Here is a 120,880-nt window from a genome sequence, read left to right on the forward strand (position 1 = left end):
TCCCTACGGGAGCTAGAGTTGCGCGTTCATCTCCAAAGCGCCGCCTTTCCTGCACGGCATGTTGATCCCGCTCGTCACGTGGTTGAATTCGGCGAATGGCGGCGCCGCGCGTTCGAGGCGCGCGGCGCGCTCAAAAAAAACGCAGTCGTCCACAGGATCCGGACGGGGTGCGCCCTGACGCCGGCACGGATGCATCTCCTGCGCAACGAGGCCGACCCGGAATGCCCGACCTGCGGAGAATGGTCGGATCTCGACCACCTCCTCCTGACCTGCCCGGCACACAATGACGCCCGGGCGGCCGTGACAACATCCCTCGCCGCACTGGGGCTGCCCTGCAACACCACAGAACAAACACTGAGACCCAGGGGCGACCGGCGCGGCAAAGACCGCGCGCTCAGGGCCCTACTGACCTTTCTGGAAGAAACCGGGCTCCTGTGGTCCCTCTGAACTTCCTCCGGGCGCTCTCCGACTGCGGAGCGGGGCCCTGACGGCCGTGCTCAGTCGTGCTCTGGACGCTCGCTTTGCCGCGCACCTGCCGCGTGCTCGACGAACGCGCCCGGACTCCGGCGCGGATGGACTAGAGTGGGACCTCCCACCACACGACGTGGTCGCCCCGGACGATTGCTTGATCGCCGGACACCGCGCCGTGCCGGCCTCCAGCGCTGGACCCCCAACTCCCCCCGCCCCCCATCCCCGGCCACCCGGTATTCGATGCAACTAAATTAATCCCCCTCGCGCGTACTCCGACATGCCCGCCCCCCCCTCCCCTTCTACAAATCTATTTCTATCTCCCCCCTCCACCCCCAACCTTTCTCCCCACACCCCCCTCCCCCCGAGAGCCAGTGACCAAGCGCCCGGTGCGCAACCACTATTGGCCCTCTCCCCCCCCCCCCCCCCCCCCCCCCCCACCATCTTTCACAACGCTTAGAAGAAGAAGAAAAGCAGGGGAACGTACGCCGGGGCGCGTGCAACGTCTACTTTCCTGCACAGCACTTGATCCGGCTCCTCACGTGATCGGATCTCGCGAATAGAGGCGCGGCGGCACGTGGAAAACAGACACGCAACTCTGCCTCCCGTAGGGAGCCTATAAACGAACTCTTGTGCCGCCTAGAGTTCCTGTATAGGCTCCCTAGGGGAGCCGGTGTTGCGCGTTCACCCCCGGAGCGCCGGCTTTCCTGCACGGCGTGCGGAGTCTGCTTCTCACGTGACTGAATTCGCCGAATAGCGGAGCCGCGCGTTCGAGGCGCGCGGAGCGCTCAGTTCAGTTCAGTTCAAAGAGCGTTTATTGATGCCATTAAGCAGGGAAAGGTGTGTAAGAATGCATCGGTGGCTAATAGTCTAGGCCTGGATGCGGCATACTATTTAAAACATGTACACTAAATAAACGATTCCAGCTTTGCCTCGTGGAGGAAGTCCAGGAGGCTTCGCAGGATCGCTCGTTGTTGGTTCTCGTTTCCAGGGGGATGAGTCCAGCCTTCCAGAGTGGCAATGTTCTGAGGTCGAAATTTTGCCCTTTCTGCGTGATACTTGGGGCACACCCATACTTGGTGGTATGTGTCCGCCTTAGCGTTCATGTCGCACGGGAAACAAAGGCCAGACTTTTATTTTTGCTTTTGTTCCACGATGCGAGTCTCGCGGGTGATAGTGTTGCTTCTGTGCGGACTCGGGTGAGCAGAACCTGTCCTCGTCGTCCAAATCCCCGTGAAGGGAGCAGGGGATGTGCCGGCTCAGGCAGGAGCTCTTCAAGTTTCGCCTGGTATTCATTTTTTATCCCGTCCTTTTCTTCGGCGGGGTCATATTCTTGTGACTGCCAATCGACGATGGATGCTCGATCTCAAGCGGTCATGTCATATTGGTGATCTTGAAGTGAAAGCGTTTCATCTCCGGGCCCGCGGAAGGAAGGGATAGCAAGGGCGTCGCGGGCCAGTTGATGGGCTTCTTCGTTGCCTGGGATCCCCGCATGACCAGGAACCCACTCGATTCTCATAAAGACACCCCGCGACGTAAGTGTCGTGGCGAGCTTTTTGATCTAGCGTACTTGGACGCTAGGGCTATTCTTGCTTCGACACTCTTTCACCGCCTCCTGTGAATCCGTAAAGATCCTGAGATTCTCAGGGAGGTCGGTGGCTTGAGTGACGACCGTCTCTAATGCAAGGCGGATGGCTGCCAGTTCTCCTCCCTTTGTCGACACCGTAGGGGGTAATGCTTCAATTGCCTCGAGTCGAAGTGCTGGGAATACCACGGCAGCCGACTTGAGGGTGACGAGGCCTTCAAGCGATGCAGTGTCCGTATAAGCAGCAACTACGGTCTTGCTTTGCTTCCAGCTCTCCACCATTTTGTTGTGTGCTTTTACCCGGCGGGCCAGTTGATTGGTGTCCCCTTTTCTGCATGCCCTTAGAGGCTTGCTGCTTGTGATGGCCGCGAGGTCTTTCCACGGAGGCAGTTGTTTCTGCAGCTCTGGGAGGCCATCTGCCGATTTTTTTAGGAGTCGCATAATGCCTCTTCCTTGCGGTGTCGTCTTAAGGCGTTCGTCGTGCGCGTTCCATCTTGCTTCCACGACGTCGTGCAATTTGTTCAACTGCGCGTACTGCCTCAGTTTACGAGAGGAGTGAAATGGGGCAGTCCAGTGATAGCTCTCATAGCCTGGTTGTTCAAAGCTTCGAGACGTTCCCATTGCCTTGCTGTGAGCCAATAGTGGCGTGCTCCGTAGCATACCCGAGATACTACGAGAGCCTTGACCATTTTTTTGGCAATGTCTTGTGACGCTCCTCCGCGTGCATTGCAGATCCGTCTGATCATGCTGAGCACCGAGTTGCACTGTTTGAGTGTGTCGCGGAGCCAAGCGTCTCCTTTGCCGTTCTCCTCGATGGTGATCCCCAGGACCTTTACCGAAGGGGACGGCTGGATTCGTTTCCTCGCCAGGACCAGGTTGAGTTTGGCTGCATAGTCCTCCTTCACGCGAATTCTCGGGCTGCGTACGACCGTGTAGTTCGTCTTTTCTGGTGCCGCCTGCATTCCCACACGGGCCAGGTGAGCCTCGATTATATCTAGTCCAGATTGTAGTATATCTCGCAGCTTTTCGAGATCGTCCCCATAAGCCCAAATCGAAACATCATCCGCGTATACGGTGAATTCTAGACCAGAGATCTTACTGAGTTCGTGTGGTAGCGCCACCATCGCCAGATTAAATAGCGTAGGCGAGAGGACCGAACCTTGTGGGACACCCACGTGGTTCGCTCTTGGCGCGCTATCGTGCCTGCCGCAGCGTACCGAGAATGTCCTCCCTTCCAGGAAACTTTTGATGAAGTTGAGGGTCCTGCCGGTGATGTTAAGCCGGCTGGCTTCCTTGATAATTGTCGAGTGGGGCACCGAATCGAACGCTTTTTTCATGTCGATGGCCACGATGGTCCGGAATTCAGATTTGTGCACGTTGCGAATGACGGAGGACGATATCAGGGCCAGACTTTCTTGGGTGCCCAGGCAAGGCCTGAACCCGGTCTGAGCTGGATGAAAGGCCCCCGAAGTCTCGAGATGCCAGTCAATTCGCGCCAATACCATCCGCTCCATGACTTTGCACGTGCATGATGTTAGAGAAATTGGCCGATAATTGTTTAGTGATTCCTTGTCCTTGCCGGGTTTCCGTATGGGAATGACCAAAGAGTGTTTCCAGTGCTCGGGCAGCTTGCCGCTGATCCAAATGAGGTTAATCCAATTTTGCAAAAGGAGCTTGGTGCTTTCGGGGAGGTTCTTGAGCATAGTCATTGTGATGTTGTCTGAGCCGGGGGCTGAGCAGGATTTCCCCTTGTGGAGCGCCCACTCGAGCCCACCCAGAGCGAAAGGCCGGTCCATGCCTTCGTCCAGTGCTAGGACCTCTATGTTGTACGGATTTCCGAGCCCCTCATCATCCTTACATGGCGATTGAGGAAAGAAAAGATCTCCGGCCATGTCAGCGAGCTGCTCCTCTGTCTTATTCATCTTTAGTGCCAGTATGCTGGTGCCCTTCTTGCTCTTTTTCTTCGCGAGCATGGCTCGACTTACCGCCCAGAGCCGCTTCACCGAAGTCCTCTCGGTTAGCGAGGAGCTGAAGCCTATCCACCTATTGGTGCCGAGTTGCTTAGCGTACTGCTTGGCCTCTACCGTGGCTCGCGTGATTGCTCGCCGGGCTTGCGGGGTCTTGCGTCCATTGCGGTACCGCTGCACCGCTTGAAGTCGCTTAGCCCATATTCGCAAGAGGTGCAGGTCGGGAGTTGGCGCATCTTCTTCAATCTTGGTCTCGGTGGTCGCTTCTTTCAAGGCGTTGTTGAGCAGACTCTCAAAGCTGGACCCGGGAAAGTTGTCCGCTTCTAGCGTTTGTTGAAACTTGTCTCAGTGAACCGTCTTCGCGACCCTTTTCTTGCTGCTGCCTTTAATCTTCCGAGTTGGTGAGAACTCAAAGTAGATTGGCCAGTGGTCGCTGCCCCTGAGGTCCCTGGCTCGCTTCCACTTTTGATGTTGAGTGTAAGGGTTCGAAGTCCACGTGAGATCAGGGGTGGTGTCTTCCTGCCTGACGTGCCCCATTCGCGTTTTGACTCCTGATTTGTTCACTAGTTGAATCCGGTTGCGCCTGCATCTCACCCAGCAGCTGCTCCGCTCCCTTTGTGTTTGCATCGTAACCCTGTAGATTAAAGTCACCTCCGTAAAGCTTTTGCTCCTTTGGGTAAAGACTGTGTAAATGCCCTATCCATCCGTGATCGTAGTTGTGTTTCTTGCCTCTTATAGGTAGGTAGTAGACTGATGTGAAGATGACGTTCACTTGCCGCTGGACCGTGGTGCGAACTGCTACTATTTCCTGGTTGTCATCGCATACTTTGACAGGTCAACCTGGTGTTGATCCCAGTCCTCTTTGATGTAGACCAGGGCTTCCCCCGGAGGGTCGGCGCTCTGTGCCGGACGATTATTAGAGATCGATGGGCTTGAGTAAAGAATAAAACCTCGTAGGCTAATGTCGTGTGCCTTGGCTTCCTGCACAAGCAGGACGTCGGGCTTCTCTTCGGGTTTGTCTTGGAATCTTGCTCTGAGCTCCGCCACTCGACTGCGAAGCCCTCGGCAATTCCACTGAAGCACCTTGATTATGCTTTAATGCCACATATGCTGCTGGCGAGTGTCTTCCATTGGTTGAAGGAAGCTTTGTATTGTCTGTTTTCTTCTTTAAGCGTTTGAACCGTGGAGTTCAGCTTATCCAATTCTGCTTTCAGGGAGGCGTAAGTGTTCTGCTCTGCTGGGGGTGCTGCCGGATTGAGTCCCTTACGGAGCCTGTCAGCCCAGAGTTGTGAGGCGCTAGGCGGGACCGGGGTCCTGATCTCCCTGGAAGCAACCTCTCGCTTTTGTTGCAGCTTGTGCTGTTCCTTATAGACCGTTTTACTGAAAGAGGGCGAGAGAGAAAAGGGGAAAGGGCTACCGGCGCTTTCCCCCTTTCTGATTGTGTAGAAAGAGTAAAAGACCCGGATGAGAGGCTTGGCCGGTGTTGGGTGTCTGCTGTGCCCCAACTTCGTTCGCGCTTTCTTTTCTGTTTTGAACTAGCAAACTTGATTAGAGTAACGGGCTTCGATGGCAACAGTTCCCCGGTCATCGGGACACCATTGCTCGGTCATAGGGTGCACGAATAACGACAGAAAGCGTCGAATACCGCCCAAGGACCTATGTAGATTGCAATCTTCTCGACTGTGCTTGGAACAGCTTGTGAATGGAGCGCGCACCGAACGCTGTACCGCCGATGAAAATGGGGTACGCTCGCAAAGTGCGTGCCAGTTTTCTCGTGATAATTGCTGTTTCAGCTTGTAAAATTTTGTAACTGAATTTATCTTAATATTGATAATTTGCAGTGGTGACTGACTCGATTTCATCATTTACAACACTTAGTTGAAGGCTTATTTCCGCCGCCGGGTCAGGCTAGAAATTGTTGAAAAGGTAGTCCTATCGGTTTTCCTGAATAGCGATCCCCTGTGCGATACCAGAGAGCCGACAAAAGCTCTCCTTGGAGTGCCGCTGGTGAGTTGTTTGGGTTGTTTCCGTTGATTGGGCGCTGTGAAGCGCTGGATAGTTGCTCCAGGGTACGACTCGTGTGTTGCGATCTGCGTCTTCGAGCCCAGTGTGTACGTTTCTTTGTTCGAGTCATGGCATCCGCCAGTGCGGCAACGGGGGAAACAGCGGCAGCGAACGTGTCAGTGATAGAAATTGGAGGTTAGTACTCAAAATATTGCATCAAATAGTAAAATAATTCGTGGCTGCTTTGACGCTTTCTGCGGTTCGATATACATGGGTTGCACTGACGTCACACCGCATAATTTTGACCACCATGTAAGAGGAGGAGAGCGAAGCTGCTTTTGTAAGAACTTTGAGTGACGGGTTAATCTTCTATAATCTTCTGGGAGGAGAATGGCGACGCCTGTGCAAATCCAGGAGGCACAAAAGAGGATCCTGATAAGAGGCGAGCTCCCTCTTCCCCTCTTCTCTGGTGGTCATCGGAGTGCTCTTTGAATGACGTCACGTGCAACCCACGTATAAGCACATCTAGAACGTCTTCGTCGTTCATCCACAATAAAATATGAGAACACGGACACGCAAGATAAAAGCAGCGCAGCAAAACGATATGTAGCAGCTCCGGGTGTTTACAAAAGTTAATTGAGGTTCCCGTTTCGTGTATCGCTTGTTCATTACTAAAAACGGCTGCGTTAAAATGGGCCTATTGCAAACAAAAATTTATGAATGGTTCATCATTTCCAGTCACGCGGAAAGCGTTGGAGCTTCAAAACATTGCAGCCGCAAGTGCCTTGCCGAATTCCATGCAAGCTACGAGGTCCTTGGGCGGTATTCGACGCTTTCTGTCGTTATTCGTGCACCCTATGACCGAGTAATGGTGTCCCGATGACCGGGGGACTATTGCCATCAAAACCCGTGGCTCTAATCAAGTTTGCGAGTTCAAAACAGAAAAGAAAGCGCGAACGAAGTTGGGGCACAGCAGACACCCAACACCGGCCAAGCCTCTCATCCGGGTCTTTTACTCTTTCTACACAATCAGAAAGGGGGAAAGCGCCGGTACCCTTTCCCCTTTTCTCTCTCGCTCTCAAAATGGCGCTACCCACGATAAAACGGTCTATAGCTCCTGACTTGTTCTCCCATCCGTTTGTTGGTTTCTTGCCATGTGGGGCAGGCACGGTTTATGCCTATGTGCCCAGCCTTCTTACACCCTTGGCAGAACAGGGCGTTCAGAGTTGGGCATCCCACCTGGTTTTCGCTATGCGTGTTGCCGCACGTTGCGCAGACCGTAGCAGTCGGGCAAATGTCCGGCTTATGCCCCAAGCGGTGGCAGTTAGCACAGGTCACTGCTTTTGGCATGTTACGGGAACACTCGCATGTACCGCCTTCCGTACAAGACGGATCGCGGTGTCTTGTCTCCGTCGAAGGTTAAAGGGACACTGACACCCCCCAAAAAATTTTTTTTATATTTTTCCAGGCGCTTCATTATGGTGTCGGGGGACTACCCAATTAATATTTTGCAACAGAGTAGCGTATTTCTTTAATAAAGCCAAAAGACGCAACTGCTCGAAACCGAAACCGAAACCCGACGGCGGTCGGAGAAGTGGAGAGAAGAGAGTGACTGGAGGAAAGTCACGTGGCTATACCCGACCGTGCGTTTTTCTTTTTTTTTTTTTTTTTCTCCTCTCCGGTAGCAGACGACACCTGACGACACGACATGCGGCGTGCGATGCGGCGTGCGGGAACTGCTTGCCGTGCGATTCTTTTGCAGTTATGTTTGTTCCGCTCGTTGTTATGTACTCCAAGATGAGTTGTTTTGTACATTGAGGAGTTAGAGATGAGTAGTGAGTGCCCGTGGTGAATTTCCATGATCGGCTCCGAAAAGAATAAACCCAAGATGTTGCGTGAAGAGCTGGCTCACATGTCCTGCATCCGAAAAAAAGTGGCATTGTCGAAAGATCAACGGGATCGGGACCAATGGCTGGCTGCAATTCCTGTAGAACATTTACGGGCACCTCGGAAAGCGGAAGCTACCTGATTTATATGCTCCTTGCATTTTGTGGAAAGTGATTACATTGAGTTCGCAGGTGTCAAAACGGAAATCCCATACCGTTTAATTCAGCGAAGTATCGTCCACAACATTTGTTTGTTATTTTTTTGTTTGTTTCTTCAGTGATGATTGTAAAAAAAAGAAAAAGATATGTAAACATCAAAAACTGTTTGCAAAAAAAAAAAAATTCACGGGGGATCGAACCCGGTCCTACGGCGTGTGAAGCGGACGTCTCTCCCACTGAGCTACTGGGGCATCTCGTTTCTGGTGGATCTCTTTCCTTAGTAATAATTCAGCCGGTAAACTAAGTTTGAAAGTTTGCTGTCGATTTTTCTCTAGCAAAAGCACTCCCGGGTCGAAGTCGGGAAGCACCACGCTTTGGGGACATTCGCACCTAGTAAAGAAATCCTACGCGTGCATATTCAACTCGAAGTAGACACGTCGTGCTTGACGTTTGCGCGAGCGATGTCTTCAGCCACGAGAAGGGAGCGACGGCTTGGCGACGTCTTCGTGCAAATCGGCTTGGTGGCCGGGCGTGTCGTACGGGATGAATACCAATTCTTTTGATCAGTCCCAAATTTCTCTTTTAACGGTAGACAGAATTCGCCGGTACCGCGAACGACAGTTCTGAAATAGAGGTCCCACGCCCGTCGTCCGCTGCCATCGCCGTCCCCGCGAGTCCCACGATACGCGAAACGACGAACGCACAGAATGCTTCCGGTTGTCTGTGGAACTTTTTTTTTCAATCAACGTATTTACAGCTTTTTAGAAGCCACAAAAAATGGGTTTCATGTTTTTTTCTATTTTTAATATTGTGTGTGTGCCTTCAGTGACCAACGACTTTGATTAAATTTGGTGGTCGCATCGATACCTTAGAAAACGGCCCGTGACCGCGAAAAAGAGAGTGAGCGAGACTCGAACCGGCCAATTCTTGATCGGCGGTTTTCGGGCGGAAAGAAACCGAATTTCGAGCCGCAAATTCTGTTCTGGGTAGTTGAGCCCTCATATGTCACGTACGACTAACAACCTCGGCGAGCATAAATACCCTGTCAGTGTCCCTTTAACATTGCGGTGTTGGTCTTGCCCAGATGTCGGGCGGCCACCACACGCACCTTCTCCGATTCCAGTTCAAGGTTGAGTACCTCGTCTTGGGGATCTTCTTGTAGGATGTGAATGTCGTAAATTACTCCCTTGCTATAGGTTGCGCCGTAAGTGCGAAAGACTTGAATGGGTATTTTCTTGCCCTCGATGTCGACCTCGACGATCTTCTCTAGGACGACCGCCAATGCCTCCGAGTCAGTCCTGACCGAGATGGTATTGGCCTTTTCTATTAGGTACATGGTGTATGTCGTTGGTGCATGTGTGCTGTTTAGAAGTACTTTGAGTCTTGGAATGAGCGGCTTGATCGAAGTACGTGATCTTGTCAGGCGGATCTTATACTCGATTTGCCGACGCTTTTGGGGCTTCGCGACAACCCCCGTTATTGCTTGCGCATTCGGGTTCCCCCGTGCCCGTTTGCCTTTTTTCTTGTGTGTTTCGGTTATCCAAGGATCTCCGCTGTCTTGCAGCATGGGCGCTTCCTCTACCACAGCTGCAGCTCTTGGCTGCGACGTCCTATCCCCCGTCGTGTCGTGGGGCTGACTTCGCGGAGGAATATTTGACGTAGCGCCTGCAGGCGTGTGTGCAGGGAGACGGTCGACGCCTTCTCGTAGGCCTTTTTGGCTTTCGTTTTCTTCTTCTGTTGCTTTTCGGCAACAGGAACAATGTTGTGAGTCTCTCCTAAAATGCTTCTGAAAATGTCTACAAGGCTTTCCTTCGAAATGCTCGAAAGTAAAGTTCGTAGAGCCTGCTCAACAGTCGGTGCTGAGTTCTCTGGTGAAGAAGTGGCTTGCTCACCGAAATGGAATACAGTGGGCAGCTCGATGACTGGTGTCATGACTAGCAAAGGTTTCGCTGGGGTCGAACTTGCCGGTCCCGTCGTGACAGCGGCGGGTCCGGCGATTGGCCCGGCGAGGTTTCTCGTGTCCATGTCCATGGTTTCTAATTGCTGGTCTTGAGGGCTCGAAGTCTTGGCCGCTTCTTCCTGGTTGTCCAGAGGAGCCGGCATCATTGTCTTTCGATAACCGGCCCCCCAGATTTTCAAGACGGGGTGTATTAGGTGCTAGGCCTAATGTCGGGAGCCTAAGAAAAACGCGTCCGATCTCTTCGGTACCTTCTTCTTTCCCCGAGCGCTCAGAAGGAAGGGAACGTACGCCGGGGCGCGCGCGACGTCTTCTTTCCTGTATGACACTTGATCCGGCTCCTCACGTGATTGGATCTCGGCGAATAGCGGCGCGGCGGCACGTGGAAAACAGACGCGCAACTCTGGCTCTCGTAGGGAGCCCAGGAACTCTAGTGCCGCCAGCACCATTGAATGATGGCGCTGGGGGCACGGACCGACCAATGGGTTCTACCGGAACTTACCTACGGACACGATGTAGTACTGGCCGCGGCATCAGTCTGCGACATGCAGAAACTCCTAGATATCTGTACCGAGGTAGCAAAAGGACTTGGATTGAAATGCATTGCAAACGAGTCAGCAGCGGTGCCGTTTGCAGGTCCACAAGGCCCAACATTCGGCAGTCTTCGACTCGGGGTGGACTGCGTACCTGTAGTGAACTCGTACAGGTACTTGGGCATTACACTCACAAATACAGAGGACTACTTGCAAAAGCACTTCGCCCATCTCCGCCAAGCAGCCACCAGAGGAACCGGCATTCTCCGGAGACGGAATCTCTGGAGTTGCAATAGATTCGTTGTGGCCCGGGAGCTGTGGAAGGCGGTGGTGCTACCGGGACTCACTTTTGCTGGCGCTGTGGTGTGTCCCCCTGGAGATATCCGAACTCACATAAAACGTAGGCAGAGGGAGGTTGGGTGCCAAGCGCTAGGCTGTCATGGTACAGTAGCAAATGAGGCTGTCCAGGGCGATTTGGGATGGTCTTTTTTTTTAAGCCCTTGAAGCCTTCAGTAAAATCGCTTACGACAGACGTCTCCGACATATGGACACCTGGCGGTGGGCCAAAAGGATCTTCAGGTACACTCAACTGACTGGGCTGCAGACTCGCTGGCAGAAACGCCTATACCAACTCGAAAGCAAGTACGCGTCTTCTTTGCCAACCCTGTCATCGTCGTCCACGGAATGGGAGAGGTCCGGAAAAAGGTTCGCGACCAGGAAGCACAGCAGTGGCTCAAAGATGCCCAATCGAAGACTACGCTCGATGTGTATATTGCACACAAGAGGACCATCGGCTCGGAGGCTAGGCCATACGATAATAGCCTGGGTAGTCGTCTGCTATTTGAGGCACGAGCCGGAGCACTAAGGACGCTGTCTTACAGACGACACTTCGATTCCACCGTGACCACGAGCGTGTGCCGGGCGTGCGGGGCCCACGACGAAACACTTGTATTGGAACGTGCAGGACTTCGGCCAACTCGGTCACGAGACAACGCCCGAGACCTTCAAAGCCCCCTGAAGCTTGCGGAAGTATTGGGCTTCACTGTTTTTAGAGATGAACACCAAACCATTGAAGTTAGGCCAGCCGCACCAGCGGACAGGCCTGCCACGAACGAGAGTATACGGTCTCCAGTGGCCTGCATAGGCCTTCTGTCGAGGCAACAAAGAGACAATTAGAGGACTGGTGGAGAAAGATCTACCTTAGGGGGCAATAACACGCAAACGCCCCCAGGCTTGGAGCCACTAAATGAGCTGCGCTTAGAGTATCGGCACTCCGTTCCCCGGCATTGTTGTGGGCGCCGCCATTTTGGCTCGTATGCAGAGCAGACGCAACTGCCGATCGTCATGATTCAAAAGTGCGACTTCTTCAGCATTAGATTCGGTTGTGGAAAGGTCACGCAATATTGCTTTGCTCTGTCACGAACTATTTAAACATTTGTGAAGGGTGGAAAGGCATTTCCTGTGATTTCAGATAAAGCTTCAGATAACTGGCAACCATGATTTTACGACACAATATGGCCAAGTGTCATTACTCTGAAGCGTAGCTTATTTAGTGGCGCTAGATACCATCTTGTGTTGGCTGCGCAAACTAAAAAAAAAAAAGCAAACAAATTAACGAATTGGTCTCTTTTAGTATCTTTTACATAGAGAAAAACATTTTACAGCTGAACGCGCTTGAAACCAGGAAGCACGATCAGCTGGCACGCACCCACGGATAGCAGATGGGTAGGAGGACCGAGTTTTTGTACCGCCTAGTGAGAACGCCTCTCACTATGTGGCGCTAAAACTCGGCCCTCAGGCGGGAGCAGGCTCTTCCATAGGGAGCACTGAGATGGAGTTGTCGTGTAAGTGTTAGAGTTGGTCGTGCCCACGGTGACTAGGGAGAGGGAAGTGACGTCAACAACGCAGTTTGGATCAACGTTACTGGAGCAAGCTCAGTTTCACAGTACAAGGATCATGTGACGGGCTAGTTGGTTATACATTACGAATTTAAAAGTAGCGCTAAAGACGAGGACAAGTAGAAGACAGACACGGACAGGCGCTGACTCGCAACTGATATTTAGTGAAGAATAAAAGGAAGATAAAGCAGAAGTGCGAGGACATATACGAAATTAAAAAGAAGACTAACCAAAACGAAAGAAAGCAACAATTATTTTTGACTTCAAAATTAAGAAATAAGAAAAAAAAACGGCATTCAAATGATAACCTACTCTAATTAAATGAAAGAAAGAAAAAGAAAGAGGAAGAAGAGGACTCTGAAAATTAATCTAGTTAAACGAAGTTCTCACACAAAATAATGTAAGTAGTGCAATTCCTTCGCCGATAAGGCTACCGACGGTGCACTGATGCATGTATCCCCTTTAGCTGCTATGACTTGCGCCTCATAAATTTCTCTTGTTCGTTGATCACCGAACTTCTTTAGAATTTTTGTTCGATGGAATAGAGGAATACACTTGCAATCTCGTACGTGTAGAGCAAGATGTCCAGCCGGTGAAGACTTAAGAGACAGTGCATGCTCTCGCAATCTCATGTTCACACACCGGCCAGTTTGACCCACGTACACCTTCCCACACGAGAATAAAATCTCGTATACTACGCCTCTAAGGCAGTTCACAAACTTATTAACATGCTTGACATCGCATTTGTCCTGTTTGTCGTGTTGGGAATGGATTTTCAGGCACAGCCTTTTCAATTTGTCAGGTGCAGAAAGCACCACCCTGACATCAAATCTGTTGGCTACCTTTTTCAAGTTATGAGATATGGAATGGATGTACGGCACTATGGCTGGTCGGCTCCTCTTCTTTTTGCTTCGGTCTTGTGCTTTTTCATGCATTAATATATTTTCTGCCACATCCGTCAAGATGGACTCGGGGTATCCCGAACTTTGCAGTCGCTGGATTTGGTTGGTGAAGCTCTCTCAGGCTGAATGGTGACAGGACTTGTTTAACGCCGCTCTTAAGCAATTGGTCACGATTTCTCTTTTGGTGAGTTTGCAATGAGCTGAGTCGAATCGGAGTAGCTTTTTCTTTGATCTTGGTAAATACATCCAGCACAAATGGTTGTCCTGGAAGGTCATTTGCAAGTCTAATAATTGAAGGACGCTGTTTGTGGGAAGTTCATGTGTAAATTTGAGTCCTTGAGAATGTTTCACAAAGGTGGCGTGAATGTCTCGAACTGCTTTGGTGTTGCTGTTTTCCAAACGATTACAGAGAAGTACGAGGTAGTCGTCGACGTATCTAAAAATACGCGTGACTTGGCCGCTTTAAAGATTGTCGGCAATAGCCCGGTCGCACTTGGAGAGGAAAATATCACATAACACAGGGGCAACGCATGACCCTATGCATATTCCCTTTCTTTGAACGTAGTTCTTGCCGTTAAACGTGACTACAGTGGATGATAAGTAGAAACTTAAGAGCTCTGGAAATGATCCTACCGGTAGGCCACAATTATTTTGAAAGGCTATTGCTCCATTTGCTTCAATAGTTTCATTTACTGCTTCAAACAGTTCAGCATGTGGGATGGAATAGAATAAATCTTCAACGTCGAGATAGATCCCGAACGTACTTTTGAAGCATTGGTTTTTAGATATTGAATTAAGGCATCAGAATTGGGTACCAGGAACGGATCATCAAGTTGGAGAGTGGAGAGTTGACGGAGAAGGAAACGTAAAACCGCTCCCTGCCAAGAACCTCTTTCCGTGACGATTGCGCGAAAAGGACACTCTTTCTTGTGCGTTTTGGCAGTAAAGAATATATCTAGCAGGTCTTCTTTTGCAGACGTGATCTTTTTCATTAATTGTATCAATTCAAGTTTGTGACGCAATTGAAGCGCCTTGGCCTTCATTGGCTTAGCTTTGAACCCTGAAACTCTTTGAGGTTTTTTGAAATGGCTATCCCAGCGTTCTCTAGATAGGTCGTTCTAGGAGCTACAACAAACCCACCTTCTTAATCAGATACCAATAGAGTCAGATTGTTCGTTTTGAAATGGTTGGTTATATAAGCCGATTTTGTCTTGATCTTGTTGTGAGGATTTGCTTTTAGCAACACACCAACACAGTCGTCAATGCAGCGGACTCTATCGGTTTCCCGGGCACTCCTGTTGATCGAAAAGCAGTTTTTCTGCCTGTGAAGCATTGCTTCCAACTGGGGAACACCCCGTTTACAGGGATCAATTCTAAACAATTGCTGCAGCACGCGAATAGCACAAATAGAAAAACAAATACTACAATAAAAAACTGGCTACGAAGCAAACACATTGCTTTGAACCGCAGTGGAGCGGCTTGTCTTATTGCCTTTCAAATAATTACGGCATGAGTGTTTACTTTTTATTAAGAGATTTATCCCCTGAGCCGTTCAAAATACTTTCGGAGGTATGGCATCACTTTTTAAAAAATCAACATGGCGGGAAGATTATCTCTTGCATCGGTGCTCACCAAGAAAATTCGTACCTTCAAAACGACGAGTATAAACGACGGAAGCGCAGTGCTTGGAACTCACAGTGGACATCGTGTGTAGAACCCAGAAGCTGGTAGCTGCGCGCCCCCTCGGGAGGAACTAATAGTCATTACATTTGGGAAAGACTCGCCCCAAACAAGGATGTTATACGGATAAGGTCCTCATCATTCACTAGTATTGCCCGAGGCCGCTCGTTTGCTTTGTATGTCACGCGATTGGCCACAAGATGGAAGTGTGCATAGTCGGAAATCTCGATTTCCCGGGGAAGGGGGGAGGGGGGGAAGCCGGAGCCCCCATGGCCTACCCCTCCCCCCCCCCCCCCCCCCTCCTCCCCCGAAAGACGTTTTGGACGTCTTTTGAAAGAGACGTCCCAAATGTGTGTAATCCCTTGGGTAACGTAGGATAAGCATGCTGACGGCATAATAACTAAACAAATGTCTGTTTTTGTGAACCTATAATTTAGCTGTCATTGCGGTTGTGATCGGTGAATTCCGTGGTTCAAGCGCACTGACCGTAATGAATTGTTTCAACGTTTGGGAAAACAAAATGTGACTTACAAAACGTATTTTATCCTCTAGTTCCGTAGGCCGCGGGTCAGCTAGAGGTGCCACTGTCGTCATTCGCCACTACTTCCAATGGCTTTCGAAGGAATTTCCAGCACTAGCCTTTACCGTATTTGCTAGTACTACGTGGGGTGATCAAACAGGACTGCGCGAATAGTCAGAAAAATTTGCCATAATTTTTACCATTTACCAAAATAGCATCGCCAGCTCTGGTCACTTTGTAAACAGAGCTGGCGATGGTACTTTTTAGAAGAGCTCGAAAGAGGGAGGGGAGGGGGGGAGCCCGGCATCGCCGGAGATGCTCAAGACCTTGAGCCCCCGCCCCCGCCCTCCGTTTTCAGGTCAAATTCATGCTTTCAAGTCAAAAACATGGGTACGGTATGCTGAACGCCCTGAGATCACAGGAAAAACCGCCACATCACTCAATGTGGGCTACCGGGTGTGTAGTTGAACACTTCACTACGAAGGACTTTAAAAAAATCCTGGACAGACGAGACTCGCAAAACCAGTTGTCTCTACTGTTCAACCGCATATAAGCTTTGCAATGACGCAACGTAATAACTTTCCTTTGCTGGCAGATTGCAACAGGTTCCAATTTTATATTTTTCTTGTAGCCAATGCCAGCTCTACTTTATTGCTGCCACCTGCCAGCGAGATGTTAATGCTGCTCCTTGCCACAGTCTCGATTGTAGATTTGGCTTAATTTTTTTTTGTTAGTTGTCACACAATTGTTGCATTTCCAGTTATTTTATTGTATTGTGCATTATCTTTGTAAAATCTTAGCCCTATGCATAGTATTAGCCCGAATTAGTTGACATAATGTTACTACAGCAGAAGGTCACTGCGCATTAAAACATGGCCATTTGTGTCCTCCAGTCGAGTGTTCTGCCAGTGTTGTACGACTTCTGACATAGTATGTTTGGTGTGTATCTCTCCACAAGTACATCGAAATTCTACGCAAACAGCGCCCGCGTTTGAAATTCGTGCCAAGAAATGCCAAGATTTGTTGATGAATATCTCCAACCCGGTTGCACCGTTTTTAAATTCTGCAAATTGATTTCTCTCACTCTGGTAAGTGTCTTCAAAATTGCTAGTGCAGCATGAGTAGAAAAGCCAGTAACTAAAAAGTGAAAGCCGCTTACAACTCCCTGTAACGCCGAATTAGAGCGCAGCTCTTGAGGAGGAGTAGGGAAGGGCGCTGTGGGGGGGGGGGGGGGGGGGGTTAGACTAACCAGGGGGAGGGGGTCACGTGACCCCCAATGCCGATGATGTCATCACTGACGTCACTGATGATGTCATCAGTGAGGATGACGATGCGGGTACCGATGACGTCATTAGTGACGTCACTGATAACTTCACCAGTGATGATGACGATGACGATGCGAATGTCGGTGACGTCATCAGTGACGTCGCTGACGACGTCATCAGTGATGATGACGATGACGATGCGGATGCCGGTGACGACATCAGTGACGTCACTGATGACGTCATCAGTGATGATGACGATGACGATGCGGATGTCGGTAACGTCACCGGCATCCACATCGTCATCGTCATCATCACTGATGACGTCACCGGCATCCACATCGTCATCGTCATCATCACTGATGACGTCACCGGCATCCACATCGTCATCATCACTGATGACGTTACCGGCATCCACATCGTCATCATCACTGATGACGTCACCGGCATCCGCATCGTCATCGTCACTGATGATGACGTCATCAGTGATGATGACGATGACGATGTGGATGCCGGTGACGCCATCGGTGTCGATGACGTCATCGGGGGTCACGTGACCTCGGGGGGTCACGTGACCTCGAGGAGGGGGTCACGTGACCTCAGGGGAGTCACGTGACCCCGGTGGGAGGCTCGCGCGGTGCATTATGGGACATTTCCCATGATGCACCGCGCGGTTACGCCGACGGCGACGGCGACGGCGACGGCGACGCCGACGCCGCTCAAGCCGGAAACGGGCCCCTAAGAGCTGCGCTCTAAAAGTAAATTAGATAGGCAGTTAGTATGTTTTCTGCAATCCCCGACTTCCGCCGAAGCTGGCAGTTTTTTCCCGCAGAGTTTTTTTCTTTATCTCGAAGAGTAAATCATTAGAATTTTTTGTCAGTCTTCGCTGAAACACTTGGTATACGATCAAGATCTTGACGTGTCAAGCAGCCTTTTGCGGGAGTAGAGGGTCATCCAGAATTGGCCCTCTCCCCCCCCCCCCCCCTTTATTATCTTCATACATTAAAACGCTTAGTAGTAGCAGCAGTAGTAGTACACTCTCAACAAAAGGGTAGTCGTAGGGCATGCAATCAACAGGTAGTCACAGTGAGCACCCCCAAAAGCAACATGGCGGCTGGCAAGCGACAGCGGAGCAATACCAGTAAGGTCTAGCGAGCTGGACAGCTTTTTGCTAAAATACAATTCTCAAGTGCGTTCGCCCGTTCGCTGCCTTCCGTGCGCACTAAAGCACTCCAAAACGCGCCTCGAAGCACCGGCACCGCACCTATTACGAGTAGGGGCGGCGGCGATGTGAGGTGGGGGGGGGGGGGGGGGGGGGGGGGGGAGGCGGCATTCGAGGGGGTTTGTCCGCGACTGCTTTCGCGCGGCCGGCTGCATTTACTTCGCGGCCAGAAAAATTTGATGAACGCGCGTGCAAGGCAAAATTTGTTTTAGGCTTTTTGCTTTAGAACAATTACAACTGCAGACGCCAGCACGTGCAACGCGTGTAGCTACACCAGTAGCGTGCGCCTCGGTGCTTGGGAAATTTATAGCGAGTTCGTTTCACGGCACTCGTGCCCACGCGTACCCACTCGCGGCGTAAAGCGAGTTCGTTTCGGCAGGCACTCCACGAGTAGTTGCACTCTCCGAGTTTGTTTCAGCGGCGGCACCCAGAGCTGGCCAAATTACTCATATTTTGTAATTAAATTACATTACTAATTACTTTGCTGAAAATGCTGAAATGTAATTAAATTACATTACAAACTACCGCAGCCAGAAAGTAATTAATTACCATTACAAATTTCTTTTAAAAGTAATGACATTACTTTCGCATTACTTTTGTATACTTTTAAATATAAAGGACCTATTGATAACTTCCTTTTACAGATAACTTTATTTACATTATTTACAGAGTTCATGGTACACAGCTAGAACTCTCTGTTGCATGTTTACTGATGGACAGAGGAACGCACGCGACTGATCCGTTTCCCACCCCAACCCGGACAACTATTTTTGGAGATGACCGAGGAACCTACGCGGATTATCTCTGGGAGGTGGGAGAACAATTGTCATTGTTCCCAAAATCGCGTCGAGGGACGTTCCGCCAGGGGCCTTGGTTCGACCTACTTCCCTCCTTCTTTTCCCGAGAATGTCGAGCAGAAAAGCTCGAATGGAAGGCACTCACCAGCCCTATTTCTCACAGTGGAAGATAACACAGAGAGGGTACGCAGTATGCATCAGAAAAAGTAAGCGGAAACTTTCAAGAGGGGCCAGAAAACGTCGAATGCAAAACCGCAAAACATAGGTACAGAATCGCGCTGAGCGGGTTTTCACAGTTCAAGAGAGTGGCAGAAAATGTCTACCTGATAGCGGGCGCGAGAGTCGCACCAGCCGCATTAACATCAGCAACATAGCGGTGGCCAAAGAGCGTTTTTTGGAAAGGTGTAGAGGAAAAAGAAAAAAGTAAAATAAAAAGAAAAGCGCTCTTGTGTATTGGCGACACAAAAAATATGCCTGGTGCGAAAAAGTAATTAGGTAATTTAAATACAATTACCGTCGCTGGAGTAATTCATTACATTACTAAATTACCTGCTACAAAAAGTATTGAATTACATTACTAATTACTGGAACAAGTAATTAAATTACTGTAATTTCATTACAGTAATTGCATTACTGCCAGCTCTGGCGGCACCCCACGCGTGCATGCACTCACTGCACCCAGAAAATCGGGCGTGCGCCAAAATGCAATCCCGTCATGCCTCGCTCCGCCGAGGCCGGCGGGGAGCGGGAGCAGACGACGAGGGTTCGTCTGCTACGATGTGTCGCGGAACCGGAAGGAAAAAAAGTAGATTTTCTGATAGAAATCGCGTCGCGCGGGCAACGGAATCAAACGCGAGCTTGAATTGTGATCGTCTGCTATTTCATGAAGGAAACAATTCACAACCCGTGCTTTATTTGCAGGTTTTAAGTCGCTCTGTTGCCGTACAGACGCTGAACTATACCAGTGTGTCAAGAAAACGCACCAGCGGCCCCCGAGATGTTTATCAATATCCGTGTGCGGGTGAAAAATTGAACATTTGTCGACAAAACTCCCTCAGCAGAAACCTCTGACTGCCAAATAAGCACCAGAGAAATCTAAACATAGTGAGTTTACCCGAGGCTTGGGCAACATCATCATTTTTAACATTTACCTACGTCAGCTAACTTGCCCCGTCGTATTTTGTTCGAGAAAGCTCTCGTTCTCGACGTCCTCACCAAGGCTAATATCTGATCCACTTGTAATGACGATCGAAATCGAAAGTCCCACGAAACGTTTTGCTGGATATTCCAACAGACTAGTTTTAAGCCGTACCCTTTCAGTGGTTCACGCATAATATCATGCTGAAACGAATCAAGCTTCTGCTCGGACAGCATCATCAGTTTTCTTCAGTTTATTACGAAAAACAAGGAGTCGCACATAAACGTGCGACTCCTTGGATTGTAAGCAGTGAGAGAGTGCAGGCGAGCTGGTAAACAATCGACATCTTGTAAACCCTGAGATGGGGAACGATAAAAAAAAAAAAAAAAAACGGACGAACACAACAAAATCTCAATTTTTTTTATTTTTTTTATCGTTCCCCATTTCAGGGTTTACAAGATGTCCTTGGATTCGGCGGCAACACGCGCCACCTAACGAACAGCGCTCAAACTAAAAAAAAAGAAACCTAACAGTCTTTGAGCGCCTCGCCAGACATGCACGTATGTACAGGGTGTCACAAAAAAGAAAAAAAATTACAGGGTTGTTTTCACTGCAAAAATAAACTAGGCATCGCTGAACGCTCATTCTCCGCCCACAGGTAGCGCTAGAGGTCACAACCATATGCCAAAGTTTCAGCGCGATCCGATAAAAAGTGATTTTCTGAAAGCTTCAATGGGAAAATGGACCCCATTTTCGCCGGTTTTCGGATTCTGGTGCCCACAGAGCCCCATGTATTCGAAAACTCGGTTGACCGCCATTTTCCCATTGAAAATTGAAAAGAACAGCACCTGGGACCTAGTGTGCCCGGTGAAACGATGGCATTTGTGGGCTTTCAGTTATGCTTACGGGTGTCGCGAACTTTCGTCGAACCGGATTTTTAGGTCGAACTTTCGGGGTTCGACTGGGTCGAACCGGTTCGACGAACCTTCAAACTTTTCACCAGATTCGGCCGGTTGGGCCGGTTCGACTTTGTGGACAGTGTGGCCAGACCTAGATACAAGCATGTCTAGGTTTGGAAAATTTATTTTATGCAAAGGATTATTTTAATTTTGTGAACAGCTACAATTAAAAGAAACTGATTCTAATAACTGAAGAAGTTAATAACTTAATTCGTTGCACTGTATTAACTATATAACCGATCAGCGCTGCCCTTAGTTCATCCCCTAGCCATCACCATCCAATCCGAAGCCAACTGGCCAGTCTGTCGCGCATGCGCACATTAGTCGAACCTCAATACAAGGTTCGTCGAATTTTCCACTAAAAGTTCGAAAAAGTCGAACCAGGTCGAACTCGAACTTCGGCCGGTTCGCGACACCCCTAGTTATGCTGTACATAAGGAGAGCAACTTTTTTTCATTGTGATCCCATACCTTTCAATTTGACATAAGTGTGAATGTGAAGCGTGCTTATTAATCAATGCTTGTGGAAATTTATGAGCAAACTTTCTAAGTTTCTAAAAAAACACAGAAGATGGTGCCCGTTCCAATAAAGACCACCACTGTTTTTAATGTGTTTATTTTCAAAGTATAGAGTACACAATGAAATCAAAAGGCTTTCGTTTAAAAAAAGAATGGCATCAATTAAAGTACTAACTTAGGTTTAAAACAACGTTCAACTCTAAAACAAGTCTTTATAAGGCACTGCACAGATGGTACACTATGAACAGCTTTATTATAAATTAACGAAAGCAAGTCTGGAACTCACAAGCAGCTCCAGACTTGCAATGCACGTGTGCCCATTTTTGTGTGTGAAACCCCAATGGCACGCTCAAGAAGGGTGAGTGTATTTTTGATTTCCACTGAGTATTCAATGTTAAAAGCCCAGAACAGGCAGATCAACAATGCCACTGCTTGTTTAAGGCTTGCAGCATCAATGGTCAAACCTTCTACTCTGACCGCATACGCTGAAGACGTGAGCGCGTCCTCACCAGTGTACACAATACTTGGGTTGATGTACTGGGTGCCCGGCTCCTGTGACAAGGACAAAGGCCATTTCAATAAAAATACCAAAATGCAAATTGCTGCACAATTAAAAAAATTTCTTTAGTCCTCTTATTCTTATTAAAAGCACAACCTATAGTTCTTTCAATTTGGTAATGCTGTTGGGCCGAGATGCTTTTAAAGTTTATCCAGGCATTTTGGGAAAAACATAGTACATTGTAAGCTCACTTTTCAAATCAAAACTTGCTGTTCTGGCAAGACAAATGACATTAAAACAATACCTCAGAAGGTCTCTACACACACCCTGGTAATTGTTCAGTTTGTTATGTCGTCATATATTTTTCGCAAGATTAGTGTTTCGAAAACAGTCCCACAGTGCAGCTTTTTTTAAGTAAACATTAAAGCACAAAAGGTTGTATGTATCCATATAAGCTTGCTGGTCTGAACCTCGACTTTCGAATGGAAAAAAAAAATATTTGCGATGTCTACCGTAAAGTCTCGAGCAAGCGCCCACTGAAAATTTGAAGACGATCACGAAAAATTAGGGCGTGAATGCTTCCGAGGCCCTCAATAAGCAAAGATAAGTCCTTTGCCTATTTTCTAAATGTTACAAAATTGTGAGACACTTATTGTGGAATGGACGGATGCTCTCATTTCACAGTAATTAAAACCCATTTCGTTTCAAATACTAACTACTACAATTATAAAACTGATCTACTCAGTTCACTCAAGCATATCTCATGTTTCAGGTTGGCAGCTCTTTCTGAGGGTACCTATAAATGCGAAAAAGCACTATTCCTTCAATTGTTGTAGTGTTTTACATCATGACGCTCGGGAGGAGCTCTGCATTTATCGTTCATCCCATCCTCCCCAAACATCAGGGTTGACAATGTTAGAGATTAGCTTTTGTTGTTATGAGAAAGTAGGATTTCTTCTCCCCAAAATATGCGCCTGGTGCGACATAATGGACCTTTTCCGAGAAGCGTTCTGTGCACGCGCGAGCGCCCGATGCCAAACGGCGAAAGTCGGCATGAAAAATCAAGGAAATTCGGAAGGAGGCTGTGGATCAGCGAGTAGAACACGTAATTTCAGCATATATATAATTGTGTTACACAGAAAAGGAAGTGGACGGAAAGAAAAACACGACGTTTAGGTGGACGCCACGGATGCCCCTCTTTGAAGTCGCATTGGGCACGCGTCGCAGCTCAGAGAGCGAAGAAACTGGTAGCGTAGCTCCCATTATCGATTGGTAGCGCAGGTAGGTCACTTCCTCAATTTTTAGTTCGTGCAGGCACCGCCTGGTGCCGTCGGTATGTGAAAAAGGTTCATTGCTGCAAGCACAACATCCCCCCTGTTTTCCACCTTATTCTCATTTAAGCTAACGACAAATTGTGCATTCATTATCACATTTCACCACAGTAATTGTTCTGATTACAGCTTTCCAGCTCTGTAAGAGAAAGGGAAAATATTGGCCAATCACTCATTCACGAAATGTCCTGCCCTGTACATTATATACCTGTGAACCCTTTTGTTACTATATGAAATTAATAAACAAGTTTTATCACTTTCCACTTTCCCGGTCATTGATGTTGATATTCTAATGGGCTTTTCTCTCTAATAATAAATGTATAATTTAATTGAAATAGGCATGCCGAGCCATTCATACCAGGCTCTTCACGAGGTTGTCGCTTCTTTCCTTCAGCAGGCATGGCAGCAAGATCAGGGCACCGTTGGCAAGGAGAGCTGGAGAAAAAACAAAAAACATCTTGGGAAATAATGTTTTGCAATTAAATGGTACCATGGTTATACAATCACAATATACTATCTAGAACCTTTACCAGGTACTCGCTACATTACTTCGTTTTAGCTTCGGCATGTCAACCTATAGTATGTATTTGCGCGAGTCTCGGAAGCAGTGTATTTTGGGAACAGTGCCGTCTTTGTGTCCGCGAGAGCAGACAACCACACCGCCGCACCCGCACTGCCCGGCGATTTTTCCGCTGACACCATGCACAAACAACGGACGCTTTACACAGTTGTGTTGTTCCGGTGCAGTGGATAGTTGCGGCAACGTTATGATGTCGTCTTCAGAAAGTAGTTCTCCACTGCTGGGCCCTTATGGCAGACAGCCAACAGGAAGATGTACACTACGAGAAGATGGAAATCTGCAGGGTAAATCCGTGTGGTCTGTCGCCGAATGGCCTCGCCCAAAACAACAGGCGGCAGACGCGGGTGGAAATGACTGACATCCATGACTACAGTGCAACCCACTTATAACGATAATGAGAAAACCCAAAATTTTAATCATTACAACAAATTAGTGTTGTATCTGGACTAGAAACTGATCATTTCCAGTCTAGAAACTCTAGAAACTGATCATTATAAGCGGTGCATTGTTATATGCGGTATCATTGTAAGCGGGTTGCACTGTACTTGATTTGAACAACAAGTTTTGTTATGCGCAAGAAAGTCTTTTAAATGCCCGGAACTACAGGCTGATGGGTCCAGGCACTCTCGATGAAAGCAGTAATTGTGGAAAGCGCAATCGTCGTCTCGCAGGTAAGGTAGACCTATGAATATTTACTTTTAGAAGTCTAATCGTTCTTTGATCTGGCGAAGTAGATTGAACTCGTGGCACTTGTTTTCGGGTACGTCTGTGGCACTTCTTGCATTTGGCAGACATTATTTCTTTTGACATGTCGATATCTCAGAGGGCTAGGCCTATCGCGCTGGTCAAGTTCAGGCGCAATAAAGGACTCCCAAGAGAGGACCCTAACGTAAGCTTCCTACCGGAGGAAGCGGAAAATCAGCCTTTAAAGAAATTATCCCGTTCTCGAGCATGTTTTCGTTTTTTGAGTCACAGCAAACTCAAAGCTTTCAGGCGCCGTTGCTTGCCAGTGACAAACAATAGCCTGTGCTCAAACTCGTGTTGCTCACACAGCACCAACAGTTCCCAGTATCACTTTACAGCGTGCTGCACAGTTCTTAAAGAGAATGATTGGCTTTCTAAAAGTGAATCAAGCAGAAAGATGCACATGTGCTCCAGAATTACATGAATATCTTAAGTCTACCTCACCTGTGAGACAACAATCGTGCTCTCCGCACTAACGGCTCCTGGACCCCTTAAAATACTTGCTTGAGCATGACAAAACTTGTCTTCAGGAGGAGGTAGTCCGAGATGTCAGTAATTTGCCCCCGCGGCAATAGCTAAGCTCTTGGACCTGTGGCGGTAGAACGAACGGACCCACGCCGCAGATTTCCACCTTCTCCTTGTAGCGTGCACATTCCCATCCGCTGTCCACTTAAGGGCCCAGCGATAGAGAAACCCTTGCCGTAGACAACATCGTAACATTGCCTAAACTATACACTGCATGCACCGCACCACCGCAACTGCGTAGAGCATCTGTCACTGTCGCTTGTGCGTGGTGTCGCATGAAAGAATCACCGAGCAGTGGGGTTGTACAGGCTTGGTTTTCTGGTTTCGCAGACACAAAGATGGCACTGTTTCCAGATTGCACTGCTCTCAAGCCGTGCTTAAATATACCCTATTGCTGGAAAAAGTTCTGCTCGAGCCATAGGCTATAGTAATGTAAGCAGCATTACAACTGCTGGTTCTGTTGGCACGGATAGGCAAACAAGGAAGGTTAGAAAATATTTCTACCTGTAAACAACATTAATGCAGAGGCATAGCACTTTTTCTTCAGATACTTACTTTTACCCTCTTCTGGGCAGTTCTCGGCAGCTTCTAATATTTGTTTTGCCTTTTGTTTTGATGATGATTTCATACAGAAAAGCTTATAGAGGGCCTTGCTGCTTCTCTCCAGGAAGGCTGTGAGACCCTCCTGGGCATCTCTCCCTGTCTGGCGTCGGAACTCCAGCTGAATCTGTAATAATAAATTTTGTTCAACTTATTTAAAACACCATGTCAAAATCATAATAAAACATTAATAGAGATTTTTGTAAGATAACATCGCATGACAATTTAGGCTATTCATGCTTTTTGCTCTCAGAGATACAACATGCTTTACCTAAATGATATATTTTAGTACTCTTATTTCAACCACCTAGCTTTGACTTTTTGCAGTGTTTGCAGTTCTGCATAACAATTCCCTCAGCTGCACGCTAACATTAATCATATTTCTTTCAGTTTGAGGCCGATGCTTACATTACTGCCAAGTTACTGGCATATGTAGACAAGTTGTGGCTATTCTAGCTTTTTATAAGACGTGAAACAAAATTATTAGGAATTGATGTGTCCCACTGAAATATTTTTGGATTGTTCTACCTAGATATATAAATAGCATAAGAACCTTACATACAATGTGAACCGCATATTACTGTGAAGGTAATCATGTTCACACCCTCCACAATCAACCAGCCATTGAGCTGCACAGCAAGGGCATTGTGATAACTTGTCACGGTTCAAGGAAATGCTACAGCTAGTGCCAGCCAACACATCAGGTTGTGAATTGAAGATCTGAAGAGATGTGCGATATGACTGCTACTATACTCCGTTTCATAGTTAAAGAATGCTGCCATGGCTAGTTGTGCAAGCACATGGCTTTGTCTAGCACCTCATTTGCATGCGACCACATGCAAATGAAACGCTAGACAAAGCCAAGCACTCGTGCTACTAGCCTTGGCAACATTGTAGCTTAAGTATGAGATGGAGTATAGTTGGTCATACAGACAAAATTCATTACAACGGACTAACGTGACCCAGCGCAAAACATTCCCCCTTGTATCTGAAGTATGCTGTATCCGAAACGGGGAGGAGCAGAAATAGAAAAACCTTTTACAGCGGAACTTCATGAAGCTTTATTTGCAAATCTTTCAGAAAGAACAGTGTGATGAGAGGCTGTGGGATTGTCTAAGTGAATATGTGGCAACGTTTCACTGGATCTTAACTATATGCAGGAGTGGACATTTTACTTGGCTTAGCTGTGTAAACGATCCATCATCGTACACACTGAATATGTTTCTATCTTCGTATCTGGCCAGGACTTAAAGAGGGACCAGCAGAAATATTCTTCCGCCTGGCGGAAAGTCCTCCTCGCCCTCTTTCTTTCTTGTATTGTAGCAAGGCGAGGCGAGGGGAAAGGTCCCCTTTTGCGCCGGCTTCTTCTGAGAGGATAAGCCGAGAAAATCCCCATTCTGAGCGACGGGCGATGGGTGCGGCAGCAGCGGCCTCGTGAGTTAGAGGTAGCTTCAGCTCCTATCGCGTAATCTGCCCCATTTTTTGGCGCCAACCAAGCCTAGCCCCTCGGGTGTAGGTTTTAGGAAGCTGCAAGGCTGCGCCCGCGCAGTCACCGAATTTCCGCTGTCGAAGGTCTTTTGTTTAGCCCGTGGCAAAGTAAACGCATACTTGAGAGCTGCGATGCATCCCCGCACCCATTGATGGAACGTTTCATAGATATTTTCGGTTGATCAAGGAGCTCAAAACACATGCGCGAGAAGTGGTGACTTGAATATGTAAGGATGACTTACATCTTCACAAAACATTCCATCTTCAAGAAAAAACGGCTTATCACGCTCAAACCTGCCTCAAATTGGGATCGATGGAAAAGAAAACGATGTACCAGGCGCGGGCAGCTTCTAGAAGGTCTCTGTTTTCTAGCAGCGAGCACAAATTATTGGAGAACTTTAGCAGACTATGTTTTCAGGCCACGCTATATTTAGCGGGAGCTCGCGCTGCCACTTCGATGCATTCTCTGAAGCGCACGCCTGAAGTGGCAGCGGGCCTTTGAAAACGATTGACTAAAATGCCCTGTTGTGTGCCTAACTCGCAGAACATGATGGCCAACAAAATTGTATGAAATTCATATTTACACATTCCCAACAACCACCTGACGTGAGAGGGCATCAAGGGTGGATGTCAATTTTATAAAGTTTTAGTGGGTCGCTTTTAGCCACTTAGATAACCGTACGGTCCGTACCCCACAACGAAATGTAAGCTAGACTCGCTGTTTACATTCTTCATCGAGTGCGGCTATGGAGCGAAAAGACAATATTAAAACCCTTTTTGACGAGTCTAGCGTGTCGTGTTAGGGTTCAACGTTGCTTGTAATGGTACCATAGCACGGGCCGCCACTTCGAAGTATTTGTGGTGTCTCAAAAAAAACTAAGGCAAAAGCAGACAATTTTTTTAACGTGATACAGAATTGTATTTGACATTGTAAAAAAACTTTTAGGTACCCTACGCCACGCAGTTAGCACAAACAAACTATCGCCGGTGTTTCCCACTATTTTTTTCTTCTTAGAAGTGAATGATGTTTAGGAAACTGTTAATGCGAGTATCCAACCTAAGCGGTAGATTTTAGTGCGAGTCGATACATTGCTGGGGAAAATAGCAAAAAGCGCCGATGTCGTGTTTGCGCTATCAGTGTCGCGTAATGTACGCATACCGCTGCACAATCAACGCTAACGGAGTGAATCAGTAAATTTGGTGGCCCCCAAAAAAGTGGTGTTGTTTTGTTTTTATGGTTGAAAGGTTGTTATTTTTATACAAGCAATTCGGTAAAGAGTGCTTCTATTGGGCTCCAACTTACGAGGCATCAATTTGTTCTTATACACTAAATTCTGCATGGGCCTTGCGTAAACATGTCAATATTGCGTTCGTGCTAGCTGTTTCACGCACAGTAAGAAGACCAGTTCATTGCTCAAACTTTTAAACTAGGCCTTTCTTGCGCCAAAAAGACATTTTGCGAGTACACTCTATTACGGGTGGTTCATAAAATAATCTACGTTGTTTATTTGGAGGAAAGGAAGTAGTGGTGAGGGGAGGCGATTTTGAATACAAAAGATGACTCTAGGGAACCTCGAACCCTTTAAATATTGCGCACACCCTATAATTCTGAGTTAATTACGTCACGTTTGCTTTGTCTGTTTCATAATTTGTTAACAGTCGCGCTAAAGGCCAAGATGAGCGACAAGTCAGATTCTCCTGTTTACTTGAGCAAGAAGCGTATGCGAGATGGGGGGGGGAGGGAACTGAAAAAGCATACGAGTGTAACCGTAGCAATCTCCGACCAAGCCTGAACCTCACTTTTTCTGAAACCGCGGTGCTGACTGCTTGCGAGGACTTGATAAAGCAAGCCAAAGCCGTTAATAAGTGTGACTCGTTATCAGATGTGGTAATCAAGGTGCTGCGACGATTTGTTGAAACCTTTCATCTATTAAAACAAATTGTGCAATAAATTCGTTGCCATATTATGCTTGCGCTGATCTTGTAGCGGTATGCGTGCATTACGTGGTACTGTTAGCCCGAACGCGACATCGGCGCTTTTTACTATTTCTGCCAGCAACAGGTATTTTCTAGCACTGAGCTCTGCCACTTAGGCTGGATAGTTCCATACCAGTTTTCTAAACATCATTCAGTTTTAAGAAAACAAAATTAGTAAGGCCGGGGATAGTTTGTCCGTGCTAACTGAGTGGCAGTATACCTAATATGTCTTTGCAATGACAAATTACAAACGCGTTTCATGTCAAAAAAAGATCGGCTACATTTTTTTTTTTTTTAATTTTTATTGCTTCAAAACTACTTTAAAGGGGCAGCATGTGCTATAGCACCGATTAGAGCAACGTTGAATTATAACACGACACGCTTCGATAGCCGCACTCAATAAAGAATGCTCTCAGAAAGGTTATAGCTTATATATTGTTGTAGGGCACGGTTATCCAAGAGCTAAAGACGATCCACTAAAACTTCTTAGTATCGACACACACCATTGCTGCCTTCTCACCTCATGTGGTTGTTGGGATGCGTAATAAATGTCATCTACATTCGTTGGCCATCATGTAGTGTGAGATACGCACACAATAATTTGTGCTCGCTGCTAGAAAACAGAGACCTTCTACAAGATGCCCGCGCCCCGGTATATCGTTTTCTTTCCCTTCGATCCCAATCTGAGGCAGGTTTGAGCGTGATAAGCCGTTTTTTTGAAGGTGGAATGTTTTGTGAAGATGTAAGTCATCCTTACATATTCAAGTCACCACTTCTTGCGCATGTGTTTTGAGCTCCTTGATCAACCGAAAATATCTATGAAACGTTCCTTCAATGGGTGCGGGGATGCATCGCAGCTCCCAAGTATGCGTTTATTTTGCCACGGGCTAAACTAAAGAACTTCGACAGCTCAAATTCGGTGACGGCGAGGGCGCAGCCCAATAGACCATTTGCAGTCTCTCCCAAGCGCCCCGGCGCGCGCGCGAGGAATCTTGGGATCGGTGTTCTGTCGGCCCCCGTCGTCTGGCTGCTCTCCGTTGGAATCGCATCACCTCGCCCTAGACATACTTTTCATCTTCGTTGTTTATACTTAATAATCCTCTTTTTTATCTACTCCAGTGTATTTTTCTTGTTCATAAGTGTATCTATTTCGTTCAGCGCTTTGTATTTCTTCTGTATATTACGTGTTTTTGTGCATATTCCATCGTTTTCGACGCGGCCGTCGACGGACACCACGCCGCTTCGTTCGCCGCTCCCGGGGTGAGTACTGACTGTTGCCGTTACGCTCTATCCCGCTCCTAGGCCGTTCATTTAACTCGTGTGCGGTCGCGAGAGAGCAGTTTCGAACATCACTACAAATGTCACCGCTGTAAGCAGAGAAATAAAGTAGTCATCACGAAGCGAAGGCCGACATGCCTTCGCTTCGTGATGCGCTCGCCCTGTGAAATGTGAGCGTGGGATATCGAGTACTGCTTGCGTGCTCAACATTCGGGACGGTGCTTTGTCGTTGCGATCTTTTTGCCCTTCGGACGCTTGCGAAGCTGTACCAGCGGTCGGCGTGCCTCGGCAGCGCTCGTCAACAACCGTCCGCGCAGCATCACATCCTTCGCGTTCGGTTCTTCGTCGCGGCGGGAGAAGGGGTTCTGACTGCGTTTTATGCATAGTATGGGGGAGATTCCATTGTTTATCGAAATTACAGTTCAGCTAGCGCGCTCACTGTGGTGAGGCAAGATTGCCCCTGCGAACCGCGCTAACACAGCGTCCCGCGAGTGCATATCTTTATTGATCATCCCGTTTTCACGCAAGCGCGTGCATATGAAATGCTAGACACTTTTTAGTGGCTCTGCGAACTGCTTCTTTTGGACGAACACTGACGCATTGAAAGCTGGAGTGTCTTTGCCACTCCTGTACAACACTTCACGGTCGTGCCAGCAGCTTTATGCTGCTGGCACGAAACGGATTATGGTCAAAACGCGTTCTTCGTATTCAGAGCTGCACTATATCATGGACACTGACAGGGCAGCAGCAACAAGCAGCTCAGTGACACTGGAGATGCTTGTCCCCAATGCCAGTGCGTGGCTTGCTTTCAGAATGCTCCTTCGACTGTGTAATGTTCGAAAGTGCACAAGAAGTTGTAGATTACAAAAGCTGGCATGTTTGCCTAATAGCAAACGCTCTTTTTTTAGCACAAAGTTTACAGCAGGCTTTTTTTGAGGGGTTGTTACCCTAGATGAACTCTTACTTCGCAAGTTTAGGTTAATTCTGTCAAAACAACACCAAACCCATTAAAAAACTGTGTTGGTCAAATTTCCGTCCTCCTTTTAAAACGCTGACTGAGCTGCCTTTTTTTCAGGGAAGGCTATGGCGACACGGGATGTACCAGAGCCGCAAGAGCTACCACTTCCAGCAGGACCTTGGACCAAGCAGCTGAAGGACTTTCCTTCCGCATTCTCGGAAAGCCACATCCAAGGGCATGGCCAAGCAGCTGGAGCACAGAAGCACACAAGTTCTGGCTACAAAATGTTCAAGGCCCACAAAGTGCAGAACATCTTCCTCCACACCACAAGTGCATCAGAGACAATTGTCAAGGCTAACGTGGAGGCTTCCATGACCCTTACGAAGCGATACGCAGTGCATGCTGTGCTCTGCCAAGATGGGCAGGTCAGCAAGGCTTCCTGTTCCTGCAAGGCTGGACAAGGCGGTGTGTGCAAGCATGTGGCAGCACTGCTTTGGCACATGCTAGACCTGATAAGGGAGGGAAGGTCCTACATCCCGGATGCTCTGGCCTGCACTGAGGGAGCAAGGCAGTGGGGCCCATCTTCAAAGAGAGGTGCAAGTACGGTGTCGTTCAACGAACTAGAATTCGTCAAGCACGACTCTAGCAACAAGGCGAAGAGTGCGAGAAAAACCACGGAAGTGCATGTGGACGTGGCGCAGGCAACCGTCAAGAGGCTGCATACAGATTTCATTGAGAAGGGAATATTCCCAATGTTTGCGGACGTGATGGAAGAAGCTGCCTTCACACCCTTGCCAAGGAAGGTTCAGGAGCACTCGAACACGGATGATGGGGCCTCTGCAGCACGGATCAGCTTGCCCATAAAAGAGTGCTGGAATCACCAGATGCCACCAAGCGATCCATGCACCCTGACTCTTACACAAGCTCAGCACCTGGAGGAACAGACACGTGGCCAAAGCAGAAGTATGCTGTGGCACACGGAACGTGAGAAAAGGATCACGGCATCACAGTTCGGAGACATCGTCAAACGACAAGCACCCGTGAACGAAAAGTTTCTCAGGACGATTTTCTCGGGCGGACATGGCACGACACGTCACATGAGGGCGGGACTTCAGAATGAGGCGGCTGCTCTGAAGCGCTACAAGGCCAAGCAAAAGGTCCAAGTCTTCAGTGTTGGCCTTTGCATCAACCCTGGCCTTCCCATGCTGGGGGCATCACCAGACGGGCTGGTCTGGGACGAAGATATACAGGAGTACGGACTAGTCGAAGTGAAGACCGTGTCACGGGCGATAGATGCGAACCTGACGACCTTCGAGGAGGTGATGAGCAGAGGGTTTGTGGAGTTTATCCATGCGGACAAGAGTGTCGACAAAAAGCACAAGCACTACTACCAGGTGACAGGACAACTTGCGCTCACAGGACTGGAGTGGTGTGACCTTGTTGTTGACTGGGCGAAAGACTGCTGGGTCACACGGGTGCCCTTTGATGAGGCACTCTGGGTGAACGTTATGGTGCCACGCCTGACAGACTTTTTTTTTAAATATCGGAAAGACTGAGTGTTGATCATAAAATTGTAGTGTCTGTTGTGGGCGGTTCTAGTGCCAAGTTTGGACACTTTTGGTAATCGGGTTGCAAACACTGCCCGCGTGGGTGGGCGGCTCCGTACGTCAGCCTGCTGGTTTCGACTTCGACAACACCGGTTCTTGGCCTACCCGGTTTACGCAACTCGAGGAGTACGCTTATGCCTCCGTACTTCGCCAAGCACCACCGGACATTCAGGTGCGGACACTTCTCTACTGCATGGGCCCCGAGGCTCGGGTCCTTCTCGACATGTTCGGCTTGAACGCCGCCTCCCTGAACAACTACAACACGGTGGTCAAGCGCTTCTCGGAACACTTCCTGTACCCCGTCAACGAGGTGTAAGAGTCCTCGAGGTTCCACGAGCGGGTTCAGCAGCCGGGAGAGAGCGTCGACAGTTACTACGCCGAGCTCTGCAAGCTTGTCAAGTGGTGCAACTACCCGTCCCCCAAAGTCGAAGAACGCCTGGTTCGCGACCGGTTCGTTGTTGGTCTTTGCGACGAACGCCTGTCCGGCCAGCTCTGCTGGAAAGCCAAGCTCAGCCTCAAGGACGCGTGGACGCAGGTGAGGCAGATCGAAGACGCCGAAAAAGAAAAAAACTGCTCGCGGGAGTCGAGAGTGTCCAGGTCACCGTCAACGTTGACGCCACCAAGTCTTGTCATGGTCCGACGCACCAACGCAAGACAACAAAACGGTCAGACGACGCATCAGCAGTGTCTTCACTTGGCGATAACGACCCAGGTTCCTGCAGCTACTGCAGTCGGGCCCCCCACACACGCTCAGACTGTCCTGCTCGGCAGTCTCTGTGCAATTATTGCAAGAAGAAGGGCCACTTCGCGGACGTCTGTTGCGCTCGGAAACGAAAGCAGAGCAAGGTGGCGTTCCTTACCGCTCCACGCAATCCTCGAGACTGAGAAGGCCAAGGCCAAGTACGTTGAGGTCAATGTCGACAACTACACGGCGATATTCAAGGTAGATTCCGGCGCGGAGGCGTCTGCTGTTTCGGAAGCCTTCCCGAACTTACCTCATCATCTGGACAAGGTCGACGACCTGCTGACAGCACCAGGAGACCAGTCGCTAAAAGTCATTGGGTACTTCATGGCTACCCTCCTGTGGCGAGGCAAGACCGGTCATCAGCGTCTGTACGTGATCAAGTCCCTCTCTATGCCCCTGCTCGGGTTCCCAGCCATCCAGGCTCTGGGTGTGGTAAAGTTCTTGGACGACATGAAAGTGCCGGCACCGCAGGGACTTTTCAGAGGTCTCGGCACGCTCAAGGAGGAGTACAAGATTCGGCTACGCCCGGATGCGGTTCCGTTTTCACTTAGTGTTCCATGCCGCATACCGATACCCCTGCGCGAGGTGGTGCAAACAGAACTGGCCAAACTGGAGCAAGACGGAGCCATTCGGCGTGTCACCAACCCCACACCTCGGGACGCTGGACTGTTCATGGTTCCAAAGTCGTCGGGAGGTTACCGTGTCTGTATCGACTTTACAAAATTAAATCAAGTTGTCCCGAGAGAACGTCATGTGCTCCCCACCGTCGATCAAGTCCTGGGACTTCTGGGCGATGCGGCAGTCTTCTCGAAGCTCAAAGTTACCTCAAGCTTCCATCAGGTCAAGCTTTCCAAGGACTCTCAAGAGCTTACGATGTTCATTACGCCGTATGGGCGTTATTGCTTTTGCCGACTCCCATTTGGCATCACGTCGGCCCCTGAGTTTTTCCAGCGACAGGTGGCGTGGATCTTGGAAGTCCTAGACGGATTGGTCAACATGGTCGACGACATCCTAGTCTTCGGCAGAACGAAAAAGGAACATGACCAACGCCTGCGGCAGGTGCTGTTGTGTCTCTCCGAGGCCGGCGTCACCCCTAGCTTCCGTCGACGGTTCGGCCTCAGGTGGACCTGTCTACTCGCGTCATCGTGATGTGCCTCGTCCAGCATCACCACCACGTGTTCGTGGTGATGGTACGGGCCGACACTACTCAACCCATTCTGGAAGACAAGTGGTCGCTCCCAAGAGACTCAATCTGTAAAACTTTGTTTTTTTTCACAGCCAAGGTGTCCGATACTCTCCTTGAACATTCTAAAGGGGGGATTTTGCGGGCGGTGCTAGTGCCAAGTTTGGACACTTTCGGTAATCGGGTTGCAAACACTGTGCCCACGTCTTGTGTAAAAAGCCATTGCCTCGTGTGATAAAGGTGCCTTTTGGTTCCTAGCTCTGGACGCTCAGTTGGTTGCTTGCCGTCGCTGGTGGGCTGTGCAGTTTCACCGCCGGCCACAGCCCGGCACGGCAGTGTCACAAAGGAATCAACCTCATTTTTAATGCCAAAGACTTGGAGAACATATAATAAACCAACTTTTGTGAACTGAAAGTGGCTGTCATGACAAGTAGTTGGAATGCCTCAGACTGCTCATGTCGGCACAAGAATTTGTTGCAAACTGTAGCGCGTACCTCTGTCCGATATAGTAGTCGCAATATTTGTGTACTGAAAATAGAGTTTGTGCACTGTGCATGCTAAATTTCATACACTTTTCCATTGTTTACAAACCCACGCCCCAGCGTGTAATCTTCACAGCCTAGCATGCGCGTGGTCGTCAGTTGTGAAACCGTCCAAAGCACGCGCCATACACACAAACACTAAAGATGGTATGAGAGCGTGTGACACCTAAAGAGGGCATGATCCTCTTCTGCATTATGCGCGAAAGTTCCAACAACGACCATGTGCTGTGGCTACCAACGCCGCTTCCGGCGGCCCACCTGGGAGCAAAATTGGTTTACGGTAGTGTCGTTACTGATTTCAGCGCTATTGATGGTGAAATTTTGGTTGCACGTCAAGGTCCCCACATGTTCTTCCTCTGGGGTGACAGACATCTTCCTTTGGTTTAATCTGTAAACCCTCTAATCTTCATTTGCTGGGGCATATTGACGGAGAATTTTAGTAATTCGCACAATTTACAATGCAACAGCTTGTTTTCAACATCTTGAATTTTTGCCTGTGGCACACGCAATGGCATCTCAGTTAAAGCCCCTTCATGTTTTAAAAGTAGCGCAAAGTGCGTCGATGCACGAGGCACGTGCAACATGCAGCCCTTGGGAAGATCATGGCGACACAGCGCAGCACTGAGCTAGATTTCAGACGCCATGTCCTTCCCAGAAGTGGCACACGGTACGTGTCTCGAGAATTTCCACAACAATGAATGGCGCCACTTTTCCCAGGATAGAGGGGCTTTAATCTCAGTCTGCCTGTTGCCCCACCAAACAGTTCTGCTAGGAGTCGACTGTGGCCCCACCATTACGTCTATTTTTCTTTATTAACCACTACATTTCCGCCCTTTTTAGAGGATATGTGTGTATTAAAATAAAACATCCAAAAGTATTGAAATTAATTTAATCAGTCCTAGTTAAAAATTAAGAATAATCAAATGCTCGCTACTCTGTCGTGTAGTGTGCAACCAATCTAAAATTAAAACCTGGCAAGTTTGGACAACATTTTATTGCGTTGAGTACTTCTGACAGGAATCCTAACGTCCTTGATTTCTTTCATCATGACCATCTACCTTTGCTTTGAAACATTTATTTAACGACCAAAGAAGTGGCCACCATATCTGCCCTGCTGTTTGGGCATAAAAAGAGGAAAAGCTTTTAATCTTCTCGGGAGCTTCCAGGGCGAATGAGACAAGTGGCAGCGATCAGGGACTCCTGGGGCTTCAGTAGTCTGGAGTCACCTGGTTGATCTCGGCGAGTATGGTTTCCTTGAGTGCCGTAGGGAGGTTCTGAAGTTGCCCGACTGTGACGTTGTTGGGGGCCAGGTGCACTGCGAGTGGAGGGTGAACGGGCAATCCATCCCAAGAGCTTGGTGACAGGGTGAACACAAGTGTAGCATCCAGAGTCATGTTGCGCTGGTTGCGGAAAAAAGACGTCCGAGGCCCGTTCAGCTAGCTCCTCGGGAGAGACACCTTTGCGAAGGGCAACAGTGGCAGCAAATTGCCTAGGTTTGTGGTCCCCGAGGAGAGAACGGAGGAGCCTTCAAACTTTCGAAAGATGGCTATTGCCGGAGATGGATCTGCACAGGGAAGTCCAGCAGTTGGAAGCGAGTTCCGAAGTGTAGCACGAGATAGTCTTTTGGAGTTTATGTGAAGGTTTGAGGAGTCGTCGTGGTCTGCGAGAACGGCGGTAACAGGCCAACAGGTGAATGCGGCGGTCCAGTAAGTAAATGCTCGTCAAAGCGGCATCGTCCGGTACGGTTAGCCGCTTTGTGGCAGACTTGTGGGCGGACTGGATAGCTTGTATAATGTCGGAAAAGCCAGCAAGTTCCATGACAGAAGAAAGAGCTGCTCGGAAGTTGTCCCACTTAGTGAAGAATGTGTCGCAGCAGGCGCGACAGTGAGATAGGGTTGCGGATAGGAAGTCGTAGCGTAAAATAATGGGGAGGTGATCACCGCCGAGGCGGTCGCCGGCGACATGCCATCTCCAGCGTCGAGGGTAACGAGCACAGGTAAAGTCGGGGCAGGTGTCCTGCTGTTGGGAGGATTGTTTGATACGTGTGGGGGTGTCTGGGATGTTGAGGAACGAAAGTTTCAGCCCTGTGAGGTCTGCAAGAAGCCGCGTGCCGTGGGGAAGGTCAATGTCGTAGCCCCATGCGTGTGTTTGGCATTAAGATCACCGCAAACGGGAACGTCGTCTTTTGGATAAAGACGGGCGAAGTGCTTAAAAAAAGGGATGTTTAGCGGCTGCCTTGTCCAGCGGTTTAGCGATGTGTCTGGAGCCACATAGACAGAGAAGAGAAAAACGGGCCGTTGAGGAATTGGCGGCAACCCGTAACGCTGGTCATTGCAGAGCACCTCTGTGAGGTGTCGAGAAGAGTGAAGCACACTGATCGATGAACGTACAGGGCGGAACGAATCCAAGGCAAGGGGGCACTAGTCTCAATGTTCGGAGCAAGTCCATCGTACTGTGGCAAAGAAGGGAGGGGGCCGTTGATTTCTTGTAGAGCAAACGCAGCGGCCATGTCGGATGACGAGTGAAGATAAAATTTTTCGATGAAGTCTGCCTTCTTCTGTTTAAGCGAGCAACAGTTCCACTGAACAATCCTGGGGGCGCTAACCATGTTTGCGTGGTGATAGTGGGGGGCCGCCGAACGGAATGATGCCCTGCATCGCGAGGCGCCCGATTACTGCACGGGTGCAGGTATCCACGAGAGTAAACAGCGAGTTTTGCATCGTCGGAATTCGCTGCGTGGCTGCCAGCATTTGTTTTGTGAAAAGGGTGATTTGTTGTTGCAAGCCAGTAAAGTCTGACCCTGACGGAAGTAGGGCAGGCGTCTCACTAGTGCTGTTGACAGCTCTCGCTGATTCTGCGAAGGTGGTCCGAGGCGGTTCTGATGTTGGGACTTGTGTGAGGTCGGCGGTGATGTTGTGTGCCGGCGTTAGGAGTTTTGTGGCGAGCACCGGGCGGGAGTCAGTCTTCTGCTTCGCAGACCTCGGTGCTGCGATGAGGGCTTTGGGCGCAGATAACAGCACAGCTTGCTGAGCAGGAGCTAGTTTCAGGCGTCACTGGTGGTGACGCCGGCTTCTCTTTGGATGTTGATGAAGGCAACTGACGACGCTGTGTTGTGCCGTTGGCTTGGGTGCTGTTGGGGCACTGGGCAACGCGAGGCTGGTGCCGTCGAATGTAATGAGTGCCGACCCAGAGTTTGTGAGAGGACCGGCCTGGAGGATAGCAGATTTCCGGCAATGAAGGTTTTTTAGGACGCAGAATCCAGGTCGCCAGACTTTTTTTATGAATCCGCGAACCTGGCCACGGCGAATGGCCTCGTAGCCTTGCACGGAGACCTGCAGAGTGCCGATCGGGATGTATGTTACATTGAGGAATGCATCGCACACTTGAGACAAAGCAGCATCAACTGCAAGTTGATTACTGCAGTCGAGGTACCTCACTTGGTAGGGGGCTGCAATGGTGTAGGAGACCTGAGGTCTATCTGTGCAGCAACTGCAGAGTCAATGGCAAGAAAGACCCCGTCCATGATGCGGCATGGTTTGGCCGGCCGTAGAATGACAGTGTGGGAGAACTCACTGCAGAACGATGCTGCTGGAGGCGCCGCGGGCGGGGCCGCCTTACGTCGGCGAGAGACAGGATGCCATCCGTCCTCCAGGGGGAACGAGTCAGGGTTCGAGTCACGTTGGATGCACCGGGGTGAGGTGGTAAGCTTAGTCGCAGCGGCGCCGAAGAAAAAAATGCCACGAGCACGCTTCGTTTCATTGGCGGCAGTGCGGATGTGGCAACTGTTGTTGAGGGGCGACAACTTGCTTTCGGGATCATCGTCGCCGAGGATGGAGAATGGATTCTGAGTAAAGACCGCAGGTTGAATTCACGCGGCAACAAGTGGTGCATCAAGAAGCGACGTGACGGCAGGAGTGGTTGCACCGGCTGTGGGTGGTGCATTGAGCGGTAAGCTTCAGACAGCGGGAGAAGCCAGCGTGGCCTCGGTGGGTTGTGAGTCCATTTCGTTGGGTAGAGGAAAGTCCCGAGGGCCGTAGTCGGTGCTAATGGTCGTCATGGGTCATGAGGGCGTGTGGGCACAAAAAGTTGCCGGAGCTGAAGTGAGCTAGATAGAGAGATATGGCCTCTTTTTTCTCCACGACCATCTACGAAGCCACAAGACTGCAGCTCTAGCTTCGACTGAGCAGTGGCTCTCTCGTGAAATTGCACAGCAAAGCACAGACCTTCCAGATAGAGTCCAGGCTCTTGCTCATACTGTTTGGGAAAGTACCCCTCAAGATTCGAAAACACTTCATTTGTCCAATCACTCGTTCCACGTGGATCCGGACCTTCGCAATCGCCCTAGTTTTCGCTTCGTCCTCCAGGGAGAGCTGTAGCCTTCCCCCAAGGAAAGGTGGAATGTTCAGGTTAGCCCCTGCAGCTTCGACCTCTTCAGTGATCAAAAAGCCTCTGTCCGCCATGACAGAGTCTCCGGGCTCAAGAAGGTTGCATAGCCCGGAACATGCGGTCAGGGCTTTGTCAGAGACGCGGCCAGGGGCAAGGTCGCTCACGAACGACACGAACCCATTGGGGGTGATGCCCAGCAGTCCCTTGGCAGTGTTGTGGCACTTGTAGCTTGAGTAGGTATCACTCTGCACCCTGAAGTCGCTAGGTGTCTCGATGAAGATTTCCGTGCAATCCAGAATGACTCTCGTCGATGGATACGCCTCGATGAAGCACTCCGGCATGTGCTTGTTCACAACCTGTCGCGACGGCCAGTAGTTGAGTTGAGCAAGGTAGTCCGCTAGGTAACCAATCCAGAATGTCCACACCCGGCTGACTGTGCTGATGTGGATACGAAACCGGTATGCAAGGTCCTGCTCCAAAAGTCCCACCCTCAGGCGGGACAACACGAGCAGCAGCTGATCATCCATGGATAGATAAGGTGACCTTCTCTGCGGACCTTGACTTTCCTTGTGAGCTTCATAACCTGCCTGAACAAACTTGTAAAAGGCGAGAAATCTCTCCAGGGAGTCGAATCCCGTGTAGAAGGCCAGTTTCTTTGGGTCCTGTTGCACGGCTGTGAGCGTGAAGTTCTGAAAGGGGATTGTAGCATCGATGACCTCCTCTGCTTTGTCATACATCTCCTCAAGATGGGCTACTTTCTTCCGCAGAGCTTCATTTTCTTTCTGTAGACGGTCGTTGTCCTTGCGCAGTTTCTCGTTTGCAGAAGCGAGCTCCTCTAGCTGCCTGATGCGATCACGCAGGGCTTGATCGATACATCCTGTGATGCTGTACTGGTGGTCTGCCAGATGGGGAGATAGCAAAATAAATATCACATCATTTTTGCAGTCAAATATCAAAACAAAAAACTAGGCTTTCTCCTTGTAATTGCCTTGGCTCTGCCAAATAGCATATCATGTGCCATACAAAAAAAGCATCACATGTTAAAGGGGCCAAGAAACGATATGCATTTGGATGTTCTGCACCTCATACAAGCATACTGACGTCTGTAGCACAAATATAATCTATATAATAATCTATATACCACAAACCAGAGGCTCCCCTGCCAAGGTTATATTCTGAGGAATAGAAGGCTAATTTACAGTCAGAAATCACAATGTTGAGAAAGCCTAGGGTTCACACCAGGGTGACGACACTTGAATACAGACGGCTTATGAACTGGACCCAAGCACTGAGTGAGCACCTGACTATTTGGTTACAATCAATGCCATGGTAACTATTGGGGCTTGGGCTTGTGTCTAATCACTGCGCCAACAGTAGCAGCTAACCCCTAACAGTAATCATGTGATTATTTTACCTGGCTGTGAGGAAGAGCAGAATATTGCTTGTTCTCAAGCTTTATTGTGCGACAGCAGCATTTAGCAGAAGTAACTGAGTCGGTTTATGACCTCTTTAATGCTGCTCTGTTCCACACGAAGGAGCTATAATGGGAATGCTGGCTATTCGCCTTGAGATCCGATCGTCAGGGGTGCTGCGGGGAAATGCGGAACTAAGCTTTGTTCTACACTTACTTGGAGCACGGAGAATGCTGCGGACGCTAACTCGAAGCCCTGAGAGGCTCCGGTGCAGCGTTCGTGCGCATGCATTGGAGTCAACTGCGAATTCTAAGAGCATGCATAGCCTTGCCCGTGCTCCATAACAAAAGTGGGGATGGTTTTTTTGTGGACGCCAGAGAATCGCCGCTTGTCTTGTAGGAAACAATGGATAAACAAAAGCATGTGTCCCCACTTTTCAATCTGGATCTTGAGGCAAATAACATGCAAGCAGGGCTGTGGCAGCATCTCCTTTGTACCTGGCAGACAATGAAGTGAGGGTGTGACCGCAATCTGAAAGAACAACTCCGCGGGTACCTTGCATGTGCGGTATCTTAGAGTGCACCGTGCCATATGGTGCTGCGAGTATGGAACGGCCACAACTTGCGTGCTATAGCCAGCGGTGACTGAGTTAGTACAGTTTGTAAAGTTCGACGTACTGCATGTAAGTGTTCCATGCACCTATCGGGACTGCTGCACAGTTGACAGGGATGCCAAATAAACAGACGAGCAACACTGATGCTCAATGTTAGGAGCTTACCGCTAGCTATTACATCATCAGTGTCAGGGGCACCAGCGGAGGCCAAGGGGCTGCCGGGTTGTGCTGGCTCCTGGCTAGCAGGCAGGGTCACGGTCTGTGCCAGGTCAAGGTCCGACAGAAAGTAGGCCGGCAGCGGCTGCAGCGCATGGCGCTTCCTTGCGCAGATCATGTTTGGGACCTTTGGGCAGGCCGCAACATCTGCAGGCAAGGATAAGGCAATTGTTCACGCAATTATTTTATAAGCATTACATACCGGCTGGAATTCTGTCTAGCACAGGGCACAGCTTACACTGTACGGAGCACATAACATGTCAAACAACCAAGAGCTCAGCTGGATCAATAGCGGTCACTGTTTCTACCCTTTGGTAGCTGGTCTGGAATGTTGTAGCCAAATAGCGATTGTTGCAGTTCTTTCTGAGACGAAGTGCATTCAACAGCCACCGGCGTATAAAAGAAGGGAACAAAGTTTATATCCTTATTCAACATAGTTTGGCACACAACAAAAGGTTTGTCCCAAGCGAGCCAATCAGAGTACACTTCTCTAGTAAAGAGCTGTCACATACATTTGACTTCAACACTTCAATCAGTTCACAGGGGTTATAGAGTCTGCCACCTGCCATGTTACTGTGAAATCGACTATATTCGGTGCCATCTTAGGCTGTCCATACTTGCCTAAAGGGCCCTTTATTAAACATAATTATATTTCCGCATTCATATGTGTTTCCATTTGTGACACGAACGATATGCACAGCTGCAACTTCTTACAAAGCAGTTGGCTCAAGCATATTACGACCGCAAACTCCTGACAAGGCATGTCCAACTCTATCTGCTTGAATGGTCACTAGGAAGCTGCCTAGTCAAGCAAACACGGTGGACAGTAATTATAGAGTCCTTGCACCTGACGTCAGTTTTCGCTCAAAATATTTCTAGAATTCATGTTGGTACATTTTCTCCTATGTTTTTCTATGTGCTAAGAGAGTGTTTTCCAGCTCGCTGAAGTCCTCTTGCATTGTGACCGACTGTGTCAGATAGAGCAGTCGGAAATATAAAGAAGCATCGTCTGGTACCGTTCAAACACACTGCTGTTATTTAGAGTCGAGATGAGCTGGCACTTCAATGTACGACAGGAAACATGCAGAGCCTTCACTACTTTCCACAACGAGAGAGCTGGATTAAAAGCTGTCATTTGGGGCCATCAGAGATGAAGGCAGCAGAGCGACATCCCCTGGTGCCTTGAGCAGCAAGCTAGCTAAGCCAAGCCAAATCCTTGAAAAAGGCAGTCAGTAGGTTTATATGCCACCTATTCCCACTGCAAATTTAATGACGGACGAGAATGTTATACTTTTTCAGTTTCAGTGATATCCTTGATGCTACTTAACCGCACGTCGCAAAACCTCTTTTCGATTGCAGTCCATTTGCGTCGTCTAGCCGTTGAGAGATCTCATGTATTCAGACAAAACATTGTTATTATGTCTGCAGCTCTACAAAATCTGACATTACGATTGCTTGAAGCTCCGTCTTTTTCTATGAGAGCGATGATTGCTTCCGTAGGTCACGTATTTCGCCATGCTCACTGGGTAGCACCGCTGTCCACAAATCACCAGACGCCACCAGCAGTGACGTAGCTCACGTGAGAAACGACCCATGTATACAGTGATCACAAGCAAGAATATAAGCAGGGAAAAACAACTATTGCAGAAAGAAACAAAAATAGGCAAATAACATACACTTCGGAAATGTCCTGGTTGGAAAAAACCGGGGAGCTTTGTCCTCGTACTTCTTTCTCCCAGTTTCGTTAAAATGAGCGCCGCATATTCTGCTGTCAGAGGTTGGCGTCCACAGAGAGAACCGTCCAGTGGTACCTGCATGCAAAAGAAGCAGTTAGCACCATATTAAGATTCACCCATTCAACTTTGGAGCAAGTGCAACTCAATCTCAGTGGTAAGAATGGATGCAGCAGCCGTGGCGTCTGAACAGGGGCGTCAGTAAACTATCCGGGCAAGGGGGTAGAATTCAGTTCTCCTCCTCCCCCATCGTCACCCCACCGCCTTCTAAACACTTCCAGTACCATTGTGCAGCGGGCACTAAGAACAAGCACATAGTTTATGCCTAACAAACCTGGAGTGGATGCACGCTGAAAATGATAGAAGCACTGTGAGAGTATCTTTGCTTTAGCTGTAGGGTAGTGAGATGAAGCGACATTCCTGCGATGCAATCAAATATTGGTATGTCGGTGCAGGTGGAAGTGGCCAAGAGAGTGAAAAGGGCACATGCAACATCTGGGATTCTTTGAGATTGTCTTTTTTGTTTCAGTCGTATGTTGCACTTATAGGTCAAAAATAATGAATGCTATTTTTATTTTTAAAAAAAATGTGTTTCGCAGGTATGTTGTACATATGGGTAAAATGACTTGGGCCACGTCGGACAGTACACACACTGTACCTTCCTGATCATTGTCAGGAAAGTGTAGATAACAAGTAAAAAAATATGGTAAATACCTTTCCTGTTGATTCGCTGTACCCAAATGTTGCGTAGATGGCTGTTCTTCGGAAAGCGATTCCAGGACACATGCTTGGCAGTGAGAGTGGTGTGGGCACAGCCCGGTACACAGCAGGTTGTACCGCCCGTCATGTGGCTTCTGAGGGTGACCTAAGAAGATACTACATTCAGCTGACATCTCGAATAGTGAAATAAATAAGTGAAGTGACCATCAGTTTCAAAGTTGCAGTTGCTGACATAACTCGCTTGCTAAGGGCCCGCTCAACTCACAACCGCTGTTAAGAGCGATTGTGAAGCTATGCGATGTACTACATACGCATACCAGCCGCGACGATGAATCACCGGCGCTCGCGGACGGTCAGCGAACGCGAGAAAAGTGACGCCGCGCGGACGGTTGTTGACGAGCGCTGCCGAGGCACGCCGACCGCTGGTACAGCTTCGCAAGCGTCCGAAGGGCAAAAAGATCGCAACGACAAAGCACCGTCCCGAATGTTGAGCACGCAAGCAGTACTCGATATCCCACGCTCACATTTCACAGGGCGAGCGCATCACGAAGCGAAGGCATGTCGGCCTTCGCTTCGTGATGACTACTTTATTTCTCTGCTTACAGCGGTGACATTTGTAGTGATGTTCGAAACTGCTCTCTCGCGACCGCACACGAGTTAAATGAACGGCCTAGGAGCGGGATAGAGCGTAACGGCAACAGTCAGTACTCACCCCGGGAGCGGCGAACGAAGCGGCGTGGTGTCCGTCGACGGCCGCGTCGAAAACGATGGAATATGCACAAAAACACGTAATATACAGAAGAAATACAAAGCGCTGAACGAAATAGATACACTTATGAACAAGAAAAATACACTGGAGTAGATAAAAAAGAGGATTATTAAGTATAAACAACGAAGATGAAAAGTATGTCTAGAGCGAGGTGATGCGATTCCAACGGAGAGCAGCCAGACGACGGGGGCCGACAGAACACCGATCCCAAGATTCCTCGCGCGCGCGCCGGGGCGCTTGGGAGGACTGCAAATGGTCTATTGCAGCTCCGTGAAACCTACACCCGAGGGGCTAGGCTTGGCCAGTATAAAAGGCTCTGGGCTTGGCGAGAGCCAAAAAATAAAGCAGATTAGATGATAGGAGCTGAAGATACCCGTAAGTCCCGAGGTCGCTGCTGCCGCACCCATCGTCCGTCGCTCAGAAAGGGAATTTTCTCGGCTTATCCTCTCAGAAGAAGCCGGCGCAAAAAAGGACTTTTCCCTCCGCCTCGCCGTGCTACAATACAAGAAGAAAAAGGGCGAGGAGGACTTTCCGCCAGGCGGAAGAATATTTCTGCTGGTCCCCCTCGTTCAGAAATGCCAGCTCGTGTCATTTACACGTCGTGTAAACCCCTCCGTGTTTTCCTACTCGCTTAATAACGTACCTCTGCAGAAAAGCCTTTCCTATAAGTATCTCGGAGTCCACCTCTCATCTGATCTTTCCTGGGCCACTCATACCAGTCACGTTATCTCCACTGCTAATCGCTCTCTACGCTTCTTAAAACGTAACCTTAAGCTAGCCCCTCCTCATCTAAAGCTACTTGCTTACTCAGCCCTTGTCCGTCCTAAACTGGGGTACGCATCTGCCATCTGGGACCCGCATCAGGCCTATCTCATCAATAACCTCGAATCACTCCGGAATCGTGCAGTACGTTTTGTCTACTCAGATTACTCTTTTTTTTTTTCTAGCGTAACTAATCTTAAAATCCGTGCAAACCTTCCTGTCCTTTCTGTCCGTCGAAAACTTGCTAGGCTATCTCTTTTCTACAAATTTTACTACAGCCAGTGCCTCCAATCATCATACATCATTACTTCAGAACACCGGCTTCGTCGTACGGGACATAACCTCGGCGTAAGACGCCCTAAAGCAAGAACCGTCACCTTCCAGAATTCATTTTTTTCACGCACTGCCATTGATTGGAACGATCTTCCCGAGAACGTCGTCATCACTCATGGCCCGATGGAATTCAAAAAAACGCTTGCTAGAGTTTCCACTTTAGGTTTGTACGAACCATCTATATGTGTATAGTTTGCCTTTTAGTTTGTGTGTATTTGCTTATTGTATGCGAGTTGTTTTTGGCGTGTTTTCTACCCTTTTATTTTTATGCTGTGTACCCACCCCTTATGTAATACCCGCAAGGGGGTCCTTAAGGTATCTAAATAAATAAATAAATAGGTTGATGGTTACAGATGGTTGCTCGGCAGTAACGACGAGAAGTTGCTTGAACGTGTAAACCGTTAGGATTTTGTTCAAAACAATTTGCAAATTATGGTGTCGTGGTCGCTTCGTAACAGTTTTTCTTTACACTGTCCTCTGCAGAAGACCCGGAGCTCAATGCGAGGCGAGACAACGTGTTCCTTCTGCGGTACATCCGCGTAAGGAAATACAATATCCAAGCAGCACTGGCGACTCTCAAGTATTATTACAAGAACCATGCGGCATACCCTTGCATCTACGATAATTTCCTACCTTCAAACGCCAAGCCTGCTTCCAGACGTATATTTATGGTGCTGCCAAATCCAGATGTTCACGGACGGCGAGTCCTGTTGATTCGAACAGGTGAGAAACGAATAAATCATTTATACTGGCTTGGATTACCCCATGTTCTTTAACGCTATACGGTCAGGGGTGAGAGAGACAATTGTTGCTCACAGGTTCCGGGAAAAAGTAACTTGGACATTGTGCATGATTTTACAGCCAGACTGGCCGGTACAGTGAGTCCAGTCCAGAGTGTCGAACCGGAACCGAACGGAACCGTTATTTTTAGCCGAACCGGAACTGAACGGAACCGAAATTTCCGCCACCATCATGAAACTAAACCGAAAATGAACCTGAAAAAAAAAATTATATGGGTAACCGGTTCTAATCGGTTTACGGCAATTAATTTTTTTTATTATTTATTACAAAATGAATGTCAATTTCGGAATTATTGCAACTCCGGAGTGGCAACTTCGCAACACTGAAGAGAACGGTGCCTTAAAGGGGTAGGGAGACGAAATGTCAGCGCTCATTTTCTAGCTTGAATGTGTTGCATGTCCCACCCTAACCTCAAAAACACCAGTCTTCCGTTGAAATGTACAAAAAAAAACTAATTTTAAAGCTAAATAAACGATCTTTCAATGTGAACCTAGTGGATGCATGCGGAGCCTATTTGGGAGGTAGTCTAGCAACGTTGGGGAATCTGCTACGTAGTCGTGACGTAGCAGAATCCTTCGGAGCAGCGCCGCTCTTTGGCATTTCAACATTTTCCCTCTTAGCTTTCCTCCTCAACTCACAAGTCGCGCATTGTACTAAACGGTCCAAGAAGACGGAAAGGAAGGACTCTTCTCTTTCTCGAACCCTCGTTCGTGCAGCCGGACACAGCCATTCTCCCCCTAGAAGATTAGCCCAAGCCCGTCGCTCAAAACTCGAACAAAAGTTGCTTTCCCCACCCCGTTCAGCCCTAAGCTGACAGTGTTGCGGAAGCTGCGTGCTCCTTGGGCCAGCCACACGCTCGTCACGACTCACCCCACGGGCACTTCGAACGGCTCGGTTGTAACGCGCTGACGCTACTGACACCACCACAACGCTGACAACGCCACCAAGGGCAAAGCTCATAACCACGCTTGCCTTGCTACTCCACGAACGCGGGAAATCTTTTCTTTCTGTTTTTGTTGGCGCCGGATATCCCATGACGCATCGCGCTCTCCGTTCGCTTCTTTTTGAGCGCTTGCTCGAGTGCACCGTTTGGAACAAAAAACATGGCCAATCGTTCAAAATACAAACGTGCGATTATCATTTACGGTTATTACCCGTCATGCTTGACTCACTTCCGAACGAAATCTGAATATTTCAATTTTTGTTTTCCGTACCCCTTTAAAGGGATACTACAACGAAATTTCGGCGCTCATTTTTTGGTCTATATGTGTTCAAAAGAGCAGTATCACATGGAACATACCAATATCTTGTTAAAAAAGTCTCGAAAAGGAATTTTAAAACGAATTAAACGATTAGCAAAGAGCACCTGGTGGATGTCGCTAACACCTCGTTTGTAATGCTCGTCTAGGAACCTTGACAGCTAGTGACGGAGGTTGTCTCGTCTCCGGCCACGACAAGAGAAGGGGGGAAGGAGGAACTCCCCTCGTCCCGAGAATCCCTTTTGTGTGTCGCAGAAGTCGCTTTTGTCCCCCTAGAAGATTATAGAAGATTAACCCGTCACTCAAAATTCGTACAAAAGCAGCCGCTTCGGTGGCTGGAACGACTAGGCCATTCTCTCGACGTCAGCCTCGCCGTAGCTTTGCTCGTCTTGAGACGACCTACGTCACAATTGCGTTTGATGTCACGTGCTCTAAGCTGGGCCTTCTCCGAGCGCTTGCCAGAGTGGGCCGTTTATAACGAAAAATACAGACATCAGAATCAAAATACAAACGTGCGATTGTCATTTACGGATATTGTGGATCATGTTCAACCTATTTTTGAACACGACGGGAATATTTCAAATTTCGTTGAAGTATCCCTTTAAAGGAGAAAGCCACCGTTAACATTCCCACCAAGTACTGCGCCCGAACCCATGACCCGGATTTGCCGACCAGCTGTCGCATCCCCCAGACAGCTCCTAATGAGGGCCTCTGAAGCATGGGAGTCCATGAGTTGCGAGGACATCCAACCTTGTCGATGAGCAGACAGTAATCACACATTACATCCGCGGGATCGTCTCGCGTCGTAAAAAGTACCGATAAAATGGCACTTAATCGACACTATCAGTGACGTCTTCGCCATACAAGATTTGAAAGCGATGCCGGAATCGCAAGAGGCACGCTAGCTTCTTATATTCTTTTGAAGTGTTAGTGTCATACGCAACCAGAACATCCGATAGACGTATGTTTTATATAAAAAAAAGATCTTTAAATACTCAAGTTAAGTCTGTAATTGTCGACAGTGAAGAGCGGTTTGCCATTTGTGACTAGTATTAATAACATGAAGTATAGAATAACATACGTGTGGCGTGAGCCTCTTTTGAACTTCCCGCTTCCTATAAGCGAGGCACGCACGCGCGTGCCGTGGGGCCCGTGACTTGTGCAGGGCTACGAGGGAATACACATTCTTTTTGGTTTGCCGTGACACGGAGTCAGTCGCATTTCTTTCAGGTGCCACCGAGCACCGATACATGGTGTCAGAAGTGAGATCCCGCCGCCTCTGAAGCTTGGGGCGTCGCCTTGCGGTTGCGAACCGCACCGAGTCATGGATCGGGCAAACGTCGCCACCGGCACGGCCACTCGATTTGGACAGGGGGGATCGAGTGGCCGTGCCACCGGACTCGCCCTCAGGCCGCCTGAACCCTTCCACTTTGGGAACGCTTCGGAGTGGCCGGCGTGGATCGCCGAGTTTGACGATTTCCGTCACGCAACCGGACTGGTCGCACAGAACAAGGAAACCGAGGTACGAACGCTTCTCTACGTCATCGGTCGCCAGGCTAGGCAAATTTTCAACACCTTCGGGCTATCTGACGTCGACGCCAAAAAGTACTACGACACCGTGAAAGCGAAATTTGACGGTCACTTCATTCAGGTCAGGAACGTAGTATACGAGTCTGCATGTTTTAACAGACGGGAGTATAGGCTCACTGAAACAGTGGACCAATACGTAACCGTGCTCCACAACATTGCGGACCGATGCGACTACGGAAGCCGTGACCGCCCGATTCGTGACCGCTTCGTTCTTGGGCTGCGAGACAAGTGACTCTCGGAAGCTCTTCAATTAGACGCTGCGCTCACTCTAACTTCCGCGCTTGCCAAGGCTCGACAGAAAGAGTCTGTTACAAGCAGCAGCAGCTGTTGAGAGAGACTGAAGCGCAACCGCTTGTCAAGACTGAAGACGCCGACTTGGACGCAGTGGCGAAATGCTCGCCATCTAAGCCTCGCAGCGCTCCATCTTCTTCGAATGTGAAGCGGAACCTCACAAGCAAAACAACCAAGCTCCACGTGCGGTTATTGCGGAGGATCGCGTCACGCTCGTTCTGAGTGCCCTGCGTGAGCCGAAAAGTGCGCTCGATGCAAGACCAAGGTACATTACGTACGTGTCTGCAAGAAGAGGCCTGGAGGAACCAAAGGCATTTCCTCAGTGGAACAGAATTTAACACCGACGGTTTTCCTCGGCGCCGTCGGGGAGTTCGGTAGACGTCCAGACGCCAAGTTCGCGACGATAACCGTGAACAGCGTTTCACTGACTGCAAAGATCGACACCGGTGCAGAGGTCTCAGCGGTCCCAGATACATTTTTGGCCTGCGCTCAGCAGAAGGGGTCCTTTCGGGGCCCAGTGGACATGCCGTGAAGGTGTTGGGGAAGTTTGACGCTGTCATGAGATGGGAAGACAAGACCACAAGGCAAGAGGTTTACGTCGTACAGCAACTTCGCACTGCCCCTTCTTGGATTGCCTGCCATACAGAACTTAGGGCTCGTCAAGTTTCTCTGCAGCACCGAGCGCCTCGAGAAGCGCTTTGCTCGACTCTTCAGCGGCCTTGGGACACTTCCAGGAGAGTACACCATCCGACTAGGCCCAGCGGCGGTGCCTTCCTCGCTGAGCGTCGCACGTCGCGTGCCCATCCCTCTGAGAGATGCTGTCGTTCAAGAACTCAGAAAGATGGTGGATGTGGGCGTCATTCGCCCAGTTGAAGGTCCAACCGACTGGTGTGCACTCTTAGAAAAAAGGGTATGGATAGTCCTCCCTTAGGGGAGGAACGGTCTTGTAACCTATGTTCCTTTAGAAAGGGAGAAACTTTCGTCCCTGAAGCAGGGGAGCAAAGTTCCTCCGTCGATTGCATCTTAATATGGCGGCCCCGAATCGAGCAAATCGAGCCCAATAAGGCTTGACGAGGACGCTACGTCTCTTGTACGGGACGAGAGGAGCAGCAAATAAAAGCATAACACGAGCTTTCCGCGAACTGTGTTTATTTCCGAAGCCAGATTCCCGCCACAGGCGTTTCGAAAGCAGTTACTCAGTCTTCTCGTCGACAGCACTGCGATGTTAAACGGAGACAACCGATACCCAGTTACTTCGCGCACTTTGCGTCTTACCTTGGGTGTTCCTCGAGTCACAATTCCTTCGTCAACCGCACATCACGGAGAAGGGCAAACTCAATCCGCGAACCAAAAGCCGCTCTCGAAAGAACGAACTCGAAGCCGCTGTTTATCGCGTAGCGTGAAAGGTTGAATCGCTAGCCACCAGGTGGCGGGGTCGCGGGGTCAAGCAGAGTAATTGCAAGTAGCTAGGCTAGGTGGCGCTAAGTACCGCCCCATTCATGTTCTACAAAAAATAATTTGCTCTTACCAGGCCACTACTGCGCTTCAGAGCCGCTCTCCGGCGCTTGGGGATCCTCACTATAGACAATTGCAAGCATGGCGCCGCAAGTGGTGTCCCATGCGTGCAAGCGCGTGCAACGCTCGGGTGAACTAGAGCACTATATAGCTCCTACGGAGCAGAGTAGCGCAATCCTTTGAACCCCGTGTTTTGCCGACAACATGGCCGACAGAGCGGCTCGGCGCGAGTCACGTGGTACTCAGGGTTCCAGGAGGCGGCCCGCCCTATGGGAGAATACATGGAGATCGACATAACACGGCTGATTAAAAAACTAACGGCGAGTTCACATTTTTCAAAACTAGCCTGTCGTAAAGTTAGTAAAGCGCTAAACACTTTATCAAAGTTTTAATAATATCGGATGCGTGTGCAAATTTTGAGAAGGCAATTTCCAAGGCAATGGCGTTTGAAGCAGACGATTTTTGCTCGCAGCGGAGATGGGCTTTTCGGGTTGGCCGGAGCGGGTCACGTGAAGGGTGTGACGTCGCCGTGTCGTCTGCTGCATGATGCCGCTCAGGCAATTTTTAAAAAAAAGTTACTTCCTTGTATGGCACAAAACTTATTGCATATTATTCTAAAATGTTTCATTATTATGTCAAAAATGATTTCCATTCCGCACATCCCCACAAAACTGAAGAAACAACGATTTTCTCACGTTCTCCATGCATTTCTGACCGCAGTTGGAACCTCCGGGCATTCGCCGCTAGTCGCCGAGAGACGGCGTTCTAGATTGCGCTACTCTGCTCCGAAGGAGCTATATGGTGCTCTAGGGTGAACGTAGCTTCGGCAAGCTCGTAATCGCACGGGCGTGCCTGCTCGAGCAGAGACATGGCGGCGGCCAGTCGCCCAGCTTGCAATCGTCTATACACACATTACGCTCATTACAAGCATCAGGTGAACATACATTGAGCACATACACGGCACACACAAATATCAATACAACGGAGCACAACACTAACCCGAACACTACACCCGTTCTCTGCGTTTCCGTCTTTTATACTGGTCGTTTTGAACGTACGGAACTTTTCGGTGACTCCCTAAGCAATAAAATATATTCCCAGCATGTTGATTTTTTTCCAGCAATGCCATACTCCTGAGAGTATTTTAAATGGCTCAGGGGATGAATCTCTTATTAAAAAGTAAACGCTCGATCATGCCGTAATTATTTGAAAGCCAATAAATCAACCGCTCCAATGCGGTTCGAAGCCATGAGTTTGTTTCCCCACACGGCACGTCGTAGCCTGTATTTCTATTGGTTTTTCTATTTGTGCGGTTCGCGCAAAGCTGCATTTGCCGTCTTAAATTAATCTCTGTAGAGTGGATATTCACTCAGCTGGAAGTGATGCTTCACGGGCTGAGAAATCGCTTTTCGATCAACTTGAATGCAGTCAAAGCTGCGACTAGTGGCAGGTACGGAGCTACGCCGTGGCGAGCTCGAAAACTTCTAGCGCTCATCCCAGCGCGCCACTTGGAGGGCAGTTTCTCCAGGAACCGTAGTATATTTAATCAGCAAAATAAAGGGCAGCTTTTTTTTTTCCGATTTTACCTACTATTTTTTTTTAATGCTAAAACTAAACACAGTAAATATACGTACTTTCCGTCACGATTTCGTACTGTTGTCCTTTCCCCAGAGCGCAATCGCTGTCGGGGACGAGACAACCGACAGTCACATTGGCCACTGTACGATAGGAGCTTACCGTTCAGACCAGCGTTCCAACATGACTATTGAGGAGTTTCAGCGAATATAGGGGGCGCTCCGATCGATCCAACATGGCGGACAAGAGGGGGATAGATTTGCGACGCCCGTAGACCGGTAACGTATAAATAAAACAAAGCGTGTAGTTCTCTGTTTGTTGCCGTGTGCGAGACGATCATCGTTTCAACCAAGACCTACCGTAATGCTACAGATGAAGTCTTCAAGCCAGTTGAAGGCAAGAAATCTTGCCAGAGTCAAGATATGTGTGCAAGTGTTCGACGTGAGCTCTCACTTCTGGTGCAGCTGTCATCAAGTTGAACCGAATGTACGCGGGTCCAAAGAAAGGTACAGTACATATCAACAATGTTCGCGCGTTGAAACTATGACGCGTACTTTATCTAAGACTAAACTTATCGGTCTGCGGCTACAAACATTTTCGTTGACGTTGCTTAGATGATGTAACCATTCAGGCCTCGCATTAAAAGGTGTCGCGAACTCTTCGGTTGTTCTAGTTAATTGAGCAAAAAAGCGGTTGGATAGAAAGTATGACAACTGCAGCATACAAGGGACGATTGAGGTCTTTATCCTGCGTATCGAAACATCGGTATCCTTGGTGTTATCTTGCGATCAGCTGATCGCCGGTCGTCCTGTTTTTACGCGTAATGTAAACAATCCCCGGAAGTGCCAATCTCATTTCTATGTGCTTTTGCACCCCTACAAGCCTCGTTTTGGCTCTTGTGGAAAGCTTTATTGTAATAGCAATAGTCTCATCGGTCATTCGAGTTGTATGTGCCACGGTGATATCTGCTGACAAACAAGTCTGTATTAAATGCTAGAAGGAGAACGAAGGTAAAGCTTTTTTAACTGTTTTATCTTTACAGAACAGGGCAAAGATTCTAAAACAAGACCAAACTAAGCTGATATTTGAGTGTGCTCAAGAATGAATGCCAAAGGTGCTTATGCTAAGTGGTAGATGTATGCAGTTGATTTTCTGTTTGCCTCTGCATTGTAAATGGAAGATATGTATCAGCAGAAGACACATGTCCTTTTGGAAATGTCTTTTATTAGGGCAAAAATAGGTTTTCATACACAACCGAAGAGTCGCAACACCATTTAATGCGAGGCCTGAATGGTTACATCATCTAAGCAACGTCAACGAAAATGTTTGTAGCCGCAGACCGATAAATTTAGGTTTATATAAGTATGCGTCATAGTTTCAGCCTCAAACACGCAACATTGTTGATATGCACCTTTCTTGATGACAACTGCACCAACGTGAGAGAGCCCACGTCGTCGAACACTTGCACACATATCTTGACTATGGTATAACAAGATTTTTTGTTGAAGTGAAGATCATCTCGCTACGACTAGCTACGACCACCCACCGCAGCGATGCAGGCGTCGAAGGGGCGCAACGCAGTCAGTCGCCGTCACCCGACGCAGCTCGTTTGGCATTCACAGCTTTCCGCCCAGGTGCTTCGTTTGTACTTGGCACCGAGTGTTATTTTCTGTGCTTGTGTGTGCTCCGTGGCTAGATATGGGCCTCAAAAGCTGTTCTTCAGGCTCAATAGCGTTCACCGAAGAACTTCTGAAGAAAATGCCACCCAGGAAAAAAAGCACGAAGACACAACGCACCAGCTTGGCGGACTATGCACTGGGCGCGGAAATCGGGCCCTGCGGATTATACAACAAATACAAACTATCTAAACAAAACAGAAACATTTTAGGCTCAAACTGATTACTGCGGACTATACGCCTGGACACTGGTGCCTGTTATTATGCATTGTACATTCACTGCTGTTTGTTGTGGCTTGAGACTGCCTTCCTGTAATGATGCAGAGGGGTCCACTGGACCTTGAAATAAAGATATTTGAGCACATCTAGATGCAATGCCCCTTGAAGCCAGATGGTCAGGGAAAAGGTGTGCCATTATCTAATTTGCCAACAGCACACCAATGGTCACAATCAAAACTCACCGAGTCAATGGGCAGTTTTTCACCACAACATTTATTGCCGTGTAATCACCAATTTGGTCCATTAAAAACCTTGAGGCTGTAGCCTATAGCACATCTATTCTGGATCTGCAAAGCTTATGCTGTAGACATGCATCATCACATGAGCATGTTTCTTATCAATCTTAAACGTAAAACGCTAGTTATGCAACGAAATTCCCATATCACATTTTTAGCAAATTGAATGGTCCCACCTGTCACACTGTTAGCTTTGGAAGTAAACCAATTCACAATACCACCAGTGGCAAACATCGTGCCAAGCATTAGTGCCGCATGTAGCACAAAAATGTCCTAACTAGGGAAGCAAACTTAATCGATCGTGTTGATCAAAGCACTTAAGTACGGGAGAAATTATCAATCAGAAGGTCACTCGAAAGGGAAGTTTTCTTGCTGAACGAATATGACTTTTTATTGGGCATTCCGCAATGTAAGGCTGAAGACATTCACTCCGTGATCGGTACAGAAGCATTTGCTTAGCAGTCGGTCGTGCGTGCTAAAAACAACAAAAACAAAGGTGGATTAGAAACGCGATAGATTTGCCTTTGCACGAAGTACTTACACTCAAAATCGTGTCAACATAAAGCGACTATGGCCCACCTTGCTAGCACCAATCTTAAAATTTATCCGTGTAGTCGTCGCAGCCGTGCACCAACCGAAAGCGTTGCCGCAAGCCCTTCCGCCGTCAACTTTGAATCGCTGTTGAGTCTGAAGAACTGCTCTATGAGGTCCATATCCAGCCACTGAGCACATACACAAGCACAGGAAATAATACTCGGTTCCAAGTACAAGCGAAGAACCCGGGGCGGAAAGCCCTGAATGCCGAACGATCTGCGTCGGTCGACGGCGGCTGACTGCGTAGTACACAGGTTGCGCTCCTTCGACGCCTGCATCGCTGCGGCGGCTGGTCGTAGCTGGTCGCAGCAGATCGTGTCACCTCTGTTGCTCGTACCGAAACACTAGAGCTGCTAGAGCCGCGTAATATTCTTGCTGCCGAAGTTTATAAGCCTACGTTCGCGGCCAACGCATATACACAAAGCCACCGCCCAGCGAACCTATCCCCCTCGTTCTCTTTCGGCGACCGGCCGCCAGGGCGGTGACACCGTCGCTGAAACTCCTCAATCCGCACGTTGATCGATTGCACGTAATCCCTCAAGTGCTATTAAACTTTTTAATGTAAAGCGGAATGTCAACCTGCGACACCCCGCCCCCTTCGATCACGGCCCGACCAGCGGCATCAATGCCCGACAGTTTACGATCTCATCTTCTTGTTACACCACTGATACGCGAACACACGGTCACATCGGCGATAATTCCAGTCTTCTGTTCAGAACCCACGACACTGCCATCACGATGTTGCAGGCACAAATACAGAACCACGTTGAACGGCGGTTGCACTCGGCATCGGAAAACAGAACCGAACTCGAGACGGAAGGCACCCAGGCAGCCGGCAGCAAAACCTGCCTGTCTTGGACGCAGTTCCTGCGGTTTCCGTAACGTCGAAAACGTCGACACAGTTCCGCGTGGTTTCGCTACCGTAGTTCCGTTATGGTGGCTAGAAGGGGAGGCAGGGGAGGTGTATCGGTCCCGCGGCTCGCTCCGTTGTGCGGAGTGTTACGTTTTCGTATGACGGCGACAGGTGGCGCTCGCAAGCCCAGCCCGATCTGTTTCTCTGGAGACATCGGCGGCTACCGCTGCTCTGCCTGTGTTGAGTCATTCGCCTGGACCTCGTGTTGGTTGGTTCGTGTGCTTCCGTGAGCTACCACTTATTAGCTGAAATGTCTTTCTGTTACCCGTGCCTTTTGCTAGCATGTGAGCGGAATATAGCGAGATAGGAAAGTGGACAGAATGGGGAAGAAGCAGACGCACTGCTTTGCCCCGGTGTGTTTAAGCGGCTATGTTTCGACACAAGCGAAGACACACGTGTCCTTGTTAGGTGTGCCTAAACAAGCAGATCGCTTCGAAGCATGACAGCGCGTCGTTCCGAGAGCCGACAAAGAACTCGACGGCAGGTCAGTCCTCTGTGAACCGCACTTTGACGAACGCTATATCGTAGACTTCCCGCATACAGTGAGGGGGGAGCTCGTTCAGATCCCTCGCGACCGAACTATCCTCACGGACGATGCGGTACCAACAGTTTTTCCCAGTCTGCCGGCGTACTTCTAAAAGCCGCTACCAAAGAAGCGCCGAACAAAGACATCGTCTGAGGGGCTCCCTTTGAAAGCACTGCAGTTCGAGCTGACATTGAAGGGTCAGATTTTGCACAGCAACTAAACGACGCTGATCTGCCGAGCACCAGCACGAGCTTTCTGCGGGGCGTGGAGCTGCAAGGCTGTGCTGCCTGTGCACTACCTAACAATTACCGGGGAAGCCATCTGGTTTCAGGTGCTCCTGAGATTGTTGTGTTCTCAGTGTGCGAGATGGGCGGAGGGACGGCAGGCGCTTGGAGCGGTCGGTGGTGTTTAACACGAACAACGGGATTTGCGCCCTCGTGATCGTTCTGGGTGCAACTTTGAAAACAGTTCAAGTAGAGAGCATACAAGAAGCCGAAGACTTGCTTTGAGAAATACAAGCCATAAAAGCCTGCATGGGACTGGAAGAAGTGCAGGACCTTGATGAACTGCTTTGCTCGAAATGTAAGCACCGGACATTGGGACGCAAAGTATTTAGTTAGAAGTTCACTGGCACTGTTCAGAGCGAGAACAGCAGATGTGCAGTGTAAATATCTGCGCAAGCTGCTGCTCAATTAACTTTCGCGCAAGAGGAGGAGTATCAGGTACCAGGTAACAAGGTCGCACTTCCTTGTCGCCACAAACACTCTAAAAAAAAAAGGGTGTAAAAGGGTGTATTTTTACACCCTTTGTCCCATATAATACACCCCGAAACTTCAATTGGACGTACAGCGCCCTATAGTCGAACAGACGGCCCCAAATTTTACGAGGGGCTTGATAGCCGTGTGGTACAACTTATTAAAATAGCTAATGTACGTTTTACTGTCTACAAAAAATATATTCGGGGTTTTCTTGGCCCTACTATAAAAACTCTGTGTTTTCTTTCTGTGGTCTCTGATACGTACTTTAGCTATATAAAAAGTTCTATCGCACCGTTATCAAGCCCCTCGTAATGTTTGGGGCCGTGTCTGTTCGACTACAGGGCTCAGTACTTCAAAGTGAAGTTTTGGGGTGTATTATATGGGACAAAGGGTGTAACGCTACACCCTTTTACACCCTTTTTTCTTGAGAGAAGAATGCAAGTAGGCAGGACAGCCGGGAAAGAAAAAACAAAACACTTAAAGATCAGGCGTAGGCTGCAAAAGCCGGTATCGAGTTTGTTGCTAGTTGGCATTATTGTATTTCTTTTTAGTTTTCTATGAAATGCGCTCCGACCACTGAAATGTTTACAGTTGTTCTGTTGTCAAGAAACCCTGACTTATGAAGTTATGAGACTGACTGCCGGCTCATGTTTGTGCTGTTGGGGAGATTTTCGCAACCCTGTTTTGAGTTTCGTGCTTATTAAAGTGTTCATGCATTCTTTGGATACATTAAAGTGTGTTACACTGTGCAATTCACGCTGTATTTTTGGTGTGATGTACCAAAGCTATCTATTATATACACAACTTTTTGAAACTTAAAAATAGTATTTTCGAGAAAATTTCTCCCTAAGAATCGATTACCCACACCCAAGAACACGCGAGTCAAATTCAGCTTTCTCGGGTAGCCAATTATTTCGCATTTATTAGGCGTAAGTTCGCTTGTACCACTGGATTATTGGACAACAGTTTAAGTATTGTAGTAAAGAAAATTGAACATTAAACGATGACAAATCAAGTCATTATCGCCCTTTGCTTGTAACACGTGACACTCAATATCTCCGCTCCAATTTTAGTCCACACTGACTCATCAAAAGATAAAGGCAAGCACTTTGGTGGCCCCTGCGGGCAAGGTTCCGTGACCAAACTTACATACTACATGTGTCAAACGAAATTAAAATCTCGGTCCATTATTTCTTGTGATACAAGAAAAACTGTTGCATCGGAAGTAACACCGCAAACTGAACGGATCGAGACAACATGCAGACGACAGCGCGGACACGGAACGGGCTGATCGGGCTGCTGACGACAGCGCCGCTCGCGGCGTCATAACGCAGCGCGACGGCCTTGCCTCCTCCGACCGTCACACCTCCCCTTCTAGCCACCATAGTTCCGTGCCGCGCGAGTCCCGCAATGCGGAGACGGCCATCCACCAGTGTACGTGGCGCTGCTGGCACTGCTCCGGAACTTCGCTGTTTCTAGCGGCTTCGTTTGCTCGTTTGATAAAATTAGTGATAAAAACGTCAATGCAACCGAAATGTTCTGCACGTTTAGACTAGAAGACGGAATTACAGGCAGCCTTCGCTGCCGCTGAAGCTCGATCAGCTCAAAATGGCTGCGGTCCCACGGCGGCCATGACATATGACGCTTTCCGCAAGTTTTCGAAATGCGATTGTGGCGTGTTCAAGCTTTCTAAAATTCTGTGTTATATATCATCTTGTCCTGTACAACATTATCTTTCCTCTGATGTAGGATTTGTTTTCCTAGTGCAAAACGCTAATTCAGTGGGCACCCGCGAACATTGGCCTTTTCGGCAAAACATGGTTTCGTAGTACAGTGGTACAGGGTGCACAATGGGAGCAATTTATTTTTGAAATTTTAGAATGTTATAGAAGAAGAGTGCGTTCATTGTCATTAAGGCCCTTTTTTCGTTTTTCATTTTATTTTGACAGAGATTTACTTTAAAAAATGTACCTCGCGGAAGCACATTCAGTCGCGAATTTTTGGCCGCCTACTCGGTCATTTTATTTGAAACTTTTCACGTGTATTTGCGACTAATGTAGAAAGAGCTACGCTAAATTTCGCTGTAATATGGCCTAAACTTTTCTCGGAATGCTCACGTGAAAAGTGACAAAAACAGTTAATTTTGGCAAACTTCATTTGGTATTACAGTGGTACAGCGCTTAGGTATTGGCATATTTGAATAAAATTGTAGATCCGCAAAGAAAAACATATTCTGCTTTGTCAACAGAGGCCCTTTTTCTAAATTTCACCTTTGAGTTTCCATAAAAAAAGTTTGAATATAGTCGAAATCACGAATTTGTTGATAGTCGAAACCGAGTATTTTGACCCTTTTTGGCAGACATTTAGGCCAATATTTTTAGTATTAAATGGAGATTACTGTTCCATGTCCTGATTATTAGCCCACATTTTCACTAATCGAGCCTATTTATTAAACAAAAATCATAAAACATACAGAAAACACAAATTGGATGTTTGGTTGCGCCCTCTATGTGGCGGTGGCTGAAATGTGACTACGCGAGGTTCAGGAAACTGCCGAGGATGGCGCTGATTCCAGCTGTGGTTGCCAGCTTCGGAAACTGGTTGTACACTTGGCTTCTTCCGTTTCTTGCAAAATAACGTGCTGGAAAACTTGGTCGAAACTCGTGAGGTCCTTTATAACACGGTACTTTCTGCTAATATAGCTTTTAGGAAGAATTTCAGTCGCTTTCATACTGTCAAACGATTTTTTTTTATGCGAGGCTAGACCGGTTCAGTTTGCTAAATAAATTGTTCACGCAATCGATATCGAAGTTTCAAATTACCGAAATGCCAAAATCGCCAGTTCCGCGTAGATACGCAGCGTGACGCACGTGCTTCTGGTGCGTGTGCACGTACGTGTTTGCTGCGTGGTTCTTCGCTTGCTGCGAGTTTTCGCGTATTTATTGTGCACTGCTTACCTCCGTCTGCGCACGCCTCTCATCCTTGTAACGACCCCTGCTCTGTTTGCCTAGAGTGAAGTTTGTGTCTGTCTTTTCGTTCGCTGACTAAGCTCGTGTCGGTGTCCTTCCTACTGGCTGTTGTTCGTGTTTGCGTACCGTGTGTGTCGCTTTGATTACTAGGTCCCCTGCTTATGGGGTGGAGCAAGCGGTGGGCGTCGCGCCAGGGGTGGGTCGTGATTGGGGAAACAGCTTAGCAGCCGACGCCGACTTCGGCGCGTTTCTTCTGCGCACGCGCGTACTGTCATTGATATCGCTACTTCGCGCCGTGACGATGCGCTGATCTACAGGCCGGCCGGCGCTCGCGTGATATCGTTGAAAATTCTCGAGCGTGTATTTACGTTTCGAAAGCCATAATAGAATTAAAGTGGACATTTGGCCGGCAGCCGGTATACCGTGGCTCTGAAAACAGATTGCTAGGAGTGCCCTCTCATTCGCTGGTTCCACGCTGGGTGCGCGCAGTCCGTGCTTCTGGCCGCCCCGGCCGCCCAAATGCGTTTTTCTGATGCTTGTTTTGTTTTCAGTAAACAGACAATAGATTCCTGCTGATATTCTCCTTTATAACCTTCACTCTTGACAACTCTTTAGTGTTGGAAGGAACTTCGTCGAATTTGACGATAATGCATGTGTAAGTACAACTGGAACCTCATAGTTGCAAGAATACTTTTCCTGGATTGTCTGCATTAGAGTACCTCCATGTGCGCTTCGCGCACATGAAGGCTCCCTATAGTCTGCACCTTTCTGATAATATGATCGGTCTCTATAAATTGCACTTCCCCGATTCGGGAGCACGGCCAGCGGTGGTTCTCTGTCGGTCATCGAACCTCACACACGTGAAGCGTTGTCAAAGCTGTGATATACCGGGCGTTTTATTATTATGTTTTTTTTTTTTTTTTTTTTTGCTGAAAGAAATTATATTTTTGGTATTCCCGGGGATAACATTATCGGCTGCGGCGGACGTAAAGGAACGAGCGTAAATTGACAGTTAGTGGCCTATTAAACTAAAATTTGCCATTTGCGAACGCTGGAGAGGGGGCGACCTCCTCTCCCCCGTTCGCTCCGCTGAAGTGGAACAGGGTGGGAGGAGCTCCCACTTCGTTCTTGACCTGCCACCGGCTACAGTTGCGAATTCCACTTGTCATTTTGAAGCGATGACGAGATAGAGCTGAGTCATGTATTGCGTTCTCTGAGATGAAGAACGCAATGCGCGCGGAGTTGCTCCACGTATGCACCAGTCACCAGTAAAAACGACCTGTCCTCCGAGGAGGTCGAGCGAGACGCCGGCGGACATGGGGGTCGGTCACCTCACCGTCACCACCGTCTACCGTGCTTTTAAAAACACGGGGCGCAATGTGTTTCTGCAGTATAACAAAAAATTGAACAAACAAGGTGCAAACTTTCATTTTTTTCCTAAGTGTGGTTTGCAGGGCTGAACCGAATACAAAAACGATACGCCGTGCTGGGATGACGTCGACTAAAACGGTACACGATCATAACAAGAGCACAAATCCTGCCACATTATTTTGCTATACTGTGATAAGAGCATATATATCTTTGTCCGCGATGCAGCAACAGAGACATTATTTCCAAATTAGAGTTCGAAGTTTGCCTTCGATGCTAGCACTGACCAACTCACTTCACTCACAGGGTGAAAACGTGAAACTTTGTATCATTCGGACAGAGATCGAAAAATAACACGCACCGCTTCAACTTGGACACCCCAAAATAATGAACTTTAGTGGATCGCACGCAAAAGCTTCGCGTACGCAATAAAATTGCCGGTCAGAAGTACGGTTGCGCAACCAAAATCAGCATATGAGTCATCAAATTATGAAGAAAAAGCAGGTGTGAGCGTGCCAAAAATATTCTACATTTATTGTTGTCAATATTTGTTTTTCTATCCACGTGCTTATGTCGCAGCGGAAAGCCGTGAAACTCCCTATAAAATTATTTTGGGCAGTGTTTCCGACGGTGCTCGCTCGATCGTAAAAGGCCGCTTTGTTGCTACTTTGGCGAATCAAACAAGGAAGCCACGTTCACCTATACAATGCCCTGTCCACAAGAAGGGAAATCGAAATTTTCGCTTCGTTTTCTTTTTTTTTTTAATATTCTTCTCTTCTTCCCCGTACTCTCGCTGCGACGAACAGTCCGATAAACGAGTCACCCTATGACAAAGAGGGGGGTCCCGAAAATCTCCTAAAATCGTGTTTGTTCTCAGAGACACATCCGTGTGTAAGAAAAACCGCGGCCCTCTCCACGAAGCTTATACGGACATATTTTATAAATAGCGTTGACTTGAGGTTGAACTTCGCATTTGCTTTGTAAACACAAGCGTGACGTCACGTGCGCATCCTACGCGACCCGACTGAAGTCTGAACTGGTGTACTATGTGTGGACAATAGGACATTATTTTGACTTCCCGGCCGCGACGACCTTGGCGAGGGAGGACAGATGGGGGTCCCGAAAACTCCTAGAATCGTGGTTTGTTCGCAGGGACACACACATCCGTGTGTAACAAAAAACGCGGCCCTCTCCACGAGGCTTACACAGGCATTGTTGCGTAACTACTGAAGATGCCTCCCGCAAGGGAGGCGAAACGTCTAGTGAAATTGTTTTTTCCTGTTCTGTGAAGTCGGTGCTTTTATTTTAATTATGTTACCAGTCGGCCTGTGTGACCAGTGCTCATTTGAAGAATCGCCTTTGTCTTTCCTGAACCCTAACAAAAACACCCTCATAACATTTTTTTTACTGTTCGGCTACGTTGGCATAGCCTATAATCGACATAATTTTTGCGAAAGCCTACTTTTATTTTATAATTATCTGTAACCATTTCTAATTGAAGAAGTGACAAGTATAATAATTATATTATGATTTCATATCAAAATTCGACAAACCGGGAGATGCGAAATTCGGTGAAACAGCTTTGCAAAAAAATATCCGGTGCCCGAAACTTGCTAATATTAAAATGTCTAACATGTGTATGTGTTCTAATACAGAAGATGAATGCAATGTGGAAACTGAATGGCCTCACAGACAATTGTCAACAAGTTGGAATTTTTGATGAATTACCCTTTGTCGAGTCATCCTACTACCGATTGGCCTCTTCAATCAATTGCCCGTCGACAAATATTGTTGTTGGTTTATTTGCCATCTGCCGTAAGGGGAGAGTGTGGGGCTCGTCAAGCCGACATCTGCCAGCATTTTCATCACGCCTCCAGCGCCTGTACCGACTGACGCCGACGAGTTGGCCTAGAAATAAATACCCACGGACTATTCTATAGCCGCTAAATATCTCTACGCGAGCATGATTTGTTTTCAAAGGGGCACCCGCCTGTCGGTGCTTCTTTGAATTATACATACGTCAGGGTCAAAACGTTCCGCAGCTAATGAGTGAAGGCCGACCAACCTATTTTGTCCAATTGTCCGTGTATACGGGAGATGAGAATGCCACTGCGTCAAAGACAAGACGTGTGCGAGCGTTGCTAAAAATAGAGACCACTATCGATGTTTTAGTATACATGGTTTCATTCTTAGTCAGAGCGCAAACAGAGGTTAGATGTCACGAAAACACATACACAAAGACAAAAAGCACTTTATCACGGCGCATTGTATGAGTTGTTATAGTGGGTGGAATCACCCAAACTAAGATAGTGAACGCCGTGGCGTTTAGGTGTTGAGCTGTTGGTGATGCTTGATCGGCGCAATGTGTCAGTCGAGCCCCAACTGAGGGTGATATGAGGCGGGGCAGCTCTGTGGTTTTACTTGTTGTTTATTCTGGTGTCTTTCTTTTTTGCGCGAAATATTGCGGATCACAACAGCTAGGCATCTTCGTCCGATGAAGCTCTGTTTTATTGATTGGCGTTTCATCGAATAGTGGACATTTCATCGAACACCGCTTCATTGAACGCCAACTCATCAAGTAGCTTGATCAAATTACGTTTCTGCTATCAAATTATTGCAGATATAATAACTACGCTCGTCATATTTTGTAAATAACGGTAGCCTTTAGCGAAAATTGTGTTGCATAGTTAGTTTTGGCCGTCAGCAAATAGTGAAAATATCTATCTACCTCTCTCTCTCTCTTTCTCTCTTTCTCTCTATATATATACAAAGGCAAAAATGCGTACTGTCAGAGTTACTAATTCGAAGTTTACTACGATGTTTCGAGCGGGGACAACTCTTCATCACCTAATGAAGAACGGTCCCCGCTCGAAACGTCGGAATAAACTTCGAATTAATAACTCCGACAGTACGCATTTTTGGCTTTATATATATATATATATATATATATACATTTTACTAATACAATGTCTGAACATTTACACTTACCAAGTAACCATTTTCAGCTGTGATTTGAGACTGTGTTGCGCTTATCCCGCTCTTATTTATTTATTTTTTGTTTCTCTTGTTTCTGGCCTTTTTAGTATAGGCTTCCACCAGCTCGCTTGTGCCTGAACTCTAATTTCAAGTGAAACAGGTTTGTAAATTAGGGTGACACTATATAGGTTTGAAATCCTATACCAATTTTATTGCCATTTGGTGAGCCACGTACGAATTTTGAAATATATATTTTCATCCAAATAATCGATTAATAAATCGAATAGCGATTCGGACGAATTTACTACGACGGGAAGAACGAATTTGCAAATCTCATGGCAATTAGGAAATTTCAGCCATCCTTGGTTTCCGATTGGTCGCGCTCAGTAGCGGCTCCCTTCGCACAGAGTAGCCTCGAGTCAGATTTCGCGGAGTCTCTACTGACCGACCAAAAAAGTGCGGCGCTTCAACTGCTCCCGCCCAGACGACTTGATGTATTTGTATCAGACTTGAGCGTAGTTTAACTACTCTACTCAAACTACTGTAGTTTAACTACTTTTTCGAGTAACTTGGTAACTTTCAATTACAACTTGATTTGGGTAATTAGTAGTTTAATTTAACTACTTTTTTCAGGTAACTTCTACTCAAATTACTAACTACTTTCGAAATTATATAGTGCTAAATTTGCCCATCACAAAAGTTTGAGCGCAGAAATGAATAAGACGCCGGCAAATAAGGTGGCATACCCGAACAAGGGGCCCCCTTGTTCGGGAAGGCGTCCTTGGGCCAAGGTGGCGACGAGCAGCCAAAATACAACACCGGCACGCACGAACGCAGGAAGAGATGCTTAACAAGCCTTGGTCGGGCATTGATCTAATCCGGTAATGCACGCAGGCGCCGCGTTTCCAGCTGCAACCGTGAAAGACGGGGACACTCCGAGAGTTGTTGTTTTCGTGTTGTCTCTCTGACTCAAGCGGTAGGTTCCACGGGAGGCGCCACTGGAATGACCTCGCAGCTGAACGCCTGTTCCTATGGTCGCCTTGTCGTCAGCGCATACGCCTTTTCAAAGCCGGACTCCCCCGCGCACAAACCCTGGCACGGATAATCCGTTCATGGGATTACGTTCCCGCTTCCATGCTTGTTCACGTAATCCTTCGCGTCCTTCTGAACATCCATGCCTGGGAGACCTCCTCTTTGTTAAAAACGATTTACTTGTCAGGTGTGTTAGGCGCATCAGAATAATGTAGTCGCCGGCGAGGATTGCGAGTTACCCTTGGGATATCATTTTGTTGGACCCGGCGTCAGCGGCGAAGTATACACGAACTCATCTCTGTTACGTCACAGCGCGGTGGTGGCGCGTCGGTCGCACTTCCGGTCTGGAGCTGTGGGCAGAAGCCCCCATGCCAGACGTGTATTCCTGCGTTGTTTTGAAGGAAACGAGACAAAAACTTGCCTTCTCGTCAAAACGCCGCGACTGGGGCCGTACCAAAAGTGTCGAGAAATGTTTGAAGCTCAGTCTTCACGTGCTCGGTCATAGCCTCCTCTATACGGAGAAAGCCTGGCGCGTCGCGTGAAAAGACGGCCGCCGTAAATGGGAAAGGAGAGGCGGAGAAACGGGAGCGGAGAGAACCTTGTCCGCTAGCGCCACAAAAGAGCAAGCGGCCAAACGCAGAAACAATCTTTTTTTTTTTTTTTTCTCTTTTCTTGACGCTATCGTGGAGAGGAGAAACTCAACGTCCACCCTTTCCCGTTCCTCTCTGCGCCCTTTCGAATCGCCGCGCCCGTTTCTCCCGGAGTACAAAAAGGACGGTGACGAAAACACAAAAACAAGCGTGGTTCGGGGAGCGGCCGCTCACGACCCAAGCGCTCGCTGTCTAGGTCTGCCCTTTCTGGTCTGCGCTACCATATTGGTCACCGTTCGGCGCGCTCCTCCTCTCCTTTTTCCTGCGGCCGCGCGCCCTATTGCTCCGTCGTCGATGTGCCAGGCTTTCTCCGTATAGAGGAGGCTATGGCTCGGTTCGTCCGAGAATATGGATATGTGCCGTGAAAAGAAAAAAGCAGACGCCGTCGGACAACGATTGCTTGGGCGGGAAGCACTTTGGGTTGAATTCACGGATATTTGTGGTCATCAGATTTATTTGTTTTGTTCCAACATGAACGCCACAAAGCCGTCAAGTTGTGCGGACCACCTGCGGACTACGTTCAGTGCGTCTTCAAGTTCAAAAGGCCACCTGATCATTCGAATTGTCGTCTGCTCTTTCAAACGTTTCTGCTTGTCGTCTGCTCTCTTAGACGACGCCGGCCCGTAGATCAAATCTTGGCCCGGTACTTGCGATAAGAAGTAAGTGCACGCCTCAAAAGGCTTAAATTTGAAGGTTGGTAAGCAGGCTCGATGTAAACAGCAGATACAAGGAGATGTTGATCATTGTCACCAGTGACCATCACCGACTTGCTAGGCCTGATTTGCATGGTCCGATTCTGCTTTAGATTTTCAATATCGACGTCGACCATCTCAGCTACGGTTCACACTTTTGCAGCCCGAGCGACGCTGCGACTGAAAATTGCGAGCGAAATCTCATCATGCGAATCAGGCTTTAGCGTACATTCTGCGGCGTCCACGCGGAATGAATCGCCGCATGTCACATTGTTTACGCAAAGTTTTGCGGTGTAACGAGCCTCGTTAATTACGCTGAGGCCGCTCAAGTAGTCAGACATTGCCAGGAAGACGTAGAATCAACAATTCGAACGCGAAAAAGGGCAGCGGGACTCACACCGACGCCGACAACATCGCATTTCAATGGTTTGTTTATGGGCGACGGCGAACTTCATGCCCACACCCCCATCACGCATGCGCGGCGCCGGTGGCGTCCGCTAGGGGCGCTCCGGTTTGTTTGTAAACATGAGTTGGTGTATACTACTTTTCATCTTCTGTTAAACCAAAATAATTTTTTTTTTTCAGTCGCGTAGCACTAGCACTACAACGGGACGCGCAGTCGTCCGGATGATCTCGTCGTCGTGGCGCGAGACTTGAACCATTGACGGTCTGGTGCACTCGCTCGGCGTACTCTCAGAATGACGTCGGGATAAAGAGGGGCCAGTCATAACAATCTCAACTTGACGAAGAAAGAAGAAAAACAGGAGGAAAGTTTGCTATAAAAGACCCTCCGAGGCAAACCTCACGTGTTTAGTCATGGGCACCTAATATACCGACACTCGCTTACCCGACCCTGCACAGAATGTTTCTCAAATTCAACGCTGCCGTTCCATCCAGCCCGTCGGTGGAACGTCTATTTAGCTTGGCTGGGGATGTCCTTAGAAGGAAAAGGGGAAAACTCTCCTATCAAGAACTTTGAAAGTCAATTGCTTCTGCGAGCAAATAAACTATTTTGGCGAAAACGCAAGCCATAAATCGACTGCATTCATCTTAGGCTCGCAGGGTGTTTCATTGATCAAAACTGCTGTTCATTTTGCTACCACAAAAATACAAAAAAGTAACTTCGAAAGTAACTTCAAAGTAACTCGCTACTTTTTTACAGTAGTTAGTAGTTTACTCAATTACTATTACAAATGCGTAATTTCTACTCTACTCCAATTACTTTTGGCGTCGATACTCAGTAACTTAACTTAACTACCTTTTTTGAGTAATTTGTACATGTCTGATTTGTATACACCCATGACATCGGCCGCGATCGGCGATTGAGGTTCCGTTAGCCGACGCAAGCGTCAGCGGACGTCTCATATTTCCATACTCTCATTTAGCTACAGAAACAAAAACAACAAAAAAAAAATCATCCAGTTCATGTTCACTATGTTCACCGCTGACAAGATAGTCGGTAGTCGACGAGTTTCCGTGCAAAGCCGATCAAAACGAGGCACCAGATCAACTTTTACGGCTGCCATCAGGAAAGATCCGGCTTGTCGCGTTCCCTCAACGTCACTCCGAATATTGTTTGTGCCCCGCGAACCATCCTCTTGTAGCAATATTTTTATTGTACCCTTGTGATTTCTTTTTTATGTTCTTACTGGTGTTTGATCATAATTCGGTCATTGAAATAGTTTTTGCTGCCGACCCTACCATTATTTTGACCCTCTGGCAGCAAAGGAATATTATGCCGGCATTACACACGAAATAAGAATGATGACACTCTGTCCCATATCTCAAATTACATCACAATGTGTTTACACAACTCTAGTGCAGAGGTACGATGAGCAGGGTCTGAGAAAATATTAGTTTCAGTATTTTTAAAAAAGCGACGAAACAAAATAAAGAAAGGACCGCCAATCGGCAGCGCGTGCAAGCATAGGCAGTGGTGACAGGAAGCGCGAGGTGTGTCTTTCGCACGGCCGGCATCAACTCACGCACTGTCCGAAGATGTACTCTGTTTTACTCGTAGGATTGCAACGCTGCGGACTGTAGGCGTGTGATTTCAGAAAGCGCGTCCTACCATTTCTACGCGCGAGTGCTCCTGCAACCCAAACATTGTATACAGTTACGTTCTCGCGCCCTTGCCTTAGCCAGCCCCGTACACAACTTATGCAGTATCGAAAAGGCATAGTTCAAAATTGACGGTCCCACTTTTCCATACCGCTTCAAAACCCCATCTCGCTCAAATCACTTGGCAGCCGGACAATTTTGGCAGGGGGTTTCAAGTTGGGGATTATCCGGTACATTGCCCTCCCAACAATGAACGTGGGCGCGACGCGCCAGAGGGTGAACACGTGAAGGGAGGGGCGTAAGAGTGGAGAAGGAAACTCAAGGTCGTAAGCGACGGGAAAAAGGGTTTCGAAATTGGCGCGCAGATTTTGCAGCATTTGCTCACACGGACAGCCAACGCCGCCCTGGTGGTTCAACTAATGTTTTGTTCAAGATGGCCGCCGTGGTACCGCAGCCTTAAAGGGATACTGAAGCGAAACTTGAAATACACCTATTATGGTCAGAAATAGGTTCAATATGATCAATGATATTCATAAATCATAATCGCGCGTTTGTATTTTGAACGGATGGCTATATTTTTCACCCTGATGGGCCCGATTGGGCGCGCGCTCAAAAATCGGCCATCGGAGAGCGCGATGCGTCTTGGGATATTGGGCGCATTCGTGACGTCACTTGTGCCGGTCGGGAAAGGCTACGGCGTGAATGTTGTGGTTACGAGCGTTGCCACTTGGTGGCGCGTCGACGATTTACGACCTGTGACAACGTGGCCGTTTGACATGTGCAAGGGCTGCACGCACGCTGCACCACGGGACCACGGCAAGTCGGCAACCACGGCAGCACTGACAAAACCAGCTCTGAGGCCGGATTCTCAAAGCGAATTCACGACGAAAAAAGTGCGTACGACAAATTTGAGAGAAAACCCGTGCTCTCGAAACGAAATTGTCGTAACCTTTGCGCAGGTTACGACAGAATCCTACGACAGCTCCGAAGCTGTCTTACGCACTTTTTACGATCAAATCAACAAGGCCGACAGCGTCGCTCAGTTACTTGGTATCGGCCACCAACGGACATTTATTTTTCTTAGTGCTCTTCTCGTGCGTCCCGACTTCAACCAGCAAGAAAAAAGGAAGGAGTACTTAAAACAGACCACGACGATCAAGAACGCAGGATCCACAAACACACGAGAAGAGCTACAACAGCCACGATTCTGCCGACCGAGCGAGCTCGGCAGAATATAGTAGGCCTAGCAGCAACATCGACTCGGCGCACCGTTGCTCCGGCGGTCCTTGGCCAAGACCGTCTGTCCATGACCGGCTGGCCTGCTGAATGGAATATGCCCGCGGGACCCTTGTGGACCCTTACCGGATGAGTAGTTTGATCCCTGAACTAAATTTCAGAGGTCAATATTTTCCCCTTGTCATCTCGATCTCCTTGTTTTCCGAGACAGCGGTGACGAACGCTGTCGTCGAAAAGGGACTCTCATTGATTCTATCTCCTTGTTTTGTGTGATATAGAGCTCAAATAAACGCCATACGGATTACCTTGGTAACTCGGTATGTACACTCTGTTATTAGTATGCCATTTTTATTCTGACTCGACGCTACGTCAGTGTCGAGCTATAGCAGTTTGTGGGAGCTACGCGATGTCGGTCTAACCTTTCTTTGCCGAGTGTCATGTCAGTATCGAGTTGTAATCGTAAAAAGATCGGTCCAGAAGCGCTTACCGAAACGCGGTCTAACAGAGCGAATCCAGCACTTCGATCAAACGCGCGTGTCCGCTCCGAGTGTGAACAGGTATTTGGCATTTGCGTGGCTCTTGCGACACCCTCGTAGTTCAAACATATCCCTTTTAACGTCGGCTTGCAGCTCGCGACTCGCAGCTACTAACACCGGCCGTGCCAGAAGCATGCTCGGGTATGGTGTACTAGCTCGGGCCGTGTCGTGCAAAGAGCCGCAACGAGAACGAGCTCACTGTGGCCAACTACGCTTTGGCTTTCTCCGCCAAGGCTTTGCAAACGCGTTCAGGCCTAGGCGAATTCTGCCGGCACGCCGTATTGCCGCAGAACGGCGCTGCTATTTTGGCACAAGTGATGTCACGAGAACTTCCCCCCATCCACCAGATGAGAATTTGAAATCGTTTAATTATGTTTAAAATTAGTTCTCCCGTGTTTTACAGCGCAATATTTATATTTCCGAGGAGGTGCCTGTCCCTAGCCCATATTTATGCAACAAGATCGGCGCTAAAATTTCGTTTCACTACCCCTTTAAAGGGATTGTCCGGTCAAATTTTGTATTCGAGAAAACAATTGGATATCATTGTTATTGCCTCGAGACGCATCGTAATTGCAATATCTGAATTTTATATGGCCCTCTGCGTGAGTAATTGAATTTATACTGCTCCAATCGCATTCTAGCGTAAACGCGGTTTTCGTTGGCAACATTGGAGCTCTGACGTCACAAAACACAAAGCGAGCATTTCTGTCTGTTTCTGTCTCGTCGATTGCCTGTGAGTGAACGCCTCAGCGTGCTTCGTTTTTGTTGTTGCGCTCGACTTGTTTCGTGGTTGGGTGAGATTTTTGTTGCGCGGTTGGGTGCCATATCCACCGGGCAGCACATGCGAGCCAAGACATGACGTTCCGCACTTTTCCGCGGGACGTGCAGTGACGAGCAAAGTGGATCGACGTCGTGCGTAGGGACTGGGTTCCCGTCAAGATCGAGATCTCGCTTATGCAGCAATCATCTCACAGAAGAAAGCTACGAGCTGAGCTCTAAGCGGACAGAAGGGTTGTAAGCTGAGGTGTAATGCTGTGCCAACGATATTGAACTACGTCCACCCACTCCTCGCCCGAATCGGGCCAGTCAATTTAGGTCTGTTCGATTCCCCTGAACTGACTGAACTAGTTCAGCGTCCGTGCAGAGGCAGATGACAAGAGCAGACGACACTCCTCGTCCGCCTCTGCTCGCGGTACGATTTTTCGCAGCTCTTGTTCAAATGTCTGCAGTGTTAAACAATAACGCCGATACGGAGGTTGCATTTCCTCTCGTTTATGATAATAACGTACCCGCGGTGGATGCGGAATTGAGATCATAACCGAGGGTAGGCATTTGCTAGATTATGATATTCTGAAAGCGTTTTGGGCACCTGCTCGCGTAGGTTTGGCTCCCTGTGGTGAGTGTTGAAATATTGGCTCACGTAAATAGTTTCTTTTTGATGCTATGCGGAGATCCACCGTGTTTATATTCTTACTTACAGACACAGGGAAGGTATTGCCCTCATGATAGTCCCCGCCTTCAGTTGCTCTTGGATGCATACTAAAGATCCGATACATTTCAGAGGTCTGGGATTTAGTGCGTTGACACTCGCATGTCCCCGTAGCTGAGCATAATACTGCATGCTTTGTCCGCTGGTATCTGTGGACGCCCACTAACGGGCCTGGAAAAAACGCCGAGAATCGGCATTTTTGCCGATTCTCGCTTCAACTTGACGCCGAAGTTACGGTCGATAACAAGACGCTACCGTCAGGCCTTCCTCTTCGAGGTGACCGGTATGCGTATAAGCAAACCATATCCCGTACAGCACCTGGCCACGCCCCCTTGTCACGTGACATGACGTCACTTCCGCCAAGACAATTTGTCATGTCACGTGACCTGACGTCACTTCCGCTCCAAACCGAAACCAGTTGTTTTATTGGTTAGCGAATTGTCACGTGACATGACGTCACTCGCGCCGCTGTGGCAAAGTAAACATGGCGCCCGCCGTCGCCTGAAGCACGAATCGTACGCGGTCGATCATCGGTGCAGTCGCGGCTGAAGCCAGAAACGCTTGAGACGGGAAGCCTACGTGATCGACGCAGTCGCGGCTGAGACGCTGTGAACGCGGTGACGCGAGGGACTCAACACTTGGTGACGCAACTACGCGACGCCCGCAGTATGCGACGTCTCGCATCGTGCTTCTGCACAGGAGTGCGTAAAAGGCGCAAGTACTTCTCTTAGCGTTCTCAACTCGTCGCTTGATAAGAGCGAAGCAAGCTTACTACCAACGCCTATCGCTGGTTTCCGAAGTCGAGCCTTCGGTTTCCAACGTCGGGTCTCGATGTCGCCGCTATTCTTGCCGCGCAGGTTCGTCGCCGACGCGGCGGATGTGAACCATGTCATGCATGAACGCTTGCCTTTTTTGATACGAAAATATGCTCTGTCGTCACGAACGCTTACGCCGACCCACAAGCTGAATTTGAAGTATTGTCAGCATTTTTATTTCGCCTGTACGTTGTCATCGCATCACCGTTACTCGCGGCGACGCAGATCTTCGTGCTTGCCTTCTAGCGGTGCCGCGGCTCTCCCGACCCAAAATAAAAAAAGCTGCTCTACGCTCGAACCGCAAATTGGGGAAGTGGTAAAGAAATTAGCTTAGTACCGTCAGAAACACTCGTATGACGATAGGCATGCCCAGTGGAACTATGAAGAGAAAAAACAAGAGTGCATACTTTGAACTCGAAAAGTTTTTATTTCACCACATTAAATATATTGTTGCAATGCAGTGCTGGTTTCAAAGAATGCTATTTCCTCAGTCCCTTGCAAAATGGCAAGTTCACACTGAAAAGTAACAGTTTACGTGTACAAAAAGAAGTTCACAAATGGTAATAGTTTCTCTCGAGACCTAGGGTAAAGCAAACGGGCATGTCGCCTCAAACGCACATGAAAGCTGTAACTTTGGAAGCTACTACAGCTTATTCATGTAAAAGCAGCTTCACACACTTGCAACAGCTTATGACCAGTGGCTGACCAGTCAGTCACAAGAGGCTTAATTCGGTATGAAGTCATTCCCTTCGTAAGCAGTTTGCAGGTGAGTGAAACAGCCTTAAAGTGTGACACCTTTCGCTGTAAACACCAATTGTAAACAATGAATAAACCTCTTCTGTTCTTACTTAATTTGCACCATGTCGGAATTTTACATCACACTTGTGTGCCTGTGAAATTGTGTGTGCATGTGACAAAATGTGAAATTGAGCCCGAAACTGACACGGCTGCAAAATAGTCAGTTTTAAGAACTCGTGTCGGATTCAAAATTGCACCCAAAAATCCTGGACACGGAGCAGACGTTTGATTGTATCTGTTCGGATGAGCAGCTGTGTTTTTCCTTTCATTAATCCAGACAGTTCGAATGGATGTAACCTCTGCTTTTGTACATAACATGTGGATATGAGCATAAACAACAGGGGAGGCACCCAGCATTAGCATCAGAAGAATGAAAACAGGTTAGAGAGCAGCTGGACTTAATTCTATTTGTTGGCTGATGAGTTCGTGGACGACATGAAGCGTGGAGTCTTCTGCCGCGCATGTCAACCCTCTGTGTACGCCCCTCTTTCAATCTTTTTTTTTTTTTTTGTCTCCGCTTTTGAGGAGATTTGGGGCTAAGGACGTAGGCAACAGGTCATCGGTTCACACTCGACAAGTGCTTCCGGGGAGTCTGTGCCCAACTACATTGCCGTGCTGCGTCGTGTCGCTCAGCACTGCGAGTAGACATAATTTTCGTACAAGTTTTGTGACCGGTTAGTTTGTAGGGTGTGTGAGGAAGCCATTTAGCGACACCTTCTAGCCACACCAGATCTCGCTTTTGCTAGGGCTCAACAACTTGTGATTGCTGTGGAGTGTGCCACAAACGGAAAACCCCACATTTCCGGACTCCAGAGATGGCAGAGGTTCGCCACATGGACAAACACCACCTACACAAGGCATGAAACGGTTCATCAATGCCAAGCCACAGCACTGGCGCACGGAAGACATCTCCTAGTACAGCTAGAAAATGTTGCGCACGGTGCAAGTAGCTATAATTCTGAACACGCCATTTCTGTGGTGGAAAGGGACACATCATACATGCATGCCGTCAGTAGTTGGCCGAATCCCAGCACCAAGCTCCGGAAGTGGAATCCAGTCATCATCTGGATCATTGAACCAAGGCAGAAATCTTCGAAGTTCAAGTAAATGAAATCTTCATCTGCATAGATGGTGAGGCTTGGTCAACAATTGTTCTAAAGAGATAGTGTCGGCTTGGAACGGCAGCATAGACTTAAACCTAAACAGCTCTCCGGACGTATTCACAATGTAAGTTGGTGGTTCTGGGAAATATCAATTTTTCCATGCGGTTCAAGGGAAAGGAGCGTGAGCCATTGTTGCTGACCGTGAAAAGATGTGGAGCAAGCCTGCTTGAAAGAAACCGGTTTGAAGTATTCGATAAGCTACGTGATGCGTGAGCAACAGACCTTTCCAGAAACATGTGGTACCCCCAGCGTCTACTTTATGCACTGCGACGTCCAGATGTATGGCACGAGGAATTGTCCCAGAAGCGAAGACGGAGTTGATGTTTGTTTAACAGTTTGTGATTTTAGAACACGGAGGGGGCAGAGGGAGAGCAAAACAGGGTGTGATAACTTTTTTTTTACCACTCACTCAATTTTTAGCATTTTCTGAGCTCCTAATGATAAGAAAGACTGAATCGTGCTACTTCTACGATATACAAAGTGTTCGAGCCGGCACGAGCGTACATCCGAAGAGCCCCACAATTCCCCCGGTTGCAAGGTCTCTTGGGATTTTCCGGAAAGGTCTATTGCGCATTCAGAAAGGGAGAGAGGGGAGGGGTCCAAGAAGATGACAAATTAAAACACTCTTTGTCGAGGCTTGAGAAAGGATGGTCTTGCTCTTGTCTACCGCCTAACACAACACAAAGCACTACTATTTAAGGTGTCCTTCAATTAGCCGAGCCACTCCCACAGACTCAAGGACTGCCAAAAGAATTTCCAAGGGTCTTCGAGTAAGGATTTGGCGGACCCACATACATTCACACTAAATCTAAACTTCAAACCCAAGTACCACAAGCCTCGACCTGTTCCTTTGGCCCATGAGTCAAAGGAGTAGTACACCATCACGCAACTCGTGCAACAAGGAATTTTGCCTTGGTGCGGAAATCTGCATGGGCTACGCCAGTTGTACCTGTGGGGAAGTCAAACGGCGTGATATGGCTATGTGAATGTTATAAACGCATCATTAATCCAGTCTTGAAACAGAAGTCGTACCACTGCCAACAGCACAGCAAATGTTGACTCAACTAGTAGCATAGTCCTTTATTACGCTTTTGGTCACAAAACTTCTCTGCAACGCTATAGAAGGGCTTGGTATGCGACTACGTGTGACACTGGGGTTGACAAGGAGCCTGAAAGGTGCAAATCTAGCCAGCACCACTGGGAACTGGGCTATTGTAGTTCTGAACCCACTCTGAATGAGCCACCTTTAGATCACGGTGATGCATCAATACACTGAGAGCATTTCTGACAAGTCTAAGTGTCTTTGGCTCAGTACGCTGAGTCAACTGATCAAACTTTAAAACCTTGATTGCAGGTGCTATTTGTAAACAGTGTGATAGCCGCGTCCCACTAGAGCGACAAACAGCAACAAACGACAGCGACACACGACAACGAACGACAGACTACACCGACAGACAGCCTGTTTGTCGGAGTCCGCCGTCCCACCTGGGCGGACACGACGCAGAACACGGGGGCAAGGAAACTTGTTTCCTAGTGGGACTGGAGTTGTCAACAAAACACTTCAAAATACAAAGACAAACAAAGTCTGGTGATGCGGTTTTCGTGTTTTGCTCTTTGAGCATAAAACGCGCCGACAAACACGGTGAAAGGCGCGACGATTACTTTATTTCTTGATTAAATCTTCAGCTTCTCATCGTTTGCTGTTGGCGACTTTCCGTAAACAGTGCTGACAATCGACACCAAACTTTTTCCAAACTAGAAATACCTGAATCGTTCCTTTTGTGGGCCGTTCGAGGCATTCTAGGTGAGCGCCACGGAGTTTCACGCTGATTTTGAGGATGTTTATAACTTTATATTCGAATGATCGAGGGAAAGCGCTCCTTTGTGGACAATACGGCATCCCGATTAGCACAGAACGTGATGACAAGTCTCTTGTCTGCCGGAGTGGCTTGCCGCGGAACGTCGTGTCCTACTTCGTGGTAAGCGGTCTTACTTTGGTCGGTCCTCGCACATGGGTGTATCCATCCTGATGCAAGGGCGTAGACTTCGGCGTCTTGAAGCACCACCTTGCACACCAAGTTTTCACGAGCAAAACCAGCCAGAGCAAATTCGCTTTTGCAACACGACCGCCCGGCACCAGCCAGCAAGCCTCGCCCGTGACTACTACATGCAACCGAGGGACCGGAACTGCGGGGCCGGGAACGAGGAGTGGCAGTGGCCACCAAGGGCTTCTCGTTCCGGGAGGAAGGGTAGAAGGGTGGGAAGGGAGAAAACAAAAGGCATAAACGGGCGAGGAGGATAGGTTTGTCTCCGAGAGATGTTCCTCAGTGGGACTGCTTGCTGCACTTCAAGTCCAACGACAGACAAGAACTCGTCCGTCGTCAATCGTTTGTCGGCGACTGTCAGCGACACAGAACTTTGTGGTGTCGTCGGACAAAAACCGGTGTTTGTCGCTCTAGTGGGACGAGGCTATGAATGTTATATTTGGCGGCAACACTTATAAGAACACCGTGCAGAGTCCAAGTAACGTCGCTCTCACGGTCCCCCTCGCTCGGATCAAGTATTGTCAGCGCCAGGAAGCCACGAACATAGATCAGACTCTCTCAACAAACGTCGCAGCATCCTGTTCATTGCACTGTCCTCTTAACAAAAATTCATCAATGAAACGCATTTGATCGCAGTATGCGTTTAATTAACGACGGGGAAGTTTCTGGACCCCCGAGGATGGACGACTCGGCTCATCACGGATGAATTATAAAGCTTTCTCCTGGTAAAAACTGAAGTTAGTAGTTGGAATGCCTCGAATCCTACTTCGAGGCTAAGAACATCACAAGCTCCGCAAAGTAGCAAGCCGTCTTCCTGGCGTTCTGCATGAATAAACCTATGACACCGTACAAGCCCTGCTTGCACCGAAAAACCTTTCAGATCGAGGTTGAGTTTGAGATCATCAAGCGCCTCAATGAACACCACGACCCCAAGCCAGCGAAAGTGCAGAGTTGGTTCAAATTCCATCAACGGAACAAATCAAACTACGACGGGCTCCGTTCTCGAGTACGTGGCCGCACTTCCTCCGCGATTATCAACTTTTCAAGGTTAGCATCATCAAAGGTCGCGGCGAGCTGTCGACACAAAAGACGGTTTGCCACGGTGCTGACGGCGAGTGTAGCAGTGGAGGGGGACAGGTTTTGTTCACTTCCGCATATCACGCATCAGTTCCGTTAGCCACCACGGCAACTGCAGATTGGCAAATATTTTCTTTTCTTTGCGACTACGCACCGGAATAGCGGTTTTTCGAGGCAAAGTGACACGTTTTTGGTCACTTGAGCTTGGGTAAAAAATATAAAAAATACAAACTGCCAATTCTTTCAACACTAAAATCGTTGCACCACCCCTTTGACGTGCATCACGCAGTAGTGATACATGACTGCGTGCCACTATGATGTTCATCCACATTGAAGCAAGGAGGGACGGCGATTGAACCTCGAATTCCTGGGTTCTGCAGTCCAAGCTTCCTGCTTCATGTGCTCCGAGCTGTGGTGCACTAACACGCTCGGCCACCGATCCCCTTAGCAGTGCCATCGAACGGTTATGCGCCTCGGTCCAGCCCCACGAGCTGACCGCTCGACCAATGTCAGCGACCTTAGTGTAGCTGCATCAGTGTTGGCAACCGTTCTTCGTAAAGCAGTCCTTGTTAAGGAGATGAACAGCTTCACTCTGGTTAGTCTAAAACGTTGAAACGTGCCACCTGTGAGAAGAGTGTGGGTTTCCACGGTAAGGTTTTCCTAGTGTGCGACTGCGAAAAGCCCTCTTTGTGTCGCGACTTGGCTCAGGTTGCCTTTCCGGTTGAACCTTTTTGGTGTATGTTACTTGTACCCTAAGATTTCTTAGCTGACGCGGGAGTCTGCTAGCCGCCCATGCATTATGCACTTATTATAAAGTCGCATTCACTTAAGACCTGACTGCTTCTTCCAACACATTTCAAATCAGAGACTTGGGTTGCCAAAGGCATGGTAGCGCTTTTTTGGACGAGGACAAAAGAAAGAAAGACGAGACAGACACGAGCGCTGACTGCAACTATTTAATCAACATGGAAATGAGGCATATATACATGCTTCGATCCTATCGATCAACCAACCCCAGGCCTAGCCGCCACTTGCATGAACTGCACCTCCTTATCGAAAAGGTCGATAGATGCAACGCTGACACACCCCAGCCCTGCCCTTTTTATTTTGTCTGCTTCGATAATCTCCCTAACAGTTCTATTTTTATGTTTAGCGAGTATGGAGCATGAGTCAAACAAAGGTTTGCACCCGCAGTCATGGCAATGCATTGAAAGGTGGCCATCCCGATAGTTTTTGATGTTTAGACTATGTTCTCGGAGCCTATCGTTCAGGCATCTCCCAGTCTGACCTACATATTTCTTACCGCATGTTAAGGGAATCTGATATACCACACCCTCAACACAAACGACAAACGACAAATCCGTTTGTCGTTTGTGTTGAGGGTGTGGTATCTCAGATTTCCTTAACATGCGGTAAGAAATATGTAGGTCAGACTGGGAGATGCCTGAACGATAGGCTCCGAGAAGATAGTCTAAACATCAAAAACTATCGGGATGGCCACCTTTCAATGCATTGCCATGACTGCGAGTGCAAACCTTTGTTTGACTCATGCTCCGTACTCGCTAAACATAAAAATAGAACTGTTAGGGAGATTATCGAAGCAGACGAAATAAAAAGGGCAGGGCTGGGGTGTGTCAGCGTTGCATCTATCGACCTTTTCGATAAGGAGGTGCAGTTCATGCAAGTGGCGGCTAGGCCTGAAGTTGGTTGATCGATAGGATCGAAGCATGTATATATGCCTCATTTCCATGTTGATTAAATAGTTGCAGTCAGCGCTCGTGTCTGTCTTGTCTTTCTTTCTTTTGTCCTCATCCAAAAAAGCGCTACCATGCCTTTGGCAACCCAAGACCAATACCAACTAGCGCAACATACAGCTTTGACAAATCAGAGACATGTGAAAGAGGGTTGTCCACTTACGCATACTAAGGTTAAATGAGTTTCGCTTGAAAGGACGGTGAAGCGAACTGGAATCTGCGACGTTCGTTGAGAAAGTCTGATCTATTTCCAAAGGTCATCCATCCACCAGGAGCGTGACAATAATCCATGACGGGTCCCCTTCACCGACGCTGCTCATTGAAGAGGTCTCCATGCGTCTCGCCTTTACCGTCAACCGACGGGTACGAATTGACGAGCATTCCTTTGACTTTTCGTTGAACTCTTTGCTTGAAACACACTCTTCCAAGTGTCCCTTGTGGAAAAATTTGCATGCATCTTTAGCGAGCTTGCATTTATCAGGTGAACGCATACCTGCGCAAAGGATACAGGATTTCTTTGATGATCTCGCCCCCTTACTTGTGGTTGCAGTGGAACTGGGCACATTACCTTGTTTCCGCATCTGGAATTGCTGGCTGGCGGCCGACTCTGTTTTCAATGCGAGAGTGTTGGCGGTCTAAAGTGATGTTCCGTTCCACTAGCAAACGTTGAAGGTGGGAATCCTTGATGCCACAAATTAATCGGTCCCTCATCATCACTTCGAGCGGTAGCACAGCGGAGAATTCTCTCGCTGGGGCTTGCGGGACCTGTCGAGTCTTTTGTGGTGAACTGGCATTTGACACAAGCATGGCTGTGGTGGCCGTTGCCAGAGAAGGTGTGGTCGTTGTGGCCGTCACTGTACCGAAGTTGCAGTCAGCAGTGATTTTTTGCAGTGCGACCACATCCTCGGAGACGGAGCCCATCGTAGTTTGATTCGTACCGTTGATGGAATTTGAACCGACTGAGCACTTTCGCTGGCTTGGGGTCGTGGTGCTCATTGAGGCGCTTGATGATCTCAAGCTCGACCTCCGAAGCTTTTTGTGCGCGGGCAGGGCTCGTACGGTGTCGTAGGATTATTCATGCAGAACGCCAGGAAGACGGCTTGCATCTTTGCGGAGCTTGTGATGTTCTTAGCCTTGAAGTAGGATTCGAGGCATTTCAACTACAAACTTCAGTTTTCACCAGGAGAAAGCTTTATAATTCATCCGTGATGAGCGGAGCCGTCCATACTCAGGGGTCCAGAAACTTCCTCGTCGTTAATTGAACGCAAACTGGGGTTAAATGCGTTTCATTGATGAATTTTGGTTAAAAGGACGGTACTATCAGAGCATTGATGCATCACTGTGATCTAAAGGTGGCTCATTCAGAGTGGGTTCGGAACTACAATAGCACGTCCTGGATGCCCAGTTCCCAGTGGTGCTGGCTAGATTGACAGCTTTCAGGCTCCTTGTCAATTCCAGTGCCACACGTAGTCGCACACCAAGCCCTCCTATAGCGTTACGGAGAAGTTTTGTGACCAGAAGCGTAATAAAGGACTATGCTACAAGTTAACATTTGCTGTGCTGTTGGCAGTGGGTACGACTTCTGTTTCAAGACTGGATTAATGATGCGTTTATGACATGCACATAGCCATATCACGCCGTGTGACTTCCCCACGGGTACAACCGGAGTAGTCCATGTAGATTTCCGCACCGGGGGCAAAATTCCTTGTTGCACGAGTTGCGTGCTGGTGTACTACACCTTTGGCTCATGGGCCAAAGGAACAAGTCGACGCTTGTGGTACTTGGGTTTAAGTTTAGATTTAGTGTGAAAGTATGTGGGTCCGCCAAGTCCTTACTCGAAGACCCTTGGAAATTCTTTTGGCAGTCCTTGAGTCTGTGGGAGTGGCTCGGCTAATTGAAGGACACCTTAAATAGTAGTGCTTTGTGTTGTGTTAGGCGGTAGACAAGAGCAAGACCGTCCTTTCTCAAGCCTCGACAAAGAGTGTTTCAATTTGTCATCTTCTTGGACCCCCCCTCTCTCTCTCCCTCTCCCCTTCTGAATGCGCAATAGACCTTTCCGCAAAAGACCTTGCAAAGAAGGGAATTGTGGGGCTCTTCGGATGTATGCTCGTGCCGGCTCGAATGCTTTGTATATCGTAGTAGTAGCACGATTCTCTCTTTCTTATCATTAGGAGCTCAGAACATGCTAAAAATTGAGTGAGTGGTAAAAAAAGTGGTCATCACACCCTCTGTTTTGCTCTCCCTCTGCCACGTCTTCGCTTCTTGGACAATTCCTCGTACCATACATCTGGACGTCGCAGTGCATAAAGTAGACGCTGGGGGCATCACATATTTCCAGAAAGGTCTGTTGCCCACGCATCACGTAGCTTATCGAATACTTCAAACCGGTTTCCTTCAAGCAGCCTTGCTAGACGTCTTTTCACCGTCAGAAATGGTGGCTCACGCTCCTTTCCCTTGAACCGCGTGGAAAAATTGACACTTCCCAGAACCACCAACTTACATTGTGGATACGTTCGGAGAGCAGTTTAGGTTTAAGTCTCTGCTGCCGTTCCAAGCCGACACTATCTCTTTAGAACAATTGTTGACCAAGCCTCACCATCTATGCAGATAAAAATTTCATTTACTTGAACTTCGACGATTTCTACCTTGGTTCAAAGATCCCAGATGATGATTGGATTCCACTACCGGAGCGTGGTGCTTGGATTTGGCCAACTACTGACGGCACGCATGTATGATGAGTCTCTTTCCACCACAGAAATGGCGTGTTTAAAATTATAGCTACTTGCATTGTGCGCAACATTTTCTAGCTATACTCAAAGATGTCTTCCCTGCGCCAGGGCTGCGGCTTGGCATTGATGAACCGTTTCATGCCTTGTGTAGGTGGTGTTTGTCCATGTGGCGAACCTCTGCCGTCTCTGGAGCCCGGAAATGTGGGGTTTTCCGTTTGTCGCACACTCCGCAGCAATCGCAAGTTGTTGAGCTCAACAACTTGCGATTGCTGCGGAGTGTGCGACAAACGGAAAACCCCACATTTCCCTAGCGAAAGCGAGATCTGGTGTGGCGAGAAGGTGTCGCTAAATCGCTTCTTCACACACCCAACAAACTAACCGGTCACAAAACTTGTACGAAAACTATGTCTACTCGCAGTGCTGAGTGACACGACGCAGCACAGCAATGTAGTTGGGCACAGACTCGCCAGAAGCACTTGTCGAGTGTGAACCGGTGACCTGTTGCCAACGTCCTTAGCCCCAAGTCTCCTCAAAAGCGGAGTCAAAAAAAAGACGTTGAAAGAGGGGCGTACACAGAGGGTTGACATGCGCGGCAGAAGACTCCACGCTTCATGTCGTCCACGAGCTCATCAGCCAACAAGTAGAATTAAGTCCAGCTGCTCTCTAACCTGTTTTCATTCTTCTGATGCTAATGCTGGGTGCCTCCCCTGTTGTTTATGCTCATATCCACATGTTATGTACAAAAGCAGAGGTTACATCCATTCGAACTGTCTGGATTAATGAAAGGAAAAACACAGCTGCTCATCCGAACAGATACAATCAAACGTCTGCTCCGTGTCCAGGATTTTTGGGTGCAATTTTGAATCCGACACGAGTTCTTAAAACTGATTATTTTGCAGCCGTGTCAGTTTCGGGCTCAATTTCACATTTTGTCACATGCACACACAATTTCACAGGCACACAAGTGTGATTAAAAATTCCGACATGGTACAACTTAAGTAAGAACAGAAGAGGTTTATTCATTGTTTACAATTGGTGTTTACAGTGAAAGGTGTCACACTTTAAGGCTGTTTCACTCACCTGCAAACTGCTTACGAAGGGAATGACTTCAAACCGATTTTAGCCTCTTGTGACTGACTGGTCAGCCACAGGTCATAAGCTGTTGCAAGTGTGTGAAGCTGCTTTTACATGAAAAAGCTGTAGTAGCTTCCAAAGTTACAGCTTTCATGTGCGTTTGAGGCGACATGCCCGTTTGCTTTACCCTAGGTCTCGAGAGAAACTATTATTACCATTTGTGAACTTCTTTTTGTACACGTAAACTGTTGCTTTTCAGTGTGAACTTGCCATTTTGCAAGGGACTGAGGAAATAGCATTCTTTGAAACCAGCACTGCATTGCAACAATATATTTAAAGTGGTGAAATAAAAACTTTTCGAGTTCAAAGTATGCACTCTTGTTTTTTCTCTTCATAGTTCCACTGGGCATGCCTATCGTCATACCAGTGTTTCTGACGGTACTAAGCTAATTTCTTTACCACTTCCCCAATTTGCGGTTCGAGCGTAGAGCAGCTTTTTTTTTATTTTGGGTCGGGAGAGCCGCGGCACCGCTAGAAGGCAAGCACGAAGATCTGCGTCGCCGCCAGTAACGGTGATGCGATGACAACGTACAGGCGAAATAAAAATGCTGACAATACTTCAAATTCAGCTTGTGGGTCGGCGTAAGCGTTCGTGACGACAGAGCCTATTTTCGTATCGAAAAAGGCAAGCGTTCATGCATGACATGGTTCACATCCGCCGCGTCGGCGACGAACCTGCGCGGCAAGAATAGCGGCGACATCGAGACCCGACGTTGGAAACCGAAGGCTCGACTTCGGAAACCAGCGTTAGTCGTTGGTAGTAACCTTGCTTCGCTCTTATCAAGCGACGAGTTGAGAACGCTAAGAGAAGTACTTGCGCCTTTTACGCACTCCTGTGCAGAAGCACGATGCGAGACGTCGCATACTGCGGGCGTCGCGTAGTTGCGTCACCAAGTGTTGAGTCCCTCGCGTCACCGCGTTCACAGCGTCTCAGCCGCGACTGCGTCGATCACGTAGGCTTCCCGTCTCAAGCGTTTCTGGCTTCAGCCGCGACTGCACCGATGATCGACCGCGTACGATTCGTGCTTCAGGCGGCGGCGGGCGCCATGTTTACTTTGCCACAGCGGCGCGAGTGACGTCATGTCACGTGACAATTCGCTAACCAATAAAACAACTGGTTTCGGTTTGGAGCGGAAGTGACGTCAAGTCACGTGACATGACAAATTGCCTTGGCGGAAGTGACGTCAGGTCACGTGACAAGGGGGCGTGGCCAGGTGCTGTACGGGATATGGTTTGCTTATACGCGACCGGTATACCGACCGCGCGCTGCCGCCAGCGACTCCCGACGTAAAATCATCCTGATGCCGCGAACCTATCGTCGAAATGCAAAGATTCCCTTTGAGGGGCTTTTGCCGCTACCAGAACTTCCTGGCCGAACCGAACAGACCTTGATTATGCAGCGCAACCGAAACCAACAGCTAGGCCATCTCGAAATAATACCAGAAGTTGTATTTAGCACGCGTGCAGCCCGATATCTTTTTGACCTGCGCGTGAAAATGGAGCGTGACTACGATTCACCAAGCTCGTCCAAGTCAAGTGACGACATGCATTTGAACGGTTCGCCGTTCGCCTTCGGCCCGCGGACATCGCCTCTGGGGGAACGACCCGCAGCCTCATCACCGATCCAGTAAATCCGCCGAAATATGTGCCCAGATGCCGCTTCGTGTACCTAGCTGTGCCACTTCAGAGGCGAAATCTGCATCCTTTGCTTTGCAAGCGCCCCTAGTTCGATCGGCGTCCGTCGCAGTTGTGTTTACGCGAAACGGCATACGAATTTGCTCGAAGCTTATGGCTGTCTGCGAGTAATATCCTGCTAAAAGGCGGGACTTTTTCTGCACGTGCTTGGGAACTGCATTAAAAGAACCGTGTTTCAGTAGGGTACTGCCTAGGAGACTATATAATTTGAAACAAAATACAAGACACCCGTCGACCAACTCCTCCGACAAACCTTTGTGTTTTGTGACGTCACGCAGCACCTACGGATGTCAGCCATTGACACTGGTGAAATTTGGGGTGCAGTTTCGTACATAGACTCATGAAAGGTTTAATTCATAACGGGATATCATATACCAAAATAAAAATGACGTTTGTCTATATGAAGGCTCCCTCGATGTAACGAGCGCAAGAACTTAAGTACTTCCGGTTTCGACCGGACAATCCCTTTAAAGGGATACTGAAGCGAAACTTGAAATACACCTATTATGGTCAGAAATAGGTTCAATATGATCAATGATATTCATAAATCATAATCGCGCGATTGTATTTTGAACGGATGGCTATATTTTTCACCCTGATGGGCCCGATTGGGCGCGCGCTCAAAAATCGGCCATCGGAGAGCGCGATGCGTCTTGGGATATTGGGCGCATTCGTGACGTCACTTGTGCCGGTCGGGAAAGGCTACGGCGTGAATGTTGTGGTTACGAGCGTTGCCACTTGGTGGCGCGTCGACGATTTACGACCTGTGACAACGTGGCCGTTTGAGATGTGCAAGGGCTGCACGCACGCTGCACCACGGGACCACGGCGAGTCGGCAACCACGGCAGCACTGACAAAACCAGCTCTGAGGCCGGATTCTCAAAGCGAATTCACGACGAAAAAAGTGCGTACGACAAATATGAAAGAAAACCCATGCTCTCGAAACGAAATTGTCGTAACCTTTGCGCAGGTTACGACAGAATCCTACGACAGCTCCGAAGCTGCCTTACGCACTTTTTACGATCAAATCAACAAGGCCGACAGCGTCGCTCAGTTACTTGGTATCGGCCACCAACGGACATTTATTTTTCTTCGTGCTCTTCTCGTGCGTCCCGACTTCAACCAGCAAGAAAAAAGGAAGGAAAACTTAAAACAGACCACGACGATCAAGAACGCAGGATCCACAAACACACGAGAAGAGCTACAACAGCCGCGATTCTGCCGACCGAGCGAGCTCGGCAGAATATAGTAGGCCTAGCAGCAACATCGACTCGGCGCACCGTTGCTCCGGCGGTCCTTTGCCAAGACCGTCTGTCCATGACCGGCTGGCCTGCTGAATGGAATATGCCCGCGCGACCCTTGTGGACCCTTACGGGATGAGTAGTTTGATCCCTCAACTAAATTTCAGAGGTCAATATTTTCCCCTTGTCATCTCGATCTCCTTGTTTTCCGAGACAGCGGTGACGAACGCTGTCGTCGAAAAGGGACTCTCATTGATTCTATCTCCTTGTTTTGTGTGATATAGAGCTCAAATAAACGCCATACGGATTACCTTGGCAAATCGGTATGTACACTGTTATTAGTATGCCATTTTTATTCTGACTCGACGCTACGTCAATGTCGAGCTATAGCAGTTCGTGGGAGCTACGCGATGTCGGTCTAACCTTTCTTTGCCGAGTGTCATGTCAGTATCGAGTTGCAATCGTAAAAGATCGGTCCAGAAGCGCTTACCGAAACGCGGTCTAACAGAGCGAATCCAGCACTTCGATCAAACGCGCGTGTCCGCTCCGAGTGTGAACAGGTATTTGGCATTTGCGTGGCTCTTGCTGACACCCTCGTAGTTCAAACATATCCTTTTTAACGTCGGCTTGCAGCTCGCGACTCGCAGCAACTAATACCGGCCGTGCCAGAAGCATGCTCGGGCCGTGTCGTGCAAAGAGCCGCAACGAGAACGAGCTCACTGTGGCCAACTACGCTTTGGCTTTCTCCGCCAAGGCTTTGCAAACGCGTTCAGGCCTAGGCGAATTCTGCCGGCACGCCGTATTGCCGCAGAACGGCGCTGCTGTTTTGGCACAAGTGATGTCACGAGAACTTCCCCCCATCCACCAGATGAGAATTTGAAATCGTTTAATTATGTTTAAAATTAGTTCTCCTGTGTTTTACAGCGCAATATTTATATTTCCGAGGTGGTGCCTGTCCCTAGCCCATATTTATGCAACAAGATCGGCGCTAAAATTTCGTTTCACTACCCCTTTAAAGGAGTCATGAAACGCTTTTTCAACTTTTTTTTGTTTAGCTTTCCTCCTCAACTCATAAATCGCGCATTGTACCAAACAGTTCGAGAAGTCGGAAAGAAGGGAGTCCCCTCTTGCTCGGAATCTCGCTTGTGTAGCCCGGACACAGCCATTGTCCCCCTAGAAGATTAGCCCGTCGCTCAAAATTCCGACTAGTTGCTTTCCCCACCCCGTTCACCCCGAAGCTGACAGTGCTGTGGAAGTTACGTGCTCGTTGGGCCAGCCACACATTTTCCACGTGATCACACGCTCTCGCGCATACCGACCCGCAGAGAATGAGGTCAGGTGATGAAAGGGAGGCGGCTGATTGATCCGGCAAGCGCGTAGCATCCACCGCAATGTCAGCTTAGGGGTAAAGGGATTAAGTGACGTCCGGTGTCGTGTGACGTGCGCTTGGGCCCTGGTGACGCGCTGCGGGGGCCCGGTTATGGTGGCTAGTAGCCCGGTGACACGCTGCGGGGTCCGCGGATGTATCACAGTGAAAAGGTGGAGAGTTTACGAAGGGAAGGAGGTACGAAATAGTCCGCTATGTTTTGCAAACCTTTGTAGCGAAAGTCAGGCTTCTGACTTTCTACCTTTGTTCTTTTGGCCCACTGAACGATGTGCTATTAGTAAATTCCCAAAATAAATTGATTTACTCCAGCCCAAAATTCGTTTCATGGGTCCTTTAAACAACGTGCGCGGCCTGCTCGAAAAACGAAACCGAAAGAAGATGAGTCGGGATGGCGAAAGCTTTCTCCCGTCTGCCTGAAGAAGGAGAAAAACGTTTCGTTCCTCCCCTTTTCTCGTGTCCGCTTGGGGGCGCGTCAGTAGAAAGGAGGAAGACGCGCCGTTGCTACTTTTTTCCTCCATTTTTTCTTAGAGTGTGCTGGGATTGTTCCAGTCCTGAAGCCTCCCGGGGAAGTAAGGATCTGCATTGACTTCACTCACCTCAACACTTCCGTCCGACGAGAGCGCTATGTCCTTCCAACTGTGGAGCAAACGCTTGGCCAGCTGGGGGCGGCGGCAGTGTTCTCGAAGTTGGATGCTATTTCCGGGTTCCATCAAATCCGTCTCTCTCCCTCGTGCCAAGAGCTGACCACATTCGTCACCCTAATTCGCCGTTCTTGCTTCACACGACTACCTTTTAGGATAACATCAGCTCCGGAATATTTCCAAAAACGCATCTCGGAGATCTTGAGCGGACTGCCCGGAGTTCTCAACCTCATGGATGATAGACTTGTCTTCGGCAAAGACCAAGCTGAGCATGATTCAAATCTGCACAAGACTCTCAAGCGCCTAGAGCAAACTGGAGTCACCCTCAACAAAGCCAAGTGTGTCTTCAACACGAGGGAAGTTACCTTCCTCGGATGTATCATATCCCGCCACGGTGTTGGACCGGACCCAGCAAAGGTCAAGGCAATCAATCAGAGATCTTCCTGCTCCAGAGGATCCAGCCGGTGTCCGTCGGATCCTTGGAATGGCGAATCATCTGGCAAGGTTTCTTCCAAACGTGGCACAAATTACGGCGCCACTCAGAGACCTGGGGGGCTATGTTGCGCTTTTTGCACTCCCAGGAGACTAGGGAGAGGGAAGTGACGTCAACGACACAGCAAACGCAGATTGGGTGTTGATTTCGTTTTCTTCTGTCAACATCCAATCTGCGTTTGCTGTGCCGTTGACGTCACTTCCCTCTTCCAAGTCTCCTGGGAGTGCAAAAAGCGCAACATAGCACCCCTGCTTCGAAAAACGTCGGAGTGGACCTGGGATCCCCCACAAGCAGCCGCTCTGCAAGGCGTCAAGGATATCCTGTGTTCAGATTGTTGCATGGCTCACTACAATCCGTCGTATCCCACAATACTCTCAGCAGGTGCGTCTTCACACGGATTAGGAGCAGTCTTGTTTCATGTCCAGCCGGATGGGAGGGAGAAAGTTGTGGCCTTCGCATCACGGTCCTTTACCTCGACTGAAACCCGATACGCTCAGGTGGAAAAAGAAGCATTGGCTTTGACCTGGGGAGCAGAGCGGTTTCAAGACTTTTGCGGGGTCTAACAGCAACTTTCCAGACCGATCATAAACCTTTGCTGACGCTCTTGGGAAAGTCGGCACTGGATGTGCTCCGTCCTCGTATCCAGCGCTTCCGCATGCGTCTGATGCTGTTCAGCTACAGAATGCAGTATGTACTTGGCAAGAGAATCGCGACGCTTGATACTCTACCAAGGGCTCCGGTGAGTGAGGAAGAGCCAGCGGAGACACTGACCCGCGCTGAGGTTCAGTCATGCACTGTTGGAGCAGTGATGGGACTCCGAAGCAGCACTCTGCATCCAGTCAAAGAAGCCCAGGAGAAAGAAAAAAGTTTGACAAATGCTTCGGGAGTACTGCATAAACGGATGGCCATCAAAGTCAAGACTTCCTCTCGACGTGTCGCCCTTTTGGCAGTACAGAGGAAGCCTGTCCCACTGCGAAGGCTTTCTGCTTTATGGAATCCGCCTACTTATTCCTGGTTCCCTAAGGAAGGAGATGCTGAAATGACTCCAACACGAGGGACATCAGGGAATTGGACGGTGCAGGCAGCGCGCGAAACAAGCTTTCTGGTGGCCAGGCCTGTCGTCCGAGCTCAAAAGGGTTGTCAGTAACTGTGTTGTGTTCACGAAGGTACGTCAACAAAACGCCGAGCCCCTCATGCCAACGGTGACGCCATTTGTGTCATGGCAAATGGTTGGGCTGGACTTGTTTCATCTACGAGGCAAGGAGTATTTGCTCTGCGTTGACTACAGGTCTCGCTTTCCCGAGATCGCCTACCTATCGTCAACGAAAGCTGAGGCTGTCATCGAACGTCTGAAGAGCATATTCGCCCGCCATGGGATACCTGCAACGGTAGTAAGCGACAATGGACCACAGTTCTCCTGTGATGCTTTCGCAGAGTTTGCCCGGAACTACGGTTTCCACTACACTACCAGCAGCCCTCGTCATCCTCAGGCGAATGGAGAGGCCGAGCGCACCGTGCACACCATGAAGAATCTGCTTGAAAAAGCATGGACCCGTACTTAGCTCTACTTCCGTACCGGGATACCCCGGGTCCGACAGGGCGGACTCCAGCCGAACTCCTCATGGGGCGACGTCTGCGGACGCGGATCTCGGTGTAAACAGCTCTTCTGACTCCCAGTCAAGTCAACAACAACGCCGCGACTAGACGCGAACGTCAAGTCAAAGAGCGCCAACGGGCACAGTTCGACCGCCGACATGCAGCTCGACGGCTACCCAAACTGAGTCCAGGATCGGCTGTGTGGTTGAAGGACCTCAAGTGCCCAAGGAAGGTCCTCCGTCAAGCGGACACGCCAAGGTCTTACTGGGTCAGAACCACAAGAGGGGACGTCCGTCGCAACCGGAGAGCCCTCAAACGAATTCCGGCTTATTCTGGTCAACGCGACAAGCTGGTATTGTGGCCAGCCAACACGACCGCTCCCGATGGACCTGCTTTATCCGGGGAAGGCGTCATAGAGCATCCACCAACATTGCAGCAGGCTTCGCAGTCTCAGTCATCGAAGCAAGACTGCAGAGTTCCCGTGGCAGTGACGAAGGCTGGAAGAAAAGTGTTTGCCCCCCAGCGGTTTGGTGAATAACTACAGACTACTCGAAACTCTTATTTATCCCCAGAGCGAGATCTGGCGTGAGCCTCTTTGGAACTTCCCGCTTCCTATAAGTGAGGCACGCCCGCGCGTGCCGTGGGGCCCGTGACTTGTGCACGGCCACGAGGGAAGAAACATTCTTTTTGGTTTGCCGTGGCACGGAGTCAGTCGCATTTCTTTCGGGTGCCACCGAGCACCGATACAATACGTGTACGCGACGAACAATTATAACAGACGAAAACATCTTTCTGAGCGGATTTCTTTCTATTTAGGGTTTTAAAATAATATTTTATTGTTAGCCAGTAATCTGCAGCTTGCAGATTACTTAGCGGAGACGCCACGTCGAAGTGGCGTCTCCGCTAAAGGAGAGGCTTTCAGAACCGATATGAAGTGCCGAGATCGAGCGAGCGATTGATGAACTTGTTGCCAAGAGGTCTCCAGGGTTCGATGGACTAACGGCTGTCGTTTACAAGAAATATAAGAACGTCGTTTCTAAACATCTACTCGCTGCAGTAATTGAAGCGCGCAAGGCAAACACTCTACCATCGCTCAACATTCTGAATTACATATACGGTACTTTTTCCGAACGTCGATGATGAATAAAAGTTAAGAAATATCAGAAACTACCCATTGCACTTGGCAACACCGACTACATGGTGCAAATGAAAGGTTTAGCGCGGCGCTTAGAAAATCTTATAAGCAAAACTGTAGGGGAGCATCAGACCTGCTGGATGAAAGGAATATCTATTTTGTATACACATCGCGCGGAGCATTTTAGAGCTGTGCGACGAGGACCTTGACCAGGTCGACACACTCCAGATTGAACAGAATGCCTTTCACCGTGTACAACATTCCGTACTGTAGAAAATATGAGAAAATATGGGTGTAGGCGAAACTATCATTAGTTTTGTCCAAATGGCGTAGAATCGGTGTACCGCACAGCTCATAACAAAAAACTGTCAAAGCGAATCAGTGTCGAGTCCTCAGTCAAACATTGTTACCTTCTATCACCATTGTTGTTTTGTACTTATTTGTAACCCTTTTGTAGAAATGTATTGAAAAATAGCACAATGAATGGGTTTTCGCGCCAGAGCGTAAAAGTCAAATTATTAATTCTCTTATGCAGACGATGTTGTCATCTTTTTTTAAAGATAAGAAAAGTATTGTAGCAGAAGTTAATGAGATCAAAACGTATTGTGAACTGAAGGGTGCGGCCTTTAATCGGAAAACGTTCTGTGGCCTTCGGCATGGAACTAGGGCCACGAAACCGGACGTTCTTCAAGATATACTAGGGAGTTTCTGTAGATCGTTATGCTGCCCCGCAACGCTCTCCTCAACCAGCTACGCTAGCCGGAACTCTACAGTCAAGGCCATCGGCGCGCAGCCGCAGTAGACTTTGCGTAGACCGCGCTGCCCCCTCCAGTGCCTCCACTAAGCGCTCCGCAACGAAGAAGTTGCTACTGCGCCTGCGCGCCGATAGCCTTCACTGTGGAGTTCCCGCTATCGTAGCGGGTTGCGGAGGGCCTTGCGGGACGGCGAGAACGATCTACGAAAACTCCCTATTGCGGAGGGCTTAGCGGTGGGGGAAACGCGGTCTACGAAAACTCCCTAGTATTTTGGTCGACGCTGACCAAGTATTTTGAGCTGCCTCTGCAGCTCTCTAAAAGTTTAAATTCATACTGGGGCCCTAAACTCGTGAAACACAAAGTTGGAGCCGAAAGTTGGCGGAGCGCGCCGATTGGATGTTGGCGACAAAAACGCCGAGTCATCGTCGTGATAGTCCAATCGGTGCGCTCCCTCAACTTCGGCCCCAACTTCGTGTTTCACGAGTTTAGGGCCCCTGGATGACATTTGTTCAGGAAAAGCCCGAGAAGTCTAGGAAATAAAACGGGAAAACTTTTTTTGTTTGTGTATTTGTTTTTTTGCGGGCCACTGCTTGTGGTATCTTTTTTATTTTTTTTCATTTGCTAAATTTTTGTATATATTTTTGAGTTTTGGGGGCGTGTGCTAAAGTAAATGCGCGAATGTTGCATCGTGTCTTTGCTGTGTTCATCTGGAGGCCTGGATGGGAAAGGGTATGCCGCGATAATCTGTTTCCCCGCGTCAGCACCGGAGTACTGTCATTGTCGCTCAGTTTATTTAAACGCGTTGTTTCGCGTTTTATGTTTCTAAGGGATCAGTCAAGTATTTTGTACGTGCTGTATTCCAGACCAGGCTTTCGGAAGAAATACCATTGTTTGTTGTTTCTTTGTGTTGCTCCGATCACATTAGAATCATTAGCTTTCTTTGGGAAGTAAGGGATGTGCTTCATTTTTAATGTGTTCGTTTTTTCTGTGTAATATATGACGTGTTACGCGAAAGCGCTTAACGCGTGGTAATTTTGAAATTGTTTTCTCGATACCGGTACAGCGTTCATTGTTCTGTGTGGGCCCAGGGCCAGACGTTTTTTCTAGGGTTAAAAAGATGACAATTACTCTTTTTATTAAGACCTTATTTTAGGCTTTACAAGAATACTCCTCCCGTAAAAACCTGGCTTGATCAGAAAAAGAAAACTTTCTTTGTGGAGACCCCAAAGAACAAAGTCACCTCTTTGGTATCTTACTCTCTGCTCTTTGACAGAGACCAGAGAGTATATAGCGCGTATTTTTAGACTGCTGAGATTCCTTTTAATTTCGGAATGCTTTTCAGCAAACCCTTAAAAAGAACTTTCCCTTAGCACCCCGTGGTTTTTGGTTTCGCCTTGTTAAAAGAGATAACGAAATCCTGATTGCTTTCGTCATGCTCCTGGGCCTACATTCACTTTGACAAAACAGGATAGATATTAGACATAGTGGTGTAGTCACGCTCCCCGCGCAATTGTATTTTATGGAATCTATCCGCGCACTAAAAGCTGCATGCACCACGCTGGACTGTCCGCCTGATTGGCTGCCAGTGGTGGACGTTCTTGCTGACGCGAGGGAATTTTAAACTTTATGCACGCGCATAGTTTGTCATGTACGCGATTCTATCATTCTAATTTATTTGTGCTTGTCAAAAGGGGTAATACAATTTCGGCGTAGCTCTGTGGTAGCGCTCCTGCTTTACACGCGCGGACACGACGGACGTCCTGCGCCTTATACGCCTCGCAAATGGGCTCGTTTTCGTCTTCTGCGCATGAGAAAGGAAGTAGCGGTGATGTCAGAACGCCGAGCCCTGATTGGCTGATCGCGACCCCCTATTTCAGCGTCGTCTGCTCCTTTGCAACGTCGTCCGCGTCTGTCTTACCTTTCTTGCGACTTTTGGAAGTGCAGGTCCTTACGAGCAAGTTCGACTTGGCCTTTCAGAGAGGGCAGACGAAATAACTCGAGCGGCACGTTGTTTTTGTCTAACAACTAGGAGACGCGCATCAAGGAGGGAAGTCAAAGGACTCACTGGCAAGGTGTACCGAGGCGCCGAGGTTTGTTTGCTAAGAACCGAAAGTGGTTCCCTCCTAAATACCTTTTCCCTCCTTTCGTGTGCGGCAAGACCCCTCACTCTTTAACGGCGTCGGCGGGTTGGCGCAGTTAGCGTCGTCTGCTTAACGTCTGCTAGTCAAAGCGATGGCTGCTTTACCTTTCCTGCGTCTGTCGGAGATTCACCGCTTTTTCACCGGCGAGAGTCGCCGTTGCCTCGGGAAACAAGGAGATAACAAGAGGAAGAAATTTACCTCTTAATCTAAAATTGACGTGAGCGATCAAAGTATAATACGGGAAAGGTTCACAAGGGTCGCTCGGACATATTCCATTCAGCACGCCAGCCGGTCGTGGGCAGACAGTCGCCGAGTCGCGGAGTGCCTGCTAGGCCTAACTGCCGTGCTCGCTTGGTTGCGTTCGGTGGATTCGTGGCCGTTGGAGCTTTTCCCGAGTGTTTGTGAATCCAGCGTTCTTATTCGTCGTGGTCTGTTTCAAGTACTTTTTACTTTTTTCTTGCTGCTTGAGGTCGGGACGTGTGAGAAGCGCACGTAGAAAACTAAACGTCCGTAGGTCGTCGCGACCGCGACATGTCGGCCATGCTGATTTGATCGTAAGAAGTACGTAAGACAGGATTTCTTCGTAACCTGCGCAAAAATTACGAAAATTTCGTTTCGTGAATACGAATTTGTTCTTAAGTTTTGTCTTAAGTTTTGTCGCAGGAAAGGTAAGACAGACGCAGACGACGTTGCGAGCAGACGACGTTGCAAAGGAGCATACAACGCTCAGATAGGGGGTCGCGATCAGCCAATCAGTGCTCGGTGTTCTGACGTCACCGTTACCCCGTGCGCAAGAAGCAGACGAACTTGCCCTCCGCATAGCAACGAGAACAGATTTCATTTCCAGTTGTAGAAAGAGCCCATAACATGCAGCAGTAACAGGAAATATGTGGGTGAGCTGGCGAACTTTTGACATCTTGAACATCTGAAACTAGGAACAAAACATTGACAACACACACACACACACATGTCCTCATCGGGACCTGTTTGCTCGTGGGTGTTGTCAAGTTCTTTTTCTTCTAGTGTCGGATGTTCAATATGGTTGAAGCCCATAACAACTGCCGCTGTAAAAGAAATGTGTACTTTGCCACGACTGATTCGGCCCAGTGCAAGATTCTTTTTATTTTCGATCAACATTCCAGGTTCCTGGATTCCGAGCCTTTCTACTTACAGCGAAGCTCAGCAGGCGATGCATCTGGTTCTGGATTTTTTTGGCAGCGGACCCTTCGTCACAGACTGTTGGCATCACTGTGCTTGTCGACGATCAAGGGCTCAGCTTGAGTAAACTTTTTTCGGTCAACATTGGTTTGTTGAGGCAATCTATAGAATATATTCTGGTGAGTTCTAATATTTGATGCTCTGAATATTGAACTTTTATTGCGCATTATTCCGAGTTGATAGTCTTTTTACTAATGAAGCCTGACTATAGTCAGGCACGTGAAGATTACGCCACAAGCTTCTTCGATACCCTCATTACCGTAGCCAGTGTTCCTCCGCGATGCACAAATAGTCCGCTAACAAGGCGCAAAAGTCAGATTACTCTTCCCGGATATGTCTTCCCTTGTAGGACCGCTGAGCGATTTGATACTATGGCTGGTGTAAAACCGTATTTATTAGGCACATCCGGAACTTATCTGACTGAGTGAAGCTTTTTGTTTCGTTTGTAGAGGGAGTAATACTTCACTTTCAGCATAAATTAACACAAATCGGTATTTTTTCTAGGAGAAGTGAAATACTGGAATAAAAAATTATTTGCTGACAATTGAATAACATTATCACCGAGTCCTTTACAAGCCGCTTGACAGATGTCCATGATAGAACCGGGTATACATGTAATTCCAAACCGAAACGAAATTGTTACGACCACTCACAATATTTCTGTTGAGTGCACCAGCATATGTTAATGAGAGTAAGCTAATTGGCCCCAAAATATTGTTGAAATGAAATTTAGATTGTTGACTGTATGCACCCCATTTCTCAATACGCTTGAGCGGAGCCACATACGTATGCCCGTTTTGTGGAACGTTGCTTGGACTGGTGAGCGAAGTTCACCCTCGAAAGTACTGATTTTGCTCGCGCTCACGATGAAACAGTGTATACCGCATGAGGTGGTTTCAAAGAACAAATTCGGGCTGGAAGGTTCAAGGTCAAACAAACGCGGCTTTTATAGAGTGGGCTCCGTATCAAGCTTTCAATATTAGTACTCCTCGACCAGCACAGTAATATATAGTGCGGAATTCAATCTTTTATTATGTGTATACATGCGCGGGTGCATTTGATTCAATTGCTCTTTAGCAATAAGAAGCCGCTCAGAAATTTATGCTTCTGCAATTCTAGTGCATATCATTTAAATATTTAAATCCTCTGGTAAACTTCCTTCTTAGTTTCTTACTATCCCACATAGAAGTTATCTTATCTGGTCCATCTAAAACATTGTTCTGGTCCCACACAACGCATAATTTCATCTGCATGCAGACCTGGGTGTTTTTTCTGTTTTATGCAATGCTAGATGTTCGCCGCCACAGTAGAGTTACGACTTGGATACTTCATGAGCTTTGTTGACTCCGACTTATTTTTAATAGTCGTTGAAAAAGTGATCACAGCAATGACGAAACAGGATTGTTATTTTTTAATAAAATTTGTACTTGTTTAAACTTGGACACAGTGCTCTCTTTGTAGTATATTCTAAAGCCGTATATGTACTTAAACTTTCCGCTCCCATTCACGGGCGCGAAGTTGTAAGCACATAATGTACGTTGGCCTGCCACCACTCAAGTGACAACCATACGCTAAATATTTCGGCCGATATCTGCCCCGCCGAATCTCGATATTTTATTTGATTCCAGTTACAAAAAAAAAAGATAATCTTGTATGTATTCTACGTAGATGTATCTTGTCACCAAAGCAAAGTAATTACAGTTCTTTTCACATATTACAGAGGTGTCTGCCATTCCGGCTGAAAGCCATCCATGTGATCAGACAGTCATTTGTCTATGACATCTTAATGTCAATTATTAGGCATCTTATCAGCAGGAAGTACGTCGAAAGGGTGAGTGCTGCGTGTCTTAGAACCTAAACATAAGAAACGTTGTATAGGCTGTGGACTGTGTACGTTCCTCAGGAAGCCTGGAATAACTAAAGATAAAAAGAAATATAACCAGCTGACGTTCAGCTGGTCCTATTTCTAATCAATACCCACCTAGCTCAGCTTCAACCCGATGTACATTGCAGCGCACAAATTATAATTAATAAGTTCGGGCAAACTAGGTCGTCATTATCTCCTGTACGTTAGATTTGATTGGTTATGGACTTGACCGAGGGTGTCATTACTTGTCCGCTGCGCTGTGCTTGAGCGAAACAGTATTGAGATTGACACAATGTAAGCGCAGGCAAAAACAAAAATTATTTACGTGTTTTAATGATGTGCCAAAAAGACGCAAAATCCAGCATTGCTTTTCCTTTAGAGACGTGCTGCTCATAAAAGAGATGATTTTCCATTAACGTAAGCTTCAATTTTAGCTTAACTGTTTCATTATATGAATGTGGATAAAATGTTAGTGGTTTGGGCATGCTTTTTTCGAATAAAAAATGTTTGAATACCAGGATGCACATCTAATGTAGCCTAGCAGAATCTGCCAATTTGGCCAGTATTTTTGTTGTTTAGGATGTTCTCTACGTAAAGAGTAAAAACAAATGAGGCTGGGTGTTGCTAAAAATAACTTGCCGAAAACGCAGTAAATGAGTCTAGCAACAAAGTTACTCCACTCACTTTACTGTGCGCACCGAAGGAGTGCCCGCAAAGGCGTGTCAAGAATTTGCGGAATGGAAATAGAAGGGCTGTTCACAAACCACGTCGGGCGGAAAAGACATCTATTTTCCGGCGAGAATGATAAAATTCTCTTGGAGAATATTTTTAGAATGTGGATATCTCTATTATAGCGCACTTACGGTAATAACCATAGCGTTTTTCGGAACTACTGAGTAGCAAACAGCTTCAAAATCCTAATATAATAAATAAAATTGATAGTAAAATATTTAGTCATCAAGCACTGGGGCATAGCTGCCTCAAAAAGCGACCAAAGCCTAAGCGGTGTCTAAAATCGTAAACGCTCGAACCTTTTCGGACATCCGTTATCAGGTTAACCTGAAACTGTGAAATATATTTCCCACATGCAATGTGAAGGAAGAGGCAGCTTGCCAGTGATATTTCCAATACTAATTGTATAAAAATGCCTAGTAGGCGTCTTTTGTATGACATGTGAGCCGTAAAATATTGTCGCACTTATTTGGAGCACCCGCCTGTCATTAAGGACGTCATGATCTGAACTGGGGCTGCAACTCGACGTTTAGTTTCCAGTGTCTTAACTCTCTAAGATATTTTGAGATCATGGGGGTTTTGGAGGCTGCAGTTGTAGTAAAAAGGCAAATGGGGTGTTTCTGCTTACATTTCTTACGACTGTACGATAAATAGACTGACTATGATACCGACCACCTTATAGTGTATCGTAGCAATCAGGCGAATAATGAAGTAAAATCGTACTTAACTGTTTAATTAGTCAATATAGACATATAGTTCCAATGAGGAACCTGCTGAGCTTTGTGGAAAACAACTGAATCGACTGGTTTTCGAAAGATTTAATACAGGGGTAGCATTTTAGGCGTTGCAAAATTGCGCTATGTTTGGAGGCGTTTATAGATTTTGGTTTCTTACCGGAGCGCATCCCTGTGCCCAAGATCCTGTACCCCAGTGGCGTAGACACGCAACACACGTGCGCCGTACTTCCCTCCATCCTACGAGGGAGGCGAGGCGGCGGCTTCGCGCCGCGACCTCAACGCTCATTAAGTTTCTAATTGGAACCCTAAATCTATTTTAATAAGTAAAAAGTTAATTAACAAATTTCGCTTAAATTTTCTGACCGATTAGCCCCCTATATTATGTCCCCCCGGCCGTATGACTCCCCTACGCAAACCGCATAAGTGTAGCTTTCACGGCTCTTTTTAAACGAACCTGTAAAGCTTAAACACCCCCTCTATGACGCGAGCACTTTTCTAAAGAAGAAATAAACGAAAATATGCAGATGAATGAACCGTCGCACTTCATCGAATCAGTCGAAGTTTTTCGAAATCACCGAATGTGAGAACATTTGGGGGAGCCAGGATTTTAACTTTGGGCGTGGCAATGTCCGGTCGGGAGTCCTAAGCACTACATCATACATACTTGGTATTTCACGTAACAGTGATAAAAAGTCCTAAAATTGGTATATTCGAGGTAAAAGAATAATTTCCTCGGGACCGCATTACTCGCGGTGGTGGACGTCACAAAATGCGCGATACTTTCTAATTTGTTTGCTAATTATTTAAAAATGACAAATCAACTTCTTACTCAGTTAAAATAAACATATGGTTCCGATCGGAAACTTGCTGAGCCTCACCGAAAACCCCTAAATTAGTCATTTTCAGAAAGACAATAGGGAGTTATAGTAGACCGCTTCCGCAGCCCGCTAAGCACCCGGATAGCACTCCGTAATCCGCCACAAGACCTTGAACTATGCAGACAAGGCTGGCGGCGCGCAGGCGCAGCTGCGGCGTTTTCTTCGCGGATACCGTAGCGGACGAGAAAAACCATCTACTACAACTCCCTATTGAGCGTGTGAGAAGCGTAGTAGTGCGCTAAAGTAACGACTCGTGGAGCAGGTACAAGGCTGGGGTTCTCATTAGAAACAGAAAAATCGCACGGGCGCCTTATCGCAACCGCTAGCCTTGTACCTGCTCCACGACTGGTGACTTTAGTGCACTATTACGCCTCTCAAGCGCTCAAAGTCTTTCTGAAGATTACTTACTGGTTTTTCGTGATGCTCAGTAAGGTTCTAATTTCAACCATCTGTATATTTGACTATTTAAAAATTTCACTTAGCCATTTTTAATTAATTAGCAAACTAATTAGTAAGTATCGCGCATTTCCTGTCGTCCGCCAAGACGAGTAATCCGGTGCCGAAAAAACTATGTTTTTACTTGGAATTGTGGAATTCTCGTCACTCTTACGTGGAACGCCATGTATATACATCCACTCAAAACAGAGGCAGTGACTTGATGCTAGGTTGAGACAAACATGTCCATTTTTCTCAAACGTTCTCCCAGCCATGTTATTACACTGTGTTGAAGGCATCCTGAGATTGTGAGTTTTGTTGCAATAATGTTTCAGATTTGAGAAAACGAGTCTTAATGAGAAAAGTCCGTTTCATGAACGTGCGGTTGCACGAATTGTGATGCGGAGGCGTTGCGGCAACATATGCGTCGCGAATAATGACGATTATTGAATGAGTTTTTGCTATATCGAAGTATTCTAGTCAAGTATCCGACTACTTCGTGAAATGCATTTCGCTTTCATTAACACGAAAAAAAGTTCGTGAATAACTAATGCTTTGTTTACTTACCTACGGTGAATGCATAATACAGTGTATGTAAAAATATTATGTTCACTGTCATGTTTCTTTGGCAATGGTTTACTGGTGGTCAACTGTTATATTAGAATGCATTGTGTTGGAAATCATGCTACAGGTCGACGTACTGAGGCAACGAATTTCACGCTTCCCCGAGAAGCCGTCGATTCGGGGATAATGCTAGTCTTGATACGCAGTACAGAATGCGAGGGTGCTTGTCGGTAAACATTTATTTTTCTTACGCAGATCCACCTCCACGGAATGAACTTTGAAGGTCTGCACAACGAACTGCCTGTTGATATTCTGCCGGAAGAGTACGGAGGCAGCGGACCCACCTTGGACTTCGAAGCCTTTTGGAGCCTCCTGGATGCGCAGGAACCGTCGTTCGTTGAAAACAATGGCTACGGATATCTCAAAACAAAGAAAAAGGGAACGAGATCGCCGAAGTAAACGGGATAGAATTGTCTTCTCTATTGCAGGACAACCCCACTTTTTCTGCTAAGCAAAGTGAACACCGACGAAAAGGCACTACGACACCACTCACACGACCATAAAGGTACTTTTAGCTAAGGGACGGCCAATCAATTAAGGATCTTCCGCGCGTGGCGTGTGCTCGCGATTCAAGAGCGCGGGCTGATTGGCCGACACCAAAGGGACCTATGGTAAAGATACCTTTATGTTGACCGTGTGAATGGGGTTTGAGAAGGCAATAAAGACACATGTTTAAACCGACGGTGATTTCCGTAAGAATTTATGTGCTGGTTAATTTGTGTCGTCACACGACAATGTCATTGTATCATCAAACCGAGGGACGTCGATTTTTTGCTGTCGCTTTTCTGTCAGTCATTGTCGTTTGCTTGGTGAGGAAATGACACCAGGATGCCGACATCTAGTGTTCACTATTCGGTTTTTGTGATTGTGTGATACATTCGTACAAGCACATAAACATTAACACACGCGTGGTCGCTCATTGATAAACTCCTGCACTTGCACTAGAGAGAGAATGTTCTTTTCTTGTTGTGCTGTCCCCGTTAATTAGGGAAATAAACAAAGTAGAAAACTTCGTGCTTTATTACAAGCTCTGTTTATCCTTAAAGTAAGTAAATTTTGGATCTCTTAAAACATCGCTAGTGCTTCCTCTCTCTTAGAATGAGCCTGACACAAAGGTTTTCAATTTATGTAATCAATGTCATGTATCACACGAACCTCGCCTGACCGATTCTGGTACGTTAGATCCGTTCCCCTGGAGGTATAAAACACGAAGGGGGAAAGGCGCTCCTGAGTGATCTCACGTCAGTTCATACAATGATGGTCCGGGTCATATTTTTGGCATTTTTGTTAAACCTACATGTGAAAGCCATGCTCTTGGGAGTACACAACTACATATGAACGCCGTGACGATTGTTTTTCGCTGAGATATAAACTTGAGAAGCTCGAAGCGTGGAAAGAGAGATTTTACGATGCTACTTTGCAGTCGTCACTTTCTCATCGAAGCTTTCATGTCACCGTAACCTTTTTACAACATTTCACAAAAGATATAAAACACATTCAGAAAACGTAAAAACTATCAATGAAATATATCTATGCCAGCAAAAACTAAAATATGGCATAAAAACGCGTTTTAGAGACATATTCACAATTTTGTTGCAAAGAAACAATCTTTTCTAATACTTCACATCACATGTTAAAATGCGCTATTTGAAATTATCTTTACGCATACATAAAGATAATATGCCCACCCTTAATTGTCTTCTTGGTGTTAACGCGGAAATGCAGATGATTTTTCAAAATATAACAAAACTGGGCGTCAACATTAAAAAAAAAAAAAATTTTTTTTTAGCTCCTCTTGGCATTTTGCAGTGACTTGAACTAACTTACGATGGCAAAACATTGAGTAACAAATTACTTCAAACGGGACAAGCTACCACAAACCTTCACTGGGAGCGAGCCGACGTCTTCGTCATAGCGGCACAATATTTTATGTTGTTCAAAAAGCGGAGATGTGTGCGCGTCATAGTTGGAACTATTTTTTAGGCGGAGAAGTTTCTTTTGTAGTAAGTGTGGGTGTTATGTGTTTGGTTTCGTTGTCTGAACACTGACAAAAAAAGCGGTAGTCTACCTTAAACTATGTTAAAGTATGATAAGGTTGATACTGTAGCCAATCCGGTAATATAATAAATGATTCACAAAGGAAAGCAAGCCTGTCGATCTAGAGGTTTCGCTATTTATTCTGATGACATGGTGCGTCCAATTCATGAGCTCGCTAAATCACACTCCAACGAATTTGTGAATATCTACACGCTCAATTTCGGAACTCACAAACGTTAGTTCGATGTTTTCTAAAATGACCCAGTTTACTGAGGAAAACATAAAATATTTTATTGTTTGGTTTTTAAAGATAAGCCATTTGCTTTCAGCCTGGATCGATGAGAGTGCAGATAAATACTTCTTAAGTACAAAACGAGCGTGTTGGTAACGGTAATTAGACATGAGGAAGATACATAGAAAGGGGGGACGGACAACGAAGACTTCCAACTAGCAACAACATTTATTGACCCGAAGTTTGCATATATAGGTGAAGGGGGGGAGGGTGAAAGACGGTACACTGGAAAGTGGGAAAGCGATGGGAGAGAGTGTAGAGCCGGGGAAATGAGGGACGATCCCGTGGGCTCCGTCACCTGAGGAACGGTGGAGACGTGTCAACCAAGGCCCAACCAGAGCCCCCCATCAACTTGTCAGGGGTTACGTTGTCTCCGGCCACGGAAAGCCTGCTCGCCCATGGACCTAAATTTGCCCCGCCCGTGAACAGCTCCAGAGTCGACGAACTGGCGTCGGTGTACGAGATCGCCGCCAAGATCCCGGAGGATAGCCGTCAAGACCTCGTCGGTGCTGGAACAAGGGCTGTGTGCTTCCACGGGGGGAGCAGGAGAGCCAAAAACGCCTCTACGCCAGTCATCAAAGAACTTCAGGCCGGTGAGCTGAGTTTACTTCAAGCTGACAAAACGGGTCAGTTCGTCATCCTGAACAAACAACAAGTGCAAGAGAAATCCGACGAGGCCCTAAAGAAGAACTTTACCGGCCTCAAAACGCGGCCATCCAGATCCCTCAGGTTCAGGGTGAAGGCAACGTGCGATTCATCTAACCTCCCTTCTTTAAAAAGTGCCATTCTTGCCCCAGCGAAGCAATACCTCTCTATTTTCTTTTCCGCTAAAACCCACAAACCAGGCGTGCCGTTTCGCAGCATTGTATCCGAGACGGGGTGTTGGCAGAGGCCCTTGGCGAAGTTTCTGCAGAAACATCTCGGTACGTTGGAGCTCCCCCAACCTTTCAGACTAAGGAATTCGGAAGATCTCCTTCCCGTGCTGGACGAGTTACACGCCGGCACTGAAGCTGTAAGAGCGTTCTCGCTCGATGTTGTAGATCTCTACTATAGCCTAAACGTGAAGACCCTCCTGGGCTTCATTTCTGACGCCATCCACGAGACAGGTGTCATAGACTTTCAAAATTCATGTGGCGTCTCGCTGTCCTCATTTCTCGAATTGACACAACTGTATCTCCAATCAACGCTTGTTGAATATGAGGGTAAAGTGTACATACAAAAGGCCGGCGTTTGTATCGGGTCTTGCTTGGCTCCCGTCCTCAGCGAAATTTACCTGTTTTATGTTGACGCCAAAGTTCAGGCGGACCTTCAACGAGATTTTCCCGATGCGAAGGTTTTTCGTTATGTTGACGATTATCTCATCCTACACTCCACCATCTCCGACTCTGCAGCCATAGAGACCGTATTCCAGAAAAACTCACATGGGCTTACGTTCACCAAAGAGGCCCCCTCCCCTGAGGGCTTACAGTTCCTCGATCTCAGGTTGGTCCCAACTAGCAAAGGTATCTGCTGGGCTCACCAGCAGAGGTCCTCTAAGCCCGTTCTTCCTTTCAACAGCTCACATTCAAGGAATGTAAAAAATGGGATCGTTCGAAATCTAGTTGCTTCGGCAAAGGTTAAATCCTGTCAGCACCTTTCCGCCCCCAGCCTATCCAAGCAGATTAGTCGCCTCATAAAGGCAGGATACCCGAGAGACCTGATTGAAACAACAATCAAAAGACTTGTCGCGGGGCAGAAGTCCAAACCCCTCCCTCCTAAGTCACGCTTCGCGTGCATCCCCTACATACACAACACCTCACATCGCCTGAAATCTATTGCGCTCGGCTTCAACACCAACGTTGTATTTTCCTGCAAGTTCAAATTAGCTTCTATTTGTAGAAAGGTCAACAACCCCGGTCCAGCGCCAACGTGCCAGAAAAAGCACCAGACCAATTATGTAACCTGCTGCAAAGAGTGCGTGTATTCGATTCCCATGTCCTGCGGTGCTAAATACATCGGACAGACGGGCCGATGCCTAAACGATCGGGTGAGGGAACATGCAAACGAGATCAAGAAAGCCGCCTCCGACACTTCGGAGATTTGTTACCACCCGATTGCCAAACACACCTCTGAGTGCAGCGAACCCTGTTCGGCCGACTTTCCCTCGACCACCAGGATTGGAGGTCACGCCTCAAGATACGGACGAGAGATCATGGAGGCCTTCGCCATGCACTACAGTCACAGCAACTTCGGATCCCCGTCCATAGGCTTATCCAGGAGGGAGATAAGCTTCCTGGGGCCAGAGCTGACGTCCCTCGTTTCAGCGGCTCCGAGCGATTAGATGTCTACCCCACGGGATCGTCCCTCATTTCCCCGGCTCTACACTCTCTCCCATCGCTTTCCCACTTTCCAGTGTACCGTCTTTCACCCTCCCCTCCTTCACCTATATATGCAAACTTCGGGTCAATAAATGTTGTTGCTAGTTGGAAGTCTTCGTTGTCCGTCCCCCCTTTCTATGTATCTTCCTCATGTCTAAATACTTCTTGGTTGTAATTTTTAGCTCTTTAACCTTGGCTCTCGAAAAGAACGGATTTGTGTAGTCGGCCGCCTGTGAAACAAGTATTCGGTAAATGTAATGTTAAACATATCATTATTATGCATCAAAAAGAGCAAAGGTCCAAGTTTTGAGCCATGCGGAACGCAACAGTTTTTAAAACCTGAAGACTCTTTTATGTTGTTATACCCTGTGTTTGGCCTGCGTGATGTAAGAAAATTTGTGATCAGTTTACGTGCAGTTCCCCGTATTATGTATTACTGTCATGCAGACTTGTACACGTTACTGAAAAATAGTAAGGAATTACGTTTACAATTACTCAAGGCTAAATTGTAATTTATTAAAATTGCAATTACTCTACCATAAAAGGAACTGATCGTTACCCCAAAAAGTAATCCGTTACTTTCGTGGCGTTACTTTGAACAATATTGTCTTCAGTTGAGAAGCAAAGGGGAGCCGGTTATTCAAGTTCCTATTGTTGCAACCTGTTCCATTTAAAGACCCTGAGTATTTTGAGCAACAGCTGACTCTCGAAAGTCTCGTCAGACATTTTGCGTTATTTCTTACTCAGTATGTAAACTGCTACGCTGAACAGCCTTTGAACTGAGGCACTGGATGGGACTGCCACATTGTTTCTCACGAATCTTTTATGCTCTGCATCGGGCTTCAGCAACGAAGCAATGGAAGTACTATTTACCTTGAAGATAGAGCAAAGCTTCGTCGTTGTAGCCAGCGCCTGATATTCGAGAGTTTAAGTAGATCGCTCCGATACCTCTGATAACAATATGATGAATGCGAAAAGGCGGCGGCGGAGTATCAGGTATCGTTACCGGAGTCATCGCACCGATCTACTAAAATTCTCCGTTGTCGAAATCGCGAAGCAGTAGAAGTCATCATACACCTAGCCAAAACTAGGATAACAATTGATTCATGTCCATCTTACTATAGCGGCCTATATTGCCAGACTATAGCAAAACATAGTTGTAACGGTAAGGTGATAATTGAATAATAAATAAGGTTTGGCTCTATATTCTTCTTCTTTTGGTGCTGAACATGTCAAGCCTCGGTTGAGACGTTGGTGAATAAAAAAACGTTTCCAGTATATAAACTTAGTATAAAAGTATTGGAAAAAGAGTACACTAATAAAAACAATTTATTAGAACGTCGATTAAAACAAGGAAAGGTAAACGTACGTTTACCATGCGTACCTTTTTTGATGCCATTCAAAAACGCACGGAGCACGAATCGACTGCAGTTTACTCCGGTGTTCTCCAGATAGGCCCCTTTCAAAAAATCTGGCAACAGCGAAAATCCGCTGAACGAGTCCAACAACATTGGGCGGCCGGCGCCATTGGGAAGGACTTCGTTGCGGCCGGCATAGTTGTTTTGACTGTAGCGTTCTTGTTTCGTCGATCCCTTCGCCTCTGTATGGCTGCAGGTAGCGTTTCCCCGATCACGGGTTGGGTAAACGACCTTTCCCAGCTACCAGCCGTTAAAGATGATGAGGTAGATCGCTTCTTCAAGAAGCCGATCGGACTCGGAACGACAATTCAACAGAAGTTACAACTTCCTCGTTGAGGGGTTCGTGGTCGCCGCATCTATAAAGGCCAACTACGCAAGAAAAAGGTGATTACTAAGGTCTTTGTAGTTACGACATCAAACATGTGTTGGTATGCATCAGAAAATGATAGGAACGGGTTATAATTTACGGGCTGTAGTTAGAAGTCGCCAGTACTCTCCGGATGTGCGACGAAACAGGCGCAGGGGTCCCGCTTCGCTGTCGCTCGGACAGTCGCGCGATGAAGCACACCGCATAAAAGCGACGAGCGAGCAACCAAGGCGATGAGCGTCGTTTTCTAGAAATCCCAAACCAAGCGACGCGACAAGCGACAGTGAAACATTTTCGTCGCTCGTAGCCGACTTTCGTCGCTTGTGCCGTCGCTCGTCAAATCGCGTTTTTTACTTGGAATGAAGACTTAAAATTTCAATGCGCAAATTAACCAGTAAAGGACGTATTCGACGCAAGTTCCTACTTTATACGTCGAGTCCCTTTTTCTTGAGGGGGATTTTAGAGTTGAAATGTAGAGCAGCAAATTTTGCAGTGAAGCAGAAGTTGCAAGCGGGTGCATGTTGCTTTGCATAAAGCACGCGCTGCACAGATGTCTGTGCTACAGGCAGGTTAAAGCGTCAGGTGTATGGCTTCATGCGTACCTAACATATAATTTACACGCGCAAGTTTGAAGCACCGCGAGCTCGTGCATACCTGAAGCTAGGCGCACGCGAAGCTGTCACGTCCACAAGCGATACCACGAGCAACATTATATTTGTATTTGACGCTTTGATTTCTTCAAAATAGCTGAAACTTGAAAACTCTACCTCCAAACGCAACAAAGTGCGATTAAAAACACCTGACTCAAACACCCAAGGAGCGTAGCGTGGGAACGGTTCGTGTTCCGTTTTTGCACTTCAGCAGGGAAACGTTTGCGCGGCTACGCCGCCGTCAACCGATAACGAGTACATTTACGAATACGTACACATCGCGACACTGTTAGCGCGAACACGACATCGGCACCTTTTCGCATTTTCTTAGGAAAGAGTATTAGTGGGCACAAAATTTAACCCTTATATTAGAGCCCTAAATGAGCTCTTTCTAAAACAATGATATCTTTGATGGCAGCCTTCCGGTTCAAAGAGAAAAACACAGAAAACTGGCGATCGCTTGTCCGCGCTAACAGTGTCGCGCTCTGTACCTTAATGCCAGACTTGTCCAGACACCCACTCTGCTAACAGAGGGGTACGCAGCAGTACGTTGGCATCGTGGGCAGGAATTGACTAGCGTATACGGCCAACGCAGCGTATGCAGCGGCGCGCACTATCCTGCAGCATGGCGGCTGCCACTAGTTGCTGTTGCGTACGACAGGTGGCGCTTTTTTCTCCGATGGGTCTATAGACCTTTGCTGATGCCACAGCTAGGCAGCGAAGGGCAGATGTACTGTGACCCGCGCTCACGAGTTTCCCTCTCTCCTGAAGCCCAGAATATCAAGTCTACGTTAGACACCAATACGTTTTGTGTGGGAAAATATCTGCTTGAGATAAGATGCGTCCTGCTGGGGTAAAAATAGGAAAAAGAAGAACGCTCACTCACAAAAAGTGTGACTGAGATGCAAATAACCTTGCTGGAATTCACAAATAAAGTGGGCCAACCCTAGAACTTGAACTACAAAAAAATATAAGTAGCTTTTAAAACAGGGTCAAATAAGGTGCAAGAAACAGAAAAAAAATCCTGGTTTCGAAGAGATGATAAGTGTGAAGCAAGGAACAAGGATGCTTGTGACAATAACACCTTCACACATTATCACATCTCTTTTAGCGGATTTTAGGGTAGACGTAGCGTTGTCTCGTGTCGTGTTATTATAAAAACGGTCCTAGTCACTATAACCGAGAAGGACATTGTTAGTTATTGTCTCTGCACTTACCTCCTCGAGAGTCGAGATTCTCGAAGAGGCACACAATCACGGTGTATAAAAGACGTTCGATGAAACGGCCGTCAGCGATTCGATGAAACGGCTTTCGATGAAACGGCGTTCGATGAAACGTCCATTTTTTCGATGAAACGGTGTTCGACGAAACGGCGTTCGATGAAATGTCCGGGAACCCGAAGTATCATCACAAAAGTTCGAAAACCTGAAGTTTGTTTAGAGTTCGAATACCACGTATAACTCACTTACGAAGTGAAAGTTTAAAAAGAAAACACTGAAACCGCCATGACAACAGTGCGAAATCCAAAGACGAAAAACAATCAAAAACGACGCAGCTTATGACTTGCAGCAGACGCTACAGGGTCATTCCATGCCAAAGGAGAAGGCAATTTTCGTCATATTTTGGATATGCTTGAAAAAAATAATATGAATAAAGACACATTTGAAAGTAAGGATGGCTAAGTTTGAGGCCTGAATTATGTTTATTTTTGCTGACGTCATGCTCCAAGGTGCAGGGAATTTGAGAAAACCTCCTGTATTTCAAAAAATTGCTGAAAAAAAGCTATTCTTAACACATAATTTTACGTTTGCATGCAATCAAGCATAAATATATTCTATCTTACCTTGAAAGGAAAACACCTTACGCCGCCATTTTGGGTCCAGACAGGCACTCCAAACCGAAGCAAATTTTTAAGATTTCTTGATTTTTTTTATACAACTTGAAATTAAAATTTGACTAGGAAACTTTTTCTACTTATTTTTATAAACCTTATACTCGACTAGGTTGCATTAAAACAGTAAAAAATTATTCGGACAGTTTTTAATTAAATGGTGAATATGGCACTTTCTTCAAAAACTCTCTTTAGAGTGTAAAAAAAGCCATGTGGGCAACGGTGCTCGCATTTTCTGATATAGCCGAAAGGTTAACCAACCCCCTCTGTTCAACATATAAAAAAATTAGAAAAGTACTTTTTGATATTTTGGAGAAATTATTTTTTAAATATGAAGCAGAACAACATCGCCTCCAGGTGTCCACGTTGTCGGCAACGCACGCCGTCGTCTGGTACGGTCGAGTGAAACACTGCACGGGGTACTTACTTTCGTTAATTATATTTGTATAGCTAAAGCTGAGGATCTTGACATTATGACATGTCTATTTATAGTGACTAGAGAGTGCGTATTTTTTTGCTCTAAACTATATGTCCGGGTGCGCTTGCAAGTTGAATAGCGACAACTCGAAATATTGTTTGGGATACTTTTTACCAAAGCTGAAACAAAGCACATTTGCAGCTCACCGGCGTTTTTGTTTCTTATGTAGATAAATATAAAATATAGTAAAGAAATACTATATCACATTTAGAATATCAATGTTTCATTAGCTTTCAGTTCATGTCATAGTCTAGAACACTGCGCATGTCTGGAACGTCACGGGTGTGAACCGTCTGCTGCGATGTCCTAAATTCGCATGGAAAACTCTTCCTGCACGATGGACGTGGGTGTTATTTTAGCCACCACGTAATAATATTCTTTTGGCACGCTAATTTGAAGGCTTTAATTCAACTTTACATGTTCTCGGGTGACTGGAGACAAAGCCGTCATCTACTAACTGAGTTTGTGGACGCAGACGGTTCATCAAAATTGGTTAGCAGACGGCGCGTCTTCACTTCTTGGTCATACTGCGTTTGCTTGCAGTGATGTGATTGATGCGCCAATTGCGCCAAACTGCGCCAAGGGGCTAACCCTGCTACATCCTGCTACATTTTACCAAAATATAGGTAATCTGCGCCAAGCCTGCGCAAAAGGAGCAATTTCGGTCGCCTTTCGAAACCGAAACTAAACTGAGAACGGTAATTGCATGTGCATGAGCGAGGTGGCGCAAGCGGCCGCCCGACACAAAGTATCCTGCATCAATCGTCCATCCGGTCTTGCATGCTTTTTTTCCCCGCCGCCCTAACCTCCTTGCCGCCGTCTCGCGTTTCGCGCCCTCGTGCCCAACGTTGCTCGTGCCCTCGTCCCTCGTCGTCTCGAAAATCTCGTCTCGCGTCTTTTTCAAATTGTTTTCAACGACAGACGCGGGCGTCTGCGGCCGCCCCGACGCTAGTGTGCCGTTTGGCAGCCATGCCGTCATGCTGTGAAACAAAACCACGTTTTTGGGGACCACAGTCACCGTGGTCGCGCGACGTCGGGTGTTGCCGTCCCTACGTCGCTGCAGATATGGCGCTTTCTGAACTTGTTCATCGACATTTCTGTCTTTGTTTAAATCATACACTACTACAAAAATCCCTCTAGGGCAACTCCACTCAAAAAGTCGACCCTATCGTAATGGCTGATATCGCTTTAGGAGGTCAAAATACGGTCATACCCAAAATATCACGTCAAACCGACGCCGCGTTACCGATTCAAACCAATATTAAAAATATTCTCCCGGCTCGGTTAGCGGCCCGAAAGCGGGTGAGCAACGCTGGCACCGGGTGAGCTAGTCAAGCAACACTGGGCAATGACGTAGGTCTAGTCCTACGCTCTTGTACGGACGCCGCGAACGCTTCGTTTCCCGTGGCATTCTGCTATTCTGCTGACGGCACGAGGTGTTTACCACATCATCCTGTGTTCTCCTATTTTTATTAGCGTCCAGGCATTGCTTCCGTGACAGAGCGGTAGAGAGCGAAGCGGCGCTGCTCGCTCATGCCCGCGTCGTGGAGCCGGAGAGACTCGCCGGACTCACGTTGGGTCTTGTCGAGCACGACGTGTAGTGCTGTGGGTTGCACCAACAACCCGGTGCGTAACCCGGAGCTGCCGTGCCACAAGTTCCCAAGAGACTGGAAGAGGCACAAGGTGTGGGTCGGTGCCGTTCGCCGGATAGACTTCGGAAGACCATTGACTCCGAGCTCCAACGCGAAGCTCTGCTCCCAGCGCTTTACGTCAGACACCTACACACGGGATCTGCGGCTGTTGACCGTTGCGGGTTTTTCCATGAAACACGCGTCTTTGAAGAACGATGCGGTGCCGTCGCTGGTTCGCGTACCGTCCGCCGGCTGCTCCAGCACGATCGGCCGGACGCAGCAGGTCGCGGCTGATCTAACTAGCGTGCACATAAAGGCACCTTGGCTTTAACAACTTAAACCGCTTGTGGATACATCTGTCCATCTATCTTCCATTATTTCGTGTTCTCTCGGTCCGCGAGCAAGAAAGAAATAGTCACGCTGCGCCGGCACCGACCGCGTCATATTTATAGCAGTCGGATTCGCTTTTCGGCCGGCAAATTTATAAATACACACTAAAACTTACTACATTTGGTGCATATTAACAAAGTGAAGCGGTAAAAAAAGAAAACGTGTATCTAACCTTCTGTTTTAAAACTCCACGTGCGACTGAGCCGACATTGTCGACGCGTCGACTCAGAAGCGCGAGACCATAACTAGGTCATGCCGATGACGCGCCACTAGTATCAGTGTTGCCAAGCTGCTTCAGCCGGTAGTTTCGGTTTCGCCGTGCCGCCGGAACGATACTTGGATTCGCGATATCTACAAAACTATACACACTACCGAAAAACAAATTTTATATCGTGATTCAGGGTCACCGGCTTCGACTAAACAGATCATAAACCAAATATTGTAAAAATGGAGTGGAGTTGCCCTTTAACTCAAAGGCTGCTTGTCGAAATATTGATTACCTAGGTTTCTCTCGGTGGACTTTCTTTCGTGAGGGAGCCCGGTACGTGAAAAATCTGCCGCGAAAGAAAGTTGGTCAAGAGAAGTGAGTTAAAGCAAAGAAGGCAATGTCTGCGAACCCGCACATTGCGCTTGCTTGTCTCGAGTTTGGTCGTTGCGCAAAGCGCTCCAAGAACGTTTTGACCCTGGCTCGCGATGTCATGCATCGATGTGCTCAGGTTCTTTTTTCCGTGTGTTTAGCTTGGACATCGCCTGCCGGCCTGGCAAGCACAGGCCGCTTCGTTGCTTTTTTTATGCTGGACAGTTACATTTTGCACACTATTTTGGGAACCAGTTGGCGACGGAGGGGAGTGGCATTGTTTCGGTTTCGATTGAACAGCCGTTGTCTCCGCTCGTGCAACGACACATGTGCCACTGCAAGCCTGCTGAACTTGCCCTCACGTGCATGTGGACATGACTGCATGACAGAGGCGCCAGCCGGGACGCTTGCAATTCATTGTTTTGTGTTTGCTTACTTTTGACGAAAATCTGGCACGTCGGGATCCAGTAAAACGGTGGCTAGCGTTCTTTTCGGAATTGCTCGGCAACGCCTATAACACTGTACACTTGTGGGATGTGTCAGCAGTAAAACACAAATAATGAGTTCTGTCACAACACACCACAAAGTGTCCTTCGTTTGTCCAGCAATTAAACATAAATTTAAATTTTTCTAAGAATATCTGCTCCAAAAGCCACTTTCTTTGCTCCGAAACACTGTTTGAGGCGCTCCAAAAGCCACTTTTGCTGCTCCAAAACAATGTTCCGGCTGCTCCAAAGGTCACTTTTGCTGCTCCAAAACACTGTTTTGGCTGCTCCAGAAGGTGCTCCAAAATGGCTTAGGCCAATCACATCACTGTGCTTGTAAAAAATGAAATAGTGAACGCTGGAGATCGTCAACGATGCCGAGCGATAACGGTGATTTTCCTCCTTTTCAACGAAAAGGTATTGGGGTGCAAATACACAGTGCAACTGAAATACAGAGAGTGAAACATTGAAAGAAGCAGAGCATTAAGAGTGGATATTCAGGCCAACGGCCATTCCAAGGTTATAACACAACAAAAGCATGTTGCGTGTTTACCACTTGTAAAATATATGTCTCCCCTATATGAAAAAAAGTTCTGTGTTGTGCTCCTATCGAAAACCCCAAAATATGAGTATTCGCCTGCCCTTTCTGGTATATTGATATGTTATCTGAGTGACATCTGTACATACTATTTCTGGACTATATATTACATTCATGTACATAAGAAAAAAAGAAATGTCGATGAACTACAAATGAGCTTTGCTTCGGCTTTGATAAAAAGTATCCCAAACAGTATTCGAGTTGTCGCTATTCAACTTGCAAGCGCACCGGAACATATTGTTTAGACAAAAAAAAAAAAAATCCCCTTTCTAGTCACTATAAATAGACATGTCATAATGTCAAGATCCTCAGCTTTAGCTATACAAATATAATTTACAAAATTAAGTACCCCGTGCAGTGTTTCGCTCGACCGTACCAGACGACGGCGTGCGTTTCCGACGACGGGGACACCTGGAAACGATGTTGTTCTGCCTCATATTTAAAAAAATAATTTCTCCAAAATATCAAAAAGTACTTTTCTAATTTTTTTATATGTTGAACAGAGGGGGTTGGTTAACCTTTCGGCTATTTCAGAAAATGCGAGCACCGTTGCCCACATGGCTTTTTTTTACCCTCTAAATGGCAGTTATTGAAGAAAGTGTCATATTCACCATTTAATTAAGAACTGTCCGAATACTTTTTTACTGTTGTAATGCAACCTAGTCGAGTATAAGGTCTATAAAAATAAGTAGAAAAAGTTTCCTGGTCAAATTTTAATTTCAAGCTGTATAAAAAAAAATCAAGAAATCTTAAAAATTTGCTTCGGTTTGGAGTGCCTGTCTGGACCCAAAATGGCGGCGTAAGGTGTTTTCCTTTCAAGGTACGATAGAATATATTTATGCTTGATTGCATGCAAACGTAAAATTATGTATTAAGAATAGCTTTTTTTCAGCAATTTTTTGAAATACAGGAGGTTTTCTCAAATTCCCTGCACCTTGGAGCATGACGTCAGCAAAAATAAACATAATTCAGGCCTCAAACTTAGCCATCCTTACTTTCAAATGTGTCTTTATTCATATTATTTTTTTCAAGCATATCCAAAATATGACGAAAATTGCCGTCTCCTTTGGCATGGAATGACCCTACAGACATGTTGTGTACAAAGTCCTGTCATAATTTCAGTATTAAATTGGCATTCTAAATCCTAATTAGCTAACCGCCCAACCTGGGCCTTCGAGCTGACCAGCTCGGCGTAGGACCTAACCGCGTCTTGGCGTCACACTCAATCTGTGCTAGGCTGGCCTCAGCAGGGTCGTACTCAACCTCTGAGCATTTAGTGCTTCCGGTTTGTTTTTGTGTCCGCACTTGCTTCTGCATCTTCTGGACCACGCGTCTCTGACTCCTGCTTATCTGGCGTGCGTCCTGTCTCAGCCCCGTGATTTCTGTTCGGCGACGAAGCTTGCGCACCTTGAAGCACTCTCTCCGCCCTCCTCTGATCTGCACTGCGTAAGACATTTGACTCTGTGGTCCTCCCGCAGGAACAATGCTGCGTTTTGTTCGACGAGATTCAGTCATACATTTCTTGATTTCGGACTTTTCGCCGCTATCTCGTTGTCGGGATTCCGAAGCATCACCGGCTAGAAGCCCCACCCACAATGCATTGGTTGCGTCCTGCACGCTCGGCATCTCAGTTCTCGCCATTTCTGGGGTGCAGCTTAAACCTCCGTAAGGTTTCAAAGCCTCCCCGAGTAATCTCATTTCCCTGGCAGGCGCCTCTGTGTCTGCACTCAGGGAACGGGTGAGTGTTATCGAATCACCCTCAGGTTTCTCATCCGCGTTTCGCTCTTCAACTGATGCGCACATTGCATCTTGAGCTGAGGTCACTATGGCTTCCAAAAGCCCGATCATCTCTTTCAGGCTACGAGATTCTGCCTGAAGACACGACAGTCGTGCGGCCGTCTCTCTTTTACATTTCTCCATTTCTAAGGAATCTCCGTGACCTCCAATTTTCGTCTCTTGCCATAGCATTTCCCATTCTTCACATTCCAGTTCCCACTCTTGCTTTACGAACGAAAGGTGACCTTCTAGCCACTTCTTCAGTGACACCTCGTCCATTTCCAAGGACTGCCTGAGTTTCGTTACCCTATTGAGTGTGTCATCTTTCCTCATCCATGCTCTTTCGTCGTCCACACATTTCTTCAACTCTGGCCCAGCATAGCCCAGTTCCTTTTCGACAGCCGTTAATCTCTCTACCTCCATGACCCTGGATGCCCTTCGCCTTCCGACGCTCCTCTACCTCTCAGAAGAACAAGACGTCAGAATGGGCCAACATCCTGGCAGGCTCGCCAATTGTCATGTTCCTCCGAGGGGACGAGGGCATGTCGAAAGACGAAGCGACGCATAAGTAGACGAACACAAATTAATTTACTCACAAGCACAAAAAAGCAGAACAGAAAACAAAATTATAAGCGGAAGTGAAAGGAAAAAAAAATAGAGTGATTAAATAGCTACAGTCAATACAGACAGTCTCGGTCGCGCGCTGAAAACACTCACAGTCTCGAGCGTCGATCTGGCTTGGAACGGAACGCGGCCTTGTTCCTCGATGTTACGGGTGTGGATCCAAGCTTGCTAGGAGCTCTGGGCCTTCCAGCACCGGTTCAATGGTGTCGCTTGACCGACCAGGTACGCGGCCTGGGTTGACAGGAGTGTTGCGAGGACACCCCTTCGCGTCCGCCTTCGAGCTCGACGTCCAATGCTCCGGGCTTCTGGTGCGAGCAGCAGGCACGGCGTCGCTCCGGCTCGATGGCGGCGAGAAGACCTGGAGCGGAGCCAGGGTTCACCAGGAGCGAAGCCTGGGCTGCCGGGAGCGTTCGCGTGTCAGCTGCCGCCCTTCAGGTTCGGTCGTCGAATGTCCTGCGCGAGCTTCTCCTTTCCCTTTTGCTCGAGCTCATCCTTTCCCTTTTCGCTCGAGCTTGCCCCCTTCTTCGTCCCTCGCTTTCACCGTCACCTCAGGAACGTGACAATTACGCTCTAAAAGAAGTATGTCCTGTTTGATGCAATAACAGGCTTTATGAAAATCGATGAACAAAACAATCATGGAAAGCCGATTCTTAATATTATGAATTATTTGGTCGCGTATGGGCAAAAATGCGAGTTTAAGTTGTTCTGTCTGTGGTGTTTAAGTCTTCTGGAATTAATATTGTTTTACCTCGTAAAAAATCTCTGAAACCTCTCGTTTATTATTCACGCCTGGTAGAAATTAGGGTTCCCATCAGTTTCTATGAGATAATTCACCGACACGTAGAAGGTTGCGAATTAAGGGAACAAGCTTAAAAACCAGACAAAAATCGAAAACAAATCTTAAAATACCTTTGCACGGTTGTTGGAACGTTACATGTTGTCTTGCGACACCGGAAAGGGGTATACTTATGCAGGGGCGGATGCAGGAATTTACTGAGGAGGGTAAAGGGGGGGTCAGGTGTTGGTCAGCGTATCATATGTTCAGGAACCACCTCTCCCTCGTCTAACGCACTAAATTTTATACATGCAGAAATCAAGAGGGGGTCAGGACATCCGGACCCCCCTTTTTAATCCGCCCCTCTACTTATGCACTTAACGTCACTCACAGTTTTACGCTGCAAAAACAGCTTTGGGATATACCCGAAAGTAGATATAACCGAACCTGGCATACTATTTTCCAGATAATCATTTAAGTCAATACTCGACAGAAGCATCATTGCTGACATTACTAAGCTGTAATAAGCATAAAATTATTTTCCACGAAATATAATGCTCTTCCGTGAATAGAATTATTATAACAAGGCGCTTCGATTGAACAAAAGTTTAAGTCTTATTTTGATTTGACTTCAGGGCGAGAAATTACACATTCCCCCACAGCCTTATTTCAACGTCGTGCGTTCCTGGGGGATCGGTTCTGGGCCTTCTTTAATTTTTGCTTTGTTTAAATGATATAGTGTTGTGTTCAAAGTTCTCAGTTGCTGCTTTTGGATAATGATGTTAATTTGTTTTTAAAAATATTTGTCCTTAGTAGAATGCAACATATTACGATGTATGCTTATGTGGTGCAAACAGAATAAATTGCTGCTGAACCATACAAAAAGGAAAGTGCTTTCGTTGTGCCGACATCATGCATACTGTTTTTCACTATATTATCATCTGGATGGAATGCTAGTGCAGAGAATGACTCGTGTTAAAGATGTGGGCGTGCGTTTAGATAGTGCCTTAAAAGTTAAATAAAATCATGTTTCTTTTATGCGGGCAGTGCGATGAGATTATTGGGGGTCGTTTCACGCTTGTGTCTAAATTGAAGAAACCCTTATAGCTTGATAAATCTTTTCAACTCTTCAGTAAGGTCCCTGCTTTAATTTGTATCGGTGATATGGAAATCGCTTTCTAAAACCCACACCAAAAATATTGAACACGTTCACAAAAACAATTGTATAATTTATGGCAGGTTTTAGAACGACCTTTTAGATATGACCACGAATATCTACGGCAAAATACTCCCTTTCATTTTGGTTAAAGAGAAGAAAGGGTCGTGAATTAGTTACATAAAGTTGCAAATAGTGCCATTTCTTAGTGCATACTTTTACTTCGAACTTTCCCCACCTAGCAGCACTTGATTAAATAATTGAAATGCGATCCCCCGAGAAGATGAGTTTTGCGGGTTGTTTAAAGTGAGTTCAAAGCATTAGTGTACGCGCTGTAGTTACAGTGAGTGTAGAAAGTACAAGCAGAGTTAAAGATGCAATTCGTATTTGGTCTAAAATTTGTGTATAGCGTGTTTACTAGATGCGCTTGCTTCCAATGCGTTGTTCTACCCGATTCCGAGGCTGCAATGTTCAGCTGCCACAAAGAGATGGACAGGAAACTTGCATATCTCAAGCTAGTAGGTTGCTGTCGGTCATTGTCTGTTTTTGGGTGTCTGTGCGACAATCATTTTGAGAACCACCGCAAGCTTAATCAGACGTCGCTCTAGCTCATAGTGCTAATCACAGAATGCGAAGAGCATATTTATCTATTGACGTTATTGGGTGCGATTCAAGAAACTATATCATTAGAACTACAGCTCTTCAGAGAACACCTGCAAAACGTTACTCTTGGAATCGGCCATTGCACACGACATGCCCGATAACAGGGAGAAAGGTTAGGCACGGTGGTACTACACATACACCGCGTCT

At 47.7% G+C, this 120,880-nt stretch overlaps 2 protein-coding genes and 1 pseudogene across 2 annotated transcripts; 2 read left to right on the forward strand and 1 right to left on the reverse strand.

Annotated features, from left to right (window-relative positions):
* Positions 1–21,536: 21,536 nt before the first annotated feature.
* Positions 21,537–25,855, reverse strand: LOC115322940. The gene is made up of 3 exons (XM_042290645.1): positions 25,690–25,855; positions 23,644–23,720; positions 21,537–22,007 (listed from the first exon to the last, which is right to left on the reverse strand). Exons 1-3 carry the CDS (start codon positions 25,760–25,762, stop codon positions 21,738–21,740), a joined length of 420 nt encoding a protein of 139 aa, XP_042146579.1. The 5' UTR covers positions 25,763–25,855; the 3' UTR covers positions 21,537–21,737.
* A 20,944-nt stretch (positions 25,856–46,799) lies between these two features.
* On the forward strand, positions 46,800–103,595 carry LOC115322939 (annotated as a pseudogene).
* A 1,049-nt stretch (positions 103,596–104,644) lies between these two features.
* LOC115329254 lies at positions 104,645–107,163 on the forward strand (the record flags this gene model as incomplete). Its single annotated transcript, XM_040223625.1, has 2 exons — positions 104,645–104,652; positions 105,201–107,163. Coding segments are annotated over exons 1-2 (1,971 nt in total), but the record flags the coding sequence as incomplete, so codon positions are not given.
* Positions 107,164–120,880: the final 13,717 nt, after the last annotated feature.

The sequence above is a fragment of the Ixodes scapularis genome, unplaced genomic scaffold (genome assembly GCF_016920785.2).
Source record: "Ixodes scapularis isolate PalLabHiFi unplaced genomic scaffold, ASM1692078v2 PGA_scaffold0__279_contigs__length_252992795, whole genome shotgun sequence".
NCBI lineage: Eukaryota > Metazoa > Arthropoda > Arachnida > Ixodida > Ixodidae > Ixodes > Ixodes scapularis.

Bases quoted from the DNA above. Each gene is read 5' to 3' on its own strand.
- LOC115322940 (XM_042290645.1), bottom strand. From the start codon at position 25,762: ATGAAATCATCATCAAAACAAAAGGCAAAACAAATATTAGAAGCTGCC. The intron at 23,721-25,689 runs GTAAGTATCTGA...TTTTTTCTCCAG, and splicing joins CTGCCCAGAAGAGGGTAAAA to CTCTCCTTGCCAACGGTGCC. The intron at 22,008-23,643 runs GTATGAATGGCT...TCCTTGTCACAG, and splicing joins ACAACCTCGTGAAGAGCCTG to GAGCCGGGCACCCAGTACAT.